At 37.2% G+C, this 139235-nt stretch overlaps 6 protein-coding genes and 1 long non-coding RNA gene across 22 annotated transcripts; 3 read left to right on the top strand and 4 right to left on the bottom strand.

Moving 5' to 3' along the window:
- Positions 1-20525: 20525 nt before the first annotated feature.
- Positions 20526-25555, bottom strand: LOC311296118 (uncharacterized protein). The gene is made up of 5 exons (XM_084417764.1): positions 25192-25555; positions 24408-24740; positions 23566-23943; positions 23166-23293; positions 20526-21278 (listed from the first exon to the last, which is right to left on the bottom strand). The coding sequence occupies exons 1-5, from the start codon at positions 25235-25237 to the stop codon at positions 21162-21164; spliced, it is 1002 nt and encodes a 333-aa protein (XP_084273890.1). The 5' UTR covers positions 25238-25555; the 3' UTR covers positions 20526-21161.
- A 4767-nt stretch (positions 25556-30322) lies between these two features.
- Positions 30323-48991, bottom strand: LOC311296120 (uncharacterized protein). 2 transcript variants are annotated; one of them, XM_084417767.1, is made up of 5 exons: positions 48811-48975; positions 43816-44145; positions 40891-41217; positions 32169-32267; positions 30323-30806 (listed from the first exon to the last, which is right to left on the bottom strand). In XM_084417767.1, exons 1-5 carry the CDS (start codon positions 48863-48865, stop codon positions 30751-30753), a joined length of 867 nt encoding a protein of 288 aa, XP_084273893.1. In that variant the 5' UTR covers positions 48866-48975; the 3' UTR covers positions 30323-30750. The 2 variants fall into 2 exon arrangements, with proteins under 2 accessions (XP_084273893.1, XP_084273892.1); XM_084417766.1 differs by lacking the exon at positions 30323-30806 and having other exon boundaries at positions 31538-32267; positions 48811-48991.
- Positions 48992-53259: 4268 nt separating this feature from the next.
- On the bottom strand, positions 53260-61111 carry LOC311295183 (uncharacterized protein). Of its 2 annotated transcripts, none has more exons than XM_084416426.1 (5): positions 60984-61111; positions 58176-58505; positions 55261-55374; positions 55088-55116; positions 53260-54525 (listed from the first exon to the last, which is right to left on the bottom strand). In XM_084416426.1, the coding sequence occupies exons 1-5, from the start codon at positions 61033-61035 to the stop codon at positions 54445-54447; spliced, it is 606 nt and encodes a 201-aa protein (XP_084272552.1). In that variant the 5' UTR covers positions 61036-61111; the 3' UTR covers positions 53260-54444. The 2 variants fall into 2 exon arrangements, with proteins under 2 accessions (XP_084272552.1, XP_084272551.1); XM_084416425.1 differs by lacking the exon at positions 60984-61111 and adding an exon at positions 60024-60129 and having other exon boundaries at positions 53266-54525.
- On the top strand, positions 59733-73432 carry LOC311295192. 2 transcript variants are annotated; one of them, XR_014628230.1, is made up of 5 exons: positions 59733-60533; positions 70837-70909; positions 71011-71159; positions 71271-71373; positions 71902-73432. It is a non-coding gene; the product is annotated as an uncharacterized lncRNA (long non-coding RNA). The 2 variants fall into 2 exon arrangements; XR_014628231.1 differs by having other exon boundaries at positions 59733-60512.
- Positions 73433-86283: 12851 nt separating this feature from the next.
- Positions 86284-91703, top strand: LOC311295164 (SLAM family member 5-like). 2 transcript variants are annotated; one of them, XM_084416399.1, is made up of 6 exons: positions 86284-86392; positions 86983-87315; positions 89213-89503; positions 89708-89860; positions 89979-90040; positions 91389-91703. In XM_084416399.1, exons 1-6 carry the CDS (start codon positions 86344-86346, stop codon positions 91434-91436), a joined length of 936 nt encoding a protein of 311 aa, XP_084272525.1. In that variant the 5' UTR covers positions 86284-86343; the 3' UTR covers positions 91437-91703. The 2 variants fall into 2 exon arrangements, with proteins under 2 accessions (XP_084272525.1, XP_084272524.1); XM_084416398.1 differs by having other exon boundaries at positions 89976-90040; positions 91389-91695.
- Positions 91704-93988: 2285 nt separating this feature from the next.
- On the bottom strand, positions 93989-105154 carry LOC311295182 (uncharacterized protein). Of its 2 annotated transcripts, none has more exons than XM_084416423.1 (5): positions 105027-105154; positions 97527-97847; positions 96392-96520; positions 96214-96242; positions 93989-95455 (listed from the first exon to the last, which is right to left on the bottom strand). In XM_084416423.1, exons 1-5 carry the CDS (start codon positions 105079-105081, stop codon positions 95330-95332), a joined length of 660 nt encoding a protein of 219 aa, XP_084272549.1. In that variant the 5' UTR covers positions 105082-105154; the 3' UTR covers positions 93989-95329. The 2 variants fall into 2 exon arrangements, with proteins under 2 accessions (XP_084272549.1, XP_084272550.1); XM_084416424.1 differs by lacking the exon at positions 105027-105154 and adding an exon at positions 98768-98898.
- LOC311295161 (CD48 antigen-like) lies at positions 104407-120844 on the top strand. 11 transcript variants are annotated; one of them, XM_084416387.1, is made up of 7 exons: positions 104407-104742; positions 110386-110499; positions 114568-114885; positions 116064-116348; positions 116549-116701; positions 116827-116891; positions 120529-120844. In XM_084416387.1, the coding sequence occupies exons 2-7, from the start codon at positions 110400-110402 to the stop codon at positions 120574-120576; spliced, it is 969 nt and encodes a 322-aa protein (XP_084272513.1). In that variant the 5' UTR covers positions 104407-104742; positions 110386-110399; the 3' UTR covers positions 120577-120844. The 11 variants fall into 11 exon arrangements, 10 of the variants coding, with proteins under 10 accessions (XP_084272513.1, XP_084272510.1, XP_084272515.1 ...); XM_084416384.1 differs by having other exon boundaries at positions 104407-104720; XM_084416389.1 differs by having other exon boundaries at positions 104410-104720; positions 110386-114081.
- Positions 120845-139235: the final 18391 nt, after the last annotated feature.

Consider the following 139235-nt stretch of genomic DNA (forward strand, 5'->3'; position numbering starts at 1 on the left):
GGACACAATCTTCACAGGATTTTCTGATGTACTATCTCCCACACCATCACTTTTCATATGACTGGAATGTCACACTACATAGAAAGAGAGAACAATCACGTACAGACAAACTTTGATGATGGATTTTGACAAAAAAAATAAAAGCTTTTGAAGATTTATCAGTGAGAGTGATACAGTTGCTAAGGTGTTCCATGTTGTTACTATACTAAGTGTTACTCCTAAGTTTAGAGGGAGGGAGGTAGATACTAGTGTGTTAGTGGATAGATATGGTTATTGATAAAGTCAAACAAGTGTTAAGAATCAGGTTTGTGAGAAATATAAATATTGTAGCTTGGTCATGTACCTGTCTGAAAGTAAGTGGCTTTCCGTGAGAAAGGAAGTCTGCATATTTGCAGATAAAAACACCACAGTCATTTCCATTTGTCTGTTTGGGAATTGCCTTGAAACAAAATTCCAAGAAAGTATAACAGTTAAAGGGATACTCCACTTTTTTTGTAAATAGGCTCATTTTACAACTCCCCCAGAGTTAAACAGTTGAGTTTTATGATTTTGGAATCCATTCAGCCGATCTCCGGGTCTGGCGGTACCACTTTTAGCATAGCTTAGCATAATGAATTGAACCGGACAGGACCATTAGCATCTCTCTCAAAAAAATGAACAAAGAGTTTTGATATTTTTCCTATCTAAAACTTGACTCTTCTGTAGTTTTTTTGAGAGAGATGCTAATGGTCCTGTCCGATTCAATGATCTATGCTAAGCTATGCTAAAAGTGGTTTTCTAGGCTGATATGGCTAGGAACTATACTCTCATTCATGTGTAATAATCAAGAAACTTTGCTGCAGTACCATGAGTCCAGCAGGCGTAATGATATGACGCAGCGCCTGCCGCCTGATAATAGGCTACCGAGCTGGGGACTATTTTCAGGCACTGCGTCATGCGTCATAAACTCAACTGTTTAACTCTGGGGGAGTTGTAAAATGAGCCTATTTCCAAAAAAAAAAGTGGAGTATCCCTTTAACAAAAAGACAAAAGGAGTTTTAGAAAAACATTAAGAATATTTGTATAACTGATTATATGGTGGTATGCATACGTTGGTTCTCATCTTTATTTACAGTTTTCTAATAATTGAACCCTATTTGCATGAAATATGAGCAAGTAAAAGAAAGAAAATAAATTTGTGGTAAAATGAATAAAAAAGTAATGGAGTTAAACATTGTATTTTCACTGAAATGCAAGATTTTCAGGTACATTGTCAGCAAGCCCAAATTCAGAGAAGAGGCCCACTTTGTATGGCTGGACAGTAAGTTCTTTAAATCTAAGCTGTGAGTACTGTAAAAGGTACTTGAGAAAGTCTGTTTTTCCGTCCATCTATTTCTATCTATCTATCTGACTGTCTGTCTATCCATCTATCTCTATCTGCCTATCTGTCATGTCTATCTGTCTGTCTGTGTCTGATAGACTGCATTGGCTTCAAAACTTTCAGCTTGAAAACTACTTTGAACTTCAAACTAAAAACCTTCAAACTTTTTCAAACTTTCAGGCTTTCTCAAGCCAACCTAATGTTTGCCTTTCTTGACAAACTTTTTTTTTAAACTAGTTTATGTTGTTCATAAACAAAGTAAGTCTCTTAGGTACTTTACAGACAAAGCCAATAACACTCAAACATATCTTTGTCTAACATCTTCCTATAATATGTATAAAATCATTTAAAAAAGAAATTCCTTGTATGACTCTGTACTATGTTAATGCCTTTCTTCAAAATTATTCAATATTGTTTGTTCTGTATTTTATACAAATTAGGTGTTGTGAACTGGAGTGCATTTTCCAGACAATATAAGCAAGAGTTCCGGGTGCCCTACTCGCTGACTCTGTGCTGCACTGCAATATACAAGGACTGCCCACCTGGGTCTGTAGGAGCAGAAGGAGTCCTGCGTGGACTTTATTCCGATAAGGAGGTTGAGGGCTGTTGCTCAGTCGATTGTTTTTTTCAATGATAAAGGGGAATTTCAAGCTGAGTAGATTTTAAGTGTGTGTGTGTGTGTGTCTGTTGATGTACAGATATGTATGTAATTATCTGTATGTGTACATATTTCTTTTATACAATTATCATCTTTGTTTTGAAATAAAATGTATGTGTTATTAGTTTTTTTAGTTTTTTTTTAGTTGACATAAAATAGGATACAGAGATTGACAATGTACTGTATGTAGTTGGTTTAACTTCATTCAAACTACTTTATTGGAGTAAATGTTTTATAATAGCTTATATAATGCACAAAAATAAATAATTATTAACTATTACAGAGGAATTATTAAAATAAGTAATATATAAGCACATGTAGGAAGTTAATGCAGGACCAATCTGATGACATTTCACATCAAAATATATAGGGCATTAGAGTTAAATAGAGGATGAGATGTGAATAAATGGATGTGCCAGCAGCTGTCATAAGAGTATTAATTAGCAGTCAAATGTGGAAGGAATTTGATTGGAAAATGAAAATGAGATTCTTGAGTTCCATTGGTGGTTGCCAAATTTAATAGTTCTTCGCCATTTTCACAATGACAAAGGTGGGGATAGGTGCATATATTGCGAATGTCCCAAAAGTGTATTGGCAGGGGGTTAAAAGGGAAATTAGTAAAGTTTTAGGAAGAGATATACCAATGCACCCAGTATTTATTTTGCTTGATCGTTTCCCCTCGGATCAGTTTAGTAAATCCCACTTTTTTGGATTATTGTCATTTACTTACCCTCAAGTTGTTCCAAACCTATATGAGTTTCTTTCTTCTATTGAACACAAAATAAAATATTTTGAAGAATGTTGTTATTTAGACAGTTGACTATAATAGCCATTGACTTCCACAGTATTGTTTTCCCTATTATGGAAGTCAATGGTTACCAACATTTTTCAAAATCTTCTTTTATGTTCAACAGAAGAAACAAACTCATACGGTATTGGAACAACTTGAGGGCGAGTAAATGACAATTAAAATTTTGGGATGAACTATCCCTTTAATACAATCTTGGAATATGTGATTTTTTTTTTTGAAAAAGAATGAATTTCCTGAAAATCTGAATAAACTAAATGTGAAGAAATCTCACTATTCATATAGCCTCAAATATTAAAAAATGTATGGATTACTGATTCTTGATTAATGTTTTTTTTTTACAACTATAATATTCAGGGCAAAATGCATAATTACATGTGATTTTTTTAATAACTAATTATATTTTTGTCAAACAATTAGGGGTGTTGAAATTAATCGTTTCTACTAGTCCAGTCATTTTATGAAAAAAGGTTGAACAAATTGCAACAGAAGCAAACTCAACTGATTTTGTATCCTCAATATGTCCTGAGTAAGGAAAAAAAAAGTCCCAAAGAATCCCATTAGGGCAAAGTTTCGAAAAAGACCCAAATATAGCCTATTCATACGCCTATAAAATTTTTTTCTCACTTGAATAGGGTAAAATTTTTAACCTTTAGATATCACCATGAAAATTACTGAGTTGATTACTTAGATCATGGGTTCCATTCAGACCTTAATATTAAGTATTTTACTGTTATATGTCAACAAGATTCAACAAGAAATTTTCACCTGGCTATACCCAATGTTTAGACCTGTTGTGGTATTTATGCAAATTAGCACATCTGTAATTAGATTATGCACCGTTTGTCAATCAATAATTTTGGTTGGATTTGGTCGGGCTATAAAAACAAGAGAATAAAACATCAAGATAACATGTTCTTTCCCTCAATGAAAGGACACTTTATTATAGAATAGTAAAGTAAATGCTTTAACTAAGAAATGATCACTTAAGTTCCAATGACCCCTGTGACCTAGTCGTCGTGGTGAGCGACACTTTTAACACATGTCGAAGACGTTTCTCAAACAAAATGAGTCCATATTTAATTTTTGGAAGCCGGGCTAAATGAGCAAGCACTAAATGACGGTCGGAAACAGGCATTTTTGAGACTGTCTTTGGTTCACTGCAGTTTTAATGAGAAAATACTCAGCAATGGTGTTGACTTATGAATTCTCAAATGGTTTGTCTTTATGCATTAAAATCACCACATAGACATAGACAACGTTTACAATAATCCAATTTTACCCTTTAAGATCAATAAAACAATAATCCAGTTTCACCCATTGGGTTGTAAAACTTTTAAGATCAATAATAATAAGACCAAATCAAACTCAGCATAACTAATAAAAAGAGTGTGTCTCTGTACATAACACCTCTCAGGTCCTCATCTTCCTCACATGAAGTGTCATAAATGACAAAACTTGGCAGCGAAACAAACTGATCAACACTTAAATACCGCAAATGTTTTATTCACAAACATGTTTGACAAATGTTCCAAATGTTTGTGTGGAAATCAGAAAAAAAAAGAAAAGAAAAGAAAAGACACAAGTAATGCAATAAGTAATTAAATATACAACAAACCCTGAAAGAAGCCCTTTCTTAAAAGAGCTTAAGTAATAACATAGCAACAACATAGCCTATAATTTGTTTTTACCATCGGAAAATCATAAGCACAGGTGCGCCCCCGCGCTGTTTGTAGTGGAACTTACACAAAGCGACTGAGTGATCCTCGTCACCTAGGTAACATATATTTCTAAGAAATTTCTTCTTTGATTTATGATTGCTGATACACTTAATTTATTAACATTTAATCATGTTATGGTAATATTAAATTATGGTTAATTCAAGGCTGTTAATGTGCACGTATTCGCTATCTAGCTAATTTTTTAATCTATAGTATTCTATAGGCCTACTCTTCGCTCGTCTTCACATGTATAAATGTAGTAAAACGTTTTTTTTTTTGTGTGTGTGTGTGTGCTTTTAGGGCTAAAGAAACCCTGTATATCTATATTATCTATATTATTATTATGGTTGTTATTAATAGTGAATAAATCTAAAGCTTTTGAGACTATTATTTTGTGTTATTGAATTTGTCATGAAGATGTGACCATTTCTTCCTTTTATGTAGGCTTACTAAATAATCTTAATATATATATAAAGGAAGGGGGTGCCCTTTTTCAGTTTCAGCACATGCCCCTCAAAAGGTCTGTGCACGGCCCTGCTTCATGCACATGAGTATTACGGACAGGCTATATGCTGTCGTTTTCACAGAACCATGTGAATGGGGATCGTTTTGAAAACGTTGAAGTTTTTTTAATTAGTCTGGAGGTGAAATTTGACTGGTATTAAAACCTATTAGTGAAATCTTAGTATCATAACAATATTTCTCTGAGTGTTGTGAGTTTCAGCTCACTGTCAGCCTCAGGCTGATTAGAGGACGTCCCATCAGTAGTTTAACAGTAGCCTATGTCCTAGTCTCATTCATCTCATGGGCAGGAGTCATCACTTCAGCATCATTCTCTTTAAAGGAACGTATCCTCCTGTAAGAATATACAGATTCACATACGGTATAAGAGAAGAACAGGACTGATGATTCAGATACATGATTCACACTAGACTAATAATTGTGCATTAGATTCAGTGTTTGCAGAATATATAGTAGATTATTTTCCTAAATAATAAAACACATTTTGTAAGAGCCATTGAATGTTTGTTGTAATTCCACTGTTGGACACTGGGTGGAGTGTAGGTGAGTAATGGGAAGCACATTTTTGAGCGTGTCAGGACATGTGAGGGTGGAAGCAAACTTGTGGGATGTGTTTGTGCATCAGAACTGTGAGTTTAATATGACATCATCAAGCTTTTTGATAAATAAAGTTGATAAACGCAGCACTGGACTGGAAGTGTGTCTTTTGATTTCACACATCAGAAACAACCCTACAACACCTCTAATGACAAGATAGCTCTCTTAATGAATCTTCAGTCTGATAAACTGAATCACAGTTTCATGTCCTACAATAATATAAAATGTTTCCACGCAATTGTCTGAAGCAGTGAGATTTACATTGCAACATTTATCTTTCCCAAACAGCCCGCACATCTAATATGCTTGAACTATTGTATTAGTGAGCATTAATAAGACATTTTTAATGTCCGTCTATGGGCTTGGTAAATGTGTGGTTTTTTTTTTTTTTTTTCAGATCTTTTGATCTAATTAACAAAATAAGCTTGCACAATTCTAAGACTGGAAGAGAGGGCTACTCTCTGAGAAAACAAAGGAAATTAACATTTGAACTCACTCTTAAGAAACTAGGATCCCCATCCTAGACTTAAGTCTCACCTCAGTATCATCCTAATCTACATCTCTTTCCCTTGAACCCCTCTTCCCCAATCCCTTCTCCCTCTCATACTGAGATCACCTGAAATTCACCCAAAGATCTATATGGTTAAATGTGAACATTTATCATACAACATGTCTGGTATCATTTCAAAAGTCTCAATGTGACTGGTACAAAGATATAGTCTCCACAGAAGTAAACCAAAAGGTAATAAAGTTTTAAGAGTTTAAAGATAACTTGCTTACAGAGGAGGGTGGATCTTTCATGCAAATGGCATCCTGCCCTCAAAAGGTGTAAACTTTGAATGCAAATTCCCATTGTTAGCAAATGTTTCCATGTGAAAAAAGTTTCTGTTTCTATCTGAGCACTTAAAGAAATGTCACAAGAAGCTCGGGGCGATTTGTAGATGAAATCAGACCATGATGCTGAATGTCCTCAAGACAATCAGCATCATGTATTTTTCTTACGTCAGGAAGCTTATACATACTTTATCTTTATAATTTGACGTTATTGTATTGATTATCTTTGAACTGGTTATGTAATTGTCATGATACATTTACCTGACTTCCGGTAATAATAAATTGTTAAATTTACATTTATTCTGACTTACTCTGAAATTATTTTCCCAAGTAGATTACGCGGATTTGTATGTAACCCCAAATCTGCGTCAGATTAGTGACGGACTAGATCCAGTTTGTGAGTTGATCATAGGGCACACCAACTGCGATTTTAGAGTTCCGGCTAATATTTGGCACTAATTCAAGTGTACTTGGTTTTGTAAAGACAAAAAGGGAATTTCCATTTGAGACAGCAAACTGCTGCTGAGTCTTACCTCTGTTTAATGTAATGTTAATTAGTTATATGTACGTGGAAAACCATGGCATAACCAAACCAAAGCTACTATCAGAGAAGTAAAATTGGTCGGTTTATATCAGTAGTAGTGGTCATGACCTCTGTCTAAAGAAAACGTTACTTTAATTCAGGTGTATACAGACCAAGGGGACTATATAAAAATATTTGATTTGATTGTGTAAGCATGAATGCAACCATCTAAGATATTAGCCAGTTACCTCTGTTTGTGATCGTGAGACCTGCATTAAACGGCCGGCATGAGAACCTCAAAGCAACATAGATTCCTAATACGAACGGGTAAAATATAAAGTAAAGAGTTAAATAGAATAATCAAATGTATTGCTAAAGTATTATATAAATGACCAATAACAAATTGGCATTACAAACGAGGTCGTGATAAAATGGAGTCAGATGAAAACTGAATGGGAATTAAATGACTTTGCTACAGTGAAAAGACAGTAACGCGCAGAGACCTTCACCTGCTTATCGGAAACTGTCGTTGGACGTCATTGGGCAGGCCTTACACAATTTACATATGAACGTGACTGAAGACGACAGAAAAACACATGGAGAGCAGCAGCTTTAGTTTCTGTTCTGACAGACACAAGACCAGCCGAACGCTGTGAGTGTGTGTTAGAAATCAGGAATGATGAGAGAATATTGTGCTTGGTTTGTTTGGTCATAGTTTAAATCCCGTCTGGCTAGCGTTCTTCCCGTAATGTTCACGCATTAGGTCAGTAGGTGGAGATAGGCGTCTTTTGTGGCTATTCAAATGCATTTCAACCACATGAGTGTTTACACTACTAAAGCAATCCGGTCGAATGCGTTTTCAACTACCTCTGGAAGTGGTCAAAAGTGGACAAGCTCAAAACGGTTTAGACCCCTTTTACACCTGTATTTAGCATCCAATCGACCGAAACGCATCTTACTACCAGTTGTAAACAGGGCCTTATTGACTGTCCACATTTTAAAACTGTTCAGATTCGATTTGTGAGTCCCGTGGCGCTGTTTCGTTTTCCTGAATATCTGCATTGTTTCTGAAATAACGTTGCATTGTTAGGCATACGCCAAAAACAACAAAAGCAACATAAAGGGGCTTGCAATACAAATATTGTCTTATTAATTGCCAGTCTCAAAGTTCAGTTCTATTACATTGTAATATTCTGTTCGACAGGCACATTACAACAACACAACTTTGTTTATGCATTTGAGCTGACAGTTTGAATGAGGCTGTATGTAATTATGTATGTATTGCTGTGTGTAATACTTACATTCTCTTATATTGCTTATGTTAAATCACAATAACAGCAGCAGCAGCAAAAAGCAGAACAACAGCAGCACTTATTCCTGCTACAGCTCCTGAATCTGGAACTGATGAAGACAGACATTATTACTAGAGAGTCACTGATGATGTTAACAATCTTTGCCTGATATTTACACCTTTGTACTTTGGTCATCAGTTGTATGACATTGATTTAACTATTAAATGGCAGCATCTTTTAATAATAATAAAAAAATAACAGCAGCTAAAACAGCATCACAACACTGTGTGCTCAAAAGGAAACAACAATGTTCACAGAAAAACTAACTCTATGCATTTTTCATGTTGATAACTTAAGACTTGTTAACAGCATTTATTCGTTTTAATTTGTTTGTTGTAACATTGTGTGTAACTTGACGTGCATGTGAAGGTGATAGAGATGGTCTGTGATCATGATGATAGATGATAGATGATCTAGAAATGTCATTTTTTCTAATAGCCCACAATGAAAGCATTTACTGGACCAATGAAAAATAACTATATTGTAAAAGTGCTCAAGGGAACTAAGTTATACTCACTAACAGTAACACCATAGCGCTTCACAGTGAAAGTGCTGTTGATCAGTAGTTTATAGAGTCCAGAGTCCGTGGTTCTGATGCCATGGATGGTCAGAGATCCAGTATCATAGTCCAGCTCCAGTCTGTCTCTGAATCTCCTTTTACACTGTTCATCTTCACAGATCTCACCCTCATATCCAGTGATTTCAGCGATGAGAATCTCATTAAAATGCCACGTCATCAAATCGTGAAGGTATTTTATTACACCAGGATATAAAGTAACAGATTCTCCCTCCTCCACTAACTTTTTATCTTGTTCTGTACCATTAACAACTGAAACACAAACCAACAGATGATTGAAGGATCATATATACTGTATATATATATTTTTTTTTTTACATGAAATCCTTTTAACAGTAAATGTGTTTTCAAAGATCTTAAGAATTTACTGCATTAAAATACAATTAGGCCCTGTTTACACCTGGTATTAAGATGCATTTTGGTCAATCGGTTCACAAGTTGATGAATACAGGTGTAAACGTTAGATGAAAACGCATTCCACCGGATTGCTTAGGAAGTGTAAACACTCATGTTGTCGAATGTGTTCAAACAGCCACAAAAGACCGTCTTCTCTCCGCCCACTGACCTAATGCCTTAACATTATGGGAAGAGCGCTAGCCAGACCGGATTTAAACTTTTACGTAACAAACCAAGCACATTATTCTCTCATCATTCCTGATTTCTAACACACACTCACAGTGTTAGACTGGTCCTGTGTCTGTCAGAGCAGAAACTAAAGCTGATGATCTCCGTGTGTTTTTCTGTCGTGTCTGGGCGCGTTCATATGTAAACTGCTTGAGCTTATTTTGTCCATTAGATCGAATAATCTGAAAAAACCCATGGACACATTTACCTGCACATAGAAATCAGGACAGAAGTGGTTGAAAGTTTACAAAAGAGACTTATTAAAACACCAGGGGTCTCATTTATAAAATGTGCATATAGGATCCTTACTAAAAGTGTACGTGTGCCCGAAAGCCAAAAATATTCAGACTTATAAAACCGTGCTTATGCCAGAACCAGCGCTAAATTCCCTTTATAAATCCCAGTCAGCGGAAGATAGTGCGCACATGCTCTCCACCTCGAAATAACTATGGAGCTTCCATCCATCCATCTTCTTTCGCTTATCCGGGGCCAGGTCGCGGGGGCAGCAGTCTAAGCAGAGATGCCCAGACTTCCCTCTCCCTAGACACTTCCTCTAGCTCTTCCGGGTGGACACCGAGGCGTTCCCAGGCCAGCCGGGAGACATAGTCCCTCCAGCGCCTCTTAGTCCCTTCCCGGGAAGGCGTCCAGGAGGCATCCGGAACAGATGCCCAGGCCACCTCAGCTGGCCCCTCTCGATGTGGAGGAGCAGCGGCTCTACTCTCCTCCCGAGTGACCGAGCTCCTCAACCTATATCTAAGGGATCGCCCAGCCACCCTGCAGAGAAAGCTCATTTCGGCCGCCTGTATCCGGGATCTTGTCCTTTCGGTCATGACCCACAGCTCATGGCCATAGGTGAGAGCAGGAACGTAGATTGACCGGTAAATCGAGAGCTTCGCCGCTTTCTTCACCACGACAGACCGGTACATCGACCGCATTACTGCAGAAGCTGCACCGATCCGTTTGTCAATCTCCCGTTCCATCCTTCCCTCACTTGTGAACAAGACCCTAAGATACTTGAACTCCTCCACTTGAGGCAGGAACTCTCCACCAACCTGAAGTGGGCAAGCCACCCTTTTCCGACTGAGAACTATGAGCACTATGGAGCTTACAACGCCTAGTTTTACTATGCATCCTCATCTGCATATCATTTTCATATGCATATTCATCCATGTGGTACCATGTTTAACGGATGTGCCGTCACATTCAATTGCTAAAAATCATTTAGTTGCCTATCCTTGCCTTGTTTTTGAATAAATAAATCAAATAATATAAAATACCTTTCAGAGAACGTTTTTCTTTTCCACCGGTCAAACAGTATTTTTAATTGATTTATATTTTTTATGGAAAAAGATAGGCCTTATTGTGTATTCACGAGTTCCTTTGCCCATATAATTTTTAAGCTAATAAGGTTAAGCATATTTGGCTTGCTGTCCGCAGTGGAGGGGCTCGAGGAAGCAGCTTCAACTCAAGCTTATAGATAAACCCCCCAGTGGGACTACTAATGCTTAGATTATGAGTATGGTAGCTAGCAAGATGCCTAAATTATGTTGGTGGAGTTGGGGAGGTGGAGGGACGGCAGAACAGCTGATGCCAGAGCAAGGTGAGTGGCTGCTTATGTGCTCCTGCAGTTAACTGAAAGATTAGATGGGTTCACTCCTCCCTAAATTACGTTGTGAACTTCACTTATTTGCAGGAAAATATTTTCTCAATCTGCTATTATCATGGTTAGCAATTCTCTCTTAAAGTATTAAAACACATCATGCCACAGGGAAAGTGTTTAAAAGCAACGCATCCACTACAAATATTTCTATTTATTAGAATATAATTTTTTTTTAACTTCTCAGTAATGATTTCATGTAATTTAAGTGTTTAACTCCATTATTAATGAGAATAGCATATCTTATATCAGATGTAAAACATAGTTCATATTATTATTTTATTAAACTGTTATTTTGAACATGCACAGTATTTATGATTAGGACTCATAATGAAGATTTACGGTTTTCCTTAATCTGCCGTTAGGCCTAAACTGTATGCTAAAGAAGCAGTCAGCTTCACTAAACGGCCCAGCGCGATCACTATAGCGCGGACATTTAAGAAGGGATAGATGTTTGCTTCATGTGATAAACTTGGTGAGTGAAACTAGATTTGTATTATCTTTCTATATGTATAATTGTCTTTAAATTTTCTGTCTAAAAGTGACCAAAAACGAATTTAACTCCAGCTCACCATCAGTATCGCCAAACTGCTCAGTCTCTAAAATGTTCGTACGCATGGGTCAGAGTTTGCGTGCAGGTGCGCGAATTTTCCAGTCAAGTTTGTTTTTATAAAACACAACTTAGTCGGAAGTGGCTTACGCCTCTTTCAGGGCCTGTTTTGTGCGTAGGCCTACGCAACGGTTACAAAACGAGTCGGGTGTAAACGGGATGTGTTTCTCTCGTCTTCTTGCGATCCGATCGACCAAAACACATCTTACTACCAGGTGTAAACAGGGTATGAGACAAAAGAACGCCTCTGAATGTTACTGAGAAAAAAAAAAAAAAAATACATTAATGTATTTACATTAATGCTGTGATTTAAACACTTTTAACCTGCTTTTAAACATTCATTAATTGACTCACCATAAACAATAACATTGAAGATCTTTTCACTAATGCTGCTGCTGCTGATGAGTTTTAGATGATAAACTCCAGAGTGTGTGTTTGTGATGTTTGTGATGGTCAGAGATCCAGTCTGATGATCCAGCATCAGTCTGTCTCTGAATCTCTCAGTGCCTTCATTACACTCAACATCTGTGCAAACATCACTGAGATCTCCATTGATTTCAGCTATTCGAGTGTCATTAAAATACCATTTAATCATTTCTTGTTGGTTTGTTTGAACACTAGTGTTTAGAGTGACTGAATCTCCCTCCATCACTGACACTGACACTCCAACAATATCAACATTGAAAAAACCTGGAAAAGAAAAGAACAGTTAATTATGAGCCAAACAAAACTAAACAACAGGAAAGTGCTGTGAAATGGTTTTTTTCTACAGATCATTAAGATTGTGAGTAGAGAACTATGTCTGGATTCATAAATGTAACGCAAACAAACAGCAGAAGAACATCACTGATTTACAGATTCACTCATCTGAAAAACATACATGAGTCTCATCATGGATGATCCTGAACATCCTAATGAACATCATACAAGAGACACACACAAAGAAAATTGTGCTTTTAATCACAAAACAATTTTTTTTATTTTATTTTTTTTGGTAGGGTACAACAGGGCTAAAGGCTCCACAGGTTAAAAGGCGCCTTTGATTTTATTTTCTTCTAAACCACTAGATGGCACAAAAACTTGCCGCAGGACTTTTATTACACGTGGAAATTTGGCCGATCCTTGAAGCGATCGCTTGCAGCAGCGCAAATATACGCTAATTTGATCTAATATTTTATTTTTATGTAGCAAATGATTATCGCTAAAATTGTTTAATGTATTTTAAGACAAAGGTCTTATTGTCCAAGCTAATTAAAGCATCAGTTTTTTAATAACGTTATTAAGAACATTATTTTAGTTGAAGTAATTGTATCAATACTTTGTGTATTTTGCCCCATGCTAGATTTTCAAGGACCACATTGTCACCTCATACATTTACTTGATTTTTAAACAAAATAAACCACTTTTATGATTTATTTTCACACAAAATGTGTTGCTCCATAAATGTTCAGTACATGTATATTTTCCACCAATCATACACAAATGGAGTAAGTAAGTGAAAAGCACATTTTTTTCTTAATGTGTCTTTGGCACCGTTCGTTGTAAGTTATACCCTGCTCGTTTGAAAACACGTGGGGTAGTCTAAATATATCGAGTCTTTATACATCTATAGACGCGAACTGTTTTGAATGATTCAAGGCCGATTTGATGAACTGGTTCGACCGGTTCACTTAAAAGAACCGCGGTTCAAAAAACGATTCGTTCATAAAGGCAACTGGACAACACATATTTTTATTTGGCAGAAGCTGTTATCCAAAGCGACTGACATCACAATCAAGGTACATGATCAGTTCATATAACGTATAAGATATCAACATTTACTCACAGAATGATGCCATGATACTTTTAGATAAAGTTTTCAACACCAAGTCACTTGATAAATTGTATCAAGGTGATGATACACAGGGCAACTTTTTGATTTTTGGTGCCTTGATGTTGCTCGGGCACTTTCCCATTGAGAATGGGCAACACTGGATAAATAATATCTGTCTTGGACCCTGTGTATCACCTGGTTGCCCGTTGACGGCAACATTGACCATCAACATTGCTCAAAAAGTTCTGTATCATCACCTCAGTTGATTGTAGAAATTGGCATCAATGAAAATGTACATGTTTCATATAAACGGCTTATGGCCGGGCAAAATATAAAACTGTAGCCAGGCTTTTAGAGCTGAATAAACTGGGTAACTTTTGTTTTTATAGTTACCAGGCAGAGAGATTGTAAGTAACAAATGTCTTACCATGGTCAGTTAAAAACAATAACAACACCGTGAACAAAACAAATAGAACCGTCATTTCCAAAAAAAAAAAAAAAAAAAAGCAGATCCTTTTTTTACAGTCTATGATGCAGATACGTTAAACGGTCCCTCAAACAGCGTGTTAACATCTTTTTTTCCCTTCCCCTTCTCCTTGTTCTCGTTATTGGCGGTTGGCAAAACAAACTTTTGGAGCATTACAAAAGTAGGCTAGTGATGTTAACCGTGACACCAAAGCTCCGAGGCGTGTGTCGAAACGAAACGATTTTCAGTGAAGCTTAGGCTTGTTTGAGATCAACCTTGCCTTGCCTGAAATATAGGCGAGAGTGGGCGTGAGAGGAGGAGTTCTGTCATGACTCCTGTCAAAGTTAAGGCTTGCTCTTCCTCATGATTCATATCTTCACTAATCATGAGTTCATGTTGAAGGAAGTATTAATTCAGGTATTAGTACATGATTGCCCTGTTATTGTAAAGTGTTACCAAATCACGTGGCCAATGACATTCGAAGCGTTAGGCTTGTTCGACTTGTTTATCGTGTTTATCAATCAATTATTACAGACATGTTTTTATATAGCCTATATTTTTTGTATAAATATGACAATAATCAAATAACCCATATAGAGATCACACTGTCAGAGAGTTTGGGAATATTCACACTTAATTTATACACATAAAACATGATATCACCGTTTTAAAATCCACCATTTTAAAAGAGAACAATACATCACGGTTGTTTAAACCAATGACCATTAAGCTGTGACGTCAGCAAGTCATTTCCCATCATGCTTTTGATCAGCGCAGTCGGTGGAGAGAAACTGCAGAATCCGACACGGCCGCCTCGCCATCGCAGTTTTTTGACATGCGTCAACATGACATCAGAGCAAGGCGGACCACACTAGTACACATTTCTAACCAGCATGCATCTCGCAGTCATCACCGGAGATATGTTCTTCGCAGATTTTGCTCATCTCAAACAAATGTATTTACGGGAGGTTAATATGAATATTCATAAGTTTCCTAGACATGCGCGTGGGACTGAGAATATTAGTTCACGCTCCTCCTTGAAGCCTATCTCAGCAAGTTTAACTGATTCTAATTATTTTTTTAAAGGTAAATAGTTTCAGTGTCGCGCGAACTTATGCATAAACTTTAATTGTTTATCATTTCATAACCATTTATAATGTTTGTAGCCTATTAGTTTGCAAGTTTTGTGCATTCGCCCCTAACTGAATGATTGCAGTCATTCACTTTGTGTAGCCAACAGGATAAAGCACAGAAAACTTGCGATGCTTAAAACTGTCTTTTACTCATTGTTATCATTTGTTGAATGCAATAACTGAAAAAAACCTGCATAAATGTATCTGTAGACTAACAAGTTTTTATATATCCTGTTATTGTTCTTAAATTCTTGTTCATTTTGTAAATAAGCTAAATAACTTAAGACTACACAGAAGCACAAATATGTTGCTTTAATACATTACAAGTAGCCTACAATTTAGATCAAACAAAATTGTATGGAAAAAGTGTAAAAAAAATACATTTGGTACATCTAGGCTACTGCAAATGAGTAAAACACACTGTAAACCCGAATAAGTTGGCAAAACTCAAAAATGCAAGGCAATCAGTTGCCTGGTTTCTTCAGTTATTTTGTACCTATACATTTTAATTGTTCTTAACTTGATATGTTTGAGTAGCCTACACTAATTCACACATGTCAATGTGAACACGTTTATTAGTATAAACTTAGCTAGCTTTAACAAGCTGGTTTGCAAACATACTAAGTTGTTAACAATAGTATGTTATACAGTAGCACTTGCTGTATGAGTGCAGCAATATCAAGGTTTTATTTGCTCTCAAATCAAGCTGCATGCACCACTTGTCACCGTGATGGTAACTATCCTAAAACCAACATTAACAGAAATTCTTCTACATTAGCATAACAAAACATTAATCACTGATTCACTATACTAAATCTCCCACTTAACATTAATCTTGCACACACAAAAAAACATTATATTACACTTAATTTTAGCATTTACTCTCCCTTTCGAGTGCCATTGGCAAAGCATGCTGGGAAATAGACATCCCAGCCGTTTCAGTTAAACTTAAATTTGTCTAAATTAAAAGAAATAATTTCATAAAACTCATAAAAGTGCTAAATACTCATAAAAGTTAATTTGACTGAACTAATTAGTTTAATTTAAGTTTGTCCTACTCAAACCAATTAATTATTTTGAGCGTTAGGGTTTACAGTGCACATTCTTTTACGAAATAGAATAAGCAACCAATTTTAAAAAATGTTGAATGAGTGTTTGTTGAGCAACAAAATGGATCGGCATTTGTATCAATGATCATCATTGTGTATCATCCAGTGCAGTGCAACACATGATCAAAGAAAGAACAGATGACAAAGAGAAACAGTGTAGAGGTGCAAAATGTTTATTAGGCCACTGATATGGTTGTGGATGTTATTTCAGTCATTACCAGATATGACAGTTTTAAAGCTTCACAAGGTAAGGTAACAGAAGGGCATATAGCAATAAATAAATTAAATTGTAGTTGGTTCAAGTACTTTCGAATATTCTGTACATGCTTGTCTATTGGAAATCAGTGTAGCTCATTCAGGTGTTCTGGAAGTTTTGGTTTCACATTAAAAGTGGAACCCTTAAACCTTGTGATCATTTTAATTTGTAAATGTATATTTGTTTGAAAACAAATTTAAATATCTTTTACTGGAAATATGCTAGGCCTATGAAAAATCAATTAAATTTCAGCAACATTTTTCAGCACTATGACTTTTACAACCGCAAACAGTTCACAACCAGAGAACATGGATAATGTTGAATATTTGGACTCAGAACAGGGTTAAACACATCATGTGGATCATCACATCAGTAAATTGTCTTACAAAAAATATTGTGTCCACAGATACATTTATACAGATTTATTTCAGTTGTTACAGGCAGTGACATATTCAACAAACGATAACGTTTTTAAGTCCTCTCCATCTCTGCTCATAGCAGACTAACGGTTTGAGGGGAGTGGTTAAGCGTTTTCAGTCAGGTACAAAACGTGCAAACTAATAAAAACATTATGAATTTTACGAAACGATAAACAATTGTTGTTTAAGATTGCACTGAATATTTACCTTTTTTTAAATAATCCATAAACCTGCTGTGCTGGGAACTAAAATTATCAGTTCCACGTACGCACATGCCGGGAAACTATGAATATTCACGTTGCTCCGCCCACTGAACCAAAAGTCTCAGAAACCGAAAATCTTGTAACACCTGTTTAAGTCGAACAAGCCTTTCGTTTCACACACACACCCACGTGACTGCTTCCTAATCTGATTCAAGGGTTTAAAAATCCGCCACACAGGGCGTGTCCTCGTCAGTTGTTATGGTGTATTGTGTTGCAATGAACTGTTTGTTTAGGAGAGTTTATTGTTGCTATATAACATTTACATTCCACTCCCCAAGCACCAGTAATTCCAAATCTTAGGAATATCTTTGTGTGTATGTACCTGCATTAATTAAGTTGTCTTTGTTTACAAACAGGAAGAATGTCCACATCCACAATACAAAATGTTTTGAGTCACTAAGTGTATGCAATGGAACATATTGTTGTCATGTATTTCATACATTGATTTATTACTTTATTCATCCATTCAGTCATTTTTGCTTCTAAGATTAATGCGTTGGTCAGTTGAGAAACATTTTGCGACACAGCTCTTCCCCTCACTTTCACCAGCAGAGGTCCTCGTCGAGCTCTGATTTGAAAAACTTCGAGTAATTAACCTTTTTCCGATACAGTTGCGTTGAAAGCTTCGCTGCTTCATAAAGCTTCACTTCACCATCAGTATACAAAAGTAAAAGTACATCGAGTTTACCTTGCTACAAGCTAAATTTGGAGCTACAAGAATTACCGCCTGGGTAGGTCCTAAAGGCGACCCACTACTTCCTTGGGGGACTAGAGCAGGGAGTGCTGCACAAGTCCCTAAAAGTGAAGCCAAAGCGTCTTGATCACACCCAGGTGCTGTTGTCTAAACACCGCCCTCTCCTTGTAATGTAATGAAGGTTAGGCAAACTAATCAATCAAATTACACTTCACACAAATTTTTTTCCAAAGATGTTTTCTGTCTTTTTAGGTCGTTTATCACGCTGTTTAAGTGTTCGTTGTTTTTAAATGAGTTTGGCTAGTTATTTGATGCTACAAAAATGGGAGTGTGATATGTAATGATTGACAGCTGTGATTGACAGCTTCTCTGAGCGAAGTAGCCTAGTCACTGAGGCACCAACTGACTTTTTTGGGGATTTTCGGGAGGAGATTGGAAATTCAACTTTAATTTCAACATTTCCATAACTGTTTATTTCACACTGACATTTGTACTGCAGTAAAATGTAGGCCTACTAACGGTTTCTTCGAGAGTTTCTCCTTGATGTCGCGGCTCCACAAATAGGCAAATACAGCGCTGAGCAGACTGATTAAAGGATGACTTGAAGCAGTGCATGCCGGTTAGAAATTGTGTCCGACTTGAGACAGCGCCGACGCCACGTGACTGTGATGTATGCCATCAAATGGCGTGAGAGCGATTCGAGAGCAGTTGTAGAATCCTTGAGACCTTTTCAGAAACCAACTATTCTTTATATTATATCAAATTACAATAAACTAGTTGCTGTGAGGGTGTTTCTAATACAGCGAAGTTTCTACATGTGAATCTGTAGTTAATGGGAAAGAGTCATTAGTCTGTAACAAGGACATACTATGAAGTATGAACATGAAGTAGAACATCATGCTTCATAATGGTCACCATGAAGGTGTAAGACTGTAAAAAATGGAAGAAAGGGCAACTCTCTGAGTGAACAAAGGAAATGAACATTTGAACTCGCTCCTGGCACCATTCGAGACGCAAGTCTCACCTCGGAATCATTCTAATCTCCATCTCTTTCCCTTTTCCTCCATTCCTTCTCTCTCTCCCAAAATTCACCCAAGAATCTATATGTGAATAATTATCAGACGGTATTATACATGTTTGGTATCATTTGTCTCAGTGCGTCTGGTACAAAGGTCTCATTCCCAAAGAAGTAAACCAAAAGGTAATAAGGTATTTAAGAGTTTAGAGATAAATTGCACACAGAGGAGGGTGGGTCTTCCGGGCAAATGGCATCCTGCTCTCAAAGGTTAATGCAAATTCCCATTGTTAGCAAATGTTTCCATGTAAATTCACCTCTGCCCCCAGTAAGTTTGGGACGGTGATAAATGCAAGTTCCCACTGTGAACTCATGTTTACATTTGAAAAGAGGTTTCTGCCTTGGTCTGAGTATTTAGGGTGGCCGAGACTCTCAGCATCATATATTTTCTGATGTCAGGTTTGCATCTTTTCTCTTTATTCCAGAGCATTTGATGTTTTGTATATTATCTTTGAACTGATTATGAAATTGGCATGATACATTTACCTGACATAATAAATTGTTACATTTGATTTTATTCTGACTTGCTCTGAAATTGTTTTCCCAAGTAGATTAAACAGATTTGTATGTTTCCTCAAATCTGCGTCAGATTGGTGACGACTAATATTTGGCATCAATTCAAGAGTAGGCTACTTGGTTTGCAAAGAAGTGAATTTCCATTTAGAACAGCAAATACTGCTTGACCAATCTAAATTTGGTTGTGTCTTACCTCTGTTTTAATTTAATGTTACTTTAAAGTGTACGTTGGAAACCATGGCATGGCCAATCCAAAGCTATTATAAGAGAAGTAATTTGGTCAGCTTATATCTGTAGTAGTGGCCATACCTCTACTGAAGTAAACGTTACGTTCAATTCAAGTGTATGCAATTCCATGGGGCTATACCAAAATATCTTTGATTGTGTAAACGTGAATGTGACGATCTCAGGTATATAGCAATTAGGCTACCTCTGTTCGTTGATCAAAACTGATAAGCCTGTGCACGTGAGACCCTCGTTAAACAGAAGACGTGATGACCTCTGAGCGACATAGTTTACTAATTTGAACAGGTAAAATATACTTAAGAGTTAAAAAGAATAATCAAACATTCGCTCAATTTTAATGATGCTCAGATATCATTAAAACCTTTTTTATTTATGGAGTCAGATGAAATAACGAGGTAATGCATATGTGAAAATGTATTTCATTTGATCTTGTTGTGTTGCGTAAAAGGAAAGACAGTAGGCTAATGCGCAAACATCTTCACCCATGTTATTGGAGACCGCCATTTGGACCGATAAACGGGCTTGCAAAGGAAACATTCAGGATTTCTCTGAGATTGAAAGTTTTCACACTGTTTACACTCAAAGAAACAACTAAACAAATTAATGTATAAAATAGTTTCATATGAACTGTTTAAAAACATGGTAGATACACATGTAACATATTGTCATAAAACAGGAGATGAGACAAAGATGAAGTTAACAGGTCTTTATTCACAGATAGTTTAGATCGTGCAGGATCCTCAAGCAGGAAAGAGATGAACATGAGCAGTAACACTTCACTGAGGAGTCTTGTTTCTTTGCAGGATGGTTCGATGAGCAGACAGATGATGAAGTTTAATGCATCGACGGATGGAGGAAGACAAGGAAGGCAAGTAATCACAGGTAGATACATTCTCATGCAGAGACTGACGAGACCAGACAACATGAAGTGTGTGTGTGTGTGTGTGCTTTTGAAGAGTGCGACAGGTGTGGCAGATTAATATTCCAGTGATGCAGAGTGCAGATGAAGGACCTGTTGATGGCATGCTGGCTGAATCCGTGACAAATATCTTTTCCAGTAGTTTTATCAGTAGTGCAGAGTCGATTAATGTTGTCTGACATGTTTGCATATTTGTGCACATGATCTGTGTGCTTGCATATTGCAACAATGCTGTGTGAGAGTAGTAAAATACACTTCTTGGTCAAAAAGAATGAGGTACTAAACTGCTACAAAAAGCATGATAGCATCATAAATAAATCTCCACAGAAAAACATGAAGCATTCACTGTTCTATTGCTGATAATGTGCTTCTTTCATAAAATATATTTTGGCTACATGCTTTAATTTATTTAAATAGCTAAAAATGGTGATGTCGCTCTGGCTTCTTCAGTCGGGTACAATTCATCAGTAACAGTCAACAATGGCATCCAAGCCTTATTAGTGTACGAGTCTTCAACATGATGCTCCTGTAAGAACACACAGATTCACAGAAGATAAATTAACAAGACAGATGGTTTTCTTTTTCAAAGAAAAAAAAAAAGAAGAAGAAGTAACACAAGGTCTTAAATATTGGGCATGTCTTTAGATGAGGTCATATTCAGTTAAAAATTATATTGCATTGACATACACATCCACACACGTGATGACATGCAGATGTAACAACCAGTTTATAAATTTAAAGCATTCAAAACTTTGTGCGCACACTTGTATATTTGCCAGGGCCAGATTTACTAAACATCTTCATTTGGTATTAAAAATAAATGACCACGAAGGGAGAAAATTATCTCCCAGTTCCAGCATGTCAAGTGAAAATAGGTTAAGACATGCTTATTTATTTGGGCTTTAAATAGTGGCTCAAATCCCAGTAAATTGACTACAGAAAACTTTAGTAAATCCCATGCTTTGCAATAAGGTCAGCCGCAAAAATAACTGTGTCTGCTCCTGATAGCACACGTACATGAAGGAGACGTCTATTTGATGTGCGTGTTTACATCTGGAAGATGTCATTTTTAGAGTGTGCTCATCTGCAATACGTCTATAGGACGTTTCCTGTCAGATGTCAAATAGACATTTAGAAAATGTCTTTTAAGATGTTTATGATTTAGAATGTATGTAAAACTGACATCTTAAAGACGTCTATCAGATGTTATTACACGGCTCTGTGGAATACTTGATTCTGATTGGTCAATCGCGCCATCCAGCGGTATGTTATTCCCCGATAACAACCGCTGAAAACAGAAACACAGGCTCATCCAGGTAATAAAGAGCTAATAAAATATTTCAACTCAGATCAGTGTTTTGTGTCTAATTATTTACTTATGTGGCAAGTAGGCGTGTAATAAGCGGGATAATGTACATCCAGCCGATTGTTATCTCAGAATAAACCCCCTTCAGGTTGATGCAAGACCCTAAACACCCTGTCGGGGGGTTTATTCTTAGATAACAACAGGCTGGATGTACATTATCCCTTACTTAGTAAACAGCAGATGCTTTCCAGATGAAGTGATCTTTAACAGATATCTTGCAGACGTACGTGTGCTATCTTTTCACTGCTAATGTTTCACTACTTGGGTTTCCATCCAAACGTGAAGAGAATCTTTTCAAAGTTTTCAAAAAAAAAAGTGAATTAGGTGCGTTTCCATCAAATTGTTTGAGAGAATGACGGTGGTATTGGGGTCCACCTTGGGATCATTTGTTTTCTTGTTTTTATCCTCTAAACAGAAAAACCAACAAACCGTTCATTTATCACATATTCAACCCTCATTAACATAAATAAACACATTTTCAAACAATTGGATAAACGACGTGAGATTTGTTTTTTTATGTTCATGAGAAAGGTCGAAAATGTGATAAATGAACGGTTTCTTCGATTTTCTGTTTAGAAGAAAAGAAAGAATAAAATCCCAAGGTACACGGACCTATTGGTAACCTAGTAACCAATAGTAAATAAAACACCATCGGCGGAAACAGACGATTTGTCACGTGGGTTTAATGTTTGCCATTTCAGAATTTATTCGGCAAATGCATTTCAATCTCCCATTATTCCCATTAACTCTTTTTCACACAAGTCAAAAACCAGCTCAAGCGCGCGTAAAATATTTTGACGAATTAAGGATTTTTTTCAGATATTTGCCGTTTCCATCACTCGTTTCTGATGCAATACTTCAAAATGTGCATAAAAACAGGGTGATGAAAACATAGCTATTGTCTCTTTAGTAAATCCTGACAGTAGTTTTTTAAGGTTTGCGCTGGCGCAAGCTGTTAGTAAATCTGGTCCATATTTGATTTTATACATGTGAATTAGTTTTTATCCTGATTTACAAATAACTCAGCTGTATGTATGTGATACTTGCATTCTGTCCTGCTTTTGAAGCTTTGTTACGGTGACAGTTGATCACACCAGCGGTGTGATTTAAAGCTGCAGAAACCAACAGGAGAACACCAACACCAGCACATATTACTGCTACTGTCTGACTGGATTCTGTAACAGTAAAGACAGACATACATAATCACTAGACATCAAATCATTATCAACTTTACTAATATTTGATCATCAGTTGTATGATATTGATTGAACTGATAGATGTTTTTTTTTTAAAGAAAAGCAATTAAAAAAGCATGGAATAAGTGAAAATTTAGTATATTTTTAAAATGTTACTGAGTCAAAGCCCTTTTTTTCGATAAACAGTTTAAACCGAAACTTAAAATATCTCAATAATGTATAATTTAAATGAATTATATGATATACTCAACCAATGACGGCAACACTGAAGCTCTTAAAGCTGCTGATGCTGATGTTGCTGCTGCGGCGACGGCGACGGATGCTGCTACTGCTGCTGTTTATCTCCACTTTATAGAGTCCAGTGTCTGTGGTTCTGGTGTTTGTGATGGTCAGAGATCCAGTCTGATGATCCAGCTTCAGTCTGTCTCTGAATCTCCCATCACCACCTTTACACGGATCATCTGTACAGGTCTTACTCTGATTTCCAGTGATTTCAGCAATGAGAATGTCATTAAAATACCACGTCATCAAATCATTTGGGTGTTTTATTACACCAGGATCTAAAATGACAGATTCTCCCTCCTTCACTGACTTTCTCTTCACTTCACCTCGTTCAGCAGCAGAAACACCTGAAACACAAACCAGGAGGATCTTTTTTGGGGGAAATTGTGCAACAACTGGATATGTAAACATGAATTTCCTGAAAATCTGAATAAACAAAATGAATGACAGAATGAAGAAATCTCATTATTCATATAGCAACAAATATTTTAAAATTGATAGATTACTAGTTGATTATTGACACTATTATTACATGGCTATTTGAAACTTTGTGCCGTTGTACTTGTCATTCTGTTTTCGTTCTACGCTTTGCCCGCTTTGTTTTATGAAGGCCCACCCTCTTGAACATTTCTGGCCCTCGCCCTTGGTTCTGTGCAATGAGGCAAAGTGTGATATTTATACAAGGTACACTTTTTTTGTAGGTCAAGTAAATGACCTATATACTTAAAATACAAGTATAGAATAAATAGCTGTGATGGTCACAGATAATAATAAACATAGCCTGCTTTAAAACATTCATTAAAGGACTCACCAAGGACAGAAACGCTGAAGGTCTTGTCACTGTCACTGCCGCCGCTGAAGATCAGGAGCTTATAGAGTCCAGCGTCTGTGGTACTAATGTTTGTGATGGTCAGAGATCCAGTCTGATGATCCAGCTTCAGTCTGTCTCTGAATCTCTCATTATCATCGTGACATTGATTATCTGCACAGATCTTACAGGGATCTCCATTCATTTGAGCCACACAAGAGTCATTAAAATACCATTTAATTTTCTCTTGTTGGGTTTGTTTAACACTAATGTGTAGAGTGACTGAATCTCCCTCCATCACTGACACTCTGTCTGTATCAGCAGCACCAGACGCACCTGGAGAAGAAATGAACAATTATAAAGCACAGCACAGAAAAATACATTACGCAGATCATGCAGTTCAGAAATCAAAGGTCGTCAGGCCGTTATAATAATCAAAACCGGACAACTGAAGCAATAGGCTAGATGGTATTTGGGCCAACCATTACATACAAAACAGGTTTATCTTTAATTTAATGAGCGTTTTTCTTATTTTAAAAACGCGTTTTACATCCAGTTTCCTTAGAGAGAAATAGGCCTAGTTAAATATATTTACAGCTTTCATGAACGTGCATTAGGGGAAAACCAAACAAAAACAAAACAATAACATTTTAGTCTGGGACTATAGCTTAAGTCTTGTCTGTGAAACCGGGCAATAATATGGAAAATAATTAAACAATATGAATTACTGCTACGGATTCCGGATCGGAAGAGAGATACACATTTTACAAATAAGTCTACGTCTTACCGTGCACGAGTAAAACACTCGCTATGTGCAAAATAAAGAATTTCATCCTTCTGAAAAATTATTGGATGTTCTGTGGAATATCAATTTTTCGTTACAAAAAAAAAAAAGCTCTTTTCTGTTATTGCGCAGACACCTTTTGCTGCATAAGCCGAAGCCCCGATATGATCCAGATTCCTCTGAAGCTACGAAAACCGATCCTCCACGCCTATCGATTGGTGATATTCGCCGTTTGTCGTGAGATATGTGGGGGATGTTGTTGGGGGAAAAATAGAGGACGCTTCTAAAACGGAAGGCTGCATCCTAGAGAGGCTGTGTCCTAGTCCAGTCCTTGGGATGCTTGTAAGCTGGTGTCCTTCTTAGCACTGAACGCTAGATGAAGTCTCGGCGCTGTTGTCCTGTAGTCACGCGCTATTGGAATTTGCGTAAATATTCATCTCCAAAAACATCATTTTTGTCTTAGATTTTTTAAATGAACTCAGACAAGCTCAGTGGCGACTCGTTTTTCGTCTTCTTTCGTGATTTTCCTGTGATGTTTTATAATGGAGCTTGCAATTCATAAGTAAAATAAGATCTGTGGTAAACATAACTTGACGATATTAGAGCATTTTGTTCTACAACGTATAAATAAAAACAACGTAGGACAGCAATATTTGTAGGCCTATTTAGAAATAAACATTATTAACTCACAATAACTTACAATAAGTTCTTTAATACAGCATATCAGTAATTGCTTTTTAAAAAATCTGCTAACTCTCATTGCATTCCTACATTTGCTGGAAAAGAAAGAAAGCAGCTGCACTCTCAAAAATGAAACCATCATTTTCCGACATAAAACATGACTACAATGTTTAAAGTACATTCACGTTTTTAAAGAAAAATAGTAGGCTATTGATACCATACCATATTATCATGGTATAGTTTATTGTTACTACCATACAATCACAATTGAATATGCTACATTTTTGTGCACCTGATTTTTTTTTTTTTTTTTAAATGGCATGTATACAAAATGTAAATAGGCCTACATAAAACGCTTGTCTTCAAAGAGTTAAAGAGTTTTTCTGAATGTTGTCATTTAATAAAAATCACGTTGGTTGTTTCCACTGGTATTGTTATAAAAAAATGGAGGTAAAAAAATAAAAAAATAAAATAATTTATAAAACTGAAAAAAGTGACGTGTAGCCAAGTATAGTGTCCCATACTTGAACTTTGTGCTGCATTTCCATCCATCAAAGTACACACACACACACACACACACACACACACACACACACACACACACACACACAGACAGACAGCTGTGAGTACTATTGAACACACCCCTTGAGTGTATTTAATATATTAACCTAATTAGGGAAATGTGCTATGGGGTTTCATTAGCACTCTCTGTGGGATAGATAGGCTCTCGACCAGGATGCAACATCTCATTGACTTCCTTTCTTTACGTTTCTTATATCATGTTGCTTTAAGATTTTGTTACAGTTATTTTGCTTGATTTTCCTTTGTTTCTTTATTTTCCCTAGACTTATGTTTGTTATTATTTGTTGTTATTGTTGTATTTGTTAAAGAAAAGAAAGCAACTTATATTCATATATGATCCATCTTTTATGTTGCAGTTTGAAACGAGCTAGCGTAACACCCGGCAGGTGTTAATAAAAATAATAAATAAAGTGTATGTTATATATTATATATATAAGTGTACCTAATAAAGTGCCTGAGTGGATGTTTACAATACAAGTAGTATGAATACTGTATTACGCCATCTTGTGTCCTAACTGGGAATTCACAGTAAAAAAAAAAAAAAAAAAAAAAAAACAGTTATGAGTGAAAGAAATTGTTTTTAATTGAATTTATTACATAAACAAACAAATATCTTTCCAGTTCATTTCCATGTTTTAGAAAGAAAATGGTGTTTATATTGGCTCAACTTCAAGTAATGTGCTGACTGGTACAAAGTTAAACAAAACAATGCACTTTATATGCACATATCATTTACTATATTTGAATACCTAACTAAAATAAACTGAACCGTTAGTGATTGTAAAATGAAAATATTTGTCATGGTAAGATTCATGACAGCCTACAGGATTTTGTGAGGAGTTTGGCAAATGACAGTATTTTAGCTTTGACATGACAAAAACAACTGATAATTCATTACACCCTTCTAAACCAAAAGACTAATTAAAAAATGGATTGTATGTTATTTATACATAAAACACTTTAACAGTTATACTGAATACCAGTTGGCAGCTCTGAGAGTGAAACCAGACTGACCAAATAAAACATTCAAGAATCATCTCCATCACACAGTGATAATGTCTTATTATGATATTCTTCCTCTTCACATGAAATGCAACATTATCTAAACAGCTAATCTCACAAATACTTACTCAATTCAGCACCTGTGTGTCATTTGATTGACAGCTGCTTTCAAATTCGCAACTGTCAATCATTTGTGAAGAGTGCTTGTGTCTTAAAGTACAAGGCCATCTGCGACTAGTAGTCAAATACACTTCTTGATGATAATGGCCGTCTCGGAAAGGGTAAACAGTCAGTTACAAGAGGATGTACACAGACGGGACACAATAATGGACACTTTAAAGGGACAGTTCATTTTCTCACCCTCATGTCATTCCAAACCCATAAGACCCTTGTTTATCTTCAGTACACGAAGACATATCTCCATTGGAAGTCTATATATTCAACATTTTAATGAAAGAAGTACATAAAAACATCATACAACTAATCCAAATGAATCAAAGAATGTAAACCAGGTCTTCCAAAGACATTCACTTTATATTGCTTACACATAAACATTGATCAGCATGCATGCACACAAATATGTTAAATTGAAACTCAAATGTGGATTCTTGCACGGACCAATAAGGTTAATAAAAGATCAATTCGGCTAAAATTATGCTAGATTTAATTCTGTTGTTTATATAAATCATTTGTGTAAGTCAAGGAATCCACAGACAGCTGTTAACTGTAATTCATCGAGATGTGTTGTGTGAACCTTGTGACTATTTGTTGAAAGTCTAACAAACTTGGGTAAAAGCTTTTAATATATAGTTTCACCTTGTCTAAGGGTGCCTTAAGAATGTTTTAATTTATAGATATGTTATGACAAATGTCCAGCTCACAATAGCTCACAGTCCTGAAACGGATTGCCTTGTTCTGTATAGATTATGAGAAAGACAGACAGAAGGCTAAAAAGACTGAGACATCCTCTTGTCTCAACTCGGAAAATGACAGCATGCTGGGAAAGTTTAACCATAAAAAGAAGTGAGTTTCTGTTCTGTGGTTCTGTTTTTGTGTTCTTTAATGCTGTTTTTATTGCTGGTTAAAAATACATTTCGGTAACTCTTTACAATAAGGTTAATTAGTTAAGATTAATGCATTAACTAACATGAAAAACATTTGTTATAGTATTTATTAATCGTTGTTAATGCTAGTTAATAAAAATACAGCTGTTCATTGTTTGTTTATGTAAGTCCACAGTGCATTACCATGTTAACAAATGCAACCTTTGATTTTAATAACATACACTGTAAAAAGTGAACAGTTGGATCTACTTAAAAAAAAATTACTTCAATTGGTAACACCTAAAGAAATTAAGTTTTCTCAACTTAAATTATCACGTTTTCACGATAAAATGTGATAATTTAAGTTGAGAAAACTTAAGTTCTTTAGGTGTTACCAATTGAAGTAATTTTTTTTAAGTTGATCCAACTATTGACTTAGGCCTATTAGTAAATGTTGAAATTTATATTAACTGAGATTAATAAATGCTGAAGAAGTATTGTTCATTCTTAGTTCGTGTTAACTAAGGTAGTTAACTAATGTTAAATAATGAACCTTATTGTAAAGTGTTACCTAAATTTCATTTTTCTACATAATATTTTGTAAAAAAGTTATAACATTTTTATCTATACGCCTAATCACACCGTTAATACTATGCATAAGATTTACTTTCTGATGGTTTAGACTATAGGATTTTCTCTCTCTGGAAATATTGAAACAGTGAGCGTGTAGATGTGTAGAATATATTATATCTATAAACCCTCTACAGTGCGTGCAGTCAGCGGGGGCTTGTAGCATATAAAATCAGGCTACCATATTTCCAACTTCTTTTTACCCCTAATCAAAGAACGAATGAATGACCTTCAAAGGGATGAAAAAGAATAATTTTTTCACCACTTTAGGATTTGAATAATAGGCTACTATTTTATATTTTTATTAAAACATTTTGTTTTTATTTTAAGTTTTAATTTCTGTGATCATATAAAAGTTATCAATATGTACCTCAGGTTTAGCTGCATCGTCACAGCATGATGCCATGTTGTTTTAGATCAAATTTTTAAGTCTTTTTTTAATATTCAAGCAGCAAATAGGCCTATATTTAAGTAGTATAGTATAGCCTAATCCAAACAACATCATATAGTTTGATTTTCTAATTCTAATACAATGCTTTTTTATTTATTTTTTACTTTGGGAGCCCTGTCCTTGTTCATTTCCACATAGTTGAGTTTAGATAAAGCTTGAATTTTCAGGTGTCATTTGATTTAGATTATACTCTGAGTAATGGTTTACAGTTTATATATTTTATACCAGTTGTATGTAGATATCTGATCTAGTGGCAGATTAATTATGGAGCAATCTGTGAGTTTGTGAAACTGCAGATACATTTTACATTCTGATTTGACATGCAACATTATATCCTTACAAAAAAATATGTATACAATATTTGATTTTAAAATTTGCGTCAATGTGTTTATGATTAATAATGTGCTGTCCGTGCATGTTTCCCTCTCACTATAGTTGTCAAGGTCTTCAGAGGTCTGACATGAAACCCAATTCTGGTTTAGTCCAGATGCCACTGATAATCATGAAATTGCAGAAATATTAAGCACTTCAAATAAGTCATATTTGAAACAAGACGTAAAGTGACAAAGAGAAATATTACACGTAAAACATGTAAGATCGGCTCATCAGACCTCATCAGCTTCTGTATAAAACACAACAGCAGTGACGCAAATGTCAATCAAATTATCGCAAATTCACAATAAATGTGATGACCACAGTCACCAGGATTAGAATAAACACACAGGTTGCAATAACATTTTATTTTCTATGATTTTATTCTGATCTCCAACCGAAAATACCAAACACAACAAATTCAAGCCCAAGCTTCTCCAATAAACACAACAAATTTAAATAAAATAAAAATCATTAACATCAGACAGAAAAGTGATATTCTCATCAAAACAGTATCAGTAACAGTATTTTTAGAATACCAGGTCAGAGAGGTAGATTTATATAGATCTGATCTATATCAACTCATATCCACAGTAAAACTGGTGACCAACACAAATATACTTCCATCCATCATTCATACTACTAATCCTATACAACAGCGGTTGGGAACCTATGGCTCGTGAGCCACGAGTCTCTCCCCCTTTACAAACACATGATCCATAAAAAGCTTTCTAAAGCAAAAACAGCCAACTGCAATTCCTTTTTTGTTCAATTCCTTACAGCTCCTTTTGTACAGACATTTCACAGTACAGACAAGCTTTTCGTGTCTGAGGCATTTTCTCTGTTTTCAGAGAAACCTAAAGGAAAACACACAAGACAGGAAAACACAATAAAATCAAGAGAAAAGGAGCAGTGATTTTGGGCGAAGACTCAAAATGCGTTGCACAAATAACATCACACAGATCACTGGATTAACACAATATAATATAATGTATTATCTAAACCATCTGGAGTAAATGTGTTAAATCACATTTTTAATCAGACAGACATCTCAAACTGAAGGATGTTCTGGAAAGCTGTATTGTAGATTGTAGTGCTAGTGTAAGTGTAGAGGATCATGTGTCATAAGACTGATTTTGTCAATACTCACAAAAGAAGTAACAAAGCATGACTAAATATTTCACGTTCATCCGATTATTTCTAAAGTTAAAGTGCAATCACAGCATTTCTGTTCTCTTGAGAGACATTCACACAACCCAGTTAACAAGGAATGTTCTCCGAAAATGTTGTATTTTTGGAAGATCTTGCACAGATCTCTTCATATTTTCAGTGTTAAAGTGATAGTTCACCCACAAATTAAAATTCTGGCATCATTTACTCAGCTTAAAGTTGTTCCAAATGGTAGCCATTGATTTCCATTGAATTATTTTGTCCTACTATGGAAGTCAGTGGCTACCGTCAATTGTCTGGTTACCAACATTCTTCATTCAACAACATCTTGTACGTGTGTTTAACAAATTTTTTAATATTAGCTTTAGATCATGTATTAGTGTTGAGGTATTGTTGCTGGATGTTTTTTTTTTTTCTTGAACAGTTTTTGCAGATTTAGTTAGTGGTTATTTATTTTCGTTATACTTTTATTTTTAGTACATTGTACAGGACTGTGGTCAACCATGTTGTTTTATTATGTGCTTTATAAATAAATTGGACTTATTGGAATTGGAATAGATACAAATACAGGTTTGGAAAAACAAGGGTGAGTAAATTACAGCAGAATTAAAATATTTGGGTGAACTGTCTCTTTAATGCATTACAGTGATCTTTTTTTCTCATAATGACTGAATTAATTACATATTGTGTATATAGCATTAACAGCTTCAACTTCATAATGTTACATTTAAGTCAGTCATAAAACTACTGGTTATTCAAACCACTATAAATAACTTTAGCAATGCAGAAATGTTCTCTGAAAACACTACTCCAATAGCTAAAATAAAAATGAGTCAAGCAACTAAAGCAAACACTTGTTGTCACAGCTGACAACAAACAAAACATTTTCAATAAAACATCCACATCTAAACCTCTGTTAACTCTAAATAAGAACTTATGTAGACTTATGACAGAAATAAATTCAAACTTTAATCACTTAATTATCTCAACTGCAGTCGTCATAAAGTCAAGCTTATTTTTATCTTGCTTTATATTGTTGTAATACTTACGTTTCCTGCAGTAACAGTAAACAGAAATAGCAGAAACAGCAACAATCACGTACACCAATAACATAATCAGCCCTTTTTCATCTAAAGATTGATCCAGTGCTGCAATGAATAGAGGGAGACAGTTATTATTTTTATTTGTAACAAATACTATAAATCATCAACTAATATGATAGGGTAAATATGTATGAATTCAGTTTGAAGCAGAACATTATGCTTCATAAACTGTCTCCATGAAGGAAACACCAGTGTTTCTATTCTGGTATTTGTTATAGCAAGTGTTTCATCATCAGACTCGCGCTCGCATTGATGTGGTAAAATCGACGTCATTGTTCGTTACTGTGTTGAGTTTATGGTGTAGAAGCATAGACAGTAAAAGAAATGGACACAGCGACCCCATTGGATTCAACGGAGACAAAGTGAAGCCCATTAGAAACTTTTACTTCCTGGGGGTCCAGCGTACTGCGCAGACTCAAACTGAGCTCGACGACGTAGATGTGACGTGAGCAAACCGTCTGTCTTCTAGTGGCTGTGCCAAGATCAATCTGAATCATTACCTTCCGAAACTCGCAGAGACGGAGAGCGTGAGTAGGAGCTGTCCATGATCTTGGAGCATGAGAAACTTTTTGTAGGTGTTCTGATTAATTACTTTGTCATTTTGCCTCGACGTCCTCCCGATTGCCCGCGAGCTTCTCCTCCTGTCCATACGGTAATTTCCTACTGTGCGACAGAGAGTCGCGTGGCTGTGACGCAATCGTTAGCCTACTTTTACAAAAACTGCTTCTACAGGGCCATAACGTAAGCTACAAGGTAATGGAGCCTTTTATACATTTTCGTGTTTCTTTAGAAATAAATAATGGACAAATGGAGTCTTTAAACGCCTCAGATGTGAAGTTATTCGCTGTCAAAGTGACGCCAAAATGAATGGGAGTCAATGGGATGCTAACTGCAGGTGGGGTTCCGTTAGCCAATGGCGGCGTCCGGGGGTGCTTCAAAATAATACAAATCCCTGCACCCTTGGTGTAGAAGCCTCAGGACAAGCAGAGCTGACGTTGTTATGGCAATAGAGACAGAGCGCAACGCGTCATAATCTGAAGACCACGCCCACCCAGGGGGAAAACAATCCAACGATCTCCATTGACTTTGCATTGCGAGAGGCTGCCTCCTTGTCATTTCTTGCTTCTAACAAAAGACAGAATAATGCCTAAAAGCTGCTATGTGACAAGGTGTACAGGAAACAAGCTAAAAAACCCAGAAATAAGTTTTCATAAGCTGTAGACCCCAAAAAACGAGTGTTTGAGGACATAAAAGTCGATACAGGCTGGAACGAATGGGTAAATTGTGCGATCCTGACACTCGTATGCACTAAAAATACACCACGTCTGCAGTAAGTTAAACATTTGGTCACTGATGAGTCAAATATCCAAATGTCAGTTTTATATATTATATTTCTGTAAGATAAACTATCCTGTGTTGCCGATTACGGTCTGCTCCAGCGGGCGTGCGTTAGTTCTCAGAGTAATGAGACATGTGACGCTCTGTCTCAACTGCCTGTATCCACTTTTATGTCCTAAACACTCGTTTTTTGGGGTCGAGAGCAAATAAAAACATATTTCTGGGTTTTTTAGTTTGTTTGCTGTACACCTTGTCACACAGCAGCTTTTAGGCATTTTTCTGTCTTTTGTTAGAAGCAAGAAATGACAAGGAGGCAGCCTCTCGCAATGCAAAGTCAATGGAGACGTTAGGCTTGTTCGACTTCATGCAGCTCTGCGCAGACCGATCGGCGGCTGACTTAAAGCAGTGCATGCCGGTTAGAAATTTTGTCCGACTTGACACAGCGCCGACGCCACGTGACTGTGACGTATGCCATCAAAGTACCGCGAGAGCGATTTGAGAGTAGCCGGAGAACTCAGTATGGAAGGCCAAAAGGGCCGAAACGTGTGAAACTGTCATGTAAACACGTAATTACGTGTAACGCGCAATTTACGTGTTAACATGTCATTACGTGTTAACACATAAATGACGTGTTAACACGTAAATTGCGTGTTAACGCGTAAATTGCGTGTTAACTCGTAAATTGCATGCTGGCACATTGGAAACCATGGAACTTTACTGGCTGGTATGGCTATCTAAGCACAAATAACAAACAAATCCTGTAAATTGCAGGATTAAATCTAAAATAAAATTTGAACAATGTCTTTAAAAATGAACAACACACAACATTTAAAACAATACATATCCTAACACAATAAAAAGCATGCAACTGTGTGAATCAGAAAGTGGGAGGGGGGTTAATACACCACTTACTGATATTTAGTTTTTCCTCAATCAAACTTCTTTAAATGAATAGTTGCTTTAAAATCAATTAACACAACATACAAAAAACACCCTTCTGTTGATGAAACAGTTCAGTATTCACTGCACAATGAAGCACTGCAGTCTATTAATGCATTTATTAAAAGTAGCCTAAATGTATATCATCAGAGCTATTCTCTTTGATTTTATAACATATTCAGCTATAGACACACAAATACACTAATGAAATACATGTTTTTATATTTTTAATAATTAATAGTGCATATTGTTTTTCTAAATGGAACCATCCCCACACCCAAAGAGCACAAAGAGGTAACACCCCGTGCAGCACTTTTTGTATTCCTTGTATTAATGAAAATGCATGTTGTGAGAAAGCCCTACTGTTGGTTAGTAGCCTACTGCCGGACTCAGTACTGCCGGACTACACAGTACTGCCGGACTACACTCAGTACTGCCGGACTGAGTGTTTGGTATTATACAGCGATCAGCCAGGTGTGGACATGCAAAATCGGCAGCTAAGTTACAAATCAGACCGACTGGTCTGTGGTCTGTTATCCAACCACGTATATGTTTTTTTCTCAGTGCGTAATGAATAGGGGTGAGTTTTCGTATATATTTCGCCTTTGTTATTGATATTGTTCTGAATGTCGAGATTTGCTCGTAAAATTAACGCATTTTAAACTGCGTCACAAAGTGAAACCAAACCGTTGTCATATCAGACTTTGAGCTCGAAAATGATTGTAATTAGATTAGATTATATTCTCTACCTAGTTTCAGATCAACCGGTGTGTTCAATATTGTTTGAAAATGTTGAATTTAATGACATTTTATGTTTGCTACTGTAATATTGAGCATATACAACGTTGCGATCGTGCAATCTGCATGTCATTGTTTACTTTATTATGTTAATATAATCACGCCGCACGCGGTTTACCCAAGTAGGCTATGTTAATTTATATAGGCCTATTACTTAATAACTGAATGTTTGTATCATTTACTGATATGCTTAACTGCATGTTTGTATAATTTACTGATATACTTATACAACTGTTTTCTTTGTTTATATTCTGTTTATTGCAGACCACACATTTGTGAATTAACATATACAAACTCCTTTGAATAAATAAGTTCAACTGGGATTCCCTCTCGTGTTTCTCTTACCGGAAACACACACCACCATCTCAACTGCATTAATCCTGAACCCTTGAGCGTCCCATATGCTCGAATACATGTTTTTCATAAAGTTTTTCAATTAAGGGTTTTTGTTATAAGTTTAACCCCTCTACCCCAAAGAATAACATCCAACACAAACATGCAGCAAAAATTTACTTTTGTATACTGCAATTTCTGAACTTTACTGATCACACCACTAATTTACATCTGGAATTTTGTCTACATCACAAAATATACCCGTATTTTCCGGACTATAAGTCGCTTCGGAGTATAAGTCGCATCAGTCAAAAAAATGTGTCATGAAGAGAAAAAAAAAAAAAAATATATATATATATAAGTCGCACTGGACTATGAGTCGCATTTATTTAGAAATGTATTTCACACACACAAAAAAAATCAATGTTACGGATGGGACAGTTCTCCGTCATGGACGTGAGCGCTCTGAAAGCGGCACTAAAAGACTGCTTTAAAACTTTCACAGAGACCTCAAGCAGAAAGCAGAAAGCAGAAAGCCTGTCTTTAAATTTAATTTCGTTTTGTATTAATTGTATCTTAATTTTAATCAATGTTTCATCGACCAATTATCTGGATGTAATAAATTATATTATATATATTATATGTATAAAAACAAATATGGATTGAAGCAGAATATGTCGGTAGATAAAAACATGTTGTGAATTTTGTAAAATATTACATTAATATTTTTTCAATACAGTTTGAGTTTTGGACTTAATAACGCTAGAGTTATTGGAACTGTTTGAATCACACAAATCGGAAACAATGCAGCCACCACCGGAATCAAAGTCCATTCATAAATGGATCTGTTATGTTAGGATATGTACGAAATTGAATTTCTAATAAATGTGAAAAATTAACTAATTGATGATTCAGGGTTTTGCACTGTCGCCCAAAGATTATAGCCTATAATTAGTTTGTTTTATTTCGTGAGATATCAATCTTGTCAAAATAAATTAGCCTATGTGTATTAGCTAGCATTATACCAGCATAATAATAATATTGATGATAATAATAATAATAATAAAAGAAGGATATTTCGTCCTTCGAACGTTATTTCGAACATTTAAGTAGGCTACTGCAGCCAGGCTAGATCATCAGCCACCTAATACCCTGAACAGATGCTACACGATTTCCTGCACGGCGGATCGGCACATGTTACATGCTAACACAAATATAACATATAAAATAGTAGCAGAAAATTTACAATGAATTTAAATAATAACTATATCATTAATAATTATTCCAAACACAACTAATTGCAATATCAGCTGAAAGCCGAGGTGTCCTATATTTAGTCTCTAATAGTCATTTTTATAAAAAATAAAATAAATGTAAAAAAAAAAATGTAAATCAGTTGTTTTCATTTATCAGTTGTTTTCATTAAATTGGCTGCAGAATGATTTTGTTTCGTTATTTGGACATATAGCCTACAGTAAAAAAGAACAATTGAAATTGTTTTTGTTCAGTATGTTACAGTCACTCAGAAGAGTTGCGCAACTGCAGAATCAAGGTCAGTGAGAGAGAGATTGTTTCTGCTTCAGTATCAAGTCTTCATGTCAGGTCCAGCCGGAGGACTTTGTCCACATCACAGACAATATAGGCCTAATCTCTGCAGGTAAAGGGAAAATCCAGATCCAGCCTTGACAACATTATCCACACCTTGAGAGAGAGAGCCCGCCCCGGTCGCGCGCGCGCACTCTCACCCTCACCGCACTGTCGGCCACCACAGAAGACCAGTTTATTATTATTTTACTATAGTAAAACTATGGGTTAGCCTATATTCGTAAGGGTCTGTCTGTCATCTATCTTTACTTATTTATTGTGTTATTCAGTTTATAATGACGTTTATAATAACTGCATCCAATTTCTAATTTTTGTCATTTTGTCATCATCATTTTATTTGCTTAGTTGTGCCATCCTCATATTTTTCTTTTAAGGACTTTATTATTATTTTTTTTTAAATTGATATCGATTATTTAATTATCTTGTAAATACCAAATGTCATCTCTGAAAAAAAAAAAAAAAATTTGAGAAATGGGTTAAGAAACGACATTTACTTAGCCAAATGTAACATAGCTATAACTCTCTGTTAATAGACATGGGGGATAATTCGAAGTCGAAGATAATTCATAACTCTGAAACAACATTCCAACTGCAACGGTATTTTGATTTATTGCATATAATGGCAGGCTTTCGCGCTAATCGCGAAGCAACAAACTCATGACAAACTTAAATAAAGTAAAAAATAACTATTTTCAACATATACAACCCACCGTGATAAGTTTAACAGTGTTTATTAAAACCGAAAGTAGCTTTGTGCTGTTTGTTTTCACGTCTGCGCATCACGGGCGCGCACCCAACTGAAGATGCCAGGTGACGTAGGCTCATCGTATCCATTAGGTAAGCGCTCGTTCACAATCTCATGAATAAATACAATACAACGAAGATGTGCATCACCACATTAATAGTCATGAGAATGATTACAAACCGTTACGACAGGCAGTGTCAATGTGACACAACACCTTTATTTTATTTGAATTATTCATGATAGAGTGACGCAAGCACTACGCTGAGCATACCTCATCAGCCATCATAAGCCAACGACAGTGACGGAAGGGTAACTTGCAGGAAACTCGAGTGTAATCTCCAAATCTATCCAACATATTGGCGAGAATATAGCATAATCTCTTGTTCTGTGTAGTATTCTTACAATATATTTTAATAATTGTTGGTCTTATATTCACTGATTTCACATTTGAATATGCATTGTAAAATGCCATTTTACGGCAGGAGTTCTGTCTCATTTCAATTATTAATAATTCAAGCCACTCTTGTTTTAGATTATTATTATGACATACGAATGTGTGTGTGTGTGTGTGTGTGTGTGTGTGTGTGTGTGGTGTGTAATGTAGTATAATGTGTAAAGTGTAGTGTGCGTGTTCTAATATAAATAACTTTGTGATATATGTTTGTGTGTGTGTAATGTAATATAATGTGTAAAGTGTAGTGTGTGTGTTGTAATATAAATAACTTTGTAATATATATATATATTCACTTCGAAAAACACTGCAAAACAATGCACTATCTCAGATTCATAAGGCTTAATGGTGTTATCAGAAGGGGCTCTTTAACAAATAATGCATAGAGATTAAATTATAAAAAGATGCTTTAGAAATATGCTATAAGTGTACATGAAAATACTGTTTGGAGAAATGTGTTATTATCCTTACACAATTTCTATTGTGATTGTGAAAACGGTCATGACTTTCAGGGCTTAATTAGTTATAGTTAACTGTCTAAATATGCCCATTTAAAATGTAGTTGTATAGCCTGAAAAGACATTGTTCAACATGTATTTTCACATTAAAAACTGCTTTTTCCAAGCTTAATCTAATTAGGTTCTGTGTGTTTGAGCAAGAGCACCTAACCAGTAGGTGGTGCTAATGTCCAATATTTTACGTGTTAACACGCAATTTACGTGTTAACACGTCATTTACGCGTTAACACGTAATGACGTGTTAACACGTAAATCGCGCGTTAACACGTAAATCGCGCGTTAACGCGTAATTACGTGTTTAAACGACAGTTTCACACGTTTTGGCCCCTATGGCCTTCCATACACTCAGCCAGCGCAGCTTCTGAAGAGCGGCTGCACTGGGCTGCAGGAGGGCTGATGACGACACAGCTGTTCCACGATTGGCCGGATTCACTGCATGACAACGATCACGTGTGTTTCGTGTTTATTCGAAAACCTTTAGTTCCTCTAAAGCTCTCAAATCAGTTTATTATAACAGTGAACACTCTTTTCATGTCGTTGTCATGTTATATTGTGTCATGTTTATCAAATTAAAACTGCTTAAAAAACGTAGACTCCACTTCATTGATAGTAGCTTATGTTGAACTTTATTCTTGTTCAAACAGACGCTGGATGAAGCAGTAGGCTACATAAAGTATTGAATGAAAATGTCTCTGAAACATCTGTGCATTATTTGGCAAATATTGCATTTATTTCACTGCAGCTGTGGTAAAGTATGCAAACACCACGTGAGCGGTCACTACGGGAACCAGAAAGTGTCCGACTTCACGTCTCCGTTTGCAGCTCCTCCCCGCCTGCACGCGGCTACTCTCGCCGATCGGTTGCATCCAGCCGCAGCCGATGTCGAACACACCTACTATGATTGTTTTCCCCCTGGGTGTGGGCGTGGCCTAAATACGCTCTGTCTCTATGGGCGGTTTTGTTTTCGACGCACTGTACATGGTAGGCCATTCACAACAGACTGAGCTGTCTGGCCAATCAGACCAGAGTATAATCGCGGAAAGGAGGGATTTAGAGAGATTGATTAATTTGACGAGTCGTTTGAGAGTCATTAGGTGTGTTCGACATCGCCTGCGGCTGGATGCAACCGATCGGCGAGAGTAGCCGTGTGCAGGCGGGGAGGAGCTGCAAACGGAGACGTGAAGTCGGACACTTTCTGGTTCCCGTGGTGACCGCTCACGTGGTGTTTGCATACTTTACCACAGCTGAAGTGAAATAAATGCAATATTTGCCAAGTAATAGATGTTTCAGAGACATTTTCATTCAATACTTTATGTACTGCTTTATACAGCGCCTGTTTGAACAAGAATAAAGTTCAACATAAGATACTATCAATGAAGTGGAGTCTACGTTTTTTAATCAGTTTTAATTTGATAAACATTACACAATATAACATCGCAACGACATGAAAAGAGTGTTTACTGTTATAAAAAACTGATTTGAGAGCTTTAGAGGAACTAAAGGTGTTCGAATAAACACGAAACACACGTGATCGTTGTCATGTGGTGAATCCGGCCAATCGTGGAACAGCTGTGTCGTCATCAGCCCTCGTGCAGCCGCTCTTGAGAAGCTGCGCTGGCTGAGTTCTCCGGCTACTCTCGAATCGCTCTCACGGTACTTTGATGGCATACGTCACAGTCACGTGGTGTCGGCGCTGTATGAAGTCGGACAAAATTTCTAACCGGCATGCACTGCTTTAAGTCACCCGCCGATCGGTCTGCGCAGAGCTGCATGAAGTCGAACAAGCCTATTGAAAATGTGATGATGTGCAAATGTAGGCTATATTATGAAGAAATTAAACCGTTTTTTTTACCTTTGATGCATGCAAACATGTTGTAGGAGACTCCACAACATTAACGAACTTTAAAATAGCATAATAGGGGCACTTTAAATGATACTCACCAATGACAGTGACACTGAAGCTCCTTCTGATGCTGATTCTGCTGCTGTTGATCTGTAGTTTATATTCTCCAGAGTCTGTGTTTGTGGTGTTTGTGATGGTCAGAGATCCAGTCTGATGATCCAGCTTCAGTCTGTCTCTGAATCTCTCTTTACACTGATCATCTGTACAGATCTTACTCTGATCTCCAGTGATTTCAGCGATGAGAGTGTCATTAAAATACCACGCCATTAAATCATTTGGGTTTATCACACCAGGATCTAAAGTAACAGATTCTCCCTCCTTCACTGACTTTCTCTTTACTTCATCTCGTTCTGCAGCATGGACATCTGAAACACAAACCAACAGATGCTAGAAGATTTTTTTTTGGAGGGAAAACTCCACAATACATAACTGTGAAAATGAAATTCAGTAGATACCAAATTAGCTGTGAAATTGCTAAATATCAAGTGAATTGTGGTTAAATAAACATGTTTATCTGTCTATATCCATATTAGTTATGTTATCTTCATTGATAACTCAGCTGAAGTAAAAAATATTAAATTTAAATTCTATATATAATATTTAATTTTGGTTTGGTAACACAAAAGTCCTCACACCAGACAACACAAGCTGGGATCATGACAGATATACATAGCCTATTCATGATGTCAAAATAAAACCGACGTAATGTTACTTTAAAGCATTATAGCCTACTATTCCTGCCAAACTTCCATGGTTGCAGTTAGTGTTACTACAGTAAATCCATGGTGAATGTTGCTGATCTGTGGACACTGGATAGTTCATTCATGGCACAATGTTTCTTCCTGGTTTCCACGTCAGAGCTGTTTGATCCGTTAATAACGGAGGAATGCGAATGTTTCTCACTAACGTTAGACCAGTATATAGGCTATAATATACACTGTATAATGGATTAATATATTAACTACTTCATTTTTGTTATGTTTCAGGACACATTTCCTCTCTAGTGGCATCTGGCCACTTAATGCGTTTTCTCAGATGGGATAGCTATCCGATCATGAAAAGATCAGGTGTAAATGCCCTCCGAAATGCATTCGAGACGGATTTGAATCCGATCGCTCACACCACTTCAGGAGGAGGTCTGGACCGCATTCCAGACGAAACTGGACAAGTATAAATGCATCTGGTTGTTGAAACCACATATGTAAATTGTACTCCTCCCAAAAATGCTAAAAAAAATAAACGTGTGAGAGCATGTAATAGGCTATATGTCATGTGATAGCCAGATATGACGACGCTACTGGAACACGCATCGCCTCAGATGAGAAGCTGAGCATCTATTCATCAAGCCAACGTGCAAACTTAACGCAAATCAAAGTGAAAGTAAGTCACAGACGCTTAACACACAATCATCATCATTAAAAGTAAAGAAACGAAATGATCTTACCAGGGCTGTTACTGCTCTCTCTTATTGCGGTCTTTGATTTTGACATTTTAGCTGACGATCAATAAAATGTAGCTTATCTGTTGCTTTCGGTGACGTGCTCTCCATTAAATCTGCATATAGCGCGGGAACTGAAGATCGGATTTAAATCCGTTTCGCAAAAACACATTTATGTGACCAGGTGTAAATTGAATCGTTTTTATAAATAAGATAGCTATCCGATCTGAGACAACGCATTAAGGGGCCAGGTGTAAACAGATGCTAAATGTCATTATTGTGTTTGCTTGTGTGCATTTCTTTAAAGGAACACTCCACCGTTTTTTGAAATAGGGCTTATTCACCTTCTTTCCTACATTTAGATAGGTGGGCAAATGCATTTTTGTCTCAGTGCATACATTGTTTTAGTTTGACAGGGTCGGCGCTAGCTTAGCTTAGCATAATGAATGGAATCCTTTGTTGCCAGCTAGCATGTCATGAGTAAAAGTGATATTAAACATTTAAAAAACCCACCTAATTAATTCTTGTGGCCTGCGTATTCACAACAAGTACAAATAGCGATGTAGATTAACACTAGGCAATTTCCTATGCAGATATTGACTTGGGTCTATATCAGGGGGAAGCACAGGCGAAGCACTGCTACTTGGGCGCAGAGATATCATACCCAAGTAGCAGTGCTTCGCCTGTGCTTCCCCCTAATATAGTCCTTAATATATAAGTCAATATCTGCCTAGGAAATCGCCTAGTGTTAATCTGCATCACTATTTGTACTTGTTGTGAATACGCAGGCCACAATAAGTAATTAGGTGTTTTTTTTTTTTGTTTTTTTTTTTTATATCACTTTTACTCAGGACATGCTAGCTGGCAACAAAGGATTCCATTCATTATGCTAAGCTAAGCTAGCGCCGACCCTGTCAAACTAAAACAATGCATGCACTGAGACAAAAATGCATTTGCCCACCTATCTAAATGTAGGAAAGAAGGTGAATAAGCCCTATTTCAAAAAACGGTGGAGTGTTCCTTTAATCTTTGTACATTTGTCAAACTGTTCATGTTTTTGTACTTTGGTTTTCCTTTCTGTGCGTTTGTACAGTTCGTCTTGTCAACAGGTGCGGCTGATTGAGAATGTTCATTGGCTATAGGCTACTGTGCGAGAGAAGGGCAACTCCTAGGCTACTAGCTGGCCTCCTATTACAAAGCACTTTTTGAATATTTAAAATATTTTCTTGCGAACATTCACATTTTATGCTAATGCTAAAAAAAAAAGAGTATGAAATAGCAATGCGTTTAAACATGAGAATAGAAGGTGATCAGAGATTGAACGATGAGACGCTGTCATCTCCAACAGAACAAAACTAACCGATAAAACTAATGTATCAACAACGAACTGAAAGACAAATTAGTTTGTCATTCTGAAAAGTCATTCTGTTCTGTTAAATGATGCAGGTAAACAGAAAGCAGTTCTGAATGACACTGTTAGAAAACACAAATAATGTAATTTAAACATATTCCTTGAATGACTCACAATAAACCATAATGTTGAAGGTCTCTTTAATTAAGATGCTGCTGTGGAAGTTATGTAGTGTATATTCTCCAGAGTCTGTGTTTGTGATGTTTGTGATGGTCAGAGATCCAGTCTGATGATCCAGCTTCAATCTGTCTCTGAATCTCTCAGTACCTTCATTACACTGAACATCTGTACAGATATAACTGAGATCTCCAGTGATTTGAGCAATGCGAATGTCATTAAAATACCATTTAATCTTTTCTTGTTGGTTTGTTTCAACATCAGAGTTTAGAGTGACTGAATCTCCCTCCATCACTGACAGTTTATCTTTATCAACACCAGACACATCTGGAAAAGAAGTGAACAGATCATTTTAAATCTCTTTTGGGATAGGGGGGGGGGAGTGGGGGGGGGAGTGGGGGGGGGGGGGGGGATACAACAGAAAAGTGCTGTGATAATGTTTATCTAAAGATCATAAAGACTGTGGGTAGAGAAATATGTCTGGAATCATAATGTAACACATGCAAACAAACAGAAAAATAACATAAGTTATTTACCCACATGGGTCTCATTGATAACGCAGCTTAATGAACACCTTACAACACATCCTGATTCATGTACAGCATATGTGCATTCATACAAATAAATTGATTATATACGTTCACAGACCCCTGAAAGACATCACCAATTCAAAGGGCGAAAAATGTATTTATTGTCATTTTCCACCACTTTAGGACTCACATCTTTTCAATGCATTTTTATACAAGGAGTTACGAATCTAATTTCAATTTTTGAATATAGGATAGAATAACGCTTTTAAAACAGTCAGATCAAAATCAAAATTTCAAAATCGTTCTTAAATCAGTTAAAATGATGTGTTTAGAATCCTATCTTTTCTATTTGGTTACAATGGGAATTTCAGTTAGGACCTCATTAAGGACAAAATCCATTACAGAGTAACAGGATGCGAGCGGTGCGATGCAACAGAAGCAAATACAGTAGAACTCATTTTAATCATGAATCCAAAAAAGCTTCATGTAAAGTTCAAGGCTTTTTAAGTACTTTGTCGCTCCCTCCAGTAACACACGAGCAAGTTCTTGATTTCACTGACTGATGGTTCAGATTCAGAACACTGATTCCTCATTCACAATAGAAACCGCTGACTAATATGAAGATGTCAAACAACACCAGACGTAAGGACTGAAAAAAAAAAAAAAAAAAAAAAAAAAAACAATCATCTTGTTCTTGGTATGACACAAAGTTATTAAAAAAAAAAAACACATTTGTATAAAGTACTCGATTAATATTGCAACACACTTCACTCATAGGAAACAGACACACCTCGTTAAGTGCATACAGAAGGGATGATTCAAAGGAAACATCAACAACACTTCCATTTGAGTTTTACATTCTTCTAGCTTCGCTTGTGTGCTAGTTGCATATGCGAGTGAAACCGCAAATATGCAGTTGTGTGTCTGTTTATGTCATAATACGTTCCGGTAACTAATGACCATATTTGGACATCCACCTTATTTTTAATCGTTACGTTTATTTTGTTGTATATTTTATTTGTTAAACTTGGATTTCGTTTACATAGGATTTCATTTACATAGGATTTAATGGGATCTATTTGCTATCTATCTATATGGTGGGGTATGTGATTCTCTTTTTTGGCCATTTTTTCTAAATCACTTGAGATCCTATTCCTAACCCACTTACAGCCACTGAGTTAGAAGCACTGAAATGAATATTAAGCAATTTAATCATCTGTGGAACGGGCAGGACTCGAAAAACTCCAGCCAATCATTTCCAAGACCACCTAGAATCATTGGACAGTAAGTGCGTCAATCAAACGGTCGTACCATTCCCCCCATCCCCCTCGCGCGCATGACCCCTTCGTCCATGTTCTTCGAATGGGTGGAGTCAAAGGAAAGAATGTAGGACCATTTGAGTTGTGTATTTTCAAAATCTGCCGGCCGTTTTGCAAATCACATACCCCACCTTTAAATTTGTTTTTGTATATATTGTTCGATGAAAAATAAAACCAAAAGCTGAAGTGTGTGGTGTGTGCATCAGTGTATTGTGGATCAACCTCATTATTTTGTCTCTACATAAAGATACATTTGCATAAATGAGCAAACAAAATCGCTTGATTTTGTAAAAGAGAATAATTATATTTATATAAAGTACAGCACTTGTCTAAAATTTAAATCAAATGCTTTAGTTTAAAAATAGCAGAAATGAGCATTTTTATTAAAGTAAAGTTCTATGTTTAACAAAAAGTTAAATTATGTTAATTAAATCTCTTATATAGAATTGAGTTATTTGAATGGATTGGTAGTCATCGTTTATTTTTTTGCTATCTTCATTTTAGACAAACATTTGTACTTATATATATAAAAAATTAACATGATAACTTGATAACAACTGCCTAAAGTGACAGAAACCATCTTTGGGGGGAAAATATTTGGAATGTATTTTGCTTGTTTAGTTTGGCTCGCGTTCCAGGAGAGGGCGCTGTTTATCAAAATGCGGGGTGGGGTGCTGCTGTCTTGGCAGACAGTATGGTTAAGTGGCTGAGGGGGAAATATGCTAATACGAGACAGTCCGTCAGTGGTCGTGGGCAGAGCATCAGTAATATGACATCATATTGCTCGGAAAATTTTCATTGTATGGTGGTTATGTCCACACACTGGAAAGACACATTTAGGATATTGCATGCAAACACCATATATGAGTCATTCCACGAAACCGTTATGATTTGAGTCCCTCTGACCCTTTTAAGTGTATTTTACCTTTTGGGTCACCAAAATCTATTCTTAAAAGCTTTTTGTATCAATTGAAATGTCTCCTTTAATAAAGTAAAAAAATAATGACATACATATTATCTTTATATTAGAAATTATCTTTAGTTGACACCACCTATTTTGTCATGTCCCTCATGGCCTTCTTTGAAAGTGTACTTGGAATATGAATAATATAATTAGAAAAAAGTCCATACATTTTGCCATTCCCATGAATATCTATCTGTGCTTTTTTGCTGGTAATGTTTTTTTTTCTAAGTAAATTCATGATTATTTATTAAAATCACATTATTTAGTTCCGTCCCTCAGTAGTCCCTCAACCCCGTTACACAAACCATTCTCCCCCATAAAACTAATGAACAGATCCTTATATGTGACATCAATAACAGGAATTAACATCATAGAAGTCTTCTGAACAACACTGTGTGTAGAGACAGGCAAGTTACCACCCTCTTTTATAACTATAACTTATTTAGAGTTGTGATAATGTGGTCGTCAAGCTCAACGACTCAACCCTGTTACATCAAATAAAGATAGAATTCTATTACTTGTGAAAATTATCTTTGTTATTTCAAAAATATACATGAATTCTTAATACAATGAATGCCATGTACTCTCTTGTTGTTCACTACATGTAGAGCAGTGGCCATTTTCAAGCAAAAAATCACACCCCCGTCACACTCAACCCCGTTACTTTTTTGCCACGAAGCGCGCGCACATGCAAAAAAACACACAAAAACATGTTCGCACAGACACACAAACACATCAAAAAAGCACACAAGTAATATGTTTTATTTTGATGACCTATATAGTCAGTTTATAATGTTCTAATATATTTAAAGTTATTGTTGTTTTTCCTGCAGTCGGGTTAATAAAACTGAGTTGCAATTGCAATTTATATATGTTGTTTTTCTTGGTAACATAATGAAATACAGTGCTCATAGAAAATCTTTCAGTGAATTTGAGAAAAAAACAACTATGTATATGTTTAGCTGTATTTGTCTCTTCAACCCCGTTACCATCTTCAACCCTGTTAACCTTAGTCTCAACCCCGTCACACCTAGGCCTACATTTTTATTATTATTTTTTTTTTAAGTTTATGAATAAGTAATTTAATGTTTGTTGAACTTGGTCAGAAATGTTCAGAGCAATCATAAGAATACTGATTTTAGTTCAAATTCTGAAGTTAAGAAACATCTTTGATAAAAAATGATGAGGTTGCTGTCACAAAAAGTGCCCATTTCAGGCTTTAGTATAGTATAAGTGTAAAATTATATGTAAATTTTACATTTACAATTACTGAATTAGTGTGAGGGACATATGATTAATAGGAAAAAGTTGATGTCATTACAAATATATTTTATAATCATATTCAGAGAGCTCCGATAGTGTCCATAACGGGGTTGAAGACTAATAGTGCCCATATCTTAAAATAATTACCAATAATAATAGGGATTTGATGCCTGAGGTGGGAAAATATGATTTTCTAGAAGTTAAATATGTAATTAATGTTGTGGGATGTTCAGAAAAGTAATACATATAAGTTAAAAATCCAAAAATGTGTTTGTACCGGTTTCGTGGAATGACTCATATAAGTGAATTTTGCATCCGATGATCCTACTGTTTCTCATACGGAAAAAAATAATCTGAAAATTGCTAGAAACAGTTGAGCATGTGTTGATTCACTGCACAGAATATAAAAGAGAAAGAGTCTATATTACAGAATCAAGAAGTTTGGGAATTAATTATAAGTTATCACTGATAACAGTGATAAGCATATTTCGTAGCCTAATGCACAGAATGAGACAATTTATAGCCTAGTGCTCTACTGAGGTATCTAAGGGAAACAGGATAAACCAGCTTAATTGCTAATCAAAAGAACTAGAACAAACAAGGCCAAAACTAGCCTATCGCATTCCGGAGTGTAAATTGGGTCAAATAAGCTGGAACAGACTCCGCGAAATCAGAGCAGTCTAATATTCATGCATAGGCCTACCCATGTTTATGAAACATACATTTTTATGTATCTCACTTCACGCGACGAAGATGTCGCCTGCTAGAAAGGTACAATTATTTTCCTGAACGAGCATGTCCCACTTAACACGATCGGTAACGGTTGGCTCGCAGCTGATTTCAGCAAGGAAATGTCTAAAACCACATGGTCATTCGTTTTTATTGTTTTGTTAAAAGAGAGTGTAACAAATCTTACCTTGTTTGAGGAAGAGGAGTAATAACAATTTAATGAAGAACTCCTCTATCTTCATGTTTTCTCTGAAAAGCGCTTTGTCTCTACATCGAGTCCACTTCTTCTTCTAGTGAAGTGAAAGAACATAATGAACAGAACACGCTCCGTGCTGGAGCACTTATTGTTTTCAGAGAAACACGTAATCAAAAGAAAAATAAAGCCTACCTTTTCCGTCATGTCAGTGCTTGGAATCTTGACTATCCAGTCCAGCGTTTCTCAGCCACATTTACTTGCGTAAAACAACTCTGTTATCAGAGGCTTTGCCAGACATAAACTAATAAACTACAAGCTACACATTTAGCGTTGTCACGTCTGGATTTTATTTGTGGTTGTTGATTTTTTTATGATCAGAATATTTACAAATAAATTTGCTGGGAATCAAATCAGTTGAATATTGAGAGATATAGGCTATTTGACCTCTGACTTGTGTTTTCATACATCAGTTTTGATGGATTCATCGAACTGTGAAGCGTTTTTGTCTCAAGACTGTGAGGTTTTATAATATAGGACAGGAAGAAGCCCTTCAGCTACGATCTAAACACAGATGCACTGAATGCCAGTCACTCACACACAAGATGTTGTTTCCCACTGAACAGGACAAACCACTTTCTGAAGAAAATCAACCACCGCAGGTTTCAGTTTGAGTTAAAGCTAAACTGCTAGCGTCACACCTCAGTAGCCTATAATGTGAGGTACCATGATTTTAATTCTACCCCCTCCCCCACCCATACAAAACATGTAACAACTGAATTATTACAAATGTTTTGTAATCAATTTAATATTAGGAAGATTTACTTTTTTTCCTCTTTCATATATTGATCAAAATTAAAAGGTTTTCACACATTAAGAACAGTTAAAGTTTTAATAAGAAACATAAGAACATTTATAGCATATAATACATAACATGTTCATTGTGGATGTGTGTGCATGTGAGAAGGAGGGTCTTCAAACCCTGTCGGGGGAGGATTCACACACCAGTTCTGCTGTGGTTGTTCATCAGTTTGAGTGTTTCTGGTGGACAGTCTTATTAGGTCAGACTTTTCACTGAACTGGTGAAGAAAATGTTTCACATTGTTTTGTTCTGTTTGTGCTGGTGGCGTCTGACTGGAAAGTTATAAATATATTGCTAATATTGTTATATATAGTTCAAAATTTAAAAATAAAATCTTCTCCAGGTGTGTTTTGTGTTGACACGGTGTCAGTGATGGAGGGAGATTCTGTCCTTCTACACAATGATGTTACTGAAATACATGAAGACGATGACATGGTGTGGATATTTGGAGCTGAAAAGTCTTTCATAGCTAAAATGAACAAAAGGAAGCAAATCTTCTCCACATTTAATGGTCCTGATGAGAGATTCAGAGACAGACTGAAGCTGGACGATCAAGACCATCACAAACACCACAACTGAACATACTGGAGATTATACTGATAAGTGGAGCGAAACGATCATCAAAAACATTCAGTGTTTCTGTGTATGGTGAGTCGAGACATCATTTGTCCTGTCCTTAAGCATCTTATTTTATTAAGTTCTTACAAAATGATTAAACATTTTCATATTTCTTTCTGTTCTCTCATGTTTTCCAGCTTGTCTGAACAATCCCATCAGCAACCAGACTCCCAGACCTCTCAACATCACTCACACATGTGCAGGTACATTAGCAGTGATATTAGAGATTATTCACACAGATATTATGTTGATTTTACCAAGACCGATAACTTTTAAGATGCTAGGAACAGAATGCAGTTTATCTGTATGAAGGAAACATTAAATAGCTCATCCAAAAATAACAATTCATCATTTAATAACAGATTTTGCAGAACATCCAAGCTGCTTTTCTCAATTCGGTGAAAGTTAATGGTGATTTATAGTGTCAAACCCCAAAAAGGACAAATAATTGCCATAAAATAATTGCCTTTTTGATGATGTCACACATAATTGGCCCTAATATGTGACCCTGGATCAAAAACCAGTCGCAAGCCGCATGGGTATATTTGTGGTAATAGCCAACAAAACACAGTATGGGACAAAATTATAGATTTTTCTTTTATGGCACAAATCATTAGGATATTAAGTAAAAATCATGTTCCATGAAGATATTTTGTACATTTCCTACTGTAAAGATATAAAACATTTATTTTTGTGAGTGGATGCAGCACAATCACGAACATAAATGAACAACTTTTAAGGAGATTTTCTCAATGGTTTGATTTCTTTGTATCCTCAGATTCCAGATTTTCAAATAGTTGTATCTCGGTCAAATATTGTCCTATGCCAACAAACCATACATCAATGTGAAGCTTATTTATTCAGTTTTCATATTATTTATAAATCTCAATTTTAAAAAGAAACTGACCCATGTGACTGGTTTTGTGGTCCAGGGTCACATCAGATCCAATTGCTCATTTAATTAAAACAAACAGAATACCATTATTTCTTTTAACAAATACTACCTTTAATATGAGATTTGTGAGTTTTACCACACCATTTATCAGTGAACAATGACTTAATTTACAATCTGTTTCTCATACAAAGTTATCATATGACCAAGATGTCTATAGAATAACCTGTACAAGTCATAAGAACTACTTTTATGGTACTTTTATGTGAAAATATAAGCAAGGATTTAAATTTTAATTCAGTTATATATATATATATATATATATATATATATATATATATATATATATATATATATATATTTAGATGTGTGGGTGCAATTAAAAATGCTTTTTGATTTTATATTGAAAAATAAACCATTTGAGGAAAGACATACAATGGGCATTAAAAAAATAATAATGTTGTCTAAATGTACTGTTTAGCTAAATGAATGCTCTCCTCTCAACTGTATTGTAAAAATGTTCATTACTTATTTTTCAATAGTGTACGTTTGGGCCTGGTGGTCAAAATGATGAATGTTCTTTAATATTTTATTTCCCAATGCAATCTATTTAAAAGTTATGTTTTTGTTTTGTTTTTGTCAATTACACTTTTATTTTGTCATTTATGTTACATCGCTTTGCACTTTTAATTGTACAGAGCAACATTGCAAATGCTTTGGAAATACAAATATGTGTCCAATAAAGCACCTTAAAAGGTTAGTTCACCCAAAAATGAAAATTCTGTCATCATTTACTGACCCTCAAGTTGTTTCAAACCTGTATGAGTTCTTTGGCTTCTTTTTTTTCCAGCTCTTAGGCCTGCATTAATAAAATAAAATTAGAACAAGGTTAAAAACAAATTCATGTGCGTATGTTGTGAATTTGGCGAAATTTTTTGTGAGACATTCTTTTGTGCAGAAATAATCCACGTAATTATTAAGGAATTAGACCCATTTACAAGTTAATTCAATATGAAGTGCTTTGTTGGCATGATTGTTTACATATAATACTTACAACGCAAAAGAAAGAAATATATTAAATATTAAAAGAAATATAGCTATAATGTAACAATAACAAATAACAGTTAAACACTTATACAGTATATAGACTTATCAAAACATTTATTTTTTATTTTTTAAATGAACATGGATAATGTTTGATTATATTGATCAAGACAGTAGGCTAGATAGTTTCTGAGGGTGTGAAGCTGAAAGATGAATTTTCCTGCAATTGCTGGGTAATTGTCTTTCCCCAGTAACATCTGTATTTGATCCGTTTCTGAAGAACTGGACAATTGTGGTATGAGTTTTGTGGAAGAATTACTCTCTCGCCTCTGTATTTACAGTGAAAGAAAAATAGTGTGTGTCTCAGCCTCATCAGCGTCACAGTGTAAGGCACAGACTCGTTCTTCCTTTGGCAGCCATGTTTGTCTGTATCTTTCTTTCACTATTGCCAGACTGTGATCACTGAGCCTGTATTTGCTTTGTGTCTCCAACGGTGTCAAGATATTTTGCTAGAATTTATTGTCTGTTTAGGGTTCGATAAGATTCCAATTTGCTTTGTGTATACAGTATTTTTAGAGTATAGAGTGTTTGCCTTCGTTTATGATTTGGTCTATTCTGATATGATTTTGTCCAGCACTGCTGGTCTGAGATTGGAGTTTCAGAGCCAGCTGACAGAGGGAACTGGTTATAACCCTCAGCTCTTGTTAATGTTGTAGTATGTTGGAGAACTTGAATTAAGGTTTTTCCAGATTTTGATTATGTAATTAGGGGGTATCTGCCTCGTTCGACCTTTAGAAGGTGCTCTTCTCAGTTTGAACTCTTATTCAGCATGCAGGGATTCTATGGGGTGTTTATCCTATTTAGAGTAATCTGACAGGCATTGGACCCAAACCTCACATACATAGATGGGCATAATAACACTAAACTATGAAAGGAAAGTCTGTTTGGGAAAGTTGCCCTTGATAGTGTTAGGGAGTTAACAGTTTAGGACCCAAGGATGTTTGAAAGAAGACCCGGAGTCAGAATTATAATAAATTTAAGAATTTTTACTGAAGATAGTTTGCAGTTTCATCAGCAGATGTTCAGCCTCAAGACTCACGCAGGAGTTTGTAGGCCGCCCCGCTTACAGTTAGAAAGATCACAGCAGTTATACACTTCACCAAGGTCTAAGCTACGTCATTGCTTATAGGTTGCAGTTTCTGATTGGCTAATAAATAGATAAACATAGTCATTTTCCACACATATACAGATAGACAGAAGCATATCTCCATAGATTATACAGCTGACACTCGGACCCTGAAGTCAGGCACGTCGTGACCTTCCAGTTCTCAAATTTTTGTTGCTGGGTGCCAGCATGTCCCGAACAACAACTCAGTCAATCTCCAATATGGTAGTGATTCCTAAACCTGTAAGCAAGAAGACTAACACACACACACCGACACACAGCTTTTCCAAGGTTGGATTTGGAAAGTAAGGCTTTAACTGAGAAATGGTCCCTTAAACTATCAGCTTCAATGACCCCTATATGTTTTAATATATTGAAGACCTTTCTCAAACACAAAACCAGTCCCTGTTTCATTTCTGGAAGCCGGGCTGAATAGGCAAGCACTGTTACTGCTTTCAGATATCAAATACTGACATTAAAGAATACATGAAAAGAACATTTCAGTAATCACACTGGTAACTTCAATAACAAAGTAAAATCTCCAGATTAGTCATTCAACTCATTTGATATTTAGAAGGTAAAATATTGATTAATACCTTGATTATAATCACTCATTACATATACATTGAAGCAGCAGTGGATTCCAATCCAAAAGTTCTTACATGAACTTTGAAAGCATCTTTCTTTAGATCTTTCGATCTTTTTATCGTCTCTGAAAACAACGTAACACATGGGACTATGTGTGAAATGTGAAGTCTCAGTTATGCTGGTGCCAACATTTTAAAGCAATAATGATCAACATTACAGTCCATCTCATGATGGATAAATACTGACTTACACATTCCAATATAGAAGCAAGAAAACGCATACCAATCCAGATACGTGAACACTCTAACGGCTAATATTGCCCACAACCCATTGGGATTCGATTAGAACTACAAACACCAGTAAAAAGTGTTAACCTACAGACATGGAGGATGTCTCTTTGGCAGCATCAGTTGGATTAAGAGTCGTACCATTGGCAGTGTTCTTCATTAGAGGGTCAGTCTAATTAGGAATCGTCCCATTGGCAGCGTTCTTCGTTAGAGGCTCAGTCTGATTAGAGGTTGAGTCATCTACATGATTCTCCTAGAAAACACAGATTCACAGAAGGTAAATAAATGAACAGGGTTGATGATTGTTACACAAACACACAAATACAAGAGAAATACAAGAGATAAGAGAATCCTACTATCGTAAATGGTGTGTTCTAAAAAGACACTTACTCTCTAAATAAAGTTGCAAGATCTTTTTGCTTTTTAATTATTTAGTTTGGGATTAATTTGTGCCTCACCTGTTAACCCTTAGCTTACATGCTGATAAAAATAAAGGACAAAAAACTACTCACTGTGTACATTTATGTTACACCTAAAGTGGAGTCACATACACCGAATGTTAAATAAATAATTTTACAAATCATATAAATAATTATGTAATAATAATAATATATATATATTTTAATATAACTGTTCTTCATAGTAAAGTAAAAATACTTAAATAGTCAGTTATTATTATCGTCATAGTTATTTTTTTCTGCAGCCAAAACACGCACACTGTTACAGAAACACCACATACAGATCTCACAGGACTGAATCTGTAGTAAATTTACAGTTGTTTAGCTGGCATACAGATTTACTGCACATAATCTCACCTGATCACACTTCTTCTGCATCTCAATGTCTGTTTAAACAACAACAAACTCAATTAAACACACATTGCTTTGGTTAGAATATAAATATATTTTCACATCTTTTAACAAGTCTTTTTCCCACTTCACATATTAAATCATATATTTTCAATCTTGTTAAGACGTGTATGTAATACCGTTTTGTCCTGCTCGACACTTGCGATAGTAAATCACAGCAGCAGTTACAGCTGCAGCCACCAGAAGAACAACAACACCTATTCCTGCTACAGCTCCTGAAGACAGAACTGAATCTGGAACAGATAAAGACAGACAGACATTATTACTAGAGAGTGAATGATAATGCATCCAATATTTTTCAATATCTTTGACTTTGACTCTAAAATTTATACTTTCAGCTGTATGATATTCAGCTGTATGATATTGAGGTAACTAATAAATGGCTCCATCTGGTGGGACTGTGAAGAACAGCAGCTAAAGCAGCATCACAGCACTGCTAGCTCAACAGAAAACAGTAGGCTAGCACTATTTTTCTGTTTTTTTTTTTCTGTTGATAAATGAATCTAAGACTTGCAAGATTCATAATGTCACATAAAATGCAATGTGAAGTCTGCGTCGGCAGTCTCGTGGGCAGCGCGCTGACATATAGCTGTCAGGAGACATGTCATGACTTTGAATTTTGTTTTTTGTATTGTTCATGATTTCACGTTCTTTTGTGGACTTGTTGCCAGCTACTTTTACCCTTACCCTTATTTATTTTTTTAGTTGAAGCGATTCCCTCTTTTTTTACATCAAATAATAATCAGAGATTGTACGAAAACTATTTACCAGAACACACCTGCTGTGATGCAGAGTCAGAGACGTTCGGATCCATTTGCAGTATTTATTGAGAATGGTCAAACAGGCAAGGGTCAGAGTACAGCGTAGACAACAACGAAGAGAATCCAAGAACATAAACAATACCAGGCAGAGGTCGAGGCAGGCGGCAATCCAGAATCAGAGACGGTAAACAGGCAGAAGGTCAGGGCAGGCGGCAGACAAGGAAACAGGTGTCGATAAACAGTCAAAGGTCCAATACACGGAGAGACAACAGTAGAATAATAACGCTTGGAGATGTTAGCCGAGGCAAAACAAGACTTCGCAATGAGGGAGAGTCAGGCAACAGTTTATATGGAGAGGTGAATGGGAAACACCTGTGCAGGTAATTAGACCTAGGTACGGGGCTTATGGGAAGTGAAGTTCAATATTCCGGTGAAGGTGTTCGCTGATGAGTGGAGAGAGCCACAGAGGTGCGATCCGTGACACCTGCAACTGTTTTATTAATCGCTCAAGAATCCAAAACAGAGATTGTCGTGTTTAGTCCCTCTGATAGGTATGATGCTCAAAATCTTAATTTGGAGCAGTTGTCTTGCTTTTATAAACCGTGTGTAAAAAACTTAGGTGTTCTATTTGACAAGCAGATAAACTCGGTTGTAAAATACAGCTTCTACCATCTAAGAGTTTTGGCAAAAGTTAAGTTTAATGTCTCTTCATTGGCTTCTTGTTTGTTATAGAATTGATTACATATTTGTCAAGACTTTTGTCCATACACAAGCCATCGAGATCTCTCAGATCTTCAGATCATAGGCTTCTGACTGTTCCTAGGGCAAGACTAAAAATGAGAGGGGATTGGGCTTACTCTGTTATTCCCTCAAATGTGGAATAGCCTCCCACTGTGTTTTAGAACTGTGTGTGTGTGTGTGTTGATGTCGAGTGCCAAAGAAGAGATGGTCAAAAAAGGTCAAAGCCATCAGGTGCCCAATTTAGAAACGATCGAAAGATAAAGGTATGCGCTCTGTATGATTACGGTATCCATGTCATGAATGAAGGGGCAATATTAATTGGTGGATATAACTCTTATTTGTTAGCCTTTTTGCTATGATTCTTGCTATGCTTAACAATAATTCGGTTTTAACTCAAACACGAGATCTAATTTCACCATAATATTGTGCTATGCAACAAAACTGTTACAAGTTCAGTTATTACACTGCAAAAAAATGATTTTCTTACTTTTTTGATTTTTCTTTCTTACTTTTGTCTTGTTTCCAGTCCAAATATCAAACATTTCTTAAATAAAGATGCATAACGTTATTTTACTAAAGTAGTAAAATGACATAAGATATTAAGTCTTGTTTTCTGGGGAAATAAATAAAAATTTAGTTTTTGCTTAAAACAAGCAAACCATGATCATGAATGGGGTATGAAACATGAATGGGGTAAGAAAAATTATGTCCAAATTGGGGGGGGGGGGGGGGGGGGGGGGATTGGGGGGCGCTCGCAGGGGGTCTCGCCCAGGGTGTAATTCAATGTAGAACCGCCACTGATTAGACAAATTAAACTTGTGAGGTAACGCAGCGCTGTTTCACTTGGTCTAACATTACACTAGCACACTAAACTGCATTAGAATGTGTTGAAATGTATGTGTTAGTTTGTCTGTATGAGACTAGCAGTAAGCTAGATCAACATTAGAATAACATACAGATCATATTCTAACATTTTATCATTGTTGAACTATATAACATTGATTAGTTTTATGTAAATGTGCTCACCTGTTTAATAAAGTACATGTAGGAGCGGTCGAAGTCTTGGACGTGGAGCTCTCGTTAAATATACTGTCTATGGGAGCTCTCGGCATCTCGAAAACACCGCGCTGATATTGATTCTCGTTTTAGTTCTCCTTTTTTATCCAAAGTCTGCTTGCCATGGTCCATAATGTTTGAACGAAACAACAACAGTGTGCAAAGAGACATTGCAAACTCTAAAGTTGTCTGCGTCTGCCGCTTTGGTTACTATCAGACGGCTCTGGTTCATAGCTCTGGTTGCCATGGCAGCACGAGTGGAAACCAGGGACAATGCGCATATGACGCCATTGACTGCGACAAAACGGAAATAAAGAAACGTGTCGTGTCTTCGAATTAAATTAAAATTTCTCCTGGTTTGAAACAGTCGGGATAATGTAAGTACACAACTAAAAAATATATATAACAGATATAGTGATTTTTTCTATATTTAAATCAAAAAAGTTGTGCCTTTAAACATTCATTAAATGACTCACCAGTGACAGTTACATTGAAGATCTTTTCACTGTTGTTGATGTTGATGATCTGTAGTTTATAGAGTCCAGAGTCTGTGGTTCTGGTGTTTGTGATGGTCAGAGATCCAGTCTGATGATCCAGCTTCAGTCTGTCTCTGAATCTCTCAGTGCCTTCATTACACTGAACATCTGTACAGATCTTACTGAGATCTCTATTGATTTGTGCGATGCGAGTGTTATTAAAATACCATTTAATAACTTCTTGTTGGTTTGTTTGAACACCAGTGTGTAGACTGACTGAATATCCCTCCATCACTGACACTGACACTTCATCTGATCCAACACACACACCTAAAAAAAAGAAATTAACATTTCATAAAAAAATCACTTTTTGGTTAATGTAACGCATGCAAACAAACAGCAGAAGATCATCATGGATTTACACATTCACTCAGATAAACATGCATGGGTCTCATAGACGCTCTTATACAACTTAATGAACATAACCACACATCCTGGTTCATATTTTACCATCTTTCTCTATATTTACTATGATATATGTATATACAATATATACTATAAAATATGTTATCCTCTATAAGGACTTTCTCCATATTAGTCTCAATATTACACATTATGAATATTACATAGATGAACAACCTATTATTACCCAAACAAAATTTCAGAAAATTGTTCAACACTCTGTTATTCTAAACGGAAATTCCAATATTAGACTTTACAGTACACTTAATTAATGCCAAGTTGTTAGGTCTAAAATCTCAGCTGGCGTGTCCATGCTCTACCTAAAGCCGATTTTATTCCGTTAACAGAATCACATATTTCTGGTAACATGGATTTAATGTATAGGCAGCTACTTATATATACTTATAGCATATAGAGTCAATGATTTCAGAGTAGTTCAGAATAAATTTCAGTTCAGAATAAATTTCAATCAATTTTGGGTGAGCTTCAGGTGATCTCAGTATTTAGGAGAGGAGGAGAGGAGAAGAGAGAAAATTGGTAGCAAATAGCAGAGAGGACATGGTGAGGTGTGGTCTATTCATGTGGATATGTCTCGGATGAGGATGCTATTTTTGTAGTGGCGTTCAGATGTTGATTCTGGGAAAAAGTAATTTGTTTCCTCAGGGAATAGCCCTCCCGGGGTCCAGACATTTAACAGGTTTTCAAACTGGTGGGTGTTTCTTCATGCAGTAAAAAAATATGCCTCTAACCTAAACACAACCCCCACTGTGACATGACCAAATCATGCAACATAATTGAAAATGTCCCTTTGTTAAAGCCTCGCCCACAGATCAGGTTATTTTATAATGATCCCATTATTGGGGAGAGTGGAACTGCGAGAAAGAATTAAAGAGGGCTTAATAAAAGAATGACAGAGAGGGTGGGAAAAGGAAATTAGGGGTAGACACTATTCTATAGGCTACAACCTGAAGTTAGGAACAGATGTTCATGTAACATTGTCCAGCAGGGACTTTGTTTGGACACAGTGAAGAGCATAACCTGATCTCCAAGGAAGTTCTTCACTTCTTGCATAACACAGGAATGTATGTAAGAATTTAGGCCACGTCCACACGAAGCCGGTGCGTTCCCGATCCGATATTTTTTTTTCCTCGTTCTAAAAAAAAATTCCGTAAACACGGCGTCGTCTCAAGAAATATCTGCGTACACACGAAACCACTGAAACCGACTGAAAACGGTGTAGTATATATGCCAGACCAGTATGGGGCGCTGTAATTCTGCCACAGAGATACACTATACACGGAGAAGAAGACTTTGAGCATGCGCATAACCTTGCGCGCTGTATACGAACCAAGAAGAAGAAGACAAAGATTATCGCTTTTTGCTCACCACAGTTGCAGAGAAGCAATAGATTTTGCTGTAATAAAGCTAGTAGGCTTAGTAGCTTCTGCAGCACGAATACAATCATATAAGTCCGCTTTTATTGTTGTTGCTGTTACTCGTGACACAGACGACACGTGATGTGATGACATCATCGTTTCACAAAATATACGGATTGGCTGTACACACGAAACCGCAAGGGTGTCGTTTTCAGATTTATCCACTTTGGGACCCGGTTTCAAAAAATAGCGGTTTCAGTCTCCCAAAACGCCGGATCCGTGTGGACGAAACGCCAATACGATAAAAAAATGTATACGTATACAGCGAAACACGTCTCCGTGTGGACGGGCCCAGTTCAAACTTTGACCAGTAGGGAAGTTGAGTATTACGCTCGTCTTATTAGCAGCGTCTCACTTCCGGAGTCTTACAAGAAGAAAAAGAAGAACACATCTGATCGAGGAAAAAAAAAAAACGTTCAGCAGTCGATGGTAAAGCAAGGTCTGTGCTTCCTAATCAATTGTAAGTTTTGAGTAGTATTTTTGTGTTATTCTCGGTGTACGATAATGGAACAAAGTTCCATATACATTTTTTGTTTAAGAGTTTAGGCTAATGCACATTTGTTGTACACTGGTTTATTATTTTGCTCTTCTGGTGTTTTGCCTGGAGTCTAAACATATTGTGTACACAAAATGTGTGATGTACAATAAAACTTCTCAAAAATCATCAGTCTTTGTCAAGTTTTGGCCATCATTCGGACGGGGTCCGCTACAAACTTCCCTTGCCACTTTTCATTCACGAAACTACGTCATTTGGATGTTCGATTTATCGTTTATCAGAAGAGAGATTTTAACAAATAAATGTATTGGTTGCATGGTCAAGCAAAACACACTGAGAGCAAAATACAAATACTAAATGCTTTTCTGTCAAATATAAAGATATGCTGGTAAACTATATCAAGATATGTCTTACCGTGGTGAAGAAGAAAAAAAACCGTTGAGAGAAATAAAAGGAAGAGGTTCATTTTCACAGCAAAAAAATAATACCGATTGTATGAGAGCGCCCTTTCTCTGTAGTATGAAAGGATAAATAACTTTAGCTGCAGTGTTTAGGAAATTAATTTGCTCCGCCCTGCCTGCTACACATATACAGGTCACAGTTTTATGTCTCGACTCGATGTAATGTAAAGAGCACATTCAGGGCTTTTCAGAGATTGGATGTTTCCCCATGACAACAGCTCCTTGGTCTTTAAAAATGACAGGGCCATTCAACCGAATGAGATTTGCTTGTAACTCTAAATCTAATACATATTTAAGATGGATGCACGTTGTCTTAGTCATGTTAACTCATGCCATTTTAAAAAGCATGTCAATTAATTCCTTTGGTTTTCCCTAAAAAAAATGTTTATTTTAAAGAAATGGTTAGTTATATTTTCAAATAATTGATATGTGATAATAATTGATTGTGACTAAGATAATCACTATATATTAAGACAAGGTGTATTTTAACAAAAGCACACAACCAATTTTTTTTTTTTTTTTTTTTTTTTTTTTTTTTAAAGGAAGACAGAGGCCTCAAGTGTATTTATTTTTTTTGTAAGATTGAATTAATTAAACAATTGTGTAAATGATGGACCAAAAAACAAGTAATTAAAAAAACAGTGGTTTAGGCCTAACTTTTTTTAAATAATTTTTTAAATATCAAATCAAATCAAAGTTTATTTATAAAGCACCTTTAAAAACACAGTGTGTACTAAAGTGCTGTACAATTTCAAATGGATTAGATAAGACACAGTAAAATACAAATAACTTAATAATACAAATAATAATAATAATATTACAATATAAACATAAAATCAAAGCCTAACGGTCCTTAAAAAGTATAGCAAAGGCCTCATAAAACAAATATGTCTTAAGACAAGTTTTAAACATGGTTACAGAAGTAGAGGATCTGATAAACATTGGTAACCCATTCCACAATTTAGGAGCATCGACTGAGAAAGCACGATCTCCTTCAGTTTTTAAGCGCGACCGGGGAATTTAAGGAGCAGCTGATTTTGGGATCTCAGAGATCTCTGTGAGCAACAAAAATGTATAAGTTCAGAAACATATTTTGGTGCCAGTCCATGCAGTGCTTTAAAAGTATACAGAAGTACTTGGTACTTTATTCTAAAATGAACTGGAAGCCAGTGTAACGACTCACGAGGCCAGAATAGGGGATATATGATCCCTCTTTTTTGTATTTGTCAGCAACCTTGCTGCCGCATTTTGTACTCTCTGAAGACGTGCAGAGAAGACTGACTTACACCCAGATACAGAACATTGCAGTAATCAAGATGCGAAGAAATAAAAGCATGAATTACTTTCTCCAGATCACTAAAAGATAGGATAGATTTAAGTTTAGCGATATTTCGCAATTGAAAGAAACTATTCTTCACCGCTGAATTGATCTGTCTATCAAACTTTAATTCTGTGTCAGAGATTAAACCCAGATTCTTGACATGTGTATTCAGATTGGATGACCGAGGACCTAGGTTTCCAGCTATATTATTTGCACAGCTATTAGGGCCAAATATAATAATTTCTGTTTTTTCCTTATTTAACTGGAGAAAGTTATTATTCATCCAGCATTTTACATCTTTTAGACACTGAAAAAGTTAAAGGATTTATCATCTCCAGGCTTTATGGGCAGATACATTTGGGTGTCATCAGCATAAAAATGATACGGAATACTATATTTCTTAAAAATAGAATCAAGAGGAAGCATATACAATGAAAATAGCATTGGTCCCAGAATGGAACCTTAAGGGACCCCACATGTGATCGAACATATTGATGAGGAAAAGTTTCCACTTTTAACAAAAGGATATATTTTGAAGATAAGAGGCAAACCAGCTTATAGCAGTTCCTTGGATTACCCACATACTGTCTTAAACATTTAATCAAGATTAAATGATCAATTGTATCAAATGCTCTAGCAAAACCAAAGCAACATTGCTACTAGAGTCAGTCTTTACTAAAAGGTCATTAACTACCTTAAGTAGAGCCGATTCTGTGCTATGACCTGATCTAAAACCAGATTGAAATTTATCAAAAACATATTTTTTTGTTAACCCTTAAAGGGGCAAGCATAAATAAATTTGATGGAAAAATGATTCATTGCTATTTTTGTATGTATCTAGACTAAAATGACACAGTTCATGCATTTTTTCCAAAATATGACTTTTATTTTCTAAGTTACACTCTGTATCTCCCGAGATACATTGCCCATTTAGGGTAACATTTTGCAATGTATTCTTTTTTATTATAGTTCATATGACAACTTTTAAAACATTTAATGAACAATTAATTAGCAATTCATTTTTTCATCTTATCCATACAACATTAGAAAAATTGGAAAAAACGGAACTTTTTCTCCCAAGATGCATTGCCTATGTAGGATATACGTTTAACATTTCATAACTTTTTAAACAGTTCATGTGCCGATTTTTAAAACACCTTTTTCCTATTTAATTTTTTTAATTCTACCATCTTCCCTGTGGTGCCCCACACCAGATATATTCTATGGCCAATGGAAGCTGAGAAAACAGTTGCGAGCATTTTGTCCAGTGACCAGGCAAAGCCTCACTTTGCACTTCTGACACATGATGGATGTCTGCCCATCCTGGCACATCCTGCATCGGCCTTTCACTGACAGGATAGGGAAGTGGTCAATCCTGTCATACCTCATATCATCCACTGGCCTGGGAACCTTTGGCTGTTTGATTACTTTTTCTGGCGTATTGTCTTTATTTCCTTTGGATGGCCGTCCCCTTTTCTGCTTTTCAAGGTAGATGAGTCCCCTGGCAGCATCCAGCCTAAAGTCCTTCAGACACGGGTGTTTCTGACCAAGAGCTGCTGCATCACGCCGGTGGAGGAGCCATGCGTTATTGACAGCAATGTCAACTATCTGCCAAAATATGCCCATGTACCACCGATGGGACTTTGCTGGAGTGCGATACAGGGCAATCATCATATCTGCCAAATTCACTCCTCTCATATGAGTATTGTATTCAGACACAATCTTGGGGCATGGCACACTTATCTTTCTCTTCTCCTCTTTAGAGTAGCGTCTCACTTGGCCAACAGGGTTGACAGATGCACAGGAGTAACTGTTTTGTTGTCGGCCCATTTGACCACAGCCAGCTTTGCATCGTTGTCAACATGAAAGTCGAAGCTGCCTCTTCCTCTTCATAGGAGGTTTCGATCTTCTTCTACGCTGCAACCCATCAAGCGGTTCTTTCGAATAGTGCCCAAACTTCTGAGGCCCATAGAATCATTTAGATGTGTTACCAATCTCAACGATGTGAAAAAATTGTCAAAGTAGACAACGCAGTCGGAAGGGTTGATGATGGTTTTGCACAACTGCAGGACAACATTTGCACCTAACCCAGACTCTTTGCCTTGAGTTTGAGTAGAACCATCAAATGTAGACTTCCCTGTATAGACCATGAAGTCATACACAAATCCAGACACACCAGCTTTGGCCAACAGCTGTTGTTTTTAAATGTGCTCTATAAATAAATATGACTGACTGACTGACACCAGCGCGGACAAAGATCTTGATACCCCATTTTTTGGGTTTACTGGGTAGATACCAGAGGTGGGAGTAAGTCACACATGTGCAAGTCACAAGCAAGTCTCAAGTCTTAACCTTCAAGTCTCAAGCAAGTCCAAGTCAATTTTGTGAAAAGCAAGTCAAGTCAAGTCAAATCACTGCTTTATGTCAAGCAAGTCAAGTCGTAGCTTGGGTCACAAGTCACTGTGGCAAGTCATACAAACGTTTGATGATTTCACTGAATTTATATATTAAAATAAGTTAAAACTACAGAAGTTGTGGACTATGGTTTTATTTGCAACATTTTTTTAAAATATGCATTTCCACATACAGCTGAGTGGTTACTACAATAAAAAATAAAAATAAAATAAAAAATTACAGCCTAAAATGTAAATGTAACTGAAATTAGGCCAACATTAAAGCATGAAAAAATAAATATGCCTTAAACATGGCAGAAGACCATTAAAAGGTATTAAACAATTCACAATTCAAGTATAATTTGTATAATTAAGACTGTTCGGACGCTCTCGCTCTCGCTTACTGCTCCGCGCTTTGCTCTATCGCTTTTACATTTTATCTCCTATTTTTTTATATATATTTTTTTCCTTTATTTTATTTCCTTTTATCACCTAATTTTAACTTCAGCAAATCAGCACAGTGCTCATACAACAAAGTTTGGATTACTTCAAAAACTGAGAATTCTTTTACCCGACCAGCTTACATTCCGGGAAAGGAAAACACAACTGCCTAAAAGGATAAGAGAAAATGCCTCTTCTGAAATCTACTTGCTGCACTAACTGCCACAGACTTTTACAAAGGATTGCAGTTCTTGAAACAAAGTTACTTACGGGACCACCAAACCAGACGGAGCACACAACAGAGCTTCGTCATGGACACCCTCAGCATACCGGTGAGTCCCATGAAACTAGTGCTCCTCGACAGGTAGAGAAACAAGCCGATCGACTTACTAATCGATGGCACACACAGGGAGGGAGACCCAAAGGCACTCGAGACATCAGACTGTCACGAGCATCACATATTGCCGCAGTAGCATCCTCTACCCCAGATACAGCTCTGACAAGGATTGCAAAGACTGGTCTCCCACCACTGCCTATACATCTTGAGAACAGATTTGAAGTGCTAATGAATATAAATGAGGAATCCCCAAATGTGATGAATGTGATCGAACACAGACTGAATGGGCCAGTAGCTAACACTGGTGCTAACTGGCGCTCAAGGTCGAGCAGACAGCGGCACTCAGCTCAGAGCGCAGCCGAGCCCAGGACTCTGATAGTGGGGGACTCCATAATCAGAAACATTAGCAGCAGGGATACAACTACGTGCTGCCTTCCACAAGCAACAACTTCTGATGTAAACAGGGAACTTCAGAACATTCTGATGGAACATAAGACTGCAAATCGACTCATCATTCATGTGGGGAAGAATGATATTCATAAAGAGCAGTCAGAACTCCTTAAAAAGGATTTCATTGATCTTTTTGAAACACTTAAAAGACTGAAAGTTCAAACATTCATCAGTGGACCTCTCCCAGCAAGAGGAACAAACAGGTTTTCACGGTTGCTTGGGCTTAATACATGGCTGCAAAAAACCTGCAATATAAAAGGAGTGAACTTTATTGACAATTTCAATCTTTTCTGGAGTCAGAGACAACTTTTTCATCTGGCCATCACCCAAACAAACTTGGTTCAAGAGTGTTAAAGGACAATATCTACTTCTCCCTCAATCATCTTTCTGCAGTTTGTGCCTATCCACTCAATCTGAACGGCACACACACACCTGGACACAGTATGAATGACCACGGGACTTCACATCAGCAGCAAAATGGATATGATAACACCAATCCGCCACAACAACCTCTGCTCACGGACACAATCTCAGCTGAGCCCTGCCCACAGAGCTCACCACAGACAGACTGTGACATATCAGAACTGCTTGAAGATTCAACACCCAAGGACGACTTCCTGGAAAACAGCCAGGGAAGCCAGGACAGCATATCGCAGCCTCTGATAACAGCAGAGCAACAGTCCCTTTCACCAGACACTCTCTCCCTCTCTCCAGCCTCACCCCTTCTGTGCTTCTCACAGAAAATGGAAGAACTGGTGCATGCTGGAACCAGACTATCCCACTCTTTTGCTGCGAGCCCCCAGTTACCTACCAAAAAAAGACCAGCACCATTACCCCCAGCTTCGAAACCTGCAGCAAAGCCTGCGGGCCCAGCTCGCCCTATCCCTCCTGTGAGAACTCTTCGGTCTCTAACACAACGTCAGGGCCCACACCCTCCTCCATCTGCTCGAGGTGAACCAAAAACAACTGATACCAGCTCTCAGTGATGTGTGTCGGGTCCCCGTTTTGAAAACAGAAACTTTCTCAAATGTTTACAGAACAAGCGGGAACCCAGTGTGCCTGTATCTTCCTCTATTGCTGTTCTATTACAAGATAGAAAGTCTAAGGCCTTCAATAGCCGTACAGCAAACCTAACTAATCTGGTGCCTCTTACACGTCAAACTAAGATTGCTGTGGGGAAAAGTAAGACTGTGAAGTTAGGACTCTTAAACATCCGCTCACTTAAAAATAAATCACTTATAGTCAACGACTTAATAACCACAAACAATCTGGATTTTATTCTTCTAAATGAAACCTGGCTAGAAGACAGCTACAGTGCAACAATCCTCAATGAAACAGCCCCTCCTAACTTTACTTTTATGAGTGTCTGCAGAGCTGTTAAGAGAGGTGGGGGTCTAGCTGCTCTTTTTAAAGATATCTATCAATGTAAGCAAAAATCATTTGGGAATTACTTGTCTTTCGAATATCTGGGTATTGTGTTAAAAGGTGCTCCACGCATTTTACTTATCATTATTTACAGGCCACCAAAATACTCTCCAACCTTTGCTGAGGACTTTACAGAACTAGTATCGATAATTACATCAGAGTTTGACTGTTTTGCCATTGCTGGAGATTTAAACATCCACATAGATAGTGCAGAAACCAAAATGGCAAAAGAAATCAATACTGTTTTAAAAACTTTTGATCTGACTCAGCATGTACATGGACCCACACACAATCGTGGACACACTCTAGATTTACTTATCAGTAAGGGTCTAAACATTTCATCGATTGTTATTAAGGATGTAGCACTGTCTGACCATTTCTGTATTTTCTTTGATATACTGATCTCTCCTGCCACTGAAGCTAGATCTGTGTCTGTCAAGAAGAGATGCTTAAATGAGAACACTAGTGTACTATTTATGAAGGCTATATCCTTAACACCAAGCATATCTGCAGACTCTGTTGATTTTCTCCTTGATTCTTTTAACTCAAAAGTCAAAGGTGTAATTGATGATATTGCTCCTGTGAAAGTCAGGAAGAAGAGTGGCAGACAAAAGGCACCTTGGAGAAACTCAACAGCAGTGCAAAATATGAAAAGACAATGCAGAAAAGCAGAGCGCATGTGGCGGAAGACAAAACTTGTAGTCCATTATAACATCTACAAAGACAGCCTTCATGCTTTCAATATGGAACTAGGCAAAGCTAGACAGACTTTCTTCTCAAATATTATAAACAGCAATTTAAACAACACACGCACTCTTTTTGCTACTGTAGAGAGACTGACAAACCCGCCAAACCAGATTCCCAGTGAAATGCTCTCAGACAGCAAGTGCAGTGAGTTTGCCTCTTTCTTCACTGAGAAAATCAACAATATCAGAAAGGTGATCAGCACATCCTTGAGTTGCACTGGGGTCAGACAGATCAGACCACCTGAGAAAGTAGTTACTATGTCTGACTTCAAAGAAATTGATGGCACAATTTTGGAAGAAACCGTACAGCACCTTAAAACATCAACCTGCACTCTTGACACACTTCCCACATCATTTTTCAAAAGTGTGTTTAACAGTTTAGAAGCAGATCTTCTAGAAGTGGTAAATACCTCACTTCTCTCTGGGAGTTTTCCAAACTCCCTGAAAACTGCAGTTGTCAAGCCCCTCCTGAAAAAGAGCAATCTGGATAAGACCATATTAAGCAACTATAGACCGATCTCAAATCTTCCTTTCATAGGCAAGATCATTGAAAAAGTTGTCTTCAATCAGCTGAATAAATTCTTATGCTCGAATGGATACTTTGACAATTTTCAATCTGGTTTCCGACCACATCACAGCACAGAGACAGCGCTCATTAAGATAATAAATGATATTCGCTTAAATACTGATTCAGGCAAATTATCAGTGCTGGTACTACTCGACCTCAGTGCTGCATTTGACACTGTCGATCACAACATACTTCTGGACAGGCTGGAAAACTGGGTGGGGCTTTCTGGGATAGTCCTAAAATGGTTCAGGTCATACTTAGATGGGAGAGGTTATTATGTGAGTATAGGAGACCATAGGTCTGAGTGGACATCCATGACATGCGGAGTCCCTCAAGGCTCAATTCTTGCGCCACTCGTGTTCAACCTGTACATGCTTCCAATGAGCCAAATAATGAGAAAGAACCAAATTGCTTACCACAGCTATGCAGACGACACACAGATTTACTTAGCCCTATCGCCTAACGACTACAGCCCCATTGACTCCCTGTACCAGTGCATTGATGAAGTCAACAGTTGGATGTGTCAAAACTTTCTTCAATTAAACAAAGACAAAACTGAAGTCATTGCGTTTGGAAACAAAGATGAAGTTCTCAAGGTGAACGCATACCTTCACTCTAGGGGTCAAACAACTAAAAATCAAGTCAGGAATCTTGGTGTGACACTAGAGTCAGACCTTAGTTTCAGTAGTCATGTCAAAGCTATAACTAAATCAGCATACTATCATCTAAAAAATATTGCAAGAATTAGATGCTTTGTTTCCAGACAAGACTTAGAGAAACTTGTTCATGCTTTCATCACCAGCAGGGTGGATTATTGTAATGGACTCCTCACTGGCCTTCCCAAAAAGACCATAAGACAGTTGCAGCTCATACAGAACGCTGCCGCTAGGATTCTGAGCAGAACCAGAAAATATGAACACATCACACCAGTCCTCAGGTCTTTACACTGGCTCCCAGTTAGATTTAGGATTGATTTTAAAGTATTATTACTGGTATATAAATCATTCAATGGCCTAGGACCTCAATACATTGCAGATATGCTCACTGAATATAAACCCAACAGATCACTCAGATCATTAGGATCATATCAGCTAGAAATACCAAGGGTTCACTCTAAGCATGGCGAGTCCGCTTTTAGCTATTATGCCAGCCGCAGCTGGAACCAGCTTCCGGAAGAGATCAGATGTGCTCCTACTGTAGTCACATTCAAATCCAGACTCAAAACACATCTGTTTAGCTATGCATTTAATGAATGAGCACTGTGCCAATGTTCGTCCGACTGTTTGAACTGTACTGTATTTTCTGTATAAACTGTTTTAATTATTCTTATTCTTTTTATTATTTTAATTTCTTCTATGTAAAGCACTTTGAATTGCCACTGTGTATGAAATGTGCTATATAAATAAACTTGCCTTGCCTTGCCTTGCCTATAATGGTTCCTATGCCACCAAATGGCATTCTTCAAGTTATATCCATATGCAACATTGCTAATTAATAGTGAAATACACACAATTATTTCAAAAACCCCACTGTGTGTGTAGTATTTACGTAAATACAGTCGGCTATGTCTTAAGTGAACAAACAATGTTGTAAAATCCAGATGTTTCAGTATTAAATCTGTGCAATAGCTCTTAAAGTGACAGTAGTCTATTCAATTTAAATTCAATTTCAAGTTTATTTGTTATATAGGCCTATATACAAATGTCAGTGACAATTTGTACATGCTTAGGTTGAGGCTCAGGCATTCTACAGTAGTGCAATATAATTCAATATAATATAATTTAGAGGAAAAAAAATATAGGCCTATATATGCAAAACAAATGTTATGTTAAAAATCCGCATGTTTGCTTTGTATATTAAATAATGTTTAAAGTGAAAATATTTTATCTGCCGCTGTCAGTGTTCTTCCTGTTAATCAACAAAAGACAAAATCGCTCACTGCTCTTTAATAACTTTTGTATTTTTAAGGAAAAAATGAATTAATACAGTGAAGACTGCATTAATTCTTTTTCACATTTGATTATTCCATTTCTGTAGTATTTTTACTATATGTAAAGTATCCTACTGTAACTGTTTTTTTTTAGTTTAATATGAATCTTTGTTCTGTTGTATTTGTCCCTTTTAGACTAAAGAACATCAGTACAGCAACAAGAACCTCTGATGTGCTAAAACAGTGGCCTTTGTTTTTGAAAGATCCGGTGAGTTTATCATTTTTAGTTAGTAGAACTGAATTAACGTGTAGGCCTACACTTAATTCTTACTGTTTTAACAAGGTTTTTTTTTTTTTTTTTTTTTTCAGGGTCTGTGCTGAGTATTACAGGTTTACACAAACTAATCAGAAGAGCACCTTTTTCTCTTAGTTAGATGAATACACATCTAATTGTACAAAACAAGTGGTGGAGCGTATACGATGAGATGAAGATCCTCCTAGACCAACTTAATCATCAGGTAATTATTTTGCATGTGGTCATATCTCTCTGGTTAAAGGCTGAATTTTGCCATCTCCTTTTCAAGATATAACATGCATAGCTTGTTCCATATTTGTTTTCTGTCTTTCAGACACAGAAACTACAATGTGCTTGCTCAAAGAAAGGCTACAACTCTCAGAGCTCTACCTTTGTTTATGAGGGAAAAGTCAGGAAACATCCTGAAGACTTGCCTGGTAAGAATATGTGTGTCACCAGCATATACACTCACACTTGATATAATTTCACCTGTTCACCAGATCCCCATGACGTTGTGCCACGTGTAACTATATTAAAGGTATAGTTCACCCAAAAATGAAAATTAGCCCATGATTTACTCACCCTGAAGTCATTAGGTGTATATGGCATTCTTCTTTCAGACAAATACATTTGGAGGTATATTAAAATCATTCCTGGCTCTTCCAAGCTTTATAATGGCAGTGATATAGTGGCAGACTTGAGGGTGAGTAAATCATGGGCTAATTTTCATTTTGGGGTAAACTATCCCTTTAATACTGATATGGCATCTAACAGCACAGGTGCAGGAAATTGGGAGATGTATTCTGTTTATCAGTTTTAGTTCTATGGCTGAATTTGAACAAGCTTAAAAACATGACCACCTTTACTTTTCAAGTGAAGGTACATGAGCACATGTTTAGGGTCACTCTGTGGTGTAATGTAATTCAAAATAAAAAAATGTTATGTCAATTTATTTTCTACTGCAGGACACAGAGCCAGAAGACATTCACAAGGGGAGAAGATGAGGATCTTAACTATCGTTGAAGATGATGTTGCAACTGTTCCACTCCAACCCAATTATAAGGTGCCTCTCTGTAGTACTATAAGAGCAGATTGGGCTAGATAATGTGCAAGAACTTTGCCACAGCTGTTACTCTCATCTTTGGCTTGATTTATGCCCTCAATGTGAACTGTCCTAAACAATTAAAATACACTTTTGACTAAATTAAAATTTGTTTATTGGTCTTGACTTAAAGTGCTCAGCAAGATTTCAAAAAAATGTTGTTCAAGTAGCTGCAATCCATATGGATAATTGTAAGATTGAGCATTTATTTGTTCCAGTTTGTACTCTTATTTAGTGCATAGTGTTGTAAGAATTGATAAATTAGGAAATTCCAAACAGTCTGTTTTGGGGGTGGCCAGGCCCTGAGAGGACAAAGGACCTCTCTGGAGATTAGCATTTGAACTGGCTCTCATGCACCATCGAGACGAGAGTCTCACCTCCAAGTCATCTAATCTACATCTCCTTCCCTCTCCCCTCACCCCCCTCTCTCATACTCAGATGATCACCTGGTTTCTCCCAAGAAAATGTATAGCTTAATGTAAATGATTATCACAGAGTATTTTCATGTTTGGTATCATTTAAAATGTCAAAGTGCGACTGATACAAATGTCCTATTTCCAGAATAAGTAAAACACAAGGTAATAAGGTTTTTGAAGGTTTATGGATAACTAGCATACAAGGAGGGGTTGGTCTCTCAAGCAAATGGTCACACACCCCCAAGAGGTGCTACAGTGTACCTCTGAATGCAAATTTCTATTGTCAGCGCATGGTTCCAGGTGAAAAGGTTTGTCTATTTAAGGAAGTGCAGCAGGGAGATCGGGGCCTTTTCTGTACCTCAGATCGGTCCGTGAGGTTGAGAGTGAGAGCTCTCAGCCTCACGTATTTCTTAATGTTGGGTATGCATCTCTTTTCTTTATTCCAGAGAATTTGATGTTTTGTATCGACTGTACCATGTTTTATATAAATGTAACACATATGATTTAATCCATGTCTTCTGAATACAATCGAATATCAAGATTTATAAAGAATTGTTAGTTTATTGTTTCTCTCAAAACTGTATTACTTTAGAAAATACAAATTACAGCTGCATGTCTTTGTGTCTTGCACAGAAGAAAATAAGTCCTATGAGTTTGAGACAGAAAAAAGTAAATAATTATGATTTTGGGGTAAAATATTCCTTTGAATAAAAAAATAAAATTCTTGTCATGATGACAGCTAATTGAAATGACATTTTTATTTGCCTTCAACATGCTTCTGAATAAATGCTTTGTTAACATTGACTCACTGTTTTCAGTTTTTGACTTGGGCAAAGTTATTGTAGTTTCCAGTCTTAACATATTATTACTTAGTACCAATTTCCAATAGGATTTTTTTGTTCACTCAACTTCAGACATTGAGACAATTCTTTTTTGAATTGGCTCAACTTAAAAAGGTTTGTTAAAAAATAGTTGTACCTCTCCAGAAAACTAACCATCTTAAGTTAACCCAATTAAAAAAAAAAATTGTAAGACTTACAACTTAATTTCAGTCAGTCTAACTGTTATTTACAAAAGTTGAGTAAACAAGAAAAAGCTAAAGGAAATTAGTACTAAGATTTTTTTTTGTTGTACTGGCTTAAAATTTTTTATAGTGTTGACAACATTAAGCTACATTTGAAAACATAATTGTGTATAAAGAGGCATGCTGTTTTGACCAATTTTCTCTCTAGATTTTAAAGTCAAATTAACTATAACAAAACAGGTTAAACAATCTTACTTTTAGACGTGGTGAATGAAGTTTGACTGTTCGAGGTTGTGATGGTCGTCCGATATCCCTTGCCCTGTTATTGTGCGTACAGCAAATCTTCTTGTATGAATATGGTCAATTTCTAGTGTATATATCAAAAAAGAAACGATGCTGGGAGATGTTTTTGTATTTAGCGCTCCCTCACCGCGATGCATGTTTTTTCTGGGCTTGTGCAGCGTCACGCAATCGCGCAGAATCTGATGACTGGCGTCAGTGGTTCCGTTGCTTTCATTTTGTTCATCAATTGATGTTGCGATGATTTATATAAAAATGTATATCAAGTCATTCTCGAGTCATACAGTTCAAGTCAAGTCAAGAGTCGAGTCATTTTCTTAATTTAATCAAGCAAGTCTCAAGTCCTTAAATTTGCGACTCATGTGACTCGAGTCCCACATCTCTGGTAGATACTACCGCAGACTTCCAGCTTTTTTTCCTTTGTAAGGAACCATCATTTCATCAATTGAGAACTGGTTCTCACTCTCCATTTCCATGCACTTGCTCCTCATGTGGTCCAGTACAGGCCTTATTTTCACAAGGCGATCTTCACTGGACTCAGAGCTCATGTTGTCTTGAAAGTGGAGCATGACATCTGCTACTCATATATCTTGTATCTGTTGCCCAGTAGTTTTCCATTGCAGGCATTTTCACTATACCCATGATCAGCTTCATTCCAATGAAAGGCTTGATTTCAGACACATTAGTGTTGATGCTGCATCCAATGAGCTGACAGGAATACAAGTTTGTCTGCTGAGCAATGACTTCAAAGATGTCCTTGTCGAAGAATTTGGAGAAGTACATTAGTGGAGTGGAGAGCTCGTCTGGTGCAGTGAAGCAGCTTTGTGTAGCGGACTGGTGCTCAAACTCAGATTTTCTCCAACTATTGAAAAGGAAAAATTATATCAATATTTCCCCAATCTTCAACATAAACCACCTAAGTATATGCAATTTTACACAAACTCCTGTGTGTTGTTGTGTTTGTGTCTGAGTGTGTGTGTGTGTGTGTGTGTGTGTGTGCGTGTGTGTGTGTGTGTGTGAGTGAGTGAGTGAGTGTATGTGTGTGTGTGTGTGTGTGTGAGAGTGTGTGTGTGTGTGTGTGTGTGCGTTTGGTTTATATTACATTGTGGGAACCAAATGTCCCCACAAGGATAGTAAAACCTGAGATCACCTCCATTGTGTGGACCAGCCAGCGGTCCCCACGAGGGAAATGGGTTAATAAACATACTAAATTATATTTTTTTGAAAATGTAAAAATGCAGAAAGTTTTCTGTGATGGATACGTTTAGGGGTAGGGTTAGTGTAAGGAGATAGAATATACAGTTTGTAGTATAAAAACCATTAAGTCTAGAGAGTCCCCACAAAGATAGTGAAGTGAACCAGACATATGTGTGTGTGTGTGTGTGTGTGTGTGTAAAATAGAGAAAGTATTGGGAAGGGGGGTTCCTTCCCTCTTCCCTCCACTCATTTACTAACACATCACCATAACACACATCATGTGGACACACACAGATACAATATGTACAGCAAAACCACTAGATCTTTCACATAACAATTTGAAATACTCCTCTAAACATCTAAACATTAATTACCTAATTACCTAATTATCTAATTACCTAAACATCTTCCCTCGTTTATTCTGGTTTGCTTGTTTATTCTGCTTTGCTCCTTCCTCGGCCTCATCACTTGAGCTGCCATTCAAATTGTCACTGCTGCTGTCATCCTCACACTGTCCCTCTGTCGGCCTATACTGCTCATCTTCCTCGACTTCCTCACTGGATTCCTCCTCTGAATCTGATGAACCATCAGGTGGCAAAACTACAGACTTCACCTCTCTCTTTCTTGTACTGTAGAAACTGCTGACAGAAATTCTATGAAAACATGTGTACATGTTGAATTAATGAATAATACACATTTGAGAGTAAAATAAAAAAGTAATCATTTATCCTAAAAACCTTTATCCTATTCAATATCTGTAGAGAACAGGCCTCAAAACATAAGAATATCTGTGAGTGATCAACCCTGTTAAATACCCTTATATGGGCAATGTATCCCCCAGGATACAGGCATTCAATGCCTGATAATCAAAGTTGTGAGAAGATTATTTTAAAAATATCCACAAGAACATGTAAAACTATCCTTAAAAAACTATTTTCTAAAACAAAATCACTCTAAAATATCATAATCGTGAAAAATATAAAAACACTTAGCTCATGGCCAGTGTCTTTGTCCATGTATGCTGCCATTTTGGATTTTGATACAAATGTTTGGAATGTTGGCATAAAGTCACATGACCTGATTACATGACCCATCACCCCATCAGTGTTTCTCATCAACTGCAACCACATAATGCCCCTCCCCCCATGGCCCTTCCCCCTGTAAGCTGTAAATGATGTAAGCTGACTAAAAAATATTTTTTTCTAATATTTTGGATAAGAGTGGTAGCTAGCTTAGATATTGGCTGAAAAGTATTTGGATCTAAAGGATCTAGGCCAGGTTTTTTAGGAAGAGGCTGAACAACTGCATGCTTAGGACTTGAAGGAACACACCCACTGGTCAGACTTCAATTTATAATAATAGAGTAATTATAAAATGAAGTAACAGGAATAAACACTTGCTAACAGGAATGTGTGTCTATATGTGAGTGTGAGATAGTGTACATGGCCGTGTGTGCATAAGACTTTGCACACATGAGACTATTAAAGGGATATGCTATGTGCTAGTTGTACTTCACGGCGAAGGAGGTCAAAAGAGAAAGAGGAGAAAAAAGGGGAGGGGGGTTTCGAGTGTGAGTCACTGATCCCCTTGCAGCATTCCATAGTTGGGTGCAGCTGGTTCTCTCAATCTTCTTCGAAAGATACGAAAGACAAAGACAAAACGCTTAATTCATTTAGTAGTGGACTGGCTCCCATGGCATTTACATTGTAAAACTAATCCTAAATGTCTACAATTTAAGTAATTTCAAATGTAAAACTCATAAAACAGATGAATAATATTAGGCCCTTTCTCAACTAATATTGACACTATTAAGTCAACAAACCAGATGACTCTACTCACTCCTGTTACTTTAAATCATGTTATTTTTCATGTGAGTAAGGACTGAAAGTTACAGGATTTAGTTTTTAAGTAAAAACTTATCAAATACATGACTTATGGCCACATAACATACATGCTAATAGCAAGAGGACACTGAGCAAATTGTAGTGACTTACCTAAAATTAATATTTTTTTAAAATAAACAAATAACATATCTTTAATGAAATAATTTAGTAACGGGATACTTTGAAACGTGTAATCGTCAATGAGTGGACTCTCTGAGATGCTGTGAGTGAGTGGAAGCAGGGCTAATTTGCATACTCATAGAACCGTATACTAAATGAGGCAAGGGTTGAAAGGCATGACGGTTTTTGTTTGTTTTTTTCAAGGAAAAACAAACATTTAAATGTCCTTTTGGTGATAAAAATGATTGACTACAGGGGGACTTTAAGAAATGGGCATGGAAATCTGTGGAGAGGTGATAGTGTAGAGAGAGGGTACAAAAAACAAAAAAACACAGAAGTACACTCATTATACAGAGTAATACATATTAAAATGTAAGTGGGTGTAAAAACAATGTAAAAACATTGATATGCAAATTACATACAGTGTACAGATGCATTGTATTGAATGGGACTATCCATTTAGCCATCGATTAATTCTGGTACAGTGCTATGCATAAGTTTAGACACCCATGCTAAAGTTGACTAAAAAGAGGAATAAAAAATCATTTTTTGGAAATTGAACTTAATGCCTTTGTATTTAAAAATCATGGTTTTCCCATTATGGTTGAATCACAGAAGCTACACCAGTTACCTTTGCCAAGAGATCTCAATTTATTATGTATCATGTGTCAGACAGAGAGAAACAGGCATATAAGAATAAGGCTACATGAGAGGTCTTCATTCCAGATTTCTCTGTTCCCCATTTCTTTATCTTCTCATCCCATCATGCTAGATGTAAATGGTTTCTCTGGCTTTATGTTTCTCTGCCATTATGTTTCTCTGCCCTTATGCCTCTGTTTCTCTGAGGTGGTACAGTAAGGTTGAGCTTATACAGAGCAGCTTCCTTTTAAGGTAACAAACTATGTTGCTTGAGCTTTAAAAATAGAACGTATATGTCATACGAACACATGGCACAATTCACTTCCATATTAAGAAACTATCTTTGTTGCTTACATCTGCATCATGTTACATTGTACACACCCTCTACAAAATATAGCTCATCCACCTGTCTCATGTGACATGATCTTCACATGGTTCTGTGCTATCTATAGTCTCCTCATGCACTCAGCACAGACACATAACTCTGGCTTGACAAAATACATTATGAAATTTAGAAATTATGAAATTATGAAAATGAATAAAGAAAAAATAATACAAATACATAACATTAAACAGTAAATTTTTAGTCTTCAGCCTTAATTAAAAAAAAATTAGGAAAAATCCAACCTTTAAGGACACCAATTTTCTTTGTGAATGAATAATGTATCGTAAATAAATAAATGTTCTTCCTTAAAATACAGGGTGCATAAGTCTGGACACCCCTATGTTAAATTCCCATAGAGCCAGGCAGATTTTTATTTTTAAAGGCCAGTTACTTCATGGATCAAGTTCCCTTGGCCTTTGGAACTAAAATAGCCCCACATCATCACATAGCCTTCACCATACCTAGAGATTGGCATGGATTTATTTCAGTTAGCCTAACAGCTGGTTTGCATTGAAAGATGATCTTAGAAATATGATCTGGAAAGTACTCCATGCAAACCTCTAGGTATGGTGAAGGCTATGTGATGATGTGGGGCTGTTTTAATTCCAAAGGCCAAGGGAACTTTATCAGGATGCAAGATGATTTTTTTATTCCTATTTTTAGTCAACTTTAGCATGGGTGTCTAAACTTATGCATATCACTGTATATACCAACATACAGAATTAATTGATGGCTAAATGGATAGTCTCATTCAATACAATGCATCTGTACACTGTATGTAATTTGCATATCAATGTTTTTTTTTGGGACAATGAAAAAAAAAAGTGTAATAATAATAATAAGAGTAATAATTAATAATAACGCCCTTGCCTATAGACACAAATGTATAGTTATCATAGTTGAGAATCATCTTTATAAAAAATCCTGAAACCTAAAAATTGATCATTCAAGGAAACAAGGAAAACATACATGTAATTTAATGTCATTTTATTTTTTAAACTGAGTCTTGGTGTCCACTACAGTGTTTCTTATGCTCTAAAAAAATTAAATTACATAAAAAAATACTAAATAAAAAAAAAAAAAGCTCGGTATCAGGAGGTATATGCTATTTTATGGCATAGTTTATTGCTTAGTTGAATTCAGTGTGGATTTCAATCTTCCAAAGATTGTGAAGGCTACTGTTGAGTAGAGCTCTTCTAAATTATTTTATTTTAATTACTCTAAATAATTAAATGGTGTTGTTTTCAGAGAGAAATAAATTGTGTCCTTTGAACTACTACATTTTATAGTATAATTTGATATTTAAATATGGTGTAAATGCTGAGCAGAGACTAAAAGTATTTGAAATTATTGTCTTTTTATTATGTTTATTATTGCTGTCATAGCAGCAAATGAATTAAGATGACAGAATCACATTACTGATGTTATAAAAAAAAGAACATATTACAATGACAAATGAGAAACAGATCAAATTTAGTTAATTAAGTTTAAATCGGCTCTAAGGAAACAGAAATGGGCTGTATTTCTCAAAAGCATCATAAGCAAGTAGATTGTATAACCATTCCCAGCCAGCACAGCCATGTGGGGCCCAAATGGGTTTGACCTGGGCTATCTAACTGGGACCCAGACAGTTTTGTCCTCGGTTTCCATGTAGGCCCCACATGGGTTTGCCCAGATGAAATGAACACTGCTTAGTGTGCACAGTACAGGCTGTTAAATGTAACACTTAATCAGTGTTGGAGGTAATGAGATTATTAAGTGATTGAATAATGATTGTGCATTATTGATGAACACCTGCTGTTAACAAGCATAATCACTGAAGGAAATAGAAACACAAGAACTACTTCCAGCCACAACCTTGGATGTAGGGCTGGGAGATATATCGCACGATATTGTTATGCGCATCTCATCAGTAAAGCCGGTTCCTTGATTAGTAGTAAATCACCATCACCTGCTTTCAGATGGAGCGGCATTTACTACAAAGAGCCGTAGTTAACTGACAAGCTGAGCCAAATCACATCAATATCGCGGACGTATCGCCAGCGATAATCAATGCGATATGGCTCAGCTTGTCAGTTAACTACGGCTCTTTGTATGCAGCAAAAACTCCAGTGTTAATTTAACACTCCTGGGAGTGTATGAGTCTACACTCAAGAGTGTTGAAGTTAATGAGATAATTAAGTGATTAATTTAGTGATGATTGAACATTATTAAGACACCTGATGATAACAAGCAGAATCACTGAAGGAGAAAATCACAAATTGTAAGTTACCATTATTGTGATGGGTAGTTGCTTTAGTTGGGCTCTTGACCCTTTTATATGTAGGCCTACTTTAGATTTTGTTTGGCTGTTGTATCTGTGTTATAACTGCCAGATGAACAAAGAATAAAGTGATCTGATGGTGTTGGTTATATTATGACAATCATCGTTTGTGCTTGATCACTGAACTCCTTATTTGTTTATTTCTGATATAAATTTATGTTGTTGACCACAGAATAACTAGCCTGGGTGCCAGCCCGAACCCCGCCCACAATATTTTTTGGTCGGGAAGTTCGGTCTGGACTCGCTCCGTTGAGGAGCTATTATGCCCGAACAAAAATTGTTTGGACCAATCAAATTGTCAGAGCGGGCTTTATACGATGATGGACAGATAAGCAACGGTAACGTCATCATCCACGTCATCAACGAGCGCTTGGGTTGAATTCAAATGACTGCCGCTGAAGAATTGAGATTTCACGCTTACAAATAAGTCAGATAGAATAAATGCATATTTGGTAATGGGTAAAAGTCAATCTGATGAATGTATAGAATGTAGATCCAAGGAAGATGTTGAACACGTATTATTGCATTGTAAGAAATATAGGGATGAGAGGATGAGATTAAATCAAAAGATAAATCAGGTAGGAAGAAAGTGGAATATTGAAGGTTTGTTAGGCACAACAGGAGATGGGGTAAAGGATGCACAGAAAGCAGTTGTACAATATTTGAAAAATATCGGAATATATAATAGGATTTAGGTAGCCTAGTATCTAAATTTTTTTTTTTTTTTTTTTTTTTTTTTTTCTAAATGATATAGTCATGATAATATTGTCTCATGTTACATACTCCTATACAGTAGGTGGCGGTATGCACCTTTATAGTCATGGTTGCAATCTGCCATAAAACGAAAAGAAGAAGAAGAAGAAGAATGCATATTTGGCGTGCTGTCTGAGGAGAGGCTTCGGGCTCGGTATTCGGCCCGAACCCAAAGTACTCCCCCCGTATTCCTGGCTGTGGAAGAACAAGCCAAGAGTGAGTGCAGGGATGCTGAAAACTGTCATGTTAGGTGAGTTGACCGAGTGAATAAATATATGCTTTCCTCTCATGCTGATAGACGGTTGATTGGATTGATTATTTGAATGTGCTCCTCCTGAAATTTGTTTATAAAACATCATGTGTAGATTCCGCCATCGCGTCTGTTATTCACCTTATTCCGGAAGTAGCACTAGGTGGCGCCATCCGCGTAATCTCACTTCCTGGTTTAGCTACTTAGCGCTTTGTTTGCCCTGGTCCAATCTGTTATCTGTCTTGATATAAGTAGATAGACTATAATATTATAGCCAAATGCGTTGGCCTATGGTTATTAACAACTGCTGCAACGTACTAAAGTACATTTCACTTGAAGCTTTTGAAACAATGCCACAATCAAATTATTTAATAGCTGTGTCTTTCTAATAGCTATTACTTAGTTATGAAGATGTGCACAAACACTACTACATGTAAAGTTTGAAACATTATTACACCACAGTTTGTTTGCTTAATCACCAGATACATTTGCAGTGTATAGCCAACAGATGAGAAAAAAATAGCCACGAACTGGTGTAGAAAGAAAGTAGAGCTTTAACTAGATGAACAAGAGGGTAACGTTAGCTTAGCTAACTGCTAGCTGCAATTTCTTATGGTTTGATCTCTAACACAAGTAATGGCTGTAAAATAAATCCAGCGACTGAATTCTAGAGGACCATAGCTTTCAAACAAGGTATAGCATGTGTATGTGTCCTGTAGTGAGACCATTACAACATTAGATGTTTGTGGCTAATGTAGGCTAAACACTACACATCGGCCGGGCTGCGATCAGACAGGCAGACGGGTCATATAAACACCTAAAAGTCGTTTAAAAAATACCCCGAGAAACAGTGCATTGCTGTGCTGTTGGTACACACGTACATAGCACATTTGGCACAAATTAGCTTATCTTATGTGACATTTTATCAGTGAGACTTCTCTGCAGTTCTCCTCGAAATTGAATGAGGGTCCGCTAAACCGGAAGGTGGTTTACAACGGAAGTACTGGACAGAAGTAAAAGTGGGCGGGGCGGAATAAGGTGAATAGAAGATATCGACAGCGCATTAATTTTAAAAGAGGAACAGTGAACCGCGATCGGAAACATGAATGAAAAACATACGTCACTTACTCCGTTGCTCTGATTGGTTGTAGGTCTATCCAATTGAGTGCAGAGGAATTTTTTTTCCTGGTTCGGTTTAAACACGCCCCATAATCAAAGCTCAATGGAGAAGTATCAGACTCACATTCTGACTAGAATTGAGTATGACGACGTCAGGCTACAGAATAACTGATTTTCTGCATAAATATCCAGAATTTTAGATGTAATATAAAGGATTTCTTAAAAGTTGTTTAAAAAAAAAAATCTTTCTTTTAGGCACACACAGACATCAAAATTCAGTATATGCATCTCAACAATGGTGACGAGCAGAATATTCAATTACGAAAAGTAAATTACATAGGCAATTCAGATCATAATTTATTCATACCGCAATGCATGATGGGAGCCATTAATGAGTTGTGATTGGTGGCAGCCACTGCAACATGCTTTATTATTGTCACCATTGTTGAGATTCACAGACTGATTATTGATGTCTGTGTTTCTAAAAAAAAAAACTGAAAGTATTTTGATCAGAACAATGGTTATTAAATATTATGGGTTAAAAGAAATATACTGAAAGTCATATGCTGTAGACTCACAAAGCTGCTGCTAACAAGGTAAACCAAACTATCTCAATAAGTTTCATTTTTCAGATCACAGCATGATTGTGTCAAAACATAACCAACACTATCAGATCACACTTTTGTTTGTTCATTTGACTGTTATAAATCAATAACAGCAGACAAACAACATTTAAAGTGAATTGAAGACACCTGATGTTAACAAGCAGAATCACTGAAGGAGAAAATCACAAATTGTAAGCGTTTTGGCGATCAGTGTTTGCTTTAGTTGGGCTCTTGACCTTTAGGAGGGAACTGCAAGACAAAAGCACTGAGTTGAACAGACGACAAAGATGAATGAACACACGCTTCAGTATGAAACACACAGCTCATATATTTATAGTATATTATTAAATCGAAGCATTTGTGTTTTGAAAATCGCAATAAGCAATATCAAGATTTCTATTTAATGCTGGTATATTGTGCAGCCCTAGACTAAACTGTGTGTGTTCAAAATTTGTTAGGTCAAATCTGTCCTAAAATAGTAAGCATTTGAATTTCCATACTTACAATATTTAGATCACAGAAGACTTCTCCGTGGTCAGTTCAGCTCAATCTTTTGTAAAACAGAGACTTATGAGCTTCTTAATTTCAATTATATATATTTTTTTATTAAATACAGGTTAATTAATTAATTAGTTTACATAAACGGTACTAATATATAAAATAAAAGTAAATCAAAACCAAATAATTTGCAAGCTTTCATCTTCATGAGGCGCAATGGCAAGGCATCCAACACCGGAGAGGCCGTCCTTGGTGAAACAGCGTCTCACTTTGACATTCCTTACAATACTTTTTATAGTCCACACGCCCTCCGCACAGATTCAGTCCTTTACAGACAATCTGTCCAATCCGAAGTCTTGAACTGTCCTCCATTCTGGAAACCCCCTTCTAAACTCCATATATAAAGCTCTTTCCTTTGTTCTCCTTTGCTTGCTGCTCTGGACCCTCTGCCTCTCTCCTGCGTCTCATGCTCCTCATCAAACGGGTATTGCTTGCCATTTCTACTTTGCTAAGATACATGCTTTCTACTACTTAGTGTTATTACTACCTACTGTAGTTTATTCTTTCATTTGATTAAATGCTTAAACATCGAATATAGTATAGTAATTTCTTTCATGCATTATCATAATAAAAAACATTTACAATACAAGTTACAGTGTTTTTCTTAATAAACCAGATTCATAATAAAAACCTTTACAATACAATTTGCAGTGTTTCTCTTATACAACACTCTCTCTTACAAGGTTACAATTGTGATTAATATCATATTAGCCTATATATCCTCCTGAGACCCGAGAGTTTGCCTGGTGTGCATTTTATAATTGTTATTGCTATTTGGGATAAGTAGGACCTAATAAGTATAATAACTAAAATTTGTTTTTGTACAGGAAGTAGTTTTTGCAGAAAATGATGTCCTCATGTGAGGACAGTGGGTCTATGATTTACCATATGATGTCCTCATGTGAGGACATAGTATGGCAATCAAAAAACAAACTTAAATGGTTGTAATTCAAGAATGCTTTGGAATATAGACATATGGTTGGTCTTGTTTTTAAGAAGACATTTGCCAGATTATTGTAGAAGTGAAATGAATAATGAAAGTGAAACAGAAAAAAAGTTATATAAGTTTGAGTTTATGAAAATATATAATGTAAAAATAAAATTACTGGGTTGCAATATTATAAAATGTATTTTACTCTAAAACTGCTAGAAAATTAAAGCCAAAGATCTAAACAAGTTGTGTTCCAAATTTTAGGTTGATATCTCAAAAAATGAGCTTCCAGTAAGATTTTATTTGGGTGCAGTACCAAACTTTTTCACTAGATGGACAGCCAGCTTCCTTACTGACCATATAAGGGCGTCTCCATTTTCATATAGGTTTTGAGTGATCTGAACCATGTCTTTACATAATTTCATACAATTTATTAAGTATACATCCTATTCAGAAATAGTATGGGTGTTTTGGTAGTATTTGATTTGATTTTAACCTCTAATAAACATAAAAAGAGCACATATGTGCGTTATAGCTCGCTGCCGCATCACAAATCGAGAATCCATAATATTTTTCTTTATATTCTAAACATTTTCAGACCTTTTTTTCTCATAACATTTTATTAGTGTTATCTTTTGAACTCTTGGCATGAAAACAAACTGAGGTTTCTACCAATCTTTCATGATTTTTCATGTTTATTTCTATTTCAAAATAAAGGCCTAAACATGCCTAATGAATATGAAATATTCTTGTTGCAAATTGATAAATTGCTGCTCTTCTGTAATTTATTTAAAAAAACAGCCACCAAATATGAAAACTAGAGATTGTAAGCTTTCAAATGATATATAATTTGTCAATATTACTTTAGGTTTTTACTAAGATATTATTGTTCTAAATATATATGGGCAAACGTCCCAGGTGGGACGGTGACAGTTAAGGGGATAACGTAATATAGGACAATGTCCTCAAACGAGTGCTTCACTTTTACTGATGTCCTAGAGTGCTACTATTACTAAAATATGTCAAATTTTAATCCCCATATGATGATAGAGACAGTATTGTACATAAATACATTTGTTTCATTCATATAATTTGAATAGATTTTTTACCTGGGTCATTTTTCTTTCGGGAACTGGTGTAGAAGTGTTAGGGTTAGGGTTAGGGTCATTTTCTTCTCACTGACATTGGTGTAATGTTGTGATATCACCACAAGATGGTGTGGGCAGTGTCCCTAAATGTGGCCAACATGTCTTAAGATTTACAAATTTGACTATCATTGTGTCAAGAGGCAAAAATGTAATGTCCTCATATGAGGACGCAGGGTCTCAGGAGGCATTATAAGAGAATAAATTGCATGTTTACTTAACAATATCAACAGAATGTAACCTGGTAACCTGTCATTTACATTTGAAAATAATTTGAGTCTGGCCTATGGCCTTTTAAACCTGCTCTTCATTAAGGAAGAGTTTAGAATTATTACATTATTTATTACATTGGAAATAGTTTTATTTAGAGGTAAAGTCAGACTGTGAGGTTCATAAAAAGCAAAACAGGAAGAAGCTCTTCACCTACAAACTAAACACGCATCAAACAATGGCCCCTTTCTTGCAAAAGCTGTTTGTCCATCCAGCAGATCAAACCATATTTCTGAAGAAAACCCGACCACAGCGGTTTCAGTCTGACTCAATAGATGAGCTGCTAGAGTTTTAAATAGAGTTGTGGGAGAGTTGTGGGAGGATTCACACATGTTGAGTGCTTTCAGCAGATAGTCTTGTTAGCTCGGACACTGACGGGTGAAGAAAATGTTTCATATGTTTGTTTTGTTCTGTTTGTGCTGGAGGTGTCCAACTGGTAAGTTTTAAAAGCAGTTTATGGCTTAATATTTCACATTTGTTTCAGAACAAAGTGATAAACTGCTGCTATGGTTTAGATTAGACTACTTACACTTGTTATTGCAAATCAAATCAAACTAAGACTTTATTTTGAGATATACATTCAGGTCTCGAGTTGTCAATATTGTAATTTTCATGCCTGGAAAAGGCATGGGAATATATTAAAATGTTACAAGCCATAGAGAATAATGGAAATGTCTATAATGAAGAAACTCGAACAGTGGAGGCTCAGAAATGAAACAATCCATTGTGCCGCTTTCAAAACTCTGGCCTTTTTTTTTATTTTATATATATATATATATATATATATATATATATATATATATATTAGTTTCATACAAAATGGACAAATGGAAATTCATGCCCAGCCATCATTAAAATGATTTAAAAATACTTCTGCAGTAATCATGAATGAAAACAAATATACTACAAATTAATTTGTCAAAACACAATTGATATTTACTTTCAAACTGTAACTTATTTAATCTTTCACAAACCATTAGTCTTAAGCCTTAATCTGCATAAAGCCTTTTTCGGTTTGTTCTCCAGACGTGTTTGGTTATGATGAAGTGAAGTCAGTGTCGGTGATGGAGGGAGATTCCGTCCTTCTACACTCTGATGTCACTGAAATACATGAAGACGACGATTTACTGTGGAAATTTGGAGCTGAAAACTCTCTCATAGCTAAAATCAATAGAGAGAAACAAATCTTCTCCACATATGATGATGTTCCTGATGGGAGATTCAGAGACAGACTGAAGCTGGACAGTCAAACTGGATCTCTGACCATCACAAACACCAGAACCTCGGACTCTGGAGAATATAAACTTGATATATTTGGAGCTGAACATTCATCAAAAACCTTCAGTGTTTCTGTCTATGGTGAGTAGAGAGTTTATTTGTCCAAATGTTCACATATTATTGTTTTAGTAAAGGAATATTCTGAGTTCATCCCACAAATGAGTTCACCCAAAAATGAAATTCTGTCATCTGTCAAACCTGTAATGGTGATGATACACTGGGCAGCTTTTTGAGCAATTTTGCCATCAACTGGCAACCAGGTGAGACACAGGGCCCACGACAGATCTAAAGTCTTCAGATAGAAATGTGTTGACCTTCCTCAATGCCCAAGCAACATCTGCAACATTGCTTTCAAAAAATTGCCCCGTGTATCATCACCTTGAGACCTTCGTTCATCTTCAGAACACAAATGAAGATATTTTTTGTTGAAATCTGAGAGCTTTCTGAACCACCCATAGGCAGCAACGTTATTGCAACTTTCAAGGCCCAGAAAGGTAGTAAAGGCATTGTTAAAATAGTCCATGTCTAATCTCTTCTCTCCTCGAAGTACAACACTTCCAGGTTCATCGCCAGGACGCCGGCTCACTATTGGGCGTCTCCTGCGTCAGCATCACACGCATGTGTCGTGGTGTTTACGTGAACAGCGTCAGCCAATAGTGAGCCGGCGTTCTGACGTAGAACCCGGAAGTACTGTACTTTTTTTCTACAGTACGTCAACAGTATAAGAGAATGACATGGAAGAGAAGCGATTGTTGAATAAAGTCTTTATTTTTAGGGGGGTTTGCACACAAAAAGTATTCTCTTCACTTCATAACCTTAAGCGAACCTTAAGTGAGACCTTGAACCACTGGAGTCACATGGATTATTTAACGATGTATTTACCTTTCCGGGCCTTGAAAGTTGCAATAACATTGTTGTCTATGTGGGGTCAGAAGAAACCTCTCGGATCAAAAATATCTTCATTTGGGTTCCGAAGATGAACGAAGGTCTTACGGGTTTGGAATGACAAGAGTGAGTATTTACTGACACAATTTTCCTTCTTGGGTGAACTAACGCTTCAAGATATTTTTTAGATTTTAAAGTTTTAAGGTTTTATGAAACCTTAAAGAGATTTCTGTCCCTCCATTGCCAGCTACACAACTACCACTTTGATGCTTTAAACCGTTCATAAAGAGATCATATAACTAAATACAAAACTAATCTTCACGGTTCTTGCAGAAGCTCAAACGTTGCTGCGTAACACGAGAATGAACCGCAATGGTTTTTGAGGAAGCTTCACTATCGGTCAACCTCTTGCGTTGCTGTCAGTGGAGGGACAGAAATCATTTAGATTTCATTAAAAAGATCTTCATTTGTGTTTTGAAGATAATCAAAATCTTACAGGTTTGGAACATGAGGGTGAGTAAACGCTGAGAGAATTTTTAGGTTAACTATTTTTTCTTTAAGCTCAATTCGCTGAATTTATGGCATAAGGTTGATTACCACAAAATTAATTATGATTTGTCCCCCGTTTTCTTAAAAAAACAAAGACAAAATGGAAGCTTATAATGGGAGTCAAAGGTCAGTTTTTGGACGTTTTAACAGCAGAAATGTAACGCTTAATTTATTATATAAGAACATTACACAAAACTTACATTAGTTTTTATATAAACACTTACATTAATTATTTTGATGAAACCTGTGAATTATTTGAGCTGTAAAGTTGTCTTAGGGTTTTAGTGTTTATGGTGTCCAGTGCGACAAAGTTAAATATAACTTAACACAGAAAAGGTTAGTGGGTGATTTTTTTTTTCTTCTTTTTTTCACATTAAACTCATGTTAACACTCATATTGTTCACATCTTCTCTCTGAACTACTGAAACAGTATTTTAATGTTTGTGGATCGGCCCTGTTCACTGCCATTGTGAGTCTCATTGTCATTGTTTTTGCATTTCTGCTGGAAATAAATTGTGTTTGTTTATTCACTCATATTTTCCAGCTCAACTGCGCACTCCTTACATCACCAGAGACTGTTCTTCATCATCATCATCATCATCAAATTGTTCATTGGTGTGTTCATCAGTGTTGAATGTGAGTGATGCGACTCTCTCCTGGTACAAAGGAATCAGTGTATTGTCCAGCATCAGTGTGTGTGATCTCAGCATCAGTCTCTCTCTACCTCTGGAGGTGGAATATCAGGATAAAAACACCTACAGCTGTGTGCTGAACAATCCCATCAGCAACCAGACCACACATCTGGACATCAACACACTCTGTCACACATGTGCAGGTACCACAGCACTGATGATAGATGTGTGTATTTACTGACCTGGTCTGTTTCTCAAAAGCATTGTAAGCCCAAGTTGATTGTGGAGACCATTGCCACCAGTGTTCTCTGTGATCAACTTCTTTCACAATGCTTTTGGAAACGCAGCCCTGGTCTCTTTTGTTGAAGACTGACTCATTCTTTATGCTTATAACTGTCTCTCTTTAGCCGTTACAGCACTGCTCCCACAGACTCTTTCACAGTCTCCTTCAGTTCCTCCAGTCTCAGTGTCTCTGATAGTGTTGATCTCTGTTGCTGGATCTCTGATGATTGTTGCTATAGTCGGGATCTTCTGCATCTACAGGAAATGTAGAAAAATAGGTCAGGAATTCTATTATTAACTATGAATATTAATGCATTTGAATCAGATATATACAAAATTCTCTACAAGAATGCAAGCTCTGTTGTTTTTAACTCATCTGTATTATTGTTAAAGCAGTTCAGACCCAGGAGGAAGACAGAGCAGATTCAGCATTGTGTAAACCGACAACACGACAAAAGGTAAGATCCTTCATGACTGTTGCAGTCAGTTAGTCAGATTGAAGTTTGCTGCATCAGACGGTCAGTGAACAGACCTGTGAATAACAGTCCATCCATTATTATTATTATTGCCTTGGGTGCCGATTAAAAAATGTTTTTTTTTAAAGCATGTTTTTATTTACATTAAGTGTATACTGTTTGCAACTAAAAAAGTTAATTAGCATAAATCGAAATGTATTAGCACAGAAAAGTATTGCTTTTTACTCAAATGAATTTGCAACGGTTGTTTTGTCGTGTTCAGTGTAGACACAGTGTCTGTACCCAGCTGTCAGTACCCAACATTCACTTTTGTGTTAGCAGAAGAATATTTTTTTTTTAACCTTGGTTATACATTTTAGTATGACATACAAACGCTACGATCATACATGATTTCATCCATCACGGGTTAAAACGATATACTTCGATGTTTGCCGTGGGCGAGGAGACTTAAGGCTTAGCACAACATGCCTTCAGACGGGATGTGGAATGCTTGTCCTTCAGACGATCTTTCTCAGGCGCTCTTTTTTTATTAACCACAGAAAAATTTTTCCCAACATGAAAATATACATGGGCACCTGAAAAAACAGGGCAAGTTGGCATTTGACCCCGCATTTTAAGGGAGCTTTACCTTTTGAGGGGCCCTTTATCCCCCAGAACTATTACTTACATTCACAATTTTTTTTCTAAATCACAAAGTTTAAGTTATCAGCCTTTTATTTTGCAGGAATAAATGCCATCATCCGAACCTACAGGTCTGTCCTATTATATGTACACACATATCACTGCATGAACTACATATTGGCACACAGTCCGAACAGTGGCTGAGACAGAAAAATTGAGGCTGTTGTTGTAAGCAGCTTAAATGAAGTTAGAATATGCTTCATGGAGAGCTATATGTCGCTTTCTCATTCTGTTTGTTCTGAATTTGAACACCGAACTTCAAACTCATTGATCCCATTTGTTCATTTTTGAAGATAACTTTTGCCTGTTTGGTTTAGATTTAATGGTTTTGGACTGCTGAGCCCTTCCTCAGCCCGGGGCCGTTGCATTAATGCTGCCCTGAATGTAGGCCTACCTAAATGACTTGCATGTATGATGTCATTTCCTCTAGCTGCTGTTCTTGTGCTTCAGTGTTGATGCTACAGTTCTACATTGTGAAATAACCAGGAGGCATTCATTTAAATAAATAAAGAAAAAGAAAATATGTTAAACATAGTGGAATTTGTCTGCAATTAATTTCCACTCTGAGTGAATTTGAAGCAAAATTCTATTATTAGCTTTTAAACTGTCGCATCATCAGGTTCCTGATTGAGTTTGTGTTTCCTTACAGAAATCAAAGACGGATGCTGTGTATGAAAATGTCCCCAAAAAACGATGATCAAATACTGTATGTACTGGATCTGATGTTAGAGTTAGTACTGCACACTGACTCACACCTCTTGACCACATTTATTCTCAGACAGAATATCTGTTTTGACTTCACTCTTTGTATCATATATTTTGCTATTGTGGTGTATGAAATTCTATTTTGATTTAGTGGTTCCCCAATATAATAGCATCCAGAAACTCAACTAAAATGTTCTACTTTTAATTTATCATATGGAAATATATAAACATTCATTATTAAATATTAATCACACCCGTCTCTGTGTTCCTTTGTCTGTAATTTACTGTTCCTCAATTATTATTTTTAGGGAAACTTGACTAGATATTAACCTCATTACATAGTGACTGCAGTATCACACAATATATGGAGCTATACATAGATTCTGCTGTTCTCATATAGAGGAACCGCCTAAGAGCATGACTGCTGATGGCTGTTTGAACAACAAACCTATTATAATTAAATTGTATTTAATCAGCAGTGTAATTCTTGTCATTCTGCTGAGCTCGTGTTCTGTGAGGAGTGACTGCAGTGATAATAAATCACACCAGTTCCAGAACAACAGCAACACATCTTCCAATACCTTATCTTAAGACATATGTGGATATTTCATGATAAAGTCTTGTCATTATTACTAGATCAACTGATAATGGGGTTTACTGATATATTTGACTGGTAAACACTTTTCTTCTTTGGTCGTGAATCGTGATAAATGTGGTGGGTTTTTGAGGACTACCAGCAGCATCAATGCACGTGAAAACTAGAAAAGAAATGCACAGAAAACCTTTTTATTACGGTAAGTGTGATAATTGTGTGTTACTTGCAGTGCATGTGAAGATGACAGGTTATCTCAATTGTATTAAACGAACCCATTGTAATCAGTGACTCTGAACACTGGATGCTGCGCCTGCGCCATGTGACACGACAAATCCGACAGTAAATTATGTTTAAAGTCTTTGCTGATGTCCTGTTCTGACAGCCCTGGTGTTGCAGCAGACCCCGCCTCCAGAGACTCGGCAGATATCAAGAGTCTTTTATCAATGTCCATATTCAGAGTGCAAAAGGATATCAATTTAATGTTCACCTTTTCACAGTCGCGCAACTTCTGACAGAGTTTTCATGTTTTGGGGTTTTTAACAAAAATAATAATTTGTAGGCCTACCAAGTAGGTGCAAGTAAAATGCCCCCACTCTGACAAAGCATTTTGCTTTTATACATTTACAGCAAAATCAGATTACAAGCAGTTTTATCTTAAAATTAAAAAGACAAGCCAAAAATACAGTAGATAAATATGAATATTAATTAATGAACCATGCTGAAAATCAGCCTATTTGAAAAATTGTGTTAGCTGATGCTAACTGGTTAGCTAACTAGCTAGCTGATGCTAACGAGGTAATTTTTAAATATAAAATCCAAATATTTTTATCCAAACACCTAGTAAGATTAAATTTGATGGAAAACCAAAGGATGTGTTGTTCAGAACATACATGGTAACCACATTAATTATGATAGTGAGAAACGATGACCCCTACCCCACTGCAGAGCCGCAGAGCCACTGTTTTACCCCACAGCAGTTTTGCTCAACTGCGTGCACATTGTGACAAACTTCTGGATGAGGATGACGAAATAAGGGCCCAATTTTATATTTTATATTTTAATGATTATCTTAAAAGGCCATGATGAAGTATGCATGTGATAAACAATTTAATGTCTATATAACTTTGATTATTTTCTAAAGAAGATGACTTGTGCCAATAAATATCCCTGTACACCAGACACTTTAATTTTCAGGTTTGTTATAAATGTCATTATTATATATTTTTAGATTTAATGTATCAATCACCGGGATTGCATGAGTAGTAGACCAAACTTTCATTTGTCTGAGATCCCAAGACTCTGTGTAAAGTGTGTTAATGTGTGTTGGAAAAGTGTTTTTGCTAATTATGTCATTTATGTCATGAATTCTCATTTGTGAATAAAAAATCACAGAATCAGTTGATCTTTTAATCAAAATGAAACTACTATCATGATTTACTTTAATATTTTGTATTTAAATGTACAAATTACTACATGGTCTATTATGTTAGCTGCTAAATAAATGTCATTAATATGTGATCATTTTAATTGTTGTGGAAAGCTTGTAAAATAGAACTAAAACATTTCATTGTAAATATACTGCTGTTTTGCTCATTCCACAACTTGAGTTCCATCACCATTGCGTTAAACTGAAACAAGATTCACAGTGCATCATTTGATTCTGGAACCGAGATTCTGGGTAACATTTCTCTTTTTTGCAAAAGTTGCTTACAGCAATAGGCTATACCATGAATTAACAGCGCTCGACACTCAGAGGCTGTGTACCAAATCACACCCTATACCCTCATTCACTTTTCCCTAAATTAGTTCACTAGTCCACTTGACTCTGCTTAGTTCAGTTATTTCTGATATAACAAAATCAAATCATTATAACAAACAAACCAGCTGTTTATGAGAAAATCCAATCCAAATTTTATTAGCATTTAACATGCAAAGTTCCTTTCCCAAATTGTTTCAAATTCATGGACATGGATTTGTTAAAAATCAGCTTACTAAAATTCCCTGAAATATTCAAAAAATTAAACCTCCTAGTTTAGTTCATAGTCATTGATATCATGTTCAGATCGGTAAAGGCTTTTGTGAGGAGTTGTGTTATGTCAATATTGTTAATTAAAATAATTTTAATGAACAATTTAAATGTAACGTACATTTATATATACACATTACAATACATTTATATATACATTACAATACATTTATATTGTTTTATGGTGCGTAATTTTAAACACCTTTAACCTTATTTTAATTATTCTCAGGTTAGGTAAAGTAATTCAAATCTGTCCTAAATAATAAGCATTTGAATTTCCATACTTACAATATTTAGATCACAGAAGACTTCTCCGTGGTCAGTTCAGCTCAATCTTTTGTAAAACAGAGACTTATGGCAGGCGAGCTTATTAATTTCAATTATTTATATTTCTTTATTAAATACAGATTAGTTTACATAAAAGGTACTATATATAACATAAAAATAAAAGTAAAAAAATAATAATAATAATTTACAAGTTTTTAACTTCATGAGGCGCAATGGCAAGGCATTTAACACCGGAGACATCCTTGGTGAATCAGCGTCTGACTGGACATGTCATTCCAGCTCTTTTTAAAGTCCATCAACTTTTTGACATCTTCAGAAATCTCCTCCTGGAAACTCCCTAAAACTTTTCCATTGGTAATCCCCTCCTGGAAACCCCCTAGGACCTGGTTATTTAAAGCCTTTGCCTCTTCGTCCTCCTTCTTCTGGACCTTTTCTTCATCGCTGTATCTTCTGTTTCGTCCGCAACACATAGACGGTAATGCTTGTATTTTTCCTCTTTCTTTGGCAAAAGCTCTTTCTAATACATTTCCAATTTCTCTCTACTCTGCCATATGCTTAATACATGCTTACAACATTCAGTGTGGTATATTTTTCTTTATAAACCATTTTCTTAATACAGTTACAATTGTGGTTTACTACGACACATAAGTAATTCATATACCAAAATGCATAATTATAATAGAATAATTGCATATTCCATAACAATATATACATTACAATGAGCACTAAACAAAAGACAAATCCAAAAAGGGAATTAGGTAAAAATAGAAACGTTTCATTCCAGAAAATACCACAAAATATTTGTTTACAAGGCAGCTGTCAATCTAACTTGTGCTCTGTGAAGATAGCTGTCTTGAGGTACAATGGTGTGTATCATTCAATTTGGTCATACAGCTCAGGTAGTTGTGTCAGTTCTTTCAGTTGTAAGAGAATGTACACAGATAGGACAAATTAACTGCTATGTCAAACCATGATGTTATGCTGAAGTTTCTTTGGCAGCTTCAGTCGGAATGGAGGGCGTCTCCTTAGCAGCCTTTGTCAAGTTTTTCTCATTCTCATTAATAGCCTTCCCATTGGTAGAGTACTTCATTAGATGGTCAGTCTGTTTAGGAGAAGTACCATTAGCAAGAATGTAAAACAAATGAACAGGACTGATGATTCAGTAAGATTCTAATCGGGGTGTTCTAACAACACTAGTTCTCAAATAAGGTTGCAAGATCTTTATATTATTTGTTATTACGTTTATTTGAGAGTTAGCCTATTTTTTTATTTATTTAATTTTTTTTAGCTCTGCCTCACCTTGAGCCTCTGCTTCCATGGTGATAAAAATAAAGGACAAAAAACAGACAACTATTTAGTGTACATTTATGTTACACCATACCACTAAAGTGGGGTCATACACACCAAATGTTAAATATATCAATTATGTAATTCATATTAATAATTATGTAATAATAATCTAAAAAACAACATGGTAAAACTAATAAAACTATTAACTAGTTGCTTATTAGCATGCATATTACTAGGATATTGGCAGTTTATTAGTACTTATAAAGCACATATTAATGCCTTATTCTGCATGAACACATCCCTTAATCCTAACCAATACCTAAACTGAACAACTACCTTACTAACTATTAATAAGCCGTAATTAGGAGTTTTAGTTAATAGTGAGACCCTAAACTATGCATGCATGTATGTTCTTAATTGCTAAATATTTTTTATTTATTAAAATTTTTAAATTAAAAGTGATTTTTTTCACACACAATGTTAGAGAAACACCACATCCAGATCTCACAGATCTGAATATAGTGCATTCACAGTTTTTCACAGACAGATTTACTGCACACATAATCTCACCTGATCAAGCTTGTCCTGCATCTCAATGTCTGTTTAAACAATAACAAACTCAATTAAACACACATTACTTTGGTTATTTAGAATATAAATATATTTTCACATCTTTTAACACGTCTTTTCCCACTTCACATATTAAATCTCATATTGTCAATCTTGTTAAGACATGTGTAATACTCACCCTTTTTTCCTGCTTGACACTTGCGATAGTTAATCACACCAGCAGTTACAGCTGCAACCACCAGGAGAACAGCAACAACAGCATATATTCCTGCAGCAGCACCTGAAGACAAACCCGAACCTGGAACAGCTGAAGACAGACATCATTATTACTAGAGAGTGAATGATAATACATCCAATATTTTTCAATATATTTGACCCATATTTATACCTTTCTACTTTAACTATCAGTTCCATGATATTGATTTAACTAATAAATTGCTTTTATCTGGTGGGATTGTGAAGAACGGCAGCTAAAACAGCATCACAGCACTGCTAGCTCAGCAGAAAACAGTAACACTATTTTTAAGCATTTTTCCTGATAACTGAATCTAAAAATGGAGATTTATAATGTCACATAAAACACGCCGACATATAGCTGTCAGCAGACTGTATAGCTGCATCCGAAATTGCATACTTCGGTGAAACGAAGTTTGTCAGAATTCACAGTATTTAAAATAATTAAATGTAAGTAAAAAGTAGAGTAGGCAAAGAGGACCCATATGACCCACTTCTTCCTTGATTCTGAGGAGTGCATAGGATGGAGACTTTACCATCCCATGAGGCCAGTGGAGAGGATTTGTGAATGGCAGTGAAGCAACATTTCTGATGCTGGTAGATCACATGATAATGACAACATGGCGAATGGAGTACGTCCAGATTACTTTCAAACTACACACACTCATACTATATAAAACACACTTTTTTTAGTGTTCGTGAAGTAATTACTAATTTAAAATGAGTTTCAAGACAGCATGCGATATAAGATGCAGCCCCAGTTTAATATTAGTCATGTATTTTATTTTTAATCTTGCATTTGTATTGTTCATGATTTCACATCCTTTTGTAGACGTTTTGCAAATTCTACGATTTTCCTGCATAATTGGGCTACTTTTACATTTTTCATGAAATGATCTATACACTGTATTGTGAATTAATATACAGGTACACAGAAACAACACATTAATATGATTAAAAAAAAAATCTGTCTGTGAGGCAGGAGCACAATAGCTGGCCGCCCCTGACACGTGCTTTCTTCCTCTGCTGAAAAATACAAGCTGCTTCAGCAGCTTTAAAGCATTCATTTAATGACTCACCAGTAACATTGAAGATCTTATCACTTCTGCTGTTGCTGCCAATGATTTGTAGTGTATAGAGTCCAGCATCTGTGTTTCTGATGTTTGTGATGGTCAGAGATCCAGTCTGATGATCCAGCTTCAGTCTGCCTCTGAATCTCTCATTACACTGATCATCTTTACAGACCTTACTCTGATCTCCACTAATCTGAGCTAAGCGATATTTTTGTAAATACCAAATAATTGTTTCTTGTTGATTTGTTTGAACACCAGAGTTTAGAGTGACTGAATCTCCCTCCACCACTGACACTGACTCTCCATCTGTATCAACACCAAAGGCACCTGAAGAAGAAATTAACAGTGAATTATATTCAAATTTTTGGATAATGTAATGTAACACATGGAAACAAACAGTAGAAGACATTGTTGATATTATACAACTGAACATTATGCAACACACCTTGAATCATATTTTACCCTCTTTCTTATACAGTATATATATATATATATTTAAAACAGCGACGCCCCTGAGAAGCACTGATAAAACATCCAATAATACATAAATAAGAAAGAAGTGTTTTACCGGGTAATGAAATATAACGATTGTGCAGATCTGTCTACTGATAACCTGAACCGTCTGTCTCTCCTTAAAATACTCAGATAACCAAATGGTGCTGTGTCACGTGTTATTACACACATACAATTAAGACCTGTGAAAACAACATTTTCTAGAACTTATTGGCGGTTTATACTGTGGTTGAGGGAATGAGACCACTTTACCAGATGCTACGTTTTAAGACCTTTTTAATGACATATAAAATATGAGTGAGTGGCGACGCGAGCTGATTCCCGGAAAAAGTCCATGGTTTTCTCAGGGAATAGCCCTCCCTGAAATCTTACATGTTTCAAACTGGTGGGTGTTTCATTTAGTGAAAATAATACCTCTACCTGACCCAGCCATAAAAACCAAGCCATGCAACGGGATTGAAAATATCCCGTAGACCAGCTGTCCTATACTTACTGTCAACCCAAAGTTGACGCATTTACCCAACATTTTATGACATTGCTTCAACTTTGGTCTTCAAACTGGATGAACAAAATGACTCAAAACACAAAAATTACAGTTTATAATTAATACTAAACACAACGAGTGCTATCGTTGTTTTCATCAAAATGCAACATGTATCTGTAAACAGCTCAAAAAAAAAACGTAAGACCGGATGTAAACATTAGACCATCTGTGATCGTATCACGCATCTTACCAGGGGCCCGTTCTTCGTACGTTCTTCTCATTATACTTCTGCGTCGGACCTACGCCGGAGCCTATACGCCGTAGGTAACGTGTTGGTTTTAATTTATACTTCTGCGTCGTTGTCCGCGTTGACGCGCACCTAGGGAGCATGTGAAACCCCGAGGGAGGGGCTCTGGCAGACCAATCACAGCGCTTGCGTCCGCGTAGAATTGACGCGTGGTTACATTTTTGGAGAGGTGCACGTCAGGGTACGCGCGCTACACACAGCCTATGACGTAGCTACGGCGGAAGTTCGACGCAGAAGTATAAATAGGCCTTAAGTCAGCCATGATCACGAGTCACGTTCGCTACTAGCTAGTTAGTCACGTTTGTTTTGTTTACGGAACCATCAACAGGGCGTCTCGTGTGCTGCGCTAATCACTCCACCCAAGTAGCCACTCCGCCTGGGTAGCTGTGCTCCTACGCCTAGTGAGAATATAGTTCCCAGTAGGCCTATTTATACGATTAAAAATGGTCTCTGTCTCATATATCCTTGTTATTTGTACACGCTGTGACTATACAGATCACAACATGTAAATAGGAAAATGTTTGCATTATTTTGTCACTTATTGGGATTAGTACCTTATCCATTTACATCCAGTCTTTGTGCTAAGCTAGGCTAGCGGTGGGTGCGTCAAATAACACTTACAGAACGCACAGAAATGAAAAAGGTATGTATGGACTTATCTAACTCTGGGGGATACTGTGAATAAGCTCCCAAAAAGTCTTTAAAACATCCGAGATCAAATTACACATCCAAGATGATATCATCGTGCTAATCATGATCTGGCTAATTAGGTTCTTCAAACACACTTGCCGGATAAGATTAGTATAGCTGGATTGAATTATCTGAGATAACTGCGCGTTCATGCGCTGGTTTTCGATAGTACAAACATTGATCAGCAACGCTGCTATTGGCTGCTCAGCGTGGCCAAAGAGCGGGCTCAGTTTTTCTCCTCAGCAGAGCAAGAACTAATAGTCGAAGTTTATTCGGAATTTTAATGTTTAATCAAAACGCCAGGGAACACCTCAAAGTCTGCAAAAGCCAGGAGAGAGGGCTGGCAAAAAGTAGCAGACAATTTAAATCCGTTAGAAGTGGCTATGTTAGATGTTTTTATCACTTATTAGCCTATATTTTTGTATTTTAATAATTGCATAATTACTTTGTTCATTGCAATGTCAGAGTCACCACACTAGAACATGGGAACAAATAAAAGTGAAGTACAAAAATATTCTACATAATGGTGATTTTTAGTTATATAGTCTCTTTTATAAAAGGCACTGTTAAATAAATGATTGTCTGATTATAAAAGCAACCAAGAAAAAGGCTGAGAAAAAAAAAGAAAATATCTTAGTAGCCTACACTGTAAAATCATTTTTGCTGCATTAAATTAAGGCTGTATAGTCATTTCAACTGTTAAATCTTGAGTAATGATGAATTGCTTTGACTTGTGAAAGTGAAAACTGATAAACTTATGTTAATGTAAAAATATTTTGCCATGAGTTATTGATCACATTTTCCCGAGTGTAGTTCATTGTAATGACATTGGCCCTCATTTATCAAAAGTGCGTACACCAAATTTCCAGCGTACACCGGGCGTACACCCAAAACCACGGTGACTTTGAGATTTATCAATATGGACTTTGGCGTACGGCACGCTCAAATCCTACACCTGCTCAGGAGGTGGTGTACGCACGTTTTGAGTGCGGGAATGCGCAGAAAAACAATTCCTAACACCACAAAACGCACTGACAAACTAAAAGATATAATATATTATGACCCACTGTAAAAAAACAGCAACTAGTAATTATAAAATTAAGTGTTTATTTTTGTGCAACATGGACTTCAATGTTTAATTTGTGTGACTTTACCAAAGCATTTGATTTGTAGGCATATGTATTCCTTAAGTTGCGAGCCTGTGCGCTTTACCTGACGTTTTGTTTATACTTTCGCCTGGCTCCGCAGCGCGAGTCTCCGCAGACTGCGCGCGCACCTCCCCAAACGAACGAGGCGTTTATGGGTGATTCTCCAACTACAGGCACTTTTGTTGTCCCTGGCCTTTTTTTGTAAATAAATAAACAAACAAGTCCACAAATAAATAGTCATTATGAAGTTCATGCTCCAACATCATAGTAACCACCAAATCTTGCCCCTTTTTTCTTTTAAAAATGCTTTTGCATGGCTGTTTATTAGCAGATTTTGCAGTTTTATGCTTGTCCCCAACCCAGACTGGCCCTCTTTGAATGTTAGAAAATTATATTAAAGGATCGATTTAAAAGTATTTTTTAACATGTTTGTCTTAAGGACAAATAAAATAATATCATACCATCGAAATTCCATATGTATATCATAATTTTAAACTATTTTTGGAATGAAATACGTCTGTCCCATAGGTTTTCCGTCATTTCCACCTCCCTCAACAAAATCCACTTTAATAGATCCACCTTAAATATTTTATTTACTTGGTAATCATGGAAATAACTGTGAAAAGGATGTATTAGTTGAAGATGAAACTTCAGGCACATGTGCTCTTCAGCACAAGAAAATAAATCAAGGTAAGTCAAGCTTTTATACAGAATATTTTTATTCAGCGTCATTTCCACCTTGGCTGTAGTTCGGTTGAATTATGTACAACAAATATGAAAATAATGTATTTATGTTTATTACGAGTAAACAACATAAGTCCAAAAGTAGCTAAGCCTGACATGAGGGTGTGCTAATATTTCAGAAAAACTGCTAAAATGTCATTTCCACCTCCGTCATTTCCACATCTGAGAAATTTGAGGCGTGGATTTGGACATGATATATGCTGTTTTTGTGCGCTATTGGCATGTTTTCATGACATATTTGTGCTTTTGGACTGAGAACTTTATATATCACCATTCCAGTACACTCTAAATGTATTTTTATTAATCTATATTTATATGAATGTTTTGAGCAGGTTTATATAATTTGCATATCATTTGTAATCATTATTTTAAAAAATATTAGGTATATTGTTCAACTCATATATGTTAAATAATAAAATACATGGTTAAAAATATTTTGGACTGGCAATTTAAGTAAAAATAAACAGAAACAATCTTTCCACCAGAAACCGTCATTTCCACCACTTTCCACCACAACAGTTTTTAAGAAAAAAAATAAGAATAACCAATGATGTGGATCTAAATGTATTTTAAAATAAGTAGTAATAGTTCATTACTTACAATATATGTGTGAGAGTGACTTATAATAAACATAGACCTGAGCAAAAATGAGATGCTGTGGGCAAAAATCCCAACTCGTGGCAACCCGTGGCATTTAGCAACTTTAAATGAAAATGCATCAAGTTAATGAAGTATTAAGATTTATTTTGTTACATGATTAGGTAGCCACTGATGTTGTTGACATATACATAATCTTATATAACAGTTTTACAATATTATATTGTAATAAAATACATAAATTGAAAAGTGTTGGAAATGACATGGCTTTTCAGAAAAACTGTTAAAAATAATAATAATCCATGGAATTCTAAAACTGCCCACTGTTATATTGTGTTAGAAGACAAATGAATGAAGCTAGGAAGATTGTTTTAAGAGTGTTTTAAGAGAGTGAATTTTACATAAACTCACAGTGCCAAAAGTGCTTCTAGTTGGAGAATCACCCTTATACTCGACGCGCTCGCCGTTGTACTATTCTTTGAAACGATGGTTAGGCCAGGGTTAGGCCCGGCAGGTATGCACGGACTGGGTTTAGAAATGAAAGGCTTTCAATGACCAAAAAAATAATTCAGACTGACAAAATAATAAAAATGCCATTCTTCTTATTTTAAATAATAATAATAATACAAATAATAATAACGACATTCTTCTTCTAAATAACAATAAGCGTCATTAATAATAAAAATCTAGAAATCAATTTTGTTTCTTTCCACTTCCCTGGTTTCGCTTTCTCTTTCTCAAAGAAGTTTCTCTTTAATTTGCCGTCTTCCGTGTGTCCATGGCGTAAAATGAGGGCGTGGGGGGAGCGGAGACTTGAATATATAGGGGCGTGTTATTCTAATGACGATCGTTTTCAGCCGCGGCATTTATCAAGGGCAGGTATTGCGTACACCTGGATTTCAAAGGTACGCACAGCTTCATAAATCAGGCGATGAGAGGAGTGTAAGCATAATCTTACGCCAATATATACGCCCGTTTCTACGCAAGATTGATAAATGAGGGCCATTGTGTTTTCCTCTTTTGTGCACTTTTATATAATACACCAACACTTGTATCTGTTCCCAAGAAAGTGGAGCTGAAACATGTGCAGTAAGTGGACATTTTCTAACTTTCCAAAGGAAAGAAAGTATAAGACTTTGTAATGTCTATTTGTTTCCATTGCACTGGACAGTGAATAAACCCTCTCAGATAACTGTCATATGGAGGAACTAGCCTACAAGTGCATAAATAACTTTACTTCATTTATACTTGTATGCTTTATGGCTGCAATATAAGTTGCAGGATTCCACATCTACAGAAAGGCCTACAGAAGAGTCTGCACAGACAGAGGAGACATAGGCCTACAGGTGGGCAGTGTATAGCCAACTTTTCCTTTTTATTTGTTGCATGAGGCATGTGTCTAATATCTCTTGTTGCAGGCACTTGACCACTGGCTTTTCTTTACAAAGAACAACTGAAATAAAACTCAAGGAACTAAGCATATTTGTCTTTTATTAAACATTTAATGAAAAGTTTTTTGGTTTTTTTTGGCAATGTTGTGTAATATGGCACATGCAACAATGTCACAGGCCCTGTCAGGTGTGCAACCCTCAGGCTTTTCAGACACTGAAATCTTCCCTTTAGTTAGCCAAAGTTCATTTCATTGTGTGCCCTTGTCCTGGCTAGAGCTGCATTGTAACTGGTTTGGGTCAGGGAATGGGGTCATAAAACACCTGTCTGCAGGCAGGAACATGTCATAATCACCTATGAAAAAATGCAGTTCTGTTAGGATCAGCATAAGTGTATGTAATACAGTGAGCTTGATATTTAATTGTGGAACTTTTCTTTCCACTTTCAAATAATGTGCATACATGTGAATCTCTGAAAATTCTTAAGTCACGCACAGATCCTGGCCATTTTGCTTTCACATTTGTGATATGGAAGATTTAGTCAACTGCCTTTTTTTTTATATAGGCTACTATATAATATTACTAATCTGGAATATTAAGAATCACAATAGTAACGGGGCTGCACATTTACATTGTGAACCCCCTTTCTGTTCACATAATCCCCTTCATTGAGGCCTGAGAGAGGCCTTGAGCATGAGTGACACGGCATGGTCATGATGGTTTAGGTTAAACCTAAAAGCGCCAAGTAAACTCCGAATGACACGACAGAGAGCACTTTCTCAGCGTCTCCAATAGTGTAAAGGAAAGAGCCACTCGCAAATAATCTTAGGGCAATGCAAACAGTTTGTGCTGTAGTTAAAGCCAGACTCCGACAAGTCGAAAATAAATGTGCGTTTCCAACAAATTAATAATGTAAACGACAATCTCACGAGAAAAAATATATATCTCAGAAAGTGCACTATCGCGCTGCGCTGGACTTCGTGTTCACAAACGCGTCACCAACACCGGCACTTTCCACGCACGCTATTGGATGAAGGCAACAAATACGTCATGCAGGTCGGACCCCGCACGTAGCTGCCTGCTCTATTCGCCGGGAAAATAACCTGGAGAAAGTTACCGATATTATAGTAATGGACAAAGTGTGTGAGTGGCAACAAATTTTATTTACTTTGTTGAAAAACTCACCACAGATCGTTTGAAAACACGAAATCTCCCCTCGGCCCACCGTCTAATTAAATACCGGGACTATTATTTTGAAAACGTTTTGAAAGTGTCCAGACAGCCATCGGGGGAAAAGAAATCTGCAGAGGTCGTCTGAAAATGCACAAGGTCGGATCTGTCTTAACCAACTGTTAGTTTGAGTTGCATTTTTGTGACATTCGCTGTGTATGCTAATAATATGCAACATAGCCATACAGATTTTTATATAAGAGTGTACTGCGTCACATTTCATCTTTCGATTTATTGTTTACCAGAGGAGAGATTATGACAAATAAATGTCTTACATTGGTCAAGCTAACACACTGAGAGCAAAATACAAATAATAAATGTTTTTCTGTCGAATATAAAGATATTTTAGAGGTGAACCCGGAAGACATGCATCGAGAGTCTGTTAAAAAAAAAAAAAGATCTTACCATGGTGGTGGAGCAAAAATAAACCCACTTGGAGAAAAAACGGGAAGGCGATCATTTTCACCGCAGTTAAATAATAATATGCCGATTAAATGAGAGCGCTCAGTTCCTCGAACGGACTGAACATTTTCCCGGCCGCTGGAGAGATTGGGAAGGTTAGTTTCTAATCTATAAAGTAGGGAATTTTCCTTTTTTGCGTTACCCTTATATGGTGGGTGGATGAGGTAATTAGGTGCATTTATGTGTGTAAACAGGAAGCCTAAGAATGTGAACACGCAGCGCCGGAGGAAATTTTATGAAGCCTCACTATGCGGGTAAATAAGGGGAATTCAGAACTTCAAATTCAGTTTTCTAAAATTCAAACCGCGGAAAATTCAGATCTTACAGAAAGTAGGTCACAGGTCATCCACAGGGAAGAGTAAGGATCTCAGAAAAGTAGAATAGAGCATTTTGTCTGCACCATAGATACCATAAACGCTAGATGTCTCGTGCGCGCTGCTGGCCAATGGAGGTCCCGTTTGAATTTTGCCATGAATGTGAACATATGTTGTCTGTGAATTTTTAATATAATTTTTCGTGTAAAGAATGCTACATTTTAGCTGGTAGAAGTTTGATACGGTTAGACTTTGTGTGAGAGCACTTTGTGGACTACAACTCTTCGCTGCATCCCACGCTTTACACCACTACATCCCACGCTTTACACCACTGCATCCCACGCTTTACACCACTGCATCCCACACTTTACACCACTGCATCCCACGCTTTACACCACTGCATCCCACAGTTTACACCACTGCATCCCACACTTCACACCACTGCATCACTACATCCCACGCTTTACACCACTGCATCCAACACTTTACACCACTGCATCCCACACTTTACACCACTGCATCCCACGCTTTACACCACTACATCCCACGCTTTACACCACTGCATCCCACAGTTTACACCACTGCATCCCACACTTTACACCACTGCATCACTACATCCCACGCTTTACACCACTGCATCCAACACTTTACACCACTGCATCCCACACTTTACACCACTGCATCCCACGCTTTACACCACTGCATCACTACATCCCACGCTTTACACCACTACATCCCACGCTTTACACCACTGCATCCAACACTTTACACCACTGCATCCCACACTTTACACCACTGCATCCCACACTTTACACCACTGCATCCCACGCTTTACACCACTGCATCCCACAGTTTACACCACTGCATCCCACAGTTTACACCACTGCATCCCACACTTTACACCACTGCATCACTACATCACACGCTTTACACCACTGCATCCAACACTTTACACCACTGCATCCCACACTTTACACCACTGCATCCCACGCTTTACACCACTGCATCACACGCTTTACGCCACTGCTTCCGACACTTTACACCACTGCATCCCACGCTTTACACCACTTCATCCCACGCTTTACACCACTGCATCCCACGCTTTACACCACTGCATCCCACACTTTACACCACTGCATCCCACGCTTTACACCACTGCATCACACGCTTTACGCCACTGCTTCCGACACTTTACACCACTGCATCCCACGCTTTACACCACTGCATCCCACGCTTTACACCACTTCATCCGACACTTTACACCACTGCATCACACGCTTTACACCACTGCATCACACGCTTTACACCACTGCATCACACGCTTTACACCACTGCATCCCTCGCTTTACACCACTGCATCACACGCTTTACACGCCTACACCAGAGCCATAGAGAGAAAGAGTTGCGACACTCTTTGATGTCGCCGCTATGGCTGTCACGTGGTTCATGTAAGCCCCAATAGTTCCAAAACATACGCTGGCTGTCATGTTCTTCTATGGGACAGACAGCAGCGATTGCATTATTGAACGGTAAATATAAAATAAAACACACACCCAAGTACTTTTTCAGCTGTTATTACATTATTGCATTTTGTTAATGTCAGTTTTGCATTTGGAGATAAGTTTTAGGCTATATTTTTGGAGGGAAAAGCTTAGTGTTCATGTTCGCATGGGTAGTAGCACTGGCTTTAGCGGCTCTAACTTAACTTTTCCATATCATTCATCTGATGATGGACGTCTCATGATATTTATTTTAGCACAACTGGGCTGTATTAGACTATTGATTCCCGTGATTTTGCTTATAAATTCCGATTCAGCCATTAGCCTACCTTTGATCACGCAAAGAGGTCTGCAGTGGCGGTCCGCTCAGAATTCGCTAGAAGCTAGCTCACTTCTTCTGATGAAAGTGGCCACCCCCAGGACCACAACGTGAAACATGATCATGTTAAGACTAAGAATATAATTTTAAGATTAAGCCATACACATTATCAAAACTATAACAGATTAAAAACGAATTTACGCTTTTATGTTTGGGTCTATAGGTAAGTGCAGAGTGAAGATTTTTCTCTATGGCTCTGGGTTAGTGTACAGAGTAGGCTAAGAGTCCCTTACTTAGCTGTAACTCAATCCAAGTAACTTAAGCAATTAACTAACAGACACTTGTAACTTCTGTTACAGCTATTGAGACATCAATTAAGCATGGCTGATACAAATGAAGGTTTTCAAATAAAATATTTTTTATTAAACAATGACAGACAACTGAAATGTGTGAGTGTGTGTGAACAAGAAAAACAAAAAACAGGGGCAGGTGATCCATGAAATAGACAGGACTGGTGATGGCCATAACAATCCTAGAGGTCCAGCATTGTTCTCACAAGCCGCTTCACTCAAGACAATAAAACATAATGAAAAGTTAGTATATCCCAAAAATTTTAATTAAATAAAAGTTGCTATAAAGGTGGTAGCGATTCATTACCGAACTCTCATTACCGACATGTCCCCACCACTATTTTCTAAGGTCGATATTGTCCCCACCACTTTTGAAACATCTCGCGGCACGAATGTACCAATACAAATAAACAAAACATCTCCAATTAACTAGCAGAGCATTCATTTCGTTCGTTTTTTAAATAAGAGGCGATCTAGCGCTGAAATGTGTTGTTTTTTAAATCAACTGATCAAAGTGCTCGTTGCCGCTGCGATCGAGAAGGGTCTGACTGCAGAGCCACAGTTTCACCCCAGCAGTTTCACCCCGCGCATGCGCAGTTTTGGTTTATATTAATATGTAAATATATTTAAAAAGACCTATATTTTTGTGAATTGGTGAATATTCCGGTGAATATTGTTTCGTGGCCACGATTTAATAATACCTCAGCAGGTTATACTAATTTGTTCCCTCGTTTTATATATTGTGGCCACGTTGTACTCAAATTTGTAAAACGTGCTGAGGTATTATTAATTCGTGGCCACGAAACAATTCACCTGAATAGGGGAGAGTGGGGTGATTTGTGCCAAGGGGGAAGTAGTTCCACCCTTGTTTCTGGAAAACCATAGAAGAAATTGGTCATGTGACCACATCATTTTGAAAAGCAATCACTTTTACTCGTTAAGCACATTTTAGTGCAAAAAACAGTTTTTTCCCTTTCAAAGTAAAATTTCTATGATTAAGGTTTTTTGATTGTAGTGTCTGACCAATTATAGACAAGTTTGAAAACATTTCACACATGTTTTAGTGCTTTAGTAGTCTACACAATGAGTCTATACAGTTAGCATGATGTTAGCTCTTAACTGCTGGATCATGCTAGTTTTTCAAACTTGTGGGTCTGGGGTGATTTGTGCCAAAGGGCCTGGGTTAAGTTGTGCCAGATCCAGACCACCTAGACCTACATACTCACAGGGGATAATCTTGAGAAGTGAGGAGATGGGCATGCCTCATCATTGTTTTACTTGGGCCTGCCTGCTATTTGTTTAATTTAGCTAACACTGATTTCAGTTTTGAGTTTGCACTATGTTATTAAAGAGAAGTTTTATTCTGTTTTTAAGTGGCCTAAGTCACAATAGGATGTTTAGAAATTAGCCTAGTAACTTTATTCTTATATGTTACATAATTGACAGACAGTGCTAGGGATGCAACGGTACACGGTAAAATCCCGGACCGTTCGGTCAGCCCTGCACGGGACAATCTACCCTCGTGTACCGCGGGACTTCGGTTTTGCCACTGAGTTCGCGTTGATCCTTTTAGTTTTTGCTTTAGGCGCCGTTCACATATCGCGCCTAAAAACGCGTAGAAAACGCTAGGCGCGCCGCGTTCTCCTTTTTCCAAAGCGCTAGGGCGGTTGCGCTCCGGAGGCGTCTGTCGTTGCTAAAGCAACCATCAGCTGCGCTCTGGTTGGTTGTCACGTGACCTAAGGTGCGCTTGCGGCATTCTGAAAAGTTGAGAATTTTCTCCACTGCTGGGGACATCGTTAGTGCCAACCAGACAGTGTTGATAGACTCATCTTTTTGCACAAGAATCTCTCAATAGTGGATGAGTAAATAACATTGCACTTTGTATCCTGAATGCAGTATTTTTTTATTATATTATTTTGCTCTGCTTTTTTTTATTCAAAGCACAAGCTAATTTATGTTTGTTAAAGGTAAAAGTGCACTTTTTCTTTCACATTGATCACTTCATATGCCAGTTATCAAGGTTTGGAATTGGGATCCACTTGAATATTTTGAAGTGTGTTTGTTTACATTTTGTATTTCATATAAGTGATAGTTGAAGAGGTTGTATTACTTAGTGTTGTTCAGTACAGACTAGAGTGTTAATTTATTCCATACATTGATGTTCTTCCTACTGTGACATTCTGTTTATGCTCATAAGAAAAATAAAACATATTTTGGGATGAAATAGCAGTCTCTTTCTGCACAAAACATGTACCGAAACCGAACCGAGACCGTGGCCCAAAAACCGAGGTACGGACCGTACCGTGGGCTATCTGTACCGTTGCACCCCTAGACAGTGCTATGTCAACAGGCATCTATTGCCAAAGCCTTTTTGCCTGAAATGATTCACAAATATCATATATTGTGTTGCTATGGTGCTCTAAATGTTAAATCTACATTCTTCAAAAGTTACCCTCAAATGTTCAGGCAACACTCCACGTGTGTTGTGGCAAAACGCCCCATAGAACAGAGGGGCGGGGTGAGCAAAGCTCATTATCATTTAAAGACATTATGCACTTAAACGGCGTGCTGAAAACACAGCTGTTTTTGACCAGGTAAAATGAGTGCATATGCATATGGACAATGCGTGTAGCAGTGAGTTTGGTGATATTACTATACATTAAGAACATCTGTAGTTTATTGTGTAAAAGTGTTGATAGAGTATAACTGTATACTGAATACTGAATATAGAGAGTTACTGGGTAACTTTATATTTTATTGTGTAAGAGACACAACAGACGTTACACTTTTGTAATGTATATTTTCTGTTTATTCTTTCAGTCTTACAGACTTAAATGGAGAAAAACTTAAGAAATAAAACTGAGGAGGAAAAGAGAACAAAAGATAAAACATCAATCCTCAACAAGACTTCTGGAGTTTCTCTTCTTCATTGCTGTTAAGTATCTGTCTAGCCCAGGGGTGGGCAAACTTTTTGGCTCAAGGGCCACACTGGGTTTTAAAATTTGACAGAGGGCCGGCCCAGTAGCAGATTATGAAGCACGATCTCATGAAAGTGCGTATCTATACCACGAATTTTATTTCTCGTGCCATTTATATGCCAAAAATGTTTTTTTTGCGTGCATATGCTACGCACTGTAAGCCCCTTGGTTAGGATTAGGGGTGCGGAGTGCGTGCCTATTACACGCCATAAAGTGCGTATCATATGCACGAGAAAACTGCGTATCATAAGCACTACAAATACAATTCGTGGTATTCGCACTTTCATGAGATCGGGCTGAGCAAACAGACATTTACGTTGTGGCAATGTCTACGCAAAATTCAACAACTGAGAGACGACATTCTGACAATACATTTTTTTATGCTAGATATCCCCCATTTAGCATGTTATGTCTTGATGTTAATTTTTAATTAGTCATGATTTATACCTTTTTTATTTAATCTAAATAATGAAATGGTGTTTTTTAGAGAGAAATCAATTCTGTGTTCTATGAACTACTAAATCTATAGTATAATTTGATGTTTAGATATAATGTAATTGCTGAGCAGAGACAAAAAATATTTGAAATAGTTGTATTTATATTATCCACTTCACCTTTGCTCTGTCATCTGTGACTGTCATAGCAGCAAATGAATTAAGATGACATGGGAAAACAAGAAAGTGTTAACATAAGATTAAAATAACATGACATCAGTAATGTGAAAGTAATGCGAATTAAACATTACATAGAGCCCTTAGCAGAGGTTCCAAAACTCTACAAGTATAATCTGTCAAGACCCACCGGGGGGTGGGGGACTTATGGTACATTATCAAAAATTATGATAACCATTTAAATAGCAGCATAGTGTTACGTTGAAAGTAATCAGAAGTATAATAATTCAGTCTCCTGCTTCACCTGATTTACACAGACATGGCAAAACAAAATTAATAAATGAAGAAAGGACTGTAATTAATCTTAGAAAAGTTAGTCAGAAAAAGAGTGTTTAATAAAAATAAATTTATAGTACAACTGTAAAATTTCAACAATACAGACGGTAAACTAGCTTTTATTTTGTCGAAAAACTGCATGGAGCCCTTGTGTCATGAACCCCACCTGTTTCAGCACTGGTCTTTCACAGCTCTAATCACTAAAAGATGAGATATTTGAAGAGACTCAAGAATAGTGATGGGAAGATCGGATCATTTTACTGACTTGGATCTTTGAATCTCTTCTAACAAAAAGAACAAATCTTTATTCAATTAATTTCAATAATTTAAAGGTGCTATAAGCGATCTCACGCGTTTTTTAGGCCAAAACATTTTTTGTCACATACCGCAAACATCTCCTCACTATCCACTAGCTGCCTGTCCCCTGAACACACTAAAAAAAAAACACGTTTTTTCAGACAGCCCACCCTCCACAAACTGCAGCAAAAACAAACTGAGCAACAAACAGAGCAACCCGCAGCACGAAACATAACAAACTGTTCCAGCCAATAACTGACAAGAATGATGTGGGGGTGGGGTTCGGGGGTTAGTGCGCGGATGAGGAGCAGGGAGGGTCTAGCTAGCCTCCGTTTTGTTTGATAATAATTCAGACATCAACAAGAGGTTACACCAACCGAGATCGCTTATAGCACCTTTAAGCAGAATTTAATTAATGCCAATAGCCAGATTCCCCATTACGTCTACTTAAGCAAACTTTGATCATATTATGAATTTTTTTTTTAAATGATAATGCAGACAATGACAACGAGAAAGACAAGATTAATTCAGGATCTTCATGGTCCGAGCCGTTCCTTGTCAAGTGACAGCCGCTCTTGCAAATGTACAGAAATTATTAGTTCACCTCTCAAGTCTTCTGGTCTGAGTCTCTGTAAAGGAAACAGAAATGGGCTGCATTTCTCAGCTCAAGATGCTTTTGAGGAACACAGCCATGACAGAGCCCGTCTACGGAGAGCCTTGGCACTTCCTATTAGCCCCATTGTATTGATCTTGGTTGCAGTTCCATTAGAATTCCACTGGAGGTGATCGCGGGCGAGTGCAGACTGAATGGGAGTCTATGGGGCTAGACGGCTAAATGTGTCTCTTTCACCCGATTGCCGTTGAGAAATCTCAGATTTTATTGTAGGTTTTGCAAGTTCAACATGGGTTATAGGTCGAAAGTTGAATGAACGAGTACTTATTTCTTTTCGATTTCTTACAGGTTGAGTTGTTGTTGCCCATAACACGCTAGCATTCTGCTAATGACGTCATTGACATTTTAAAAGACTTTTTAAACCAAATAAGTGACTCTAAAAAATCTAACACCCAGCAATGTGTAATTTCTTTGCATCTCCTTTCGAATACAACATTCAAATTACTAGACAAAAAATTATATCCTGAGAAAAGTGGATTTTGAGGGTTTTTCGCCATAGACCTCCATTCATTCTGCACTCGCCTGCGAGCGCCCCCGCATGGACAGAGACGTATTACTGCAGCCAGTCCAGAAACCGGAAGTAAGCAGAGAGTGCCAATTCTCTTCCTATTAGACATTCTCTGGCCATGATAGGTTCACCTCCTGAGTCTCTCCACCAATCCGAGTCGTTCATTTGTCATGTGACCACTACTTATCTCTGTATGTATTGAAGAGGGTGGATTTGAATTGGTGCATTGAAGCATCCACTGCTGCTTCAATGTATATGTAATGAGTGATTATAATCAAGGTATTAATCAATATTTGTCCTTCTAAATATCACATGAGTTGAATGACTCCTCTGGAGATTTTACTTTGTTACAGAAGTTACCAGTGAATATGATGGCATTATAATATAACAATGCAAGATGTAACGATAAAGTTGGCAGTGGCTTCATAAATTAATTAAAAACATAAAAAAACAAAGTACACCTGATGCACATTTCTTTGTTCTTCATTTTCTAGAACAAGAGTTTAAGATCCTTACTGTATTTTTGTGTAATTAATTAAGAGAATGTACTCCGCCCTCTTACTCGGGTTCATAACAATAGAACAGGAAGAAGCTCTTCATCTACAAACTAAACAAACATAAAAAAAAAAAAAAAAAAAAGCCCAAGCCCACTTTCCTGCCAAAGAGGTCTTTCTATCTAACAGATCAAACTTTCTGAAGAAAACCGACCGCAGCAGTTTCAGTCTGACTCAATAGATGGGCTGCTAGAATCACACCTCAGTAGGACTGGCTATGTGAGATGATAGATGGTTTTAACTTTTTTGTTTTGTTTTTCCATGTTCACAATTTTTATTTGGATATTCAATTGAATTATAAAATCAGTATTACATAATATACATTCAGATAACTCTCTTTCAAACATCATCAATGTTTAATGATAAAGATGAAGAGAGAGAAAGAGAGTGAGAGAGAGAGAGAGAAAGAGAGAGAGAGAGAGGGGGGTCTCTGTTGTTGGAGGATGCACTCCTGGTTGGGTGTTTTCAGCAGATAGTCTTGTTAGATCAGACACTGAATAGATGAAGAGAATGTTTTGCATGTTTTTTTTGTTCTGTTTGTGCTGGAGGTGTCCAACTGGTAAGTTTTAAAAGCATTTTCATGCCTTAATATCTCATTTGTTTCAGAACAAAGTGACAAACTACTGCTAATGTTTAGATTAGACTTTTTGAACTTTTTATCGCAGATCAAATCAAACGTTGATTTTATTTTGAGATTTACTTCGGATTCAGGTCTCTGGTTGTCAGGGAATTTTTAAATTGTACTTTTTATGTCTGGAAAAATCCTGTAAATATATTAAAATGTTTAAAGTTATGTAGAATAAGGGAAATGTCTAATATATATATCAATATATATATATATATATATATATATATTGATTTCATACAGAATGAACAAATGGAAATTCATGCCCAGCTATCATTAAAAAATATTTAAAAATAGTTTGTTAATCATGAATTACTGTAATAACAACTCATATTTACTTTCAAACCACAACTGATTTCATCCTTCGCAAACCATTAGGAGCCTTAATCTGCATAAAATCTGTTTCTGAATGTTCTCCAGGTGTGTTTGGCGAGTCAGTGTCAGTGACGGAGGGAGATTTGGTCCTTCTACGCTCTGATGTAACTGAAATAAATGAAGACGACAACGTACTGTGGATTTTTGGATCTGAAAAGTCTCTTTTAGCTAAATTAAACAGAGAGAAACATATTTTCTCCACATATGATGGTCCTGATGGGAGATTCAGAGACAGACTGAAGCTGGACGATCAAACTGGATCTCTGACCATCACAAACACCAGAACCACAGACTCTGGACTCTATAAACTTGATATATTTGGAGCTGAACATTCATCAAAAACATTCAGTGTTTTTGTCTATGGTGAGTAGAGAGTTTATTTGTCCAAATGTTCACATATTATTGTTCTATTAAAGGAATATTCTGAGTTCAGGCAAAGTTAAAAAGAATATTCTGTCATTAATTACTCAACCTCATGTCATTCCAACCCGTATGCCTTTCGTTAATCTTCGGAACACAAATTAAGATATTTTGAATTGAATCTAAGCATTTACTGTCCATCCATTGATGGTTCCATCAAAACATTCATAAAGAGATCATTAAACTTGTTCATATAATTCAGGTGGTTTAGTCCAAATCTTCTGAAGAGACTCGATCGGTGTTCGCTTTATATTATGATCAGATTGAATTTAGGCTTTTATTCACATACAATCATTGATCAGTGCACATAAACAGAAGCTCAACTGAACCTGCTTGACGCATTAGAACAAACCTCATTGGTTCTTGCGGAAGCTCAAAGCCTTCCTGACGAACTTAGTGTGGTTACATTTATTTAAACACTGTTGCTGAACATTATAACCCTAACGTGTACTGTATCTGTGTACTGCACATTTTACGGAGAACAGCTTCCAGAACCTAAGATGAGTACAATGCAGGCAACGTACAAAAGATTATCCTGAAATGGAGCAGTTCCCACTTTGTCTGGACAATCTGTTGTTTGCAGATCACAATTAAGTATGTTTTATTATTTCTAGTTGCGTTTTCTATTTACATTTCCAATTATAAGTTTTATCTCACCTGCTAGCCAACATTACTGTTGATATAGTGTTTACTGTAGCTTTTGTAAGCTCTTGCTTTTGTAAGGCTGTTCACCGCCCCTTTGGAAATGTAACCATTGTTGGCTAAAAGTAGAATGGCTGTGAGCTACGTACAGGCGCATTTGATAGACATTCGTAGCGCCCAATAAACGGCTCTGGGCATTTGTAAACCACACCTCAAATACGAGAAAATTAACATGTGGTTCTCAGACCACGTCTCAATGAGACGAGGTCTGATGTTAGCCAGGCTTGTGCTCGACAAGAAAATTTATAAAAAAGGAAAAAAGGATTTTTTTACAATCAAGCATGAAAACATATTCTAGATCCCTTTAATGTTGGTGGATGCGCCCCATTAACTGCCGTTGTGAGTCTTATTGTAACCCAGATTTATGCGTTTCTGCTGACAATAAATTGTGGTTATGTTTATTCTCTCATATTTCCCAGCTCATCTGCCCACTCCTAACATCACTAGAGATTTTTCACAAAATCTGTCATCATCATCATGTTCACTGCTGTGTTCAGTGGTGAAAGTGTGTGATGCGACTCTCTCCTGGTACAAAGGCATCAGTGTATTGTCCAGCATCAGTGTGTGTGATCTCAGCATCAGTCTCTCTCTACCTCTGGAGGTGGAATATCAGGATAAAAACACCTACAGCTGTGTGCTGAACAATCCCATCAGCAACCAGACCACACATCTGGACATCAACACACTCTGTCACACATGTGCAGGTACCACAGCACTGATTATATGTGTGTGTATTTACTGACCTGGGCTTTGTTTCCCAAAAGCATTGTTAGCCAAGTTGATTGTGGAGACCATTGCCACCAGTGTTTTCTATGATCAACTTGGCTCACAAAGCTTTTTGGAAACGCAGCCCTGGTCTCTTTTGTTGTAGACTGACTTTATGCTTATAACTGTCTTTCTTTAGCCGTTACAGCACTGCTCCCACAGACTCTGTCACAGTCTCCTTCAGTTCCTCCAGTCTCAGTGTCTCTGATAGTGTTGATCTCTGCTGGATCTCTGATGATTGTAGTTGCTGTAGTCGGGATCTTCTGCATCTGCAGGAAATGTAGAAAAACAGGTCAGGAATTCAATTATTAACTACAACTATTAATGCATTTGAATCAGATATACAAAATTATATATAAGAATGCAAGCTCTCTTGTTTTTAACTCATTAATTATTCATTAAGTATTATTGTTAAAGCAGTTCAGACCCAGGAGGGAGACAGAACCGATTCAGCATTGTGTAAACCAACAACACGACAAAAGGTAAGATCCTTCATGACTGTGTTACAAGAAGTTGTTGCAGCCACTTAGTCTGATTGATTCTTGCAGCATCAGACAGTCAGTGAACAGACCTGTGAATAATGGCCCATCCATTTTAGTTATAATTGCCTTCACTGTAGAAAAAAAAAAAGAGAGACTTAAATGCAAAAAAATAAATAAAAAATAAACGGTCAAATGACTGGCCGCTACGGTGGCCAAACAAAAATGTAAGTAAAATATCCTTGTTTTATTCAAATGCAAAATATATAAATAAATAAATTACTGAAATTGGACTAAAGCACAAGCTCTGCTCTTTAGCACAATGGTAATCTCACAAACCTATTGTAAAAAGCACTATATAAATAAATGTGATATGACTTGACAAAACTCAGACAACAGAAACCATTTAAATCCTAACAGAAGATTGTCTTGTCTTGTCTTAACGTCTTAACTTATTACAAACCAGTTTGACTTTATTTAATTCATAAAAAAGTTCTTGTTGATGATTAACAGAGGTTTAGATGTTGATCTTTTATTAATTATAAAGAACCATTATGGTGATCAGTGTTTGCTTTAGTTGGGCTTTTGACCCTTGACTTTTTAATATTATGTATTTTTTTTTTTTTTTCTGGCTGATGTAACTGTGTGTCTCTAAAGCACATTTGTTATGGCACAAAAAATGCACGAGAAAATCTGATTGTATAATGTTGGTTACTTATTGGTGATTATATAATCATCATGTAGTGGCCTGATTCACTGATACTAACCAGAGTCAAATCATTCACTAAATTATGTAAAAATAGGAGGTTTTTTTATTTCACATTGTAGCCTTACAATACTACCGCATAAAATTCTGCAATGCTTTGATATTTTGAAACATTTTATAAAGTCATAATGCAGAAAATATTTTGACTTTATCATGTAGACACACACAGACATCAAGAATCAGCTTATGTGACAATTGACAAAATATTCAGATAAACAGATCAACTCTGAGTGTCACAAAACAAGCTACTAAAGTCACAAAAAAAGCTTTTTGTTGATTGTCACCATTTTTGTGATTCATATGTTGATTCTTGATGTTTCTGCATGCCTAAACTTTCAAAACATTTTCTGTATAATGATTTAAAAAAAATTATTAAACTGAATACATGGTTGTAATAACATTGATGCCATAATATCACAAGGTAGCTGTAAATCATGTGAAATTAACAGCTAAAATACTCAGAGATAGATTCTGGATGAATCAGGCCACTACGTGATGATTATATCACCAGCCAACTTCAAGTAGTAATCAAGTAGTAACTTCATTTGATCAGATTTTCTCTCACATTTATTGCCACAACAAATGTTCTCACCATAATGGTGGCTTCAAACTTTATTATTTTCAATAAAAGATCAACATTTAACCTCTGTTAATTCTTTAAAATAACTTTATTACGAAATTAATTAATCCACTAACTATTTTGTAATAAGTGAAGATGCTGATATCATGACAGATCTGTTAGCGTTTAATGTTCTGTTGCTGCCACTGATTGTTTTTGTTTTTTTAACCAAAAATATTTTACTGTGAAGATCATTATAATTCAGGAAAACCTGTAAAATAACAGGTTTCCTGTGAAACGCTGAATGAAAAGTTTTTTTTTTTTTTTTTTTTTACTATGATATTCTACTATTCTATTTTATGGGTTGTTTTTTTACAGAGTGAACAATGGTGCCAACTGTCCTTTGTGATATGGCAACTATTATCGCCATTATTTGTTGTAATTTTACATACATTTCCATGTAATTTAAGAAAACAGAAAAAAAATCTGTATAAATAATGGCAATTTTTCTGTATACAAAATAGAATCACTGTAATTTGTCATGAATGGCATATAAATAACAATAAAATTAGTTTTTTTTAAAATATATATTCACTAAGGGGGCCGATCAAAAATGATATTTTTTAAGCATGTTTTTAAACTGTTTACATTGTGCATGTACTGTTTGCACCTCAGTGCAGTGCACACCTGAAAAAGTTCATTAGCATAAATCGAAATTTATTAGGCTACCACAGAAAAGTTTAGCTTTTTACTCAATCCGTATTCTTTATCTGACACACATGCCTGCGCTACTTCTGAAATGGAGGACAAATGGATTTGCAAAGGCCAGTGTGTAGACACAATGTCCTTACCCAACTGTCACTGTCAGTGCCAGTGCCCAACATTCTGCCACCACTAGGGTGACCAGACGTCCCGAAATCTAAGCTGTTGTTCCGAATCCTGCATCCGGCCCTAATTGTCCCGAATATTATACTAAAGCAAAATCTTGAGTAGTTATTTTCTGATAAAACATAAAAAAATGTCCGTGGAGGTTGAGTCGTCCTGCAGTCAGCCCCCGCCAGCTGCTCAGTGGCTGCAGCATATTTTTTTTGAAGTTCTACAAATATGCCGTAGGGGCGAATTTAGACACTGTGACAACAACAGTTTTTTTTTTCACAATGACATTTGAGTTCATGATTTTAATGTTGTTTTTTTGTGGCAGACTAATGAAAAACTGTTGATCTTTGAATAAAAATATGTTTGGTTCGGGTTTGAAATTCATTATCTTTTATTAGGCTATAGTCTATGTAGTCTAATATCATAGTGCCCCTAAAGAGTTTTCTTTTCTTTTTTTTGTACTTTGGTCATACATGTTAGTATGACATACAAATGCTATGGTCATACATAATTTCATCCATCGTGGGTTAAAACGTTATTCTTCAATGTTTGCCATGGTCAAGGAGACTTATGCGCAACATGACTTCAGACGTGATGAGGAATGCTTGTCCTTAAATGCGCTCTTTTATCACAGGCACAGACAATTTTTTTTTTTTTTTTTACCAATTTGGAAATCTACCTGGGTGCCTGCCTGAACAACAGGGCAAGTTGGCATTTGGCAAAGCATTTTAAAGCGTGAGATATGGGTCTGGTTGTAAACAACAATACATGTTCTTTCTTAACTCGCACAGCGTGGACACAGTATGTTTGTTCACATAGCGATTATCAGTGAAGCAATTGGACGTCATTCAAATCTCTTGTCCTGTGGGTATGCTGGAGCCTATTCCAGCATCTCTGGCAGTCAGAAACATCCTGGTCCAAACCTTAAAATCATTTTTATATAATAGCCTACATATAATCAATGTATTTTTTACTCAATGCTTTTAAATCTTAAAACCATGACGTGTCTTGCTCTATCAAGCTTAGCCTGTGCTAAGAAAAGTATTGCCGTGTCTACACAGGAAGTTTGTGGTGTATCATTATCTGACTGCTAGATCACTGCCATTTTACTCAATACAGTGGGGAAGTGCAGTGGTTCACAACCTTTTTTCTAGTATTTTAAGTCATGTGATATATATGACTTACATGTATGATGTCATTTCCTTTAGCTGCTGTTCTTGTACTTCTGTGTTGATACTGTTCTATATTTTGAAATAATCAAGAGGCATTCAGATAAACATTCAGTTAAATAAATTATAAAACTAAAAAAACAATACGTTAAACAGTGGAATTGGTATGCAATTCATTTCCACTATGAGTGAAATTGAAGCAAAATTCTATTATTAGCTTTTAAACTGTCGCATCATCAGGTTCCTGATTGAGTTTGTGTTTCCTTACAGAAATCAAAGACGGATGCTGTGTATGAAAATGTCCCCAAAAAACGATGATCAAATACTGTATGTACTGGATCTGATGTTAGAGTTAGTACTGCACACTGACTCACACCTCTTGACCACATTTATTCTCAGACAGGATATATCTGTTTTGACTTCACTCTTTGTATCATATATTTTGGTATTGTGGTGTATGAAATTCTATTTTAATTTAGTGGTTCCCCGATATAACAGCATCCAGAAACTCAACTAAAATGTTCTACTTTTAATTTATCATATGGAAATATATAAACATTCATTATTAAATATTAATCACACCCGTCTCTGTGTTCCTTTGTCTGTAATTTACTGTTCCTGAATTATTATTTTTAGGGAGATATGACTGGATATTAACTGTATTACATAGTGACTGCTGTATCACACAATATGATCTGCTGGATATTTTGTCAGATGTAACACAAGCACATCATCGCTCTCTAGAGTCCAAAGCAGAGAATCACATCTCTAAGAATAGCACTACTTTTACTCGCTATAAATAGATGCTGCTGTTCTCATAGAGGAACCGCCTAAGAACATGACTGCTGATGGCTATTTCAACAACAAACCTATGATAATTCAATTGTATTTAATCAGCAGTGTAATTCATGTCATTCTGCTGAGCTTGTGTTCTGTGAGGAGTGACTGCAGTGATAATAAATCACACCAGTTCCAGAACAACAGCAACACATATTCTTCCAATACCTTATCTTAAGACATACGTGGATATTTCATGATAAAGTCTTGTCATTATTACTAGATCGACTGATAATGGGGTTTACTGATATATTTGACTGGTATTTACACCTATCTTTGGTCATCAGTTATGTGATATTGAATTAACTGGTAAATGTGGTGGGTTTTTGACGAACAACAGCAGCCTCATAGCACTGCACAGGAAGTCTGACTCATTTATGCCTGTTATTCAGTGTGATAATTGTGTGTTACTTGCAGTGCACGTGAAGGTCAAAGAGATTATCTCAATTGAATTAAATGAACATTGTAATCAGTGACTCTTTCTACACTGGATGCTTCGCTACGCAACACGACAAATCCGACAGTAAACTGATGTTTAAAGTATTTGCTGATCATGTCCTGTTCGGACAGAGTTTAATTTGCTTTTCTTTTTCACTGTTGCGGCAGGGCACGAAAACGGTTACCGTCCGGTATATAGCACAGGAATATATCACCCATTCAAAGTGCTTGGAAATTGATTTATTGCTATCATGCTATCATCCAGCATATCATGACTCAAATAATATAATTTAATGTTTTTATTTCCATATTTGCAGCCTGACTCTCCAAGCGTTTTTAGGCCCATTTCAGAGGTTTGGCCAAATCTCGCCTGTAGTAAGTCAGTCACCTTCATCCTGTTCCTGGAGATATAGCAAAAACAAGTGAACCTGTTAATGATGATGGTTGTGTTTCAGTCAGCTCCCTAGTTCAGTAGTCAGGGCACTGATCAGGGATTTATACATTTTAAGGGCTGTCTCATTTGCAAAATCCTTCCACTGCACTGAAGCATTCACTCCCTAAAAAGTCCCACAATGCACCATGAAAACCAGGGAGCATCGATGCTCACAAGAGCTGCGTCCCAATTCAGAGGCTGCATCCTTCGAAGGACAGAAACTTCAAAGGCCACGAAGGTCGGACATACGTTGTTAAATGGTACGTTAAAAGGGATTGTTCTTGTCGGTTAGCAGCTGTGACTGCTGCTGTTGATGAGTGGCAGTAACGTTTGCATGTCTGAAAACAAAACAAGGCTCACAAACTAAGTATGTTCACCATGGTCTATTTCTGTATAATAAAGAGTATAAACTATATATAATCACATCTTAGTAAGATACTGTATGTCAACATTTGAACCGCTTAATATAGTTTTTTTTTATTTTACATTTTTATAATTAGATATTTGAGTAAGTTGGAACCTAATACTTACTTTTAAAAGAGGAATTTGGTCATTTCTTTTTAAAAACTCCTTTCTTCACTGCAATGAATTTTGGGGTTGGCATGGCCACAAAGGATCCTTTTGTTGTATCCTTATGTGGAGGCCACATTTGAAGGAGTCTTTGACTTCGTTGTTCCACGGTGACGCAAACGGCCTTCGAATGCTTTCTTCGAAGGATTTAGCCTCTGAATTGGTATGCAGTCCCTTAAAAGAAGTTCTGAAGCGTGAAACATAATTCACATGAGCCAACTCACTACATAATGACATGCAATAGGTGTTTTTTAAAAATACAAACCACTATGTAATTATTAAACAACATAAACATACATCGTTAGACAGGTAATTAACATAATTTAGCTGACATTTATCATTTATTTATGGCTGAAATGTTGCATGCATATGTAACAATTATAGGGTAGAGTGGAGGTTTAAATTATAAACCAAGTATGGAAAATATCCAGAGTTTTCATGTTGTTAAATTTTTTAAAACAAATTGAATGTGTTCCAAGCCCCGTTTTGCCCCACAGGTGCAAGTAAAATGCCCCCACTCTGACAAAGCGATTTGCTTTATGCATTTACAGGAAAAATCAGAGTACAATTAGTTTTAGCTTCAAATTAAAAAAGACAAGCTAAAATGACAGTATAAATATGAATATTTATTAATGAACCATGCTGAAAATTAGCCTTTTTGAAAAATAGTGTAAGCTGATGCTAACTGGCTAGCTAACTAGCTAGCTGATGCTAACTTGAGGTAAGTCTAAATATTTGTATCCAACCACCTAGTTAGATTGTGTTACATCTGATGGAAAGTCAAAGGATCAACGGATATGATGTTCAGACCATGGTAACTAAACAGTAATTATGATATAGTGGGAAGGGAGAATAACATGTACTCCCTAACTACAGGACAAACTATTCTAATATCATATAGTCACCTTTTGTGCTCTGTGCATGTTTAAGTTAGTCAGTTATTCTTCTAATCTGTTAATTCCTTCAGTTCTCATTCGTTCTCTCCCTGTTTGTTTCTATGGTTTCTGTCTTGTTAATAAGTCTCATTAATTCCTCTTGTTCTCTTTTGTGCATTTAAAGGAATAGTTCACCCAAAAATGAAAATGCTGTCATCATTTACTCTTCCTCAAGTTGTTCCAAACCTGTATGACTTTCTTTCTTCTGCTGAACACAAAAGAAGATATTTTGAAGAAAGTCGGTAACCAAACGACTGATGGACCCCATTGACTTCCATAGAAAAAAAAAAAAAAAATACTATGGAAGTCAATTGGGACCAGCAACTGTTTAATTACCAACCTTCTTTAAAATATCTTCTTTTGTGTTCAGCAGAAGAAAGAAAGTCATACAGGTTTGGAACAACTTGAGGGAGAGTAAATGATGACAGCATTTTCATTTTTGGGTGAACTATCACTTTAAGTCCGAGTTTAGTGCTGTCTAGTTGTCTTTTGTTGTCAAAAAAGTGTGAGTGTCGCCAGAGCCCGTCTACGGAGAGCCTGCCCACTCCCTATTAAGTCCTATTGTACCGAATTTTGGTTGTAGTTCCACCAGAGTTCCACTGGGGGCGATCGCCCATGAGTGCAGATTGAATGGGAGTCTATGGGCTAGACGGCTAAATTTGTCTCTTTCACCCGGTTGCCGTTGAGAAATCTCAGAATCTATAGGTTTTGCAAGTTCAACATGGGTTATAGGTCGAAGGTTGAATGAACGAGTACTTATGTCCTTTCGATTTCTTACAGGTTGAGTTGTTGTTGCCCATAACACGCTAGCATTCTGCTAATGAACGCTGATTGGTCAGTGAAGGACTGATTACGACCAGAGATACCGCTTGATGGCATCGTGGCATCCGAAGCGGGACCAGAAACAAATGTTGCGGAACAAAGGGGAAATAGGGAGCTGTTCCTTTAATGTCGTAAGGACGTAAATTGTAGTACGAGTGGGAGGGAATTATGGGTAGAGTAGTCCGGAACACGCATGGTCGTGTGTACAGCATGGAATAGAGCGGAGATGCATGTTTCCTTGTTTTCTGTTGTTTCCGTTAGAGATGCGCTGAGTATTTGTGTTCACTGCAACATTGTGGGTCATGTGGATGCATGTCGGAGAGACCAATAAAGCAGCATACTCAGAACACTTTGTATAACTCATCATTTGCACGGACTTGAGGAACTGGTAAACTTTTACGCACACACATACGGCTGCAGAGACGGAGAGCGCCGAAGTGAAAAAGTTAACATTGGGGGCATCGTCCGGGATCTTGTTCGTCGCATTTGGTGAGTTATATGGACAATCTGTAAACGGAAGCAGATGTTATCAGAGAGAGAGAGAGCAACATGACAGATCGTGAGAGAGCAGGGATGACGGGAAAATACTCTCATACAAATAAGAGCAGTCAATTGAACGCTATGTCTGTAATGACGGGGAATGAGGAAAAACGGACGCACATCTCATTCGCGGATTGGTTAAATGAATTGGATGTTCAAGTGTCCAATAGTGAAAGTAAAAATAATCCGTTCAAGCAAAGTTTTGTCCCTTCCCCTCAATCAGCTACAGTTAACGGATCAAAAATACCACCACAGACCATGAGTGAAACCAACCCCTTCAAAAGTGTTGTGGAAAGTGAGTTTACATATGACAGTGGGATTGACACACCATGTTACATACAGAGCACGCCAGCAAATCTGAACTACTACCCACAAGCTGTGTACAAAGACCTAACTGCTAAACCAATGTCACAATATATGTCACCAATGAATCGCTTTCCACATGAGAGTGGTACAGTCCAGCATAGCGTTCATGAGGCTGAAAATAAAACTGCTTATATGCATGCTGATGAGAGTTGTTTTCCTGAGTTTATTAGACCCAGCCTGCAGGGAAGAAAACCATGTCAGGCATGTTACGATCTATCATCTGACAGTGGAGAGGAATGCAGTAGCCCAAGAGAAAGAATCCCTACTCTCCGACCAGGTCAGTTTGATGGTTCAATGTCGTGGAGAGAGTTCCTAAATCGTTTTGAGGATTGTGCCAGAGCTAATCACTGGTCTAAAAGGACAATGACTGTGCAGATGAGGTTTTGTTTGGTCGGAGCAGCAGGTGCTGTGATACATAAAAACCCCAGGTCGGGTAGATGGGATTACGTTCGCATTGTGGAGGAAATGGATGCCGCGTACGGGCCGTCATCCGAGCATGCAGCTGCCATTGGGATAGAGCTGAGGCAGAGGGTCCGCAAGGCAGGTGAGCCGCTACATGTGCTAAGAGATGATATCTATGAGAAAGTCTCCATTGTCTATGCAGATCGCTCTGAAAGAGAGCAGGACTCCATCAGCGTTGAAGTGTTCACTAACGCCATGGGGGACGCTGACATTGTGCAAAGACTGCTGGAAGAGCGCCCACGTACGCTGGGTCGTGCTTACGATATTGCTCATAGATACGAGACCACACGACGAACTGCCGCCAGTGTAACACAACTCATGCAGTCAGCCACAAGGCCAATTGAACGGAGAGCCAGAGCTGCAGCAGTCCGCGAATGCCCCGAACCGAGTGAAAGTGAAGGAGAGGGTTCAGTGTCGCCACACTCTGATCAGAGACAGAAAGCATTCAGAATGGAATCCAAACCACACCAATTAAGATTCAACAAACGAGGGAAAATTAATTGGGGAGAGATTGTATGCCACAACTGCCAAGGCATTGGACACATGAGACGGAACTGCCCTTCACCCAGGCTCGATCTGCCCCGTGTAACTCCAGTACTACACCATTCTGCTGACATCCAACCTACTTCCACCGTTCTCCAGGTAAAGGGCACTGGTCCTGAGATGTGTATACACACACTGTTATACAGCATGGAGCTATGTGCTCTCTTGGACAGCGGAGCGAGAAGGAATGTGCTACCCCGTCACTGCTATGAGGCTATTAATGAAGGAGTTCGACCCCCACTTGAACTATCGACAGTACAGGCTCTGCAAGGAATAGGCCCTATAAATGTGAATGTCCTTGGGGAGGTCCACGTGCCGATACAGGTCGGAACACACACGGTCAGCGTTAACTTCATTGTAGCCGATGTAACAGAGGACACAGAAGCAATTCTTGGACACCCGTTCCTGGAACAAGCACGAGCACGTCTCGACTTTGGCAGTCAGAAAATTGTACTGTTCGGGGAGCAGATACCTTACTTTAATCCCAAAAATAAACCCAGGGTACACGTTGTCAGAATAGCACGCACCGCTGTTCTGGAAGCAGGACGTGAATATATCGTGCCAGGAAATCCACATTTCCGAGAACATGTGCAGGGCATTGTGTTACTGAGTCCAACAAAAGGGTTTATGGAGAAACACAGAGTGTTGGTGGCACGGATTGTAGTTGATGCTCATCCCAATAAACAGATTCCAATAAGACTGTATAACCCAGGCACCGATGCCGTGCAAGTAAGGAAGGGGGCCATTGCCGGGTTTCTACAGCCTGCAAATGTCGTAAAGGTTGCCAATTCTGAGCTGCCAACTGCAAGCACAACCACCGCAACTGTTCCAAGTCATTTGCAGTCTTTATATGCTGAGAGCATAGTGCATCTGGGGAAGTCAGATCAAGAAGAACTAGCAGAACTCCTGAGCACTTATGGTGACGTTTTCTCGGCTGGACAGATGGACCTTGGTCGCACCAACCTGGTGCAACATGACATCCAAACACGACCATGTCCACCGGTAAAACAGCAGCCCCGAAGAATGGCTTTTGAGAAACAGCGCAGTGCAGACGAACAGATCCAGCAAAACCTTGACACTGGTTTAGCTGCCCCTAGCCATAGCAGCTGGGCTTCGCCAATTGTTATGGTCCGGAAGAAAGATCAGTCCTACAGACTGTGTGTGGACTATAGAATCCTGAATGAACGCACTATTAAGGATGCTTACCCCCTTCCGCGAATCCAGGATACCTTGGACACTCTGTCTATGGCAAAATGGTTTAGCACCCTGGATCTAGCTTCAGGCTATTGGCAGGTGGAGTTGACTCCAAGGGCACGGCAGGCTGCTGCGTTCTGCAGCAGGAAGGGGCTATTCGAATGGAACGTGATGCCATTTGGGCTGTGCAACGCCCCAGCGACGTTCCAGCGCTTAATGTATCGGGTCCTGGCTGGACTACAATGGGAAATTTGCTTAGTCTATTTGGACGACATAATTGTTCTGGGGAGGGATGCCAAAGAAATGATTCAGCGCCTAGCACAGGTATTCGAAAGGTTGCGCCAGGCCAACCTCAAGTTGAAACCTGCTAAGTGCTGCCTCTTCCGCCGCCAGGTGATCTATCTGGGTCATGTAGTTTCAGAGGAAGGCATCGCCACTGATCCTCAGAAGGTGGAAAAGATTCGAGAATGGCCGCAGCCTACAAGTGTTAATGAAATCCGACAATTCGTTGGTTTAGCATCTTACTACCGGCGCTTTGTCAGAGATTTTGCCACAGTGGCCAAGCCCCTTCATGATCTGTTGCGAAAGAATGCCAGATTTCAATGGACCCCTGAAAGTAATCAAGCATTTGAAAAACTGAAAGAGCTACTCACCACCGCTCCTGTTCTGGGGTATCCTATGGATCATGGCGACCTCATTCTCGATACGGATGCCAGTAATTTTGGAATCGGAGCTGTGTTATCCCAACTCCAACATGGCGAGGAACGCGTACTAGCCTATGGCAGTCGAGGATTGACACTAACGGAGCGGAATTACTGCACCACACGGAGAGAGTTGTTGGCTGTAGTGGATTTCTCAGCACATTTCCGTCAATATCTTTTGGGCAGACCTTTTGTCGTGCGGACAGATCATAGTAGTCTGCAGTGGCTGATAAACATGAAAGAACCAGAAGGACAGTTGGCTCGGTGGTTGGAAAAGCTTGGAGAGTATGATTTCAAGGTTGTGCATCGGCCTGGGCGCCAACATGAAAATGCAGATGTGCTATCCAGGAGACCATGTCGTTCAAATTGTGCCTGCAGCCTTAAAGAACCTTCTTCCAGTAACCCTCAGGTCTGTCATCAGGCAGTTCAGTGTGATCTTGACATTGGACCTGGAAATGCTAATCCCGAGTTCTGTCCAGTGGGGGTAGTGCAGCCTGTCATGACTGCAAGTACTGCTCCATTCCTAGGGTGGACTGCTGAGGAACTTCGCTCCGCTCAGGCAACTGACAGCGATATTGCCCCAATCAAAAGGTGGATGGAGGAAGGTGGGGAACGGGCCCCCTGGGGTGATGTGTTGCCTTATGGACCGGCGACTAAAGCTTACTGGAGCCAGTGGAAGAGATTGTATCTAAAAGATGGCATCTTGGTAAGGCGTTTCTACCTGATGGAGGGCCCAGAGTTTTATCCTCAAATTATCTTGCCAAAAGTCTTTCGGAAGGATGTCATGCATCAGATGCACGATGGACCAGTGGGTGGACACTTCGGGGTGGAGCGGACGCTGTCCCGATTACAGTCACGGTATTACTGGTACCAGATGCGGGAGGATGTTATGCTCTGGTGTCGCACGTGTGCCAGCTGTGCTGCGAAGGCTCGACCCACAAAGACCCCGCAAGCGCCAATGGGCACTGTTCGGGTGGGGGCTCCCATGGAAAGGATTGCTGTCGACTTGATGGGCCCCATGAATGAAACAGAACGATTCAACAGTTACATTCTTGTGGTGCAGGACTATTTCACTAAGTGGGTGGAAGCCTACCCCCTGCCCAACGACCAGGCGGTCACTGTTGCGGAGGTTATAGTTACTGAATGGGTCTGTCGCTACGGAGCACCGTCGACACTGCATAGTGACCAAGGCTCTAACTTCGAATCTTGTGTTTTCCAAGCGATGTGTGAATTATTAGGAATTGAGAAGACTCGAACGACACCTTTCCGCCCCCAGTCGGATGGACAAGTGGAGCGATTTAATGCCACCCTCCAGAAAATACTGGCTACCACTTCAGAGCGGTGTCACTGGGACTGGGATCTCATGGTTCCCATGGCTGTGATGGCTTACCGAGCTACCAAGCATAGCTCCACTGGTTTCACCCCAAACATGATGCTCTTCGGCCGGGAGTTGACGGAGCCTGCTGATCTAGTTGTAGGGCTACCTTTTAGTGAAACCTCAGCTCCCACTCCTCCACAATATGTTGCTGAAATGAGAGAAAGGTTGGAGTTGGCACATCAAATTGCCAGAGAGCAACTGGGTCGTTCCGTTGAACGTGCCAAAAAGCAATATGACAAGAATGTGGCGAGGACACATTATAGGGTCGGTGATGCTGTATGGTACCTCATAAAAGGGACTAAAAGGGTGCAAAATAAGATCAGGAAGTTCCTACCTGCGTATGAGGGTCCTTACTTCGTTCTAGGACACTTGGATGATATGGTGTATCGAATCCAGAAAGGTCCAAAGACAAAAGTGAAGGTCGTTCATCACGATAAGCTCAAGCTGTATCATTCCCGACAACCCCTGGAAAATAGCTGGGTGTTTAAAAGTTTGGAAGCCTGGCAACCCCAAGAGGTTCCTACTCCCAGTCTTGGAGCTAACTTTAGTGACCTTGACCTTGGCCTCACTCACCTCTTTGCAGAGGAAACCGTAAATGACAGCGGCATGGAGCAGGTGCCTGTACTTGATGTGCCAATGACTAAACAGGAGGATAGAAATGTGCAGTGCGGAGAAGGTAGCACGGTGCAACCAAGTCAACCATGGACTGTTAACGGCCAAATCGGGGGTAGGCCGCAACGAGTTAAGAGACCACCAAAGTGGTTTGGTGACTGGACAAACTGATGCTCGAGGAAAAGAGACTTTGACAAACATACCAACTGTTCTATTGTTAAAAGAGAATTAATGTTGCATTAATGTTTTTTTTATTTTCTATGTTGACCCCTGTGGATGTTATTTGTTGTGCCTATGGGTGAGTTCATCAACAACAAAGTATTATTATTATTAACATTTTTTTTTGTGTGTGTGTAAACGCTCAGCTGCTATTCCCTCCTTCAAAAAGGGCAATGTGGAAAAGAGATTCCATCCACTAACTGGACTGCTTCCAAAAAGGGACTGTGTGTAATTAACTTTTATGCCATCCTTTTTCCCATCCAAGCACCGTGCTACCCTCTGCCTTATGGACTGTTTACCCTGTCACATGGGGCTGGATTACAAAGGCTAGTATCTCTATTGAGTGGAGTATGCTAACATGGACTGTGCTCCATCAAGTGGAGTTGCCTCAGAAAAAAAAAAGAGAGAAACAGGAGGCAGTATGTTGGATGTATTTCTTTCTGTTTTTTGCACTGTGAAATGTTGATACATTTTATGTTGTTATGCAAGGGCTGCTGGATTGGTATTATAGTTAATTACCATCCAGAGTGGGGGTAGTGTTGCGGAACAAAGGGGAAATAGGGAGCTGTTCCTTTAATGTCGTAAGGACGTAAATTGTAGTACGAGTGGGAGGGAATTATGGGTAGAGTAGTCCGGAACACGCATGGTCGTGTGTACAGCATGGAATAGAGCGGAGATGCATGTTTCCTTGTTTTCTGTTGTTTCCGTTAGAGATGCGCTGAGTATTTGTGTTCACTGCAACATTGTGGGTCATGTGGATGCATGTCGGAGAGACCAATAAAGCAGCATACTCAGAACACTTTGTATAACTCATCATTTGCACGGACTTGAGGAACTGGTAAACTTTTACGCACACACATACGGCTGCAGAGACGGAGAGCGCCGAAGTGAAAAAGTTAACACAAACAAAACAAAAACTCTTCTAGCACGTGTAATTACCTGTGTCAGCGGTGTTGTCGATGCCTCGAGTGAAAAGAAAGTGCAGAGCGCGAAAGCACCAAAGTGACTGAAGGATTCCCGTAAAGCAGTAGGCCTATCTCTGGTCGTACGATGTGTATGACGTCATTGACACTTTAAAATACTTTTTAAAGCAAATAAGTGACTCTAAAAAAATCTAACACCCAGCAATGTGTAATTTCTTTGCATCTCCTTTCAAATACAATATTCAAATTACTAGACAAAAAATTATATCCTGAGAAAAGTGGATTTTGAGGGACCTACTGCCATAGACCTCCATTCATTCTGCACTCGTCCTGTGAGCGCCCTCATATGGAATCAAAGTGGAACTGCAACCATTTCGGAAGCCGGAAGTGTACTGAGAGTGAAACTTCTCGCCTTATTAGATATTCTCTGATGTCGCTCTATCCTCACTCTAAAGGCTAATATTGCCCACAACCCATTGTGCTTTCATGGAGGAACTACAAACACGTGTTAAAAAAAAACTACAAAACATGGCGGATATGCCTGACCGACAGTGAGAGGTTTAGATAAAGGTTTGCGTGACCAATCAAAGTTTAACCTGATACATACATATTTATTTTACGTTATCCGTGTTATATTTCAGCTGCAATAACAATGTGGACATTATGCATTAATATGAGGAGAGTCTCTGCATGAAAGACCCGCGACTTAAGATCAAAGTGCTACTTTCTTTTCTCTTCAATAGGGTAGGAAATGAAATGTGGAGGATTTGATCTTTGACAAAATGATTGACAGGTCAGTTTGCGTGACAGGATGCGTGTAACTAAGCGACAGAGAGCAACCGTTAAAGACGCAATTGACGTGATAGTATGTCTCAAAGTCTACTCTTCTGCTATACACTCAAAAGTTTTTCTTCACAAAAAGAGTACCTTTAGGGCATTTATACTTTACAAGTAGGGTAGAGTGGGGGAAAACGCCCCCCTTAAGGAAAATGTGACATTACAGTGAAACAAAACATAAATGTGACTAGAATTACCATCCCGGTTTTGAGTGACTATGGCAGGAGTTATTCACCAAATATTAAAATTGCTCAGCCTTCATAATTAATTAGTATTTTCACTGAAAATATTTTTGTACAAAGGGGGCGTTTTGCCCCAGCGGTGGGGTAAAAGTAAAACGCCCCCCAAGATGGGGTAAAATGCCCCCTTTCTTACCAACCAGTTTGCTTCATAGATCAACAGCAAAATTAACAGACAATAGTTTTTAATCTCTAAAGGTAAAAGGCAAGTAATGTATCAACATGTATATATATTAATATTTATTTCAGCAATGTCCAAAATAGCCAAATTTAACTACCTTCATGAGTGAGCTAACTTTGCCAGCAAGCTAGCTAGTTAATGCTCACTTGAGGTAATTTTTTCATGTTTTGTTCAAATATTTAGATTTTACCACCTAGTTATACTGCATTAAGTGTAAAACAAAGGATTTGATAGACAGAAATATTTTATTATGATAGAGAGAAACTATGCCCCCAGGGGGGCGTTGTACCCCTCAGCGTAGGGGGCGTTTTACCCCACAAGCTATGAGTTTTTAAAAAAATGTTTAATTTTTAAAATATAATTATATTCCTTATAAATAATATATGATCTCAAACTACAGACTTCACTATTCATCTATCATACATCACTGCAATATCCTGCAGAACAATATTCTCTGAAACACTTATTTACTAATATCTGAAAATTATAGCATTTACCATGTAATCCTCTTCTCTTCAAATGTGTCGCTGATGTCAGCTTCTCCATAGAGATGTGTATATCCCCGGGCCGTTATCAACGTAGTGCATAGCAACAGTAAAAATGTATCTTGACTACTTTTAGTGGTTATTTTGGGAAAAACAGGTGGGGGGCGTTTTACCCCAGGGGGGCGTTTTCCCCCACTCTACCCTAAGCGAATTGAGACGCAGCAACACCCTATCTTCAGGAGCACTTGATAATTACAGACAGGAGCGTTTGATCAGGGTTAGATCTGTACTCCGGAGGTAGGTTGATCTCCAGGATCAGGATCGGCCCCTGCTTTAGAAAATATCTTATAACATAAACAACATATGTCAATGGAACGAAAGTTTTTTATTTATTTTTCTCACACACAGTTCCTTACTACAGGTAATTTCAGAGCAACAATTTTGTTTTGTTTTTTACTAACTTACTTGATATAAAAATTTCAAAAAATAAATAAAAATAAAATAATAATGTTTACAATCTACACTTTTAAAATATGTGTTAAATATGATCATTGTGTTGCTATTTCTTTTCTCTGTCTGTGTCAGACACAGTTTCTCATCATGGTTTAGGCCTATTGTTTCCATAGATTAGAGACCACAAAGTCGTTTATAGGCTATAGGCTATACTTCACCTATAGGCTATAGCACATGCTCTAAATAGCCATTCTCTCTCACAAACAAGTTTGTCCACAAACAGATCAAACCGCATCTCTGAAGAACACCAACCGCATCTTTCGGTTTGACTCAGAAGATGAACATCAGTAAACTTATGTGAGATCATACATGGTCTTAACTTTACCTTTTCCATAAACTAAAAATGAGATCTGAATAAAGTTAAACAACCATTTTTAAATCACTAGTTATGCTCCATTTCACTGTACCATATTCATCATATATTTTCATCCAATATTCACACAATATTCTTCTACTTTTAAATATTTAACATAGTCAAGCAACTACATTTCAAAGACTATAAAAATGATAAAAAATGAATGTTTTCCACTATTAAAAACCAAGTTTTACTACATAGTCTTATTAAAATCTTAATGAGATGATATGTAGGCTAACTAAAACATGCGTCCAGGGCGGTTGTGCATAGGAGGGTCAAACTCTTGTCGGGGGTGGATTCACAAGAAAGATTAACAGTTCTGTTATGCTTGCTTTAATCAGTTTGAGTGTTAATATCTGTGGATAGTCTTATTAGATCAGAGTATTTACTGAACAGCTGAAAATGTTTCACACGCTTGTTTTGTTCTGCTTGTGCTGCTGCCGTCTAATTGGTAAGTTATGAATATACAGTGAGGAAAATAAGTATTTGAACACCCTGCTATTTTGCAAGTTCTCCCACTTAGAAATCATGGAGGGGTCTGAAATTGTCATCGTAGGTGCATGTCCACTGTGAGAGACATAATCTAAAAAAAAAAAAAATCCAGAAATCACAATATATGATTTTTTAACTATTTATTTGTATGATACAGCTGCAAATAAGTATTTGAACACCTGTCTATCAGCTAGAATTCTGAACCTCAAAGACCTGTTAAGGCGGGCGTACACGGTGCGAGTTCGGACCAGGATCGGACACTCGGGAGGTCGTGAGATATTGCACACGTTGCGAGTCAGTTTAACTCATAATCGCATCAAAGCAGCTGGTACACGGTACGACTGTCCTGCACGAATTTTATCCCGAGCCGTCAGCAATCACGTGGGCTTTCGCGCTAAACACAGAGACCGTCAATGTTGCATGCGGGCAGAGCTTCAGATAGAAAAAATGACAGAAATGTGTGTGCAAATGATTTTTTGTAAAGCAGAGAACAGTAGCCTTTCAACATACAAACTTATGAGAGAGAGAGAGGTGTGTGTGTGTGTGTGTGTGTGTGTGTGTGAGAGAGAGAGAGACAGTGTATGCGCACGCTGTATGGTTGCTGCCACTGAGGTATAGCCCCACGTGGTTGTGTATGATTTGGTAATAGGGGACAGCTGGTGAAAATCGGGCCGACTCCCCGAATTTTTTAAACATGTTTAAAAATGACCGGGAGGTCGGGGAGGTGCTCATAACGTGCTCGGCTCGGCTCGTAATTCCTCTCACACGCTGCGAGCCGCGACCATGCGAGCATCACCGATCCCACTCGATTTCTCCCGAGTGAAAAAAATCATCTGCGAGCTCGTAAAAACAGCAAAAATCGCACCGTGTACGCCCGCCTTTAGTCTGCCTTTAAAATGTCCACCTCCACTCCATTTATTATCCTACATTAGATGCACCTGTTTGAGGTCGTTAGCTGCATAAAGACACCTGTCCACCCCATACAATCAGTAAGAATCCAACTACTAACATGGCCAAGACCAAAGAGCTGTCCAAAGACACTAGAGACAAAATTGTACACCTCCACAAGGCTGGAAAGGGCTACGGGGAAATTGCCAAGCAGCTTGGTGTAAAAAGGTCCACTGTTGGAGCAATCATTAGAAAATGGAAGAAGCTAAACATGACTGTCAATCTCCCTCGGACTGGGGCTCCATGCAAGATCTCACCTCGTGGGGTCTCAATGATCCTAAGAAAGGTGAGAAATCAGTCCAAAACTACACGGGAGGAGCTGTTCAATGACCTGAAAAGAGATGGGACCACCGTTTCCAAGGTTATTGTTGGTAATACACTAAGACGTCATGGTTTGAAATCATCCATGGCACGGAAGGTTCCCCTGCTTAAACCAGCACATGTCAAGGCCCGTCTTAAGTTTGCCAATGACCATTTGGATGATCCAGAAGAGTCATGGCAGAAAGTCATGTGGTCAGATGAGACCAAAATAGAACTTTTTGGTCATAATTCCACTAAACGTGTTTGGAGGAAGAAGAATGATGAGTACCATCCCAAAAACACCATCCCTACTGTGAAGCATGGGGGTGGTAGCATCATGCTTTGGGGGTGTTTTTCTGCACATGGGACAGGGCGACTGCACTGTATTAAGGAGAGGATGACCGGGGCCATGTATTGCGAGATTTTGGGGAACAACCTCCTTCCCTCAGTTAGAGCATTGAAGATGGGTCGAGGCTGGGTCTTCCAACATGACAATGACCCGAAGCACACAGCCAGGATAACCAAGGAGTGGCTCTGTAAGAAGCATATCAAGGTTCTGGCGTGGCCTAGCCAGTCTCCAGACCTAAACCCAATAGAGAATCTTTGGAGGGAGCTCAAACTCCGTGTTTCTCAGCGACAGCCCAGAAACCTGACTGATCTAGAGAAGATCTGTGTGGAGGAGTGGGCCAAAATCCCTCCTGCAGTGTGTGCAAACCTGGTGAAAAACTACAGGAAACGTTTGACCTCTGTAATTGCAAACAAAGGCTACTGTACCAAATATTAACATTGATTTTCTCAGGTGTTCAAATACTTATTTGCAGCTGTATCATACAAATAAATAGTTAAAAAAAATCATACATTGTGATTTCTGGATTAATTTTTCTAGATTATGTCTCTCACAGTGGACATGCACCTACGATGACAATTTCAGACCCCTCCATGATTTCTAAGTGGGAGAACTGGCAAAATAGCAGGGTGTTCAAATACTTATTTTCCTCACTGTATTTCTGTTATGTAATTTATTTCCATTTCAAAGTAAAATGCTACTGCTACAAATTAGATTATTTTAATCTGTTGTAAACAATCAATTCAAATTATTAAAATTGAAAATCATCCACAGCAATTTATAAAATAATAAGAATGATAATTGAAATATTGTTAAATACATCTGCAGTAATCAATTACAAATGACATGGGAATTCAATAATAAAAATGTATTGAACATATCCAGCATAATTAAATTTGTACGTTCAAGCTGTATTTATCATGTAACTTTACACAATTGTTTTGCTCCACAGAAGATAATTTTAAAACACACATTTAAGATCAATTTATTGATTCACACATGTTTGACTGTTGATGTGTCACCTTTCATTTTGTTCAGCATCTCTGCTGCTGTTCTTCAATTCATATTTAAAAATTGAGTTCAGGCTTTGTAAGAGCCTTAATCAGTGACAAAACCTCTTCATGTTCTCCAGGTGTGTTTGGTGATTCAGTGTCAGTGATGGAGGGAGATTCTGTTACTCTAAACTCTGATCTTACTGAAATACATGAAAACGAAGTGCAGTGGAAATATGGAGCTAAAACATCCCTCATAGCTGAAATCAGTAAAGCTGCTGGGATTTTCTCCACATATGATGATGTTCCTGATGGGAGATTCAGAGACAGACTGAAGCTGGACGATCAAACTGGATCTCTGATCATCACAAACACCACAACTGAACATACTGGAGATTATAAACTACTGATAACTGGGCACACTCCCTGCTAGTCATCACACTAAACACATTAAACTGAAAATAAGACTATTGTTTAGATTCATCCATATTTCTCTTTGTTCTCTCATGTTTTCCAGCTCGTCTGCCTGTTCCTTACATTACCAAAGACTGTTCCTCATCATCATCATCATCATCCTCAAATTGCTCATTGTTGTGTTCAGTGTTGAATGTGAGTGATGTGACTCTCTCCTGGTACGCAGGAATCAGTGTATTGTCCAGCATCAGTGTGTGTGATCTCAGCATCAGTCTCTCTCTACCTCTGGAGGTGGAATATCAGGATAAAAACACCTACAGCTGTGTGCTGAACAATCCCATCAGCAACCAGACCACACATCTGGACATCAACACACTCTGTCACACATGTGCAGGTATCACAGCACTGATGATATATGTGTGTATTAACTGACCTGATCAGACTGATGCGTTCACTCACATAAATGACTGTCTCTCTTTTCCTCTCCTTCAGTTCCTCCAGTCTCAGTGTCTCTGATAGTGTTGATCTCTGCTGGATCGTCTCTAGTGAGGACAGTGTACTCAACAAATTACACTAATATTAAAGGGAAAGCGGAGAACAAGGGATATTAATATAGACATATCTATCTGCTATAGCACAGGATTTGGTGGAGCAGGTGAAGCATATCATAGCACAGAGCATATGCAAAGAAAATAGGCGCTACATAACATGCTTACGTTAGTAAATATAGCATTCAGCACCTACCGTTAAGGTAAAGAAAACCTTTTGTGGTAAAACTATGCAGACTGATGCGAGACTGCATATATTACACTTTAAATTTAGACACATTTGAGGAGGCATTTGATGGCCTTGCACAGCCAGCCACCCTGTCTGTTTCAGAGAGGCATATTGCCATCAGAATCCCAAAGTGGTTTGGACGGGATTCGAATCAAGAGCGTTTACTCTAATTTTGTGGTTTGATTTGAGCCCATCTTCAGATTCTTCCTCACAAACACCCCACTAGCCTCCAAATACAAAAGTGTAGGCCTACCCAACAAAACGGCCCATGCGTGTCATTATGAGGTGTTATTTAGTTCTGTAAAAGCCCCACCTAACAGGTCCTTGTTGGTCAACTGGAGGACCATGTGAATCACACTAACACTCCACACTTACAGTCCCGAACTCTTTGACGACGGGGCCTTCGAACTGTCCACTTTAATAGGTGTGCGGGGTCACTCTTTATTTTTGTACTTTAAAGCAATTCAAAACCAGAGGCATCCTCAATCAAGCCTCGGGTGGCTTTATCTAATTCATGAACTCAGAAATTAAGAGGTTTGTAGCAAAACCCCCCACGTTTAGGTTCCCTCCCCAGTACCTAGAGTGAGGGAGAGGGGTGATACGAAAATTATGGGATGAAAATTGTATTAACACATTGATTTTTAGCATTAGAGGAAAGAGATTCTATTGCATTGGTTGTAATGACTGTAGCCTGTTAAAAGTGTATTTTATATTTTTATTGTCCTTTTTTCCTGTGTGAATATTAAACTCTGAAGTTGATCTGATTTCTGCGTTGATTGGAATTTATGACTTTTCGTTGTTATTATAGTTGTAAAAGTAAAGGTTTTGAATATGCAGATTATTATTATTATTTTAATTTTTTTGCTGCTTTTTTTACTCCACCAACCATGTAATTTTTAGATGAAAAATGTTCAGCATTTGTAAAACTTTTTTTTTTAAATGTGTTAATTTTTTATTTTATTTTTTTTAACATTTAATATCACGTTAGACAATATTATTGCCTTTTCTCTTCCCACTTACCCATACCTGCCCTTTTTTCATACTTTTCTTCATTTTTTTTGTATGCCGCTTTGAAGTGAGGAAGCAGTGTATTGTGCAATCACAGAGCTGCCAACTCTCACGCAT

Source organism: Rutilus rutilus, assembly GCF_951802725.1.
Source record: "Rutilus rutilus genome assembly, chromosome: 8".
Taxonomy (NCBI): Eukaryota; Metazoa; Chordata; class Actinopteri; order Cypriniformes; family Leuciscidae; genus Rutilus; species Rutilus rutilus.

Bases quoted from the DNA above. Each gene is read 5' to 3' on its own strand.
- LOC311296118 (XM_084417764.1), bottom strand. From the start codon at position 25,237: ATGAAATTCTTTATTTTGCACATAGCGAGTGTTTTACTCGTGCACG. The intron at 23,944-24,407 runs GTGAGTCCTTTA...TTTGTGTTTCAG, and splicing joins CTTCAGCGTTTCTGTCCTTG to GTGTTTCTGCTGCTGAACGA. The intron at 21,279-23,165 runs GCAAGTATCACA...GTGTTCTTACAG, and splicing joins CTTCAAAAGCAGGACAGAAT to GAGCATCATGTTGAAGACTC.
- LOC311295183 (XM_084416425.1), bottom strand. From the start codon at position 60,102: ATGATTGTATTCGTGCTGCAGAAGCTACTAAGCCTACTAGCTTTATTA. The intron at 58,506-60,023 runs GTGAGCAAAAAG...TCTTTTTTTTAG, and splicing joins ATTGCTTCTCTGCAACTGTG to GTGTGTGTGTTGGATCAGAT. The intron at 55,117-55,260 runs GTATTACATACA...TTGTTTAAACAG, and splicing joins GTGTCGAGCAGGACAAAACG to ACATTGAGATGCAGAAGAAG.
- LOC311295161 (XM_084416387.1), top strand. From the start codon at position 110,400: ATGGAGAAAAACTTAAGAAATAAAACTGAGGAGGAAAAGAGAACAAAA. The intron at 116,349-116,548 runs GTACCACAGCAC...GTCTTTCTTTAG, and splicing joins ACTCTGTCACACATGTGCAG to CCGTTACAGCACTGCTCCCA. The intron at 116,892-120,528 runs GTAAGATCCTTC...GTTTCCTTACAG, and splicing joins AACCAACAACACGACAAAAG to AAATCAAAGACGGATGCTGT.
- LOC311296120 (XM_084417766.1), bottom strand. From the start codon at position 48,865: ATGAAGATAGAGGAGTTCTTCATTAAATTGTTATTACTCCTCTTCCTC. The intron at 44,146-48,810 runs GTAAGATTTGTT...CTTCTTTTCCAG, and splicing joins ACTCCTCTTCCTCAAACAAG to ATGTGTCTGGTGTTGATAAA. The intron at 32,268-40,890 runs GTGAGTATCATT...TATTCATTGCAG, and splicing joins CTTCAGTGTCACTGTCATTG to CACTGGATCAATCTTTAGAT.
- LOC311295182 (XM_084416423.1), bottom strand. From the start codon at position 105,081: ATGATCGCCTTCCCGTTTTTTCTCCAAGTGGGTTTATTTTTGCTCCAC. The intron at 96,521-97,526 runs GTGAGTCATTAA...GTCTGTCTTCAG, and splicing joins TAAGATCTTCAATGTTACTG to CTGTTCCAGGTTCGGGTTTG. The intron at 96,243-96,391 runs GTGAGTATTACA...TTGTTTAAACAG, and splicing joins GTGTCAAGCAGGAAAAAAGG to ACATTGAGATGCAGGACAAG.
- LOC311295164 (XM_084416398.1), top strand. From the start codon at position 86,344: ATGTTTCATATGTTTGTTTTGTTCTGTTTGTGCTGGAGGTGTCCAACT. The intron at 89,504-89,707 runs GTACCACAGCAC...GTCTCTCTTTAG, and splicing joins ACTCTGTCACACATGTGCAG to CCGTTACAGCACTGCTCCCA. The intron at 89,861-89,975 runs GTCAGGAATTCT...TTATTGTTAAAG, and splicing joins CAGGAAATGTAGAAAAATAG to CAGTTCAGACCCAGGAGGAA.